Source organism: Bufo bufo, chromosome 2 (assembly GCF_905171765.1).
Source record: "Bufo bufo chromosome 2, aBufBuf1.1, whole genome shotgun sequence".
Taxonomy (NCBI): domain Eukaryota; kingdom Metazoa; phylum Chordata; class Amphibia; order Anura; family Bufonidae; genus Bufo; species Bufo bufo.
This window is the reverse complement of record NC_053390.1, coordinates 772,545,833-772,690,011: the sequence shown is the minus strand read 5'-3', so window position 1 is coordinate 772,690,011 and position 144,179 is coordinate 772,545,833.

Here is a 144,179-nt window from a genome sequence, read left to right as displayed (position 1 = left end):
AATATAATGGTAAAATGAAAATAAAAATAGGATTGAATGAGGAAGTGCCCTGGAGTACAATAATATATGGTTAAGGGGAGGTAGTTAATGTCTAATCTGCACAAGGGATGGACAGGTCCTGTGGGATCCATGCCTGGTTCATTTTTATGAACGTCAGCTTGTCCACATTGGCTGTAGACAGGCGGCTGCGTTTGTCTGTAATGACGCCCCCTGCCGTGCTGAATACACGTTCAGACAAAACGCTGGCCGCCGGGCAGGCCAGCACCTCCAAGGCATAAAAGGAGACCCAGAAGTTGAATGGGGCCGAACCATCAGTCAGTACGTGGAGGGGTGTGCACACGTACTGTTCCACCATGTTAGTGAAATGTTGCCTCCTGCTAACATGTTCTGTATCAGGTCGTGGTGCAGTTAGCTGTGGCGTGGTGACAAAACTTTTCCACATCTCTGCCATGCTAACCCTGCCCTCAGAGGAGCTGGGCGTGACACAGCTGCGTTGGCGACCTCTTGCTCCTCCTCTGCCTTCGCCTTGGGCTTCCACTTGTTCCCCTGTGACATTTGGGACTGCTCTCAGTAGCGCGTCTACCAACGTGCGCTTGTACTCTCGCATCTTCCTATCACGCTCTAGTGCAGGAAGTAAGGTGGGCACATTGTCTTTGTACCGGGGATCCAGCAGGGTGGCAACCCAGTAGTCCGCACACGTTAAAATGTGGGCAACTCTGCTGTCGTTGCGCAGGCACTGCAGCATGTAGTCGCTCATGTGTGCCAGGCTGCCCAGAGCTAAGAACAAGCTGTCCTCTGTGGGAGGCGTATCGTCATCGTCCTGCGTTTCCCCCCAGCCACGCACCAGTGATGGGCCCGAGCTGCGTTGGGTGCCACCCCGCTGTGAACATGCTTCATACTCATCCTCCTCCACCTTCTCCTCATCCTCATCCTCCTCGTCCTCCAGTAGTGGGCCCTGTCTGGCCACATTTGTACCTGGCCTCTGCTGTTGCAAAAAACCTCCCTCTGAGTCACTTATAAGAGACTGGCCTGAAAGTGCTAAAAATGACCCCTCTTCCTCCTCCTCCTGGGCCACCTCGTCTGACATCATCGCCCTAAGTGTTTTCTCAAGGAGACATAGAAGTGGTATTGTAACGCTGATAACGGCGTCATCGCCACTGGCCATGTTGGTGGAGTACTCGAAACAGCGCAACAGGGCACACAGGTCTCGCATGGAGGCCCAGTCATTGGTGGTGAAGTGGTGCTGTTCCGCAGTGCGACTGACCCGTGCGTGCTGCAGCTGAAACTCCACTATGGCCTGCTGCTGCTCGCACAGTCTGTCCAGCATGTGCAAGGTGGAGTTCCACCTGGTGGGCACGTCGCATATGAGGCGGTGAGCGGGAAGGCCGAAGTTACGCTGTAGCGCAGACAGGCGAGCAGCGGCAGGGATGTGAACGCCAGAAGCGCGAACAGACGGCCCGCACTTTATGCAGCAGCTCTGACATGTCGGGGTAGTTGTGAATGAACTTCTGCACCACCAAATTCAGCACATGCGCCAGGCAAGGGATGTGCGTCAAACCGGCTAGTCCCAGAGCTGCAACGAGATTTCGCCCATTATCGCACACCACCAGGCCGGGCTTGAGGCTCACCGTCAGCAACCCCTCGTCGGTCTGTTGTTCTATACCCCGCCACAACTCCTGTGCGGTGTGGGGCCTGTCCCCCAAACATATGAGTTTTAGAATGGCCTGCTGACGTTTACCCCGGGCTGTGCTGAAGTTGGTGGTGAAGGTGTGTGGCTGACTGGATGAGCAGGTGGAAGAAGAGGAGGAGGAAGCCGAGTAGGAGGAGGAGGCAACAGGAGGCAAAGAAGGTTGCCCTGCGATCCTTGGCGGCGGAAGGACGTGCGCCAAACAGCTCTTCGCCTGGGGCCCAGCCGCCACTACATTTACCCAGTGTGCAGTTAGGGAGATATAGCGTCCCTGGCCGTGCTTACTGGTCCACGTATCTGTGGTTAGGTGGACCTTGCCACAGATGGCGTTGCGCAGTGCACACTTGATTTTATCAGATACTTGGTTGTGCAGGGAAGGCACGGCTCTCTTGGAGAAGTAGTGGCGGCTGGAAACAACATACTGTGGAAAAGCAAGCGACATGAGCTGTTTGAAGCTGTCTGTGTCCACCAGCCTGAATGACAGCATTTCATAGGCCAGTAGTTTAGAAATGCTGGCATTCAGGGCCAGGGATCAAGGGTGGCTAGGTGGGAATTTACGCTTTCTCTCAAATGTTTGTGAGATGGAGAGCAGAACGCTGCCGTGTGACATGGTTGAGATGCTTGGTGACGGAGGTGGTGGTGTTGGTGGTACATCCTCTTTTTGCTGGGCGGCAGGTGCCAACGTTCCTCCAGAGGCAGAGGAAGAGGCCGAGGTGGCGGCAGCAGCAGAAGAGGTAGCAGGGGGAGCCTGAGTGAGTTCCTTGTTTTTAAGGTGTTTACTACACTGCAGTTCATGCTTTGCATGCAGGTGCCTGGTCATGCAGGTTGTGCTAAGGTTCAGAACGTTAATGCCTCGCTTCAGGCTCTGATGGCACAGCGTGCAAACCACTCGGGTCTTGTCGTCAGCACATTGTTTGAAGAACTGCCACACCAGGCTGAAGCTGCCTTTGGGGTGCTCGGTCCCAGATGGCGGTGGCCAGTAGCAGATGGACTCTCTTGTCGGCGGGTGTTCTGCTTTTGCCCACTGCTCCCTCTTTTGCTACGCTGTTGGCTCGGTCTCACCACTGCCTCTTCCTCCGAATTCTGAAAGTCAGTGGCACGACCTTCATTCCATGTGGGGTCTAGGACCTCATCGTCCCCTGCATCGTCTTCCACCCAGTCTTCCTCCCTGACCTCCTGTTCAGTCTGCACACTGCAGAAAGATGCAGCAGTTGGCACCTGTGTTTCGTCATCATCAGAGACGTGCTTAGGTGGTATTCCCATGTCCTCATCAGGAAACATAAGTGGTTGTGCGTTAGTGCATTCTATCTCTTCCACCCCTGGGGAAGGGCTAGGTGGATGCCCTTGGGAAACCCTGCCAGCAGAGTCTTCAAAACAGCATAAGAGACTGCTGCATAACTTGAGGCTCAGACAGTTTCCCTGATATGCATGGGGGTGATGTGACAGACTGATGGGCTTGGTTTTCAGGCGCCATCTGTGCGCTTTCTGCAGAAGACTGGGTGGGAGATAATTGAACGTGCTGGATCCACTGTCGGCCACCCAATTGACTAATGCCTGTACCTGCTCAGGCCTTACCATCCTTAGACCGGCATTGGGCCCCACCAAATATCGCTGTAAATTCTGGCGGCTACTGGGACCTGAGGTAGTTGGTTCACTACGACATGTGGCTGTGGCAGAACGGCCACGTCCTCTCCCAGCACCAGAGGGTCCACTAACACCACCACGACCATGTCCGCGTCCGCGTCCCTTACTAGATGTTTTCCTCATTTTTACTGTTCACCACAATAAGAAAAAAATTATTTGGCCCAATGTATTGAATTCAAATTCAGGCCTTTTTTTACAGACACCTAACACTATCTGGCTATCGATTTAGGTACCGTATTACACTAATACAGGCACAGCAGTAATGACAGATTTAGCTGAATATAAATTGTAGGCCTAGTATTTAGGCCCTGGATGACAGGTATACGTTTACGGACAGAATTAGACTTGGAAATGCACGATAGCGTGTGAAGTTATTGAGAATGACCCTATCCGCACCTTCAATCTAATATACCCTTTTATGGATAGATGTAAAGTTGGCCTGATACAGCAGAAACCACTGATTTAGGGAATTGCTAAGTTGGGAATTGCATTTCAACCCAGAACAAAAACTGTGCTTTGGCGGACACTAAATGAATTGACCAGCCTCAGCAATAAACACAGATTTAGCTGAATATAAATTTTAGGCCTATTACTTAGGCGCTGGATGACAGGTATACATTTACGGACAGAATTAAACTTGGAAATGCACGGTAGCGTGTGAAGTTATTGAGAATGACCCTATCCGCACCTTAAATCTAATATACCCTTTTATGGATAGATTTAAACTTGGCCTGATACAGCAGAAACCACTGATTTAGGGAATTGCTAACTTGGGAATTGTATTCAACCCAGAACAAAAACTGTGCTTCGGCAGACAGCAGACAGTATTACAATTGGCTAGCCACAGCTGAAACACCAGATTTAGGGTACTGCTATTTTGGCAATTGTATTTTTACCCCTCAATAAAATAGCAAGCACAGCCAAGCCCCTGATGTAGGATATAGCAAAAAAATAACCACACTATTGATGGTTAAATGGACTTGGTGGCAGCTTGTGCTGGCGCACCACAAGACACAAAATGGCCGCCGATCACCCAAGAAAAAAGTGACATAAAAATGCTCTGGGCAGCCTAAAAACAGTGAGCAATTAAATAGCAGCAGTTCAATGATCCACAGCTGTAGATCGATCACTGAATTAAGTGTTTTTGCTGAGTTAATCACTGCCTAATCTCGCCCTAACAGCAGCTGCAACCTCTCCCTACACTGATCAGAGCAGAGTGACGTGCGGCGCTATGTGACTCCAGCTTAAATAGAGGCTGGGTCACATGCTGTACTGGCCAATCACAGCCATGCCAATAGTAGGCATGGCTGTGATGGCCTCTTGGGGCAAGTAGTATGACGCTTGTTGATTGGCTGCTTTGCAGCCTTTCAAAAAGCGCCAAGAAAGCGACGAACACCGAACCCAAACCCGGACTTTTACGAAAATGTTCGGGTTCGGGTCCGTGTCACGGACACCCCAAAATTCGGTACGAACCCGAACTATACAGTTCGGGTTCGCTCATCCCTATTCAGCAGCTGTAAAAGAGAAATTATCCACCTTTTGTTTCTTTGTTTCTACATGATCCCAAATACTCTTGATATCCTCCTCACTCTGTGCAGACATAGTGGGTGAAAAGACAATCAATATAAATTCGGAATTATGCCGCACTCGGGTGATGGTGAATCGCTTAGAGGTGCTCCCACTGGCAGACAACACCCAGTCTGACAAATCAAAAATAAGTAAATAAATAAAGTAGGTGATACCGGTGCGTTTTTTATAAGATATGATCCAAAAACCGAGATAGAATATTTGTATGAAAGGTTTTCGGTCTGGGAAGTTGCTAACAACTTGATTTTACTTTACATTTGAAAAATATGTTATGCATCGTACAGTCAGTCGGATATCTTTTCCTTAGTGTAATTAACTGTTTATTGAGTTTCGATGATGTAGGATTGTGGATATATATATATATATATATATATATATATAATATGTGTGAGGATTTTTAGGAAAATTCGAGATCCATGGATATTCGAAGGACATATTCCAAGCCAGGTTTTCTTGCGAACTTTGACCCCTATAAAGGAGGGGCATTAACAGGGGGATGTTAGCCACTGATGAAGGGGTCATCTTTCTAAACCCCGAAACGCGTTTGGTATTACCCCTATCTCCAAGAAACGCACATCGACCGATTGAGGAGGCGTGGATGCTATTACTGGAAATATCGAACCACTCAAGACAACTTTCGCTGCATTGATGAAACCCTGATTTATCGCGGGGTCACGTGTATTCGAATGATTGGAGCGGAATTCAAACACAAGCAACAGCCCTTGAGACCGGAACCCCGATATCCACAGAAGGTATACCGTGTCGAGGGCAACGAAGTCCACTGAAGACCTCCCGGTAAGATCGTGCTAGTTTGTCTCTAAAAAAAGCGATCGCACTTTGTGGAGTATACAGCGGGACGCCGCTCTATATGTTACCAGCTTTTACCTGTGCTTGAGATCGATAAGTATCTGGTATACTGCTTTGGCGCTTGGAAGAATTTTTGGTCATTATCGTATTGCAAACTTTTTATATTATCGAAACATTTTATATCATCGAACATTTCATATCATCGAACATTTTATAACATTAGAGTTCTGGTCGATTGTTGCATTGCGAATATTTCAAATTATCAGAGGTCTGGTTGACTGCTGGTTCCAGAGATTGAAACTGACCAATTGGATGTATATTTTATCGTAAACATGCATGTATGTGTTATATTTATATATATATATATATATATATATCTCCACTTTCTATGATTGCTGCTATTTTAAGAACAATATTTGTTTTTTTGACCTATCTATATAATTGTACTATTCATTATCTGAATTTTATCTTACATTTAATAAAATCCCAATACTATAGGGAGTGCCCCAATACTATTTTATTTATGGCATTATTGTACTTTATCTGGTTTGCAGAGTGCTGTTGCATTGTCTTTTTTCTCTCTCCAGACAGGGTCATGTTGAAGCCCGGACAGGTAAGTGACAACAGTCCCCTAGAAGAAAACTTTTCAATACAACCTTCAATGGTTTTCTTAAAGAGGTTTCACCAAATATACACTGACAAGCAAAAGGGTAATAATGTTTTGAACTTTTGACTTTCAGCCTCCATATCTCACCATCCACAACAGCTAGGATACTGTCCTACATTTAGAAGTTGGCGAAGCATCCGCCAAAGTTATGTAGAGGCCAACGCCTCTTCATAACTCTGGCGGATCCACAGCCAGGAATAGGGGTTATTAAGACCGGCATCTAAAACGCTGATCTTAATAAATGTGCCCCTATGATTACACTCAGAGATGCCCATGAAATGCATGGAATGAAAAAAATGGTCTGCATCATGTATGAGGTGGATGGTGTGGTGAAGGCCCATAGCAACTGATAATATAATGTAGACCTTTCCATAGGTAATTGTTGAAAAATGTTTCTTAATTAAATAAATTATAGCAAAACAGGTATTCATGTTAAAATAAAATAAGAACTGACAGGGCTTATTGTTTCCATGTAATCTCCATATAATTTCCAGTTCTTGTGTAATTTTTAGATGCAGTAGAACTTCTGTGAAAGGAACTCTACGGTGCCACCATCTCTCTTAGGGGTAAATTATTTTATCAGTTGTTGGCACTTGATAAGTCTCTGCTTCTAGTGAATGACATTGTCAACAGACCAATATATAAACACCAGAATGCTGTCCATCTGTGAGTTATTTTACAGTCCACGTGAGATAATGAAGCACATTACAAAACATAACAACCAAGGACAAGGAAGAGTGTAAACCTTCTGCCATGCTATCACACGTGTAACCCTGTTATCTTGTATTATTTTAACAAATTTTTGCCTTGGGTGCAAGCACACAGCACTAGCCCTTGAGTAGTGACTAATCCTTAACCTGTTTACCTCTGTCTGCCATATAAAGATGGCAAAGGTAACAGGGCCAGGGTCTTAAAAGCACTAATAAATCAAGCACAATGTCTTGTAGGGTTAGCTCAGTTAAATGTAATGATACCTTTTACTTAGCGATCCACTGCTTCATTCTGGAGAAAAAGAACCCTAAATCAATATGCCAATAAGCAGTTAGGTGTCCAGAGGGTGGGCCTGACTCTGTACATCCTTGCTCCTCCTCCTTCCTCTGCCAGCACCTCCTTCGCTTTCCTGATTGATAGAGCCAGACAAATTGACTATGTGGGAACCTGGTCCTGTCAATCAAGAAGGAGAGTGAGGGGCTTTTACTATTCTCCATCACTAGGCTGAACATGGGACCCATTTGGGACCTGTCTGCTTTTTTCATCTCTCCGAGCAGTGAGGTTAAATAAAAATGGCCTATGTATAGTATAGTCTATGCAGAGGCCGCTGCTTTTCCATACAAGCCAGAAAATACCAAAATAAAAAAAGTTCACAGTTTAATTGCCATTTAATGGAAAGAGGCCACTTGTTGTACTTTAATGGGACACTACCATAAAAAACGTTTTTTTTTTTGTCACATATTGGTGGTAGACTCGTATCTGGAGGAGCTAAGGGAGCTAAGAAAGATTGGTGAGCAGTGTGTAGAAGGAAATTGGCTTTCCTGAGGCATGTGGTGTGGCATGAGATGTCGCAAACTGAATGGGAATGTGAGAGGAGGGGTCTGCTGGAAGTGGACTCTATGAGTTAGGGCCAGAGCAATAGTTTTCTTCCCCCTATGTATTCATAGAAAGTATTGCTATAAAGCTAAACTAGAGTACGTGAATAACTTGTGCAAATTTCGCTGAGCAGTGTGAAGTAAAGCCTTTTTAGAGGTCTACAAGAAATTAGCATTGACCTGATGTCCATATGAAGTTGGCCAGAGAGATTTTTAACTAGAGTATTTTAAACTGTTGAAGTTATGTTCTGGAACAGTCAAACAACAGCATCTCTTAGGGCTCTTTCACAAGAGCGGATGCCGTGCGTGGAATCCGCTGCGTGAAAGACAGCCAAGCCCCGCTCTGGACAGCAGAGACACTGAGCATTAACATGATTGATAATGCTCCGTGCCTCTCTGTGATCTTTTTACTACAAAATCACAGTGAGATAAAGTTGCCACTGTGATTTTGTAGTAAAAAGGTCACAGAGAGGCACGGAGCATTATCAATCATGTTAATGCTCCATGTCTCTGCTGTCCAGAGCACGGCTTGGCTGTCTTTCACGCAGCGGATTCCACGCACGGCATCCACTCATATGAAAGAGCCCTTAGAGTGAACTGTGACCGTTAAGCTTTCATAGCTTATAAGAGAGTTGTAACTATCAAGAACTGTTGTGCTGGGGGGCGTGGCTTGAAGCGCTGTCTGCCGGACGCACCTAGAGAGAGCTCTGCCTGAGGCGCTTGTATTAGAGGGGAGAAACACTACAAATATGGGCAAAAGAAGGCCCCAAAGAGCCCACCAACCACCCAGGCCAATACATACATATTGGAGCCAATACATTCTAATACTGTACGGAGCGCTCGCTCCGTACAGTATTGAAACAAAGTTTTATGCAAATCGACTTCAGATGTTTCATCCAAAGTCGACTCGCTCATCCCTTTAATAGTGTTTCAACCACTCAGAATTTCCCCCATCCTTCCTACATGAACACATGGTAGTAATTCCCAAGGAGGGAAAGGATCCTCAACTATGCTTGTTATAGACCAATATGCCTTATCAATGCAGATGCTAAGATATACGCCAAAGTCCTGGCATGCCATTTGGGGTGTCTCCCGGGTTCCTTGGTCCACCCGGATCAGGTGGGTTTCGTTCTGGGCCGGGAGGCTTGGGACAATACATTGAAAACGTTCTCAGTTATCCACCCTGCCAAAAAACGGCGCATACCTCCTATGTTACTGTCTCTAGATGCCGAGAAGGCTTTTGACCGGGTGGACTGGGGATTCCTTTGGGCCACCCTGAAACAACTTGGGATAGGGCACCCGAGCACAATGGAAGTCAATGGGAGAACCCAAGCATTAAACCAGGCACCCCCTGCTCTGAAGAGGGGAGGGTGTCTGGTTCATAGGAAAAGGTCAGAAATTGATGGAAACAATACTGAAATGGTTCGGGAACAGCATGGGGAGGATGTCTGGATGCATCTTGGACTCCCAGGTCGCTGCTGGGAACGATGTTGTCCGAGTAGTACGCCACTTTTACAGACTGACAATAATACGCACAAAACCAAAGATAAAATTGATTTTAGAGAAAATATTGTTAGGAAACATTTTTTCCTGTATATTTAGTTGTATATAAAGTGCAAGTGCTGCCAAAAATTACAAGGAAGAGGCACTCCGATACAACCTGTATATCACATAAAGGAGGGCCTCATTCACACTGTGGTACAATTGTTCAGGTAGTGGGACTCATAAAGCCTATGCCCTAAGGGAACGGGCTCCCAAAAATTACATGGAACAGCAATACACCCTTTATTACAGATAAAGGAGGGCATCATACACATCCTTGAAAAATTATGATTGATGGCCTGCTGGTGACCCTCAAAAATATTAGGAGCAAGGGCCTGCTCGTGACCCTCTAAAACATTAGGGGCAAAGGGCCTGCTGCTGATCGTACCATCTAAAAAAATTTGTGGGTGAGGGTCTGCTGCCGAGCTGACCATCTAAAAAATTTTGTGGGCGAGGGCCTGCTGCCGAGCTGACCATCTAAAATTTAGGGGTGAGGGTCTGCTGCTGAACTGACCTTCTAAAACATTATGGTTGAGGGCCTGCTGGTGACCCTCAAAAACATTATGGGTGAGAGCCCGTTGCTGAGCTGACCCTCTAAAACATTAGGAGCAAGGGCAGCTTAATAAGCATGTTGGTATGATGGAGGAGGAGGACGAGGAAAGGGAGATTGAACCATATACCCTTTTTAGTGGTGGAAGGGGTGCATGGGAATGTATTCAGTACACCATAAAAGCCACATTTAGAGTGCCTTTATGTTCAGCCGCTTTCCTATGGTGGAGTAGAGAAGTCAGGGGCAATCTAGGCCTTGTTCATTTTTATAAGAATCAACCGGTCAGCATTTTCAGTTGACAGGCGAATGTGCTTATCAGTTATTATGCCCCCAGCAGCACTAAATACACGCTCTGACAAAATGGTGGTGGGGCAGGCCAGCACCTCCAAGGCATAGAGCTCCAGTTTGTGCCACGTGTCCAGCCTGGACACCCAATAGTTGTAAGGCACACAGGGATCACTGAGGATCACACGGTCTGCTATGTACTCCTTCACCATCTTCCAAAAATGTTCCCTCCTTGTGACACTAGGCCACGCATCAGGTTGAGGGTGCTCGCGGGGTGTCATAAAACTGTCCCAGGCCTTGGAGAGTGTTGCCCTGCCTCTGTTGGAACTGCTATGTGTTCCCCTTGTCTCCTCTCCTTGGTTGGCCAAGGAACTACGTACTCTGCAGCCAGCGTTGTCAGCTGTAAATTTTTGGAGCAATTTTTCCACATAGACCTTATGGTATTGCACCATTTTGCTCATCCTCTCCACCACAGGAATGAGAGATGAGAAGTTCTCTTTGTGGCGGGGGTCTACAAGGGTGAACAACCAGTAATCGGTTTTGGCAAAAATGCGTACTATGCGAGGATCACGGGAAAGTCAGCCTAACATAAAGTCAGCCATGTGTGCCAGAGTCCCAACAGGCAAGACTTCGCTGTCCTCATCAGGAGGATGACTCTCAAACTTCTCATCCTCTTCCTCCTCTTCTACCCATCCACGCTGAACAGATGGAATAAAACTTCCATGTTTACTACCCTCTGTAGCAGAGGCAACCGTCTCCTGCTTCTCCTCCTCGTCATCATCCAATTCGCGCTGAGAAGACGAAATAAGGGTGGTTTGGCTATCACCCTGTGTACTTTCTTCCCCCATTTCCACCTCTTCCACATGCAAAACGTCTGCCTTAATTTTGAGCAGCGAGCATTTGAGTAGACACAGAAGTGGGACGGTTTCGCTCAGGGGTCAAGTCCTGGGGAAAAAAAGTGTGGGAACTCACCCAAGATCCACTGCAAACCCCCCCCCCCCCCCCCCCAAAAAAAATATATGCCCCCATTGTCTGAGATGGAAAACCCCTTTAAAATACAATACATGTGAATGGGCTTTTGAAAGCTACGTGTAGCGGGGGGAAAAAAAGCACAGAAAATCTAGCATGCTGTAATTTGTGTCGCTGCGGACTGAGCCAAATGTACACATTGTGATTAAAACAAAACAAAAACTCCCCTTATATATAATTTACTTACAGTTCTGAAGACTCAGGGGTGCTGACAGGCTTGGCCGGGCAGAAGAAGTGTGGGACTGTGAGGCCTTTTTTCTCCAAGCTGCTCCGGATCAGTGCTCTAGGCAGCTGGGCTCAGGGCTGGAAGTGGGCACCGCACAATAAGAAAAAAATATTTTTCATTACACCTCAGGTCAGACCACCAATCAGACCCCCAATGTTAATAAGACCCCAATAATACCCCAATAAGACCTCAGATCAGAACCCAATATGAATGACCCCCAATCAGACTTCAGATAAGACCCCCATGCCTCATAGCAGCCCCCAGTGCCTCTCCATCAGCCCCCCGTCAGTGCCTCTCCATCAGCCCCCCCGTCAGTGCCTCTCCATCAGCCCCCCGTCAGTGCCTCTTCATCAGCCCCCCGTCAGTGCCTCTTCATCAGCCCCCCCATCAGTGCCTCTTTATCAGCCCCCCGTCAGTGCCTCTCATCAGCCCCCCCCCCCCGTCAGTGCCTCTCATCAGCCAGCCTATAGTATAAATAAAATATGGAAAAAAAAAACACTTACACTTACCTCTCCTGCTCCTGGACGCAGACGCTCCTCTTCTACTGCTGTAGGCTGCGACTCACTCGGCTCCGTCAGTGCCTCTCCATCAGCCCCCCGTCAGTGCCTCTCCATCAGCCCCCCCTGTCAGTGCCTCTCCATCAGCCCCCCCGTCAGTGCCTCTTCATCAGCCCCCCGTCAGTGCCTCTTCATCAGCCCCCCCGTCAGTGCCTCTTCATCAGCCCCCCCGTCAGTGCCTCTTCATCAGCCTCCCCGTCAGTGCCTCTTCATCAGCCCCCCCGTCAGTGCCTCTTCATCAGCCCCCCGTCAGTGCCTCTCCATCAGCCCCCCCGTCAGTGCCTCTCATCAGCCCCCCCCAGTCAGTGCCTCTCATCAGCCCCCCCCCAGTCAGTGCCTCTCATCAGCCCCCCCCCAGTCAGTGCCTCTCATCAGCCCCCCCCCCCCCCCCCCCGTCAGTGCCTCTCATCAGCCAGCCTATAGTATAAATAAAATATGGAGAAAAAAAAACACTTACACTTACCTCTCCTGCTCCTGGACGCAGACGCTCCTCTTCTACTGCTGTAGGCTGCGACTGACTCGGCTCCTGTGCGCAGCCCTCACAGCCGACAGCCGAGGACCAGGAAGGCGGCGGTGAGTACAAAGCCTTCACCGCTTCCTCCTGGTCCTTTTGCCCTGAAAGGGAACGGCGTTCCTGCCATGAAAAAAGTGCAGGAACGCCGTTCCCACGTGTTCCCCCTCGACTCGACCCCTGGTTACGCTGATAGTAGCGTTATCGCCGCTCACCCTCTGTGTTGATTCCTCAAAGTTGGTCAGACAGAGGTCAGACATCAATGCCCACTCGTCGCTTGTGAAGAGCGGAAGCTGACTGGAAAAGCAACGACCATGTTGAAGCTGGTATTCCAATACTGCCCTCTGCTGCTCACAAAGCCTGGCCAACTTGTGGAACGTAGAGTTCCAGCGCGTCCTCATGTGGCACAACAGTCGGTGAGCTGACAATTACAAACGCTGCTGCAGCATTGCCAGACCGGCGGAAGCTGTTGTTGACTTGCGGAAATGGCCACACACGCGGCACACCTTCACCAGTAGCTCAGGCAAATTGGGGTAGGTTTTGAGAAACCGCTAAACCACTAGGTTGAACACGTGGGCTAGGCATGGTATGTGTGTGAGCTTGCCGAGCTCCAAAGCCGTCACCAAGTTACGGCCATTATCAGACACAACCATGCCTGGTTGTAGGTTGAGTGGCGAGAGCCACAGCTCAGTCTGGTCCCTTATACCCTGCCACAGCTCTGCGGCGGTGTGCTGTTTGTCACCTAAGCAGATTAGTTTAAGCACGGCCTGTTGCCGCTTCCCCACTGCAGTGCTACACTGCTTCCAGCTACTGACTGATGGCTGACTGGTGCTACAAGATGATCATTCAGAGGTGGAAGTGGAGGGGGAGGTGAAGGAGGAGAAGGGGAGGTTGCAGCCACTAACATAGGTGGCGGCGGAAACCCTGATGGAAGTAGGGCCCGCATTCCTTGGCGTCAGTAGCACCTGTGCCATCCAAGGGGTACAACTCGCTCCCGGCCTCCACAACGTTCACCCAGTGTGCCGTCAGGAAAACGTAGCATCCCTGGCCAAAAGCACTTTTCCATGTGTCAGTCGTTAAGTGGACCTTTCCAATAAATGCGTTGGTCAGGGCACGGGTGATGTTACGGGACACATGCTGGTGTAAGGCTGCAGTGTCCACAAGCCTAAATGGCAACATTTCCAGGGCCAGCAATTTGGAAAGGTGTGCATTTAGTGCTTTGGTCTGTGGGTGGGTGGCTGGGTATTTGCGCTTTCGTTAAAAGGCCTGGGTTATAGACATCTGTACACACAGAAGTGGATATGCTAGCAGATGGTGCTTACGAAGGTTCAGGTCCATGGCGGGAGGCATCCGGGCCTGTGTCTTGGACAGGGTATTGGCCAGCACGTAACACAGGGGAAGAGGAAGCAGTGGTGTGACCCGCAGACACTGGTTGTGGACCTAGGTGTTCGGCCCACCTATTAGGGTGCTTTGAAGCCATGCGGAGGATCATGCTGGTGGTGGTGAGGTTGCTAGTGTTCACGCCCCTGCTCATTTTGGTACGGCCTAGGTTGCAAATGACAATTTTTTCTCACTTTCTTAAATAAAAACAGACTACGGAACACCTACCCCTTGGCAAGGGAGATTGCCTCAAGGGGGTGCTCCGGGGAACAGTTGTGGGCCTGTTTGGTGTGGCCCGCCTTCTCCCTTTTGCCACCCCACTGCCTATTCCAGCCTGTTGCAGTGCTGCGGATCCCTCCCCCCCTCTGTACTGCTGTCCTCATTCGGCTTGCCACCTTCCCAGGTTGGGTCAGTGACTTCATCGTCCAGCACCTCCTCTTCCACTTCCTCACTCTGGTCATCCTCCTGACTTGTTGACCTGACAACAACCTCAATTATTGACAACTGTGTCTCATCCTCATCATGAACCTCTTGAGACACTAATTGCGGTTGACTTATTGGCAACTGTGTCTCATCATCATCATCCACCTCATGAAACACTAATTGCCGTTCCCCACCGTCATCTTCTTCTGACTGTGGATGCTCCAGAGTTTGGAAATCAGGGCACAAGATCTCCTCATGTCCCTCTACATGCGGGCTTGGTGAGAGGCCCAAATTAAGGAATGGCGATAAAAACAGCTCCTTGGAATATCCAAGTGTGGGATCACTTGTTTGCCAAGACTCTCCATGTTGGGTGGAAGGAGTATCAGGGTGAGGATTCTGTTGACTAGACTCTTGGCTACTGAGACTGGACTTTGTGGAAGACAGGGTGGTGCTTAACCAAGTGGAAGCATTATCTGCTGCAATCCAACCAACCACCTGGTGTGACTTCGAGAGTGGTGTCCTGCGCCGCCCTGCAAACTTGGACATGAAGCTAGGTATCGTGGATGAGTGTGTTTCTTGTGCTCTGGCAGAAGGCACAGTGCCTCTGGGTGCACCATCAGCAGCATGGCCACTTCCCTGTCCCTTACTGCTCGCTTTGCACATATTAAATGGTATATATGCTTGCAAGTATGTCACACATACAGTAGTGCAGGTTTTGTAAGTATATGCATAAATAAAGTACACAAGAATGTCACTGATATTTAGAATGCGCACACGTTGAACAGGAGGTATAGTGCAAGTAATGTCGCTGTCACCACCGCCTAATAAAAAATTATACTGAATTTGTGTCACTGATATTTAGGTTTCCCAAACGTTATACAAGAGGTATAGCGCAAGTAATGTCGCTGTCACCACCAGCTAATAAAAAATTACACTGAATGAATGTCAGTGATATTTAGGATGCACAAATGTTATACCTTGCTGTCACCAGCGGCTAATAAAAAATTACACTGAATTAATGTCACTGATATTTAGGATGGGCTAACATTACACAGGAGATGTAGCGCAGGTAGTGTCGCTGCCACCAGCAGCAAAAGAATTTGACTGAATGTCACTAATATTTTGTATGCGCAAATGTTATACAGAAGATGTAGCGCAGGTAATGTAACTGTCCTCAGCGGACACCGTCTACGGAAAAAGTACACTGGATGTCACAGATATTTTTAGGCTGCGCACACGTTACACAGGAGATGTAGCGCAGGTAATGTAACTGTCTGCAGCGGCCAAACAATTGCAAGCTATTTAACGTAGGTTGCGCTAAAAATATACAGTCAGGTCCGTAAATATTGGGACATTGAAACAATTCTAACATTTTTGACTCTATACACCACCACAATGAATTGTAATTCCTACACCGTTCACCTGATTTGGATGTAAATACCCTCAAATTAAAGAGGACAGTCTGCAGTTTAAAGCACATCTTGTTAGTTTTATTTCAAATCCATTGTGGTGGTGTATAGAGCCAAAAATGTTAGAATTGTGTCGATGTCCCAATATTTATGGACCTGACTGTATATAGCTGCCAGATACAACTATAGTTTTTAAAAGGACTTTTGGGTCTCTAATAAGTTTTAGCAATTTAGTGCAGGTTGCACTAAAAATATATATTGCTGCCACACATAATAGTTCTTAAAAGGACTTTTTGGTATATAACAAGTATAAAAATATTCCTATTTCACTCCCTACACTATCTCTCCCTTCTGCTCTCCAGCTCTCCCTGACTAATACTGAGCCGAACACGTGTTATTGGGTGCTTCATAGCACCCGATGATGCGTTCCGGCCAACCAATCACTGTAATGCCAGCAGCCAACATGGCTACGGCATTACAGTGAATGGCAGTACTTACGTGCACGTTTATTGGCTGCGTAGCAGCCAACAAACGTGCGGGGAGGAGACTCGAGCATCGTGCTTAAGCACACGCGGTATTCGGCCAAACACCGCGATGTGCCGAGCATTGCGATGCCGAGCTTGCTCGCCCAACCCTAGTACTTACCTTGAGAGGTTCACCTCTCTAGACTCATCCTCTCTTTGTCTTACTTCTAGACTCAGCATTGGAGAGACTAGTAGCTAATGATTGTTATTTTTTCATAGTTTATTGTTTTGTTTCTTTTCTTTCATTGTGAATACACCTGCTATACTGGTCTTATTAAACATTTGAATGAGAAAGAACTGTTGTGCTACTACTGTGTGAAGAAAGAAAAAGTTAAGTCTTCTCAGCCCGTAACCAACACGGTCTGCAACTATTTCATTAAAGTGTACTACTTGTATACTATATTACAATACTCCACAATCACTCCCATCCATTGTAGTATAAGTCTGTCTCAGGACCAACATTTCATATGTTACAACTTTAATTAAATCAAAGTGATCCTTTAATGTACCCTTCCAGAGTGGTAAAAAATGTCTTCTGTAGTACCCCTCTAATGGTATTGGAGACAGCCATTATGCTATTTTTTACTCTGGCTGTATGTCATCTTCTGCTGATGGTGACCTGGAGGTTTACCCCTAATTGGCTGGGCTCCTAAAGGCAGCCTTTCCCTAAAGAGATTTTGCAGGATTATGGCCTTTTATAGCTAGCTCCCTTACAGGATTATGGTCTTTTATAGCATAAAATTACAGCCACCTGCTCCCTGCTGTTCTTTTTCAAAACTCTGGTTCCATTCTTCGATTTTCTGATCCCTGGACTGTTTACTTCTAGCTGGGGTACAGACTGTGTCATGTGCGCTGCTGCAGCCAATGACTGGCCTCAGTGGTAACCTGTCCCAAAGCAGCACATCACTGCTAGGTCACATGCCACTTGGGGACACATCACTACTGAGGCCAGTCATTGGCTGCAGTGGTGCATTTTGGGCATAAAGAAACAGGCCGGAGAGTGGAAGATCACTGAATGGGGCCAGAGCGCTGGAATGGAGCTGCAGGGGTCACATGGGGCTTTTTCATTTGGTACCACATACACCAGGAACTAGTTAAAAAGGGCCATAATCCTTCTCTGGTGTAGGGTTTGCTTAATTTAGCACAATTGCAATTCAAGAGTGCAACACATGGTCAAAATGGCACATTGTAAATTATATATTGTGTATTATAGTCATTTTTGTAATGATATAACATTGTTTATTAACTTACTTATAGCATGCTAACACCAGTTTGTAAATATCATTAGTTTGTAAATATAAATAGTACAAAACCCATAAAATATTATTATTATTATTATTATTATTATTATTATTATTATTATAATATTATTGTCAGCTAAGTAACAATAGCATACCGGGAACATGAAAATGGTGTTGTTGTGCACAACGTTGCTACATTTTGTAATTTCTCCTGGCTCTATTTACAGGAAACGCTGATGCCGCTGTCCTTTCTTGTGTTGCTGTTACCTCCCTGAGTTGTTACAAAAGTATTTGTTTTCGCAGCGTATCATTACATCTTATTATGAAAGCTCATTTAATACTTTTGCAGCCTTACCATGGAAAGTAATTGATATTCTGGATTTCTTTCTTCTTAAAGTGCACCCATCATGCTCCTTTTATACTTGTATTATTTATGAAGCCGAATCCAAATAACATTAATTTACACAATTATAAATGTCAAAATAATCAGCTGTAAGGCAGGATCTGCTTCTCTCTCTGTAATTTCATTTAATTTATTTTCTAACATAATTTTAATTAATAAAGCTGTGTAACAATGCTGTGTAACAATGCGCTGTTGACACAATTTGTATGACAATTAGAAAGTAATTAGATGGTGCTTCCAGACACAATTGATATCAATATTAATGCTATGAAAACATTGCTAAGTTAAATCAACAAGGCAGTCAAAAAATAAGCTTTGCTAAATATTATATTTTATTCGTACTGCACTAGTCTAGTTTATTAGAGACTTCTGCATTAATGGGGGGTGGGGGGGGGGGGGGGGGGTTCTCATTTAGAATCAATAATTCCAAACAAAGAACAGCTATAAAGGGCATCTCTCACTTTGGAGAACCCATTACTACATTAATAGCTCATTGACTTTAATGGAAATTGTGTAATACTTAATTTCCCCCAATTGTGTCACTGAAGGGAACTGAACAATTGCTGTTTGCCTCTACAACAGAACTAATTGCTGAGTTTTCCAGCACCAAAAGTGTCTAATCCTAGAAACCACTTAGCGTAGCTGGTTGTAAGTGTATGTATGAGGTACATGAGAAATGTGTAGACCGGGATCAGGAGCTGAGCTCGTTCTATACAAGACGGTTGTAAACTGACACCTGCCTGCAATGACCAGGATCAGGGATAAATCTGATCCTGTCATTTAACTTCTCAGATGCTATGGTCAGTAATCACTGTAGGAGAGGTTAGTTGGAAGGGGTTCCCTCGGACCTCCCATCAACAGGTGGGTGTTCATCCGTTGCTATGGAAGACTGTGGTCTTCTGAAAGCTCCCAGGCCTGCCATTCTAAACCGTATGTTAAGCTCTTTATGTAGCCTATAGACTTTTTTTTTTACATTTTCAAGTCCCCTAGGGGGACTAAAAGTATAAAGTGTATAAAAAGGAAAAAAAAAAAAAGTTTTTAAAAAGCAAAACAATTAAAATCATCTAAAAATAAACAACCAATAAGAAAATAAACATCATTGGTAGGACACATCTGTACTCTTTGTAGTCATCCATTTTTCTAAATCATCCATTTTTCTAAGTCAGAATTTCCTAATTGGGGAACAACTCCTTTAAGAACATCTGTCAGAAATTGACTGTTAAAAGTATTTGTGCTTTAGGCATCTGTAACTTTAAAATCAGTGTGAATGGCTTTCCTTCATGAAATCTTAAGTGCTATGTCCATGAGTTCAGATAACTAAACTGAAAACAAATCATCAATACATAATGAATCATGACTGTTTGTCTTTAAGTACTATCCTTAAGTATACAAAGGTTTAAGACTGCAGAGATTTGCCTCCCCAAGTTTTCATAATGCCTTAGAAACTAATCTTGGTTTTATGTTTTGCACTCGGGTTGTCACGCTTCATCTGGACTGTACATAGATTAATTTTCAGCTAAACTCGCCTCCAAGATTAGTTGACTTTATATCTCTTTTATTTCTTCATTAATGTTTAAGACATCATGAAAGGTCACCAAAATTATTTTGAAATTGAAAAATAAAATGCCTCGCTTGCTTCAATGGTTTCATCAATCTTGTATGCACAAATTTACCAGAAAATAACAAAGGTGTTACCTGCTTGCAAGGGTTGGCTTTGGATCATATATACTCAGTTTACAGAGCCTTAAACAAGCTGAAGACGACTATTACACCAGCAAACAATATCTAAAATACATGTAACCTAGAAAATTCTGCTCTCGTTTCAACACAATATCTTATAGCTTCAAAGTCACAGTAGGCATTAGGGGTATTCCAGTAGATGACATTAACTATGTATCCAATGGATAAACGGCTTTACCTCTGGGCCACCTACTCGTCGAGCTTGCTGTATGGAGCACCAGTGCACATTCTTAAAGGGGTTTTCCGTGATTTTTTAACTGATGACTTAACCACTGGATAGGTCATCAGTATCTGATCCATTAGGGTCAGACACCCAGGACCCCCAGCCGATCAGCTGTTTGAGAAGGCAATGCACTCTCAGTAGCGCTGCAGCCTTCTCTCTGCTCACCAAGCACAGTGCTGTCCATAGAATAGTAGCTGTGTTTGGTATTGCAGCTCAGTCACTTCAATAGGGCTGAGCTGCGCCTAGGCCATAAGGCAAAGCCAATAAAATAATCCGCGGAGCTACTGCAAGTGCCGGTGACTTGTCAAACAGCTAATTGGCAGGGGTCCCAAATGTTGGTGTCACGGTGGGGAGTGGGGGAAAACAATGTCACCATGTACTAAGCCATAGGCAGGGAAAAGGGAGCTGGTCACCTCCTAATGCTTCCCTGAAATAGCCCTAGTCTCCTGGCTGTATGAGCCGCCTTCAATGGTAAGGGGGCTCATACCCACGAACCTAAAAGTCTAGGCATCCGTGCATCTCCCTCAACATTGTGACAGGGCAGAGACCTCCTGTTCATCCATCACCACGGATGAAAGGCATCTCCAGCGGCCTAGTAGCTGACAGGGAGAAAGACAATGCAAACTGCAGACAAACCAAACTGATCACAGTCTCCAAGCCAAAGTATATAAAGAGACCTGAGACCACACCCAACTCACCACTTTGCTCCAGCCAGTGTATTAACCCCACACACACCACACAGCAGTAGAGATGTCCCGAACTATTCGCCGCCGAATAGTTCCCGGCGAACATCGCTTGTTCGCGTTCGCCGCGGCGGGCGAACATATGCGATGTTCGGTCCGCCCCCTATACATCATCATTGTGTAAACTTTGACCCTGTACTTCACAGTAAGCAGACACATTCCAGCCAATCAGCAGCAGACCCTCCCTCCCAGACCCTCCCACCTCCTGGACAGCATCCATTTTAGATTAATTTGGAAGCTGCAGTGTCACAAATGTGACTAAGTTGTAATCGCAATGCAATTAATACAGGTTATATTAATCGCATTGCGAATTCAACTTAGAGCTGGGTTCCTAATGGTTGGCTGGTGTCACCCGGTGCGGTAGAAAATGGTGTCACCCCTGCCCCCCCCCCCCAAGCCATAATAAAGAGATAAAGAGAAAAAAAGAAGTCACTAAGTCAGCTCCAATCAGATATCTGCATAGGCCCAGAGTCTTGGTCTATGTGCAGATATCTGATTGGAGCTGACTTCTTATTTTCTCTTTTGCACATAAACGTTTAAACTATATTCCTTAGTAAAAATGACCAGTCCACACCATGTGGGTCTATATTTATGAGGGCCCCCCTGAGCAAAGATTAGTAAATGTGGCCGGGTGGCCCCAGCCCACAGTTCAACCCAACCCCTTATGTCTCCTGGCCTGGGGCCGTCTCTATAATAATCCACCAGTAATTTTGGGGTTAGGTTATTAACTTATTATTATTGGGGTATTATTAAAATAATTTGGTCTATAAAGTCAGAGCCGCTCTACCTACCTCCTCCTCCCGGCACCAGAGACTCCTGCAGGGCAGCTGCCGCGGCGCCCCACCACTCACCAGGCTGCAGTGAGTCACACCCCCGTCCCCCTTTACCACGTGACGGCGCGACGTGCTTGCTTGCGAAGTTTAGAAGTTGGACTTGTGAGTGAGAACTCCTGCGCCGGCGGGCCACGGGTGACACCCCATCAGACTGGTGTCACCCGGTGCGGCCCGTACCCACCGCACCCCCCTCACAACGCCACTGGATCTAAGTTGTAATCGCAATGCGATTAATACAGGTTATATTAATCGCATTGCGAATTCAACTTAGAGCTGGGTTCCTAATGGTTGGCTGGTGTCACCCGGTGCGGTAGAAAATGGTGTCACCCCTGCCCCCCCCCCCAAGCCATAATAAAGAGATAAAGAGAAAAAAAGAAGTCACTAAGTCAGCTCCAATCAGATATCTGCATAGGCCCAGAGTCTTGGTCTATGTGCAGATATCTGATTGGAGCTGACTTCTTATTTTCTCTTTTGCACATAAACGTTTAAACTATATTCCTTAGTAAAAATGACCAGTCCACACCATGTGGGTCTATATTTATGAGGGCCCCCCTGAGCAAAGATTAGTAAATGTGGCCGGGTGGCCCCAGCCCACAGTTCAACCCAACCCCTTATGTCTCCTGGCCTGGGGCCGTCTCTATAATAATCCACCAGTAATTTTGGGGTTAGGTTATTAACTTATTATTATTGGGGTATTATTAAAATAATTTGGTCTATAAAGTCAGAGCCGCTCTACCTACCTCCTCCTCCCGGCACCAGAGACTCCTGCAGGGCAGCTGCCGCGGCGCCCCACCACTCACCAGGCTGCAGTGAGTCACACCCCCGTCCCCCTTTACCACGTGACGGCGCAACGTGCTTGCTTGCGAAGTTTAGAAGTTGGACTTGTGAGTGAGAACTCCTGCGCCGGCGGGCCACGGGTGACACCCCATCAGACTGGTGTCACCCGGTGCGGCCCGTACCCACCGCACCCCCCTCACAACGCCACTGGATCTAAGTTGTAATCGCAATGCGATTAATACAGGTAATATTAATCGCATTGCGATTACAACTTAGATCTGAGTTCCTAATGGTTGTTGTATTGCTAGAATACAACGAAGATTGAGAATATAGTGCTATATTCGTCAATTCTAGCAATACAACCATTAGGAACTCAGATCTAAGTTGTAATCGCAATGCGATTAACGCAGGTTATATTAATCGCATTGCGAATTTAACTTACCACACTCTGCGCCAACTACGTAATTTTCCATGGGAGTTTTGCCATGGATCCCCCTCCGGCATGCCACAGTCCAGGTGTTAGTCCCCTTGAAACAACTTTTCCATCACTATTGTGGCCAGAAAGAGTCCCTGTGGGTTTTAAAATTCGCCTGTCTATTGAAGTCTATGGCGGTTCACCCGGTTCGCCCCTTCGCGAACATTTGCGGAAATTCGCGTTCGTCGTTCGCGAACGGAAAATTTTATGTTCACGACATACACAGCAGGGAATTGCACACACAAGCAAAGGCAACAGGTTTCCGCAGACAACAGCATGCTTGGCCAGCAAGTCACGGCGCACACAGCAAAACCCATACATAGCGCAACAGTATCTCGGCGTACACCATAGGCCGTGACAGTCGGACCCCCACCAATCAGATACGATTGACCTGTCCAGAAGATCAGTTAAAAAAAATCTCGGAAAACCCCTTTAACCAATGCTCCATAAACTCCTCCTCACTGTAGACTTACTTTTGAGAGGAATGAGGGACTGAGCTTTCCCATTGTAAAGATTGGTGGGGATTCCAATGATCATTCCCCCACCAAGCTTACATTTTTCACCCATCAACCAACCTAATATTCATGGCTTATCCTAAATGTTATAGTCCTGGAGCACCCTTAAATGAGTAGTCTGGGAATACCTATGTTTTAACTGAGGCCTGCAACCTACCTCTGGTATGGAAAGAATCATAGTTACCTGCTCCCCACCACTACGATCCTGTATGATGGCTCCCACTGCAGCCAACCACTGACTTCAATAGTGACATGTCTCTTGTGAACACAACACTGATGAAGCCACTCATTGGCTGCAGCAAAACAGGTGACCATGCTAGGCAGGAATTAAACAATGGACATGCAAGAGCCAATTCGCGGGGAACCCCTTTAATACGCTTCCTATTTGACATTTCACTTAGGCTACATGCACACAACCGTGCCGTTTTTTGCGATCCGCAAAAAATGGAAGCCGCCCGTGTGCCTTCTGCAATTTGCGGAACGGAACGGGCGGGCCATTGTAGAAACGCTTATTCTTGTCCGCAAAACGGACAAGAATAGGACATGTTCTATTTTTTTTGCGGGGCCACGGAACGGAGCAATGGATGCGGACAGCACACGGAGTGCTGTCCGCATCTTTTGCGGCCCCGTTGAAGTGAATGGGTCCGCATCCGAGCCGCAAAAACGGTGGCTCAGATGCGGATCCAAACAATGGTCATGTGCATGAAGCCTTACAGAAATATTCTGTGTGTCAAGGAAGTATGTAGACGAGAATAATATACTTTAGCATGATAGTTTTTGATTATTTTGCAAATTCCCTGGTGCTATGGTCACATAATTTGTGTAACTGTACCATTTTTAGTTGATATTCAAAGCAGACTAGTTTCCTTATGAATGTATTTCTGTGGATATACTTTTCATATGTGGTATTTTGGTCTCTGCAAACAGCTAATTATCAACTCAGCAACCCACCAGACCTACCATGAATATTTGATGTTCTTTTTCACATCTCAAAATGTTTGAATAATTTAAAAAAATTTTTACATTTTTTACTTCATATTTCAGTCAAATCTACTAATGTAAAAAGTCATGGAGTGAGCTCTGCTACAGCTAATTCCAAGGCCAGGCTTCTTCTAATCAAACGTTTTACAGGAATGTGTTTTCTTGTACATTTATCAGGCTTAGTTTTAAGGGTTAAATTATATTCAGAAGTCACTGCTCAATTTTCTGCGAGAAACAATTATCAAGATCTAGACACTAAAACATTCAGCACAATAAAAAAAAAAGAACATTTTCTATAGAGTTGCTTTTTCTTTTTAGAAATTATATTCAATGTGGCAGATTCTGTAATATGTATTCATCTCTTTCAGCTTTTCTGACATTGTGTTATATTTTCTTTTAACTACTCTGTATGTAGTTGGTTCAGGCGGTGGGGGGGATCAGGCGGTGGGGGGATCAGGCGGTGGGAGGATCAGGCGGTGGGGGGATCTATGTGAGTGACTCTCAAGGCAGACAACAGTACATGAATCGCACAACATCGCATTCAATGCCGTCATGACATGGTTTATATTCCAGGCACTATGGGGGAGAGTTTGATACCCTATGTGTGAGTGAGATGCAACTCATTTATAAGATGCCCCTTAATAAATTAGACTCATCTCTGGCCCTCCGTGGGACAGTAACTCAAGCCTACGTCAGCCAAATATTTTACATTTTGACTTATCAGTCCAGAGCACCTGCTGCCATTTTTCTGCACCCCAGTTTCTATGTTTTTATGTATACGAGAGATATTTATCCATTGCGCAGAACTATCGGAGAGGTATCTGACTGGCTCCAAATGTATTCCGCAGCAGGACAATTATCCCAAACATAAAGCCAATGTCACCAAGAATTATCTTCCTTGGAGGAAGAAAAGGGAGTCCTGGAAGTGTTAATATGGCCCCCACAGAGCCTTGATCTCACATATCACTGAGTCTATCTAGACTTACATGAATAGACAGAAGGATCTGAGGATGCCTACATCCATAGAGGATCTGTGGTTATTCCGCCTAGATATCTGCTGAGTTTCTTCTAAAACTGCAAAAGTTTTCTTAGAAGAATTGATGCTGTTTTGAAGGCAAAGGTCCCACAGAATATTGGTTTTAAATAGATTTCTCCTTTGTTCATTTCACTTTGCTTTTTAATTGATAAAAATAAACTATTAAACCTTCTATTTTTAAAATCTTACTTTGCAGCATTATTTTCACACCAGCCTAAACATTAATTGCTTAACGCATTTAGTTGCATTTAGTTTAGATAACATGTCTCATAAAGTATGTGTGTTAACCCTGCTACATCTGTATATATATATATATATATATATGTTTCTGGTTTGCAGGTTGCTGTTGCATTGTTTTTTTTTTCTCTGTTTTCAGCCATGGCAGTGTGCACCTGTGCATTGGGATGTGCTGACTAACCCCCTCTTTTCTTTGCAGATTTACAGCGCTGGAGATGTGGCACTCCGGCGAGCCGTGCACTCCTGATTAGCCTGTCTGCCCCATAGGCTGCATTCAATTAGTTTCAGTATAAAGCTGTGGCCTGCTCTCACTACATTCATTGGAATATGGAGTGGGCTCGGCATGCATGTTGGTACCTGCATCCCTTGGAAGTAATGGAGGCCATTTTGGCACCAAAAATGGTAAAAGGCAGAGTGGACTCAGCATGCATGTGGAAACAACACTTCCTGAACTTTATGGCGGCCATTACGGCGTATAACAGGTAGTATTTAGTGTTAGGTTCCCGTCTTGACGTTCTCCAGACTCAGATGGTTTTGTACAAAATGCATTTGACAAGCATCTCACTTTATAAATAAGCGTAGCATTAGCACTATAATATTTTTTGTGAGTATGGCATTATTGTTCTTTTTTCTCTGTTTGCAGGGTGCTGTTGCATTGTTTCTCTCTCTCTCAATATATATATATATATATATATATATATATATACATACAATCACATGGCAGTTGCTTCAATGCATTTAGGGGTGTGGTCCTGGTCAAGACAATCTCCTGAACTCCAAACTGAATGTCAGAATGGGAAAGAAAGGTGATTTAAGCAATTTTGAGCGTGGCATGGTTGTTGGAGCCAGACGGGCCGGTCTGAGTATTTCACAATCTGCTCAGTTACTGGGATTTTCACGCACAACTATTTCTAGGGTTTACAAAGAATGGTGTGAAAAGGGAAAAACATCCAGTATGCGGCAGTCCTGTGGGCAAAAATGCCTTGTGGATGCTAGAGGTCAGAGGAGAATGGGCCGACTGATTCAAGCTGATAGAAGAGCAACGTTGACTGAAATAACCACTCGTTACAACTGAGTTATGCAGCAAAGCATTTGTGAAGCCACAACACGCACAACCTTGAGGCGGATGGGCTACAACAGCAGAAGACCCCACCTGGTACCACTCATCTCCGCTACAAATAGGAAAAAGAGGCTACAATTTGCACGAGCTCACCAAAATTGGACTGTTGAAGACTGGAAAAATGTTGCCTGGTCTGATGAGTCTCGATTTCTGTTGAGACATTCAAATGGTAGAGTCCGAATTTGGCGTAAACAGAATGAGAACATGTATCCATCCTCTAATGGCTACTTCCAGCAGGATAATGCACCATGTCACAAAGCTTGAATCATTTAAAATTGGTTTCTTGAACATGACAATGAGTTCACTGTACTAAAATGGCCCCCACAGTCACCAGATCTCAACCCAATAGAGCATCTTTGGGATGTGGTGGAACTGGAGCTTCGTGCCCTGGATGTGCATGCCTCAAATCTCCATCAACTGCAAGATGCTATCCTATCAATATGGGCCAACATTTCTAAAGAATGCTATAGGCACCTTGTTGAATCAATGCCACGTAGAATTAAGGCAGTTCTGAAGGCAAAAGGGGGTCCAACACCGTATTAGTATGGTGTTCCTAATAATTCTTTAGTCGAGTGTATATATATATATAGCATTAAGAAAGTCTTCAGACCTTTTAAAGAAATGTTTGCAAATTTATAAAAAATCAAATTACAATTTTGCATGGGAATTAGTATTTAGATCCTTTACTATGACACTTGAGTTCACCTGTGGTAAATTCAGTTGATTGGACATGGTTTGGAAAGACACAGCCCTGTTTATATGAGGTCTTACAGATGACAATGCATATCAAAGCAAAAACCAAGCCATGAGGAGGAAAGAACTGCCTATAAAGCTTAGAGACATGATTTTGTGGAGGAACAAATCTGGAGAGCAGTGCAAAAAAATTATTCTGCACTGAAAGTTCCCAAGAGCATAGTGGCCTCCATGATTCTCAAATAGAAGTTTGGATCAACCAGGGCTCCTAGAGCTAGTCACCCCCATAGGCGTGCGCAGCCTATTGCATTAGGGTGTGCACCGTAAAGCACAAACACACACGCCGCGCGCGTGTGTATGTATATATATATATATATATATATTATATCCACAGATCCTCCATAATACTGTGTCAATTTTTATTGTACTAACCTAATACACTGCTCAAAAAAATAAAGGGAACACTTAAACAACACAATGTAACTCCAAGTCAATCACACTTCTGTGAAATCAAACTGTCCACTTAGGAAGCAACACTGAGTGACAATCAATTTCACATGCTGTTGTGCAAATGGGATAGACAACAGGTGGAAATTATAGGCAATTAGCAAGACACCCCCAATAAAGGAGTGGTTCTGCAGGTGGTGACCACAGACAACTTCTCAGTTCCTATGCTTCCTGGCTGATGTTTTGGTCACTTTTGAATGCTGGCGGTGCTTTCACTCTAGTGGTAGCATGAGACGGAGTCTACAACCCACACAAGTGGCTCAGGTAGTGCAGCTTATCCAGGATGGCACATCAATGCGAGCTGTGGCAAGAAGGTTTGCTGTGTCTGTCAGCGTAGTGTCCAGAGCATGGAGGCGCTACCAAGAGACAGGCCAGTACATCAGGAGACGTAGAGGAGGCCGTAGGAGGGAAACAACCCAGCAGCAGGACTGCTACCTCTGCCTTTGTGCAAGGAGGAACAGGAGGAGCACTGCCAGAGCCCTGCAAAATGACCTCCAGCAGACCACAAATGTCCATGTGTCTGCTCAATTGGTCAGAAACAGACTCCATGAGGGTGATATGAGGGCCCGACGTCCACAGGTGGGGGTTGTGCTTACAGCCCAACACCGTGCAGGACGTTTGGCATTATTTGCCAGAGAACACCAAGATTGGCAAATTCGCCACTGGCGCCCTGTGCTCTTCACAGATGAAAGCAGGTTCACACTGAGCACATGTGACAGACGTGACAGAGTCTGGAGACGCCGTGGAGAACGTTCTGCTGCCTGCAACATCCTCCAGCATGACTGGTTTGGCATTGGGTCAGTAATGGTGTGGGGTGGAATTTCTTTGGAGGCCGCACAGCCCTCCATGTGCTCGCCAGAGGTAGCCTGACTGCCATTAGGTACCGAGATGAGATCCTCAGACCCCTTGTCAGACCATATGCTGGTGCGGTTGGCCCTGGGTTCCTCCTAATGCAAGACAATGCTAGACCTCATGTGGCTGAAGTGTGTCAGCAGTTCCTGCAAGACGAAGGCATTGATGCTATGGACTGGCCCGCCCGTTCCCCAGACCTGAATCCAATTGAGCACATCTGGGACATCATGTCTCGCTCTATCCACCAACGTCACGTTGCACCACAGACTGTCCAGGAGTTGGCAGATGCTTGAGTTCAGGTCTGGGAGGAGATCCCTCAGGAGACCGTCCGCCACCTCATCAGGAGCATGCACAGGCATTGTAGGGAGGTCATACAGGCACGTGGAGGCCACACACACTACTGAGCCTCATTTTGACTTGTTTTAAGGACATTACATCAAAGTTGGATCAGCCTGTAGTGTGTTTTTCCACTTTAATTTTGAGTGTGACTCCAAATCCAGACCTCCATGGGTTGAAAAATTTGATTTCCATTTTTTTTTTTTTTGTGTGATTTTGTTGTCAGCACATTCAACTATGTAAAGAACAAAGTATTTCAGAAGAATATTTAATTAATTCAGATCTAGGATGTGTTATTTTTGTGTTCCCTTTATTTTTTTGAGCAGTGTACTTAAAAGACAAGCTTTCAAGAGTTTTCCTTTCTTCCTCAGTACGCTTGAGTATTCAGAAACAATCTATTCCTAAGGGTGGGTTTACATCTGCGTTATGCCATTCCGTTATAGGTTCCATTTCAAACGGAATGTAACGGAATGGCCAGATGGAATGCAAAACGGAAACCTTTAAGAGGCATTCCGTTTTGCTCTGTCCTAAAAGAAGTTTGAGAAAGCATAACGGATCCGTCTGGGTCCCCTTATGCAAGACGGAAAACAAAGTCCTGTCGACAGGACTTTGTTTTCCGTCTTGCATAACGGGAACCAGATGGATCCGTTTTGATTCCCATAGACTTTTATGAGGACGGAGAGCAAACGGAAAGCCTCTTGCAGAGTCTGCACTGTACGAGAGAGAGATAGCAGTGGCTGTGAAGGGAAAAGTTCCAGAGCACACAATGACAGCCCCAGAGCCTTTCTGCTGCCTGACCAACCGTATGCTGCCACAGCGCCAGCCCAGCCTGCAGGACATCAGAGAGGCCTGGGGTCCACATTATAGCACCACTACATTTACTTATTATCAAAAAGCATCATACATAACATAACTAAAAAAAATAAATAAAAAAAAGCCAGAATATAATAAAAGACAAAAACTTTAAACTACATTGGGGGACCTGTGGACCTGTTATGGGGGACCTGTGGAGGACACACTGTTATGGGGGACCTGTGGATGACACACTTTTATGGGCATCAGTGGATGACACACGGTTATGGAGGCATCTGTGGATGACACTGTTATGGGGGCATCTGTGGATGACGCACTGTTATGGGCATCTGTGGATGACACTATTATGGGGGCATCTGTGGATGATGCACTGTTATGGGCATCTGTGGATGACACTGTTATGGGCATCAGTGGATGACACTGATATGAGGCATCTGTGGATGACGCACTGTTATGGGCATCTGTGGATGACACTGTTATGGGCATCAGTGGATGACACTGTTATGAGGCATCTGTGGATAAAACTGTTATGGGGGCATCTGTGGATGACGCACTGTTATGAGCATCTGTGGATGACACTGTTATTGGCATCAGTGCATGACACACTGTTATGACATATGTGGATGACACACTGTTATGGGCATCTGTGGATGACACTGTTATGGGCATCAGTGGATAACACACTGTTATGAGGCATCTGTGGATGGGGGCATCTGTGGATGACGCACTGTGGATGAGTATCATCCACAGATCCCCCCCATAACAGTGTCATCCACAGATCCCCCATAAAAGGTGACATATTCCACACAGATGCCCCATAACAGTATCATCCACAGATCCCCCCATAACAGTGTCATCCACAGATCCCCCATAACTGAGGCATCTGTGGATGGGGGCATCTGTGGATGACGCACTGTTATTAACAGTGCGTCATCCACAGATCCCCCCATAACAGTATCATCCACAGATCCCCCCATAACAGTGTCATCCACAGATCCCCCATAAAAGGTGACATATTCCACACAGATCCCCCCATAACAGTGTCATCCACAGATCCCCATAACAGTGTCATCCACAGATCCCCCATAACAGTGTCATATTCCACAGATGCCCCTATAACAGTGTCATCCACATATATCCCCTTAACAGTCTATTAAGGGGATATCTGTGGATTGGCACTGTTATAGGCGCATCTGTGTGGAATCTGACACAGATGCGGGGGGGATCTGTGGATGACACTGTTATGGGGGTCGGGGGGGGATCTGTGGATGACACATATATAGCAGCATCTTGTGCTATATATGTGTCATCATCCACAGATCTTACCCCCATAACAGTTTCTCTGACAATGACCCCCAACAGGGGGTGGAGGCCAGCAACTATTGAAAGACCCCGCCGAGTTCCTTATGTAAAGTGTTGTAATTAAACTTGTGCCAAGTTGTACGTACTACTATCTAATCTATTACTAACTTACTGGGACAGGACTTCAGCTAGGATTCACAGTTTGGGCTGCCTGGGCATGGGCACTGGGCGGGCAAGCAGGCTCTTCAAGCATTCAAACTAGCCGGCCGGCGGCAGCGTAACGTGACGTCACTCACTCCGTCACGCCGCACGCACCTGCTCCTCCCACTTTATTAATGAAGCAGGCGGAGCAGGTGCGTGACGTCGGAGTGAGTGACCAGGAGACGGAGCACAGGAGCAGTGAGCAGTCCTATATAGTATTGAGTCATCAGTCGAGCAGTCTGAGCAGATGTATGTCATTGAAGCTGTGCGGGGCTGGCAGCCGGGGCTCAAGCGGCAGGCGGCAGTGCAGGAGGTGGAGCACAGGGGTGTGATTAGGGTGTGCCCAGGCACATCCGGCACACCGCGTGCGCACGCCTATGGTCACCCCATCAAGACCAAGAACCTAACGGTCACTCTGGCTGATCTCCAAAGATCCTGTGGGCAGATGGGAGAAACTTCCAGAAGTTCAACCATCACTGCAGCACTCCACCAATCTGGTCTTTATGGCAGAGTAGCCAGAAAAAAGCCTCTCCTCAGTAAAAGACACATAAAAGATTAAACTTTTTGGATGAAACTATGCACTGCCCAATACCACCCCTACAGTGACAGATTGTAGTGGCATCACCATGCTGTGGAGATGTTTGTCATGGACAGGGAGACTGGACAGAGTTGAGGGAAAACTGAATAGAGCAAAATACAGAGATATTCTTAATGAAAACCTGACCCACAATGCTCTGGGCCTCAGACTGGGCTGAAGGTTCACCTTCCAACAAGACAATGAACATAAGCACACAGCCAAGACAACACAGGAGTGGCTTAAGGACAACTCTCTGAATATTCTTGAGTGACCCAGTCAGAACATTGACTTGAACCCAATCACATATTTCTGCACAGTCTTGAAAATGGTTGACCACCACAGTCCCCATTCAACCTGACAGAGCTTGAGAGGATCTGCAGAGAAAAATGGCTAAAAATCATCAAATACAGGTGTACAAACCTTCTGGCATCATACCCAAGAAGACTGGAGGCTGTAATCACTGCCAAAGGTGCATCAACTAAGTTCCGAGTAAAAGGTCTGAATTAGAGATGAGCGAATTTTCAGTTAGCCAAATTTTTTGAAAAAAATTGGTTCGATTCGAATTTATTTGCGGCGAATCGAGAAAAAAAACAAACGGCTATTTCCTGGCTGCAGAGAACCTTTTTAGTGGTGTAGAACACTGTGCATTGCAGTAACACGCATAGGGAATCTGCTGTGGTAGTGAAACAATACTGTGAGTCAGCATGACACGCACATGACAGGTGTCGCTCTTAGAATCACTGCATATTTCACTTATTTGGGCAGTCACTTGGTCAAAACTGAACAAATAACTGAAGTATGAACTCAGCCTTACAGGTCAATGTTAGCGCCAAGAAGAAGCGCAGTCCTTTTACACCCTTATCAGCTGATTCCACATAGATGTCTACAGAACCTGTTCTAGTAAACGCTTATACAAGTAGAGCCCCCCGACAGAGTGGAGAGGGTGTCAGCAGTAAGTTTGTGTTGATGTCACTGATTATTGGATGCAAAACAGATGACGAGTCAACCATTCAAGAACAGCTGGGCTGCTGGTCAAGACACGACCGCAAAATGACACCGGGAGCTCAGGCTTCTTGCTGCGACTCCTGCTGCCACGCCCCCTTACTCTGCTGCGACCTGTGCCTGCACCAGAAACATTTAGGAATCTGCCACTCCCCTGTGCAGGGCCTGGCACTTCTCTGTCTGACATACTGTTAGATCAGATAAATAAATAAAAAGAAAATTAAAACACCCCAAAAAAGTAAGTGTAATTTTCTCACTTCACCATACAACGGCTAATAAGCCATTTTTCTTTCCACTAATACGCGCCAAAAAGGGCTGTAATTTTCTCACTACACCACACAACGGCAAATACTTTTTTTATGCCATTAATACACGACAAAAAGGGCTTTAGAACATACAACTGCACCGCTGAGTGGCAAATAGGCCCTTATTTTTTTCCACCTATACACGCCACAGAAGGCTTTAGAACATATAAATGCACCGCTGAACGGCAAATATATTTTAATTTGGCCACTAATACACGGCAAAAAGAGGTTTAGAACATATAACTGCACCGCTGAATGGCAAATATATTTTTATTTTGCCACTATTACACAACAAAAAGGGCTTAAGAACATATAACTGCACCGCTGAACAGCAAATAGGCCCTTATTTTTTTTCCACTTATACACGCCATAAAAGGCTTTAGAACATATAACTGTACCGTTGAACGAAAAATATATTTTTCTTTTGCCACTAATACACGCCACAAAAGGCTTTAGAACATATAACTGCACAGCTGAACGACAAATATATTTTACTTTTGCCACTAATACACGACAAAAAGCACTTTAGCACACAACGGCAAATACTTTTTTTGTGCCATTAATACACAACAAAAAGGGCTTTAGAACATATACAGTCAGGTCCATAAATATTAACACTCGTTTGAGGGTATTTGCATCCAAATCAGGTGAACGGTGTAGGAAATACAACAGTTTGCATATGTGCCTCCCACTTGTTAAGGGACTAAAAGTAATGGGACAATTGGCTTCAGCTGTTCCATGGCCAGGTGTTTGTTATTCCCTCATTATCCCAATTACAATGAGCAAATAAAAGGTCCAGAGTTAATTTCAAGTGTGCTATTTGCATTTGGAATCTGTTGCTGTCAACTCTCAAGATGAGATCCAAAGAGGTGTCACTATCAGTGAAGCAAGCCATCATTAGGCTGAAAAAAACAAAACAAACCCATCAGAGAGATAGCAAAAACATTAGGCGTGGCCAAAACAACTGTTTGGAACATTCAAAAAGGAGGAACACCAAAAGACCCAAAGACCACGGAAAACAACTGTGGTGGATGACCGAAGAATTCTTTCCCTGGTGAAGAAAACACCCTTCACAACAGTTGGCCAGATCAAGAACAATCTCCAGGAGGTAGGTGTATGTGTGTCATAGTCAACAATCAAGAGAAGACTTCACAAGAGTGAATACAGAGGGTTCACCACAAGATGTAAACCATTGGTGAGCCTCAAAAACAGGAAGGCCAGATTAGAGTTTGCCAAACGACATCTAAAAAAGCCTTCACAGTTCTGGAACAACATCCTATGCACAGATGAGACCAAGATCAACTTGTACCAGAGTGATGGGAAGAGAAGAGTATGGAGAAGGAAAGGAACTGCTCATGATCCTAAGCATACCACCTCATCAGTGAAGCATGGTGGTGGTAGTGTAATGGCATTGGCATGTATGGCTGCCAATGAAACTGGTTCTCTTGTATTTATTGATGATGTGACTGCTGACAAAAGCAGCAGGATGAATTCTGAAGTGTTTCAGGCAATATTATCTGCTCATATTCAGCCAAATGCTTCAGAACTCATTGCGCTTCACAGTGCAGATGGACAATGATCCAAAGCATACTGCAAAAGCAACCAAAGAGTTTTTTAAGGGAAAGAAGTGGAATGTTATCCAATGGCCAAGTCAATCACCTGACCTGAATCCGATTGAGCATGCATTTCACTTGCTGAAGACAAAACTGAAGGTAAAATGCCCTAAGAACAAGCAGGAACTGAAGACAGTTGCAGTAGAGGCCTGGCAGAGCATCACCAGGGATGAAACCCAGCATCTGGTGATGTCTATGTGTTCGAGACTTCAGGCTGTAATTGACTGCAAAGGATTTGCAACCAAGTATTAAAAAGTGAAAGTTTGATTTATGATTATTATTCTGTCCCATTACTTTTGGTTCCTTAACAAGTGGCAGGCACATATGCAAACTGTTGTAATTCCTACACCGTTCACCTGATTTGGATGTAAATACCCTCAAATTTAAGCTGACAGTCTGCAGTTAAAGCACATCTTGTTCGTTTCATTTCAAATCCATTGTGGTGGTGTATAGAGCCAAAAATGTTAGAATTGTGTCGATTAGGGATGAGCGAACCCGAACTGTATAGTTCGGGTTCGTACCGAATTTTGGGGTGTCCGTGACACGGACCCAAACCCGAACATTTTCGTAAAAGTCCGGGTTCGGGTTCGGTGTTCGGCGCTTTCTTGGCGCTTTTTCAAAAGCTGCAAAGCAGCCAATCAACAAGCGTCATACTACTTGGCCCAAGAGGCCATCACAGCCATGCCTACTATTGGCATGGCTGTGATTGGCCAGTGCACCATGTGACCCAGCCTCTATTTAAGCTGGAGTCACGTAGCGCCGCACGTCACTCTGCTATGATCAGTATAGGGAGAGGTTGCAGCTGCGACGTTAGGGCGAGATTAGGCAGATTAACTCCTCCAAAAGACTTCATTCTGTGATCGATCTGCAGCTGTGGATGATTGAAGTGCTATTATTGACTTGCTCACTTTTTTGAGGCTGCCCAGAGCGTTTTTAAATCACTTTTTTTCTGGGGTGATCGGCGGCCATTTTGTGACTTGTGGTGCGCCAGCACGAGCTATCACCAAGTGTATTTAACCATCGATAGTGTGGTTATTTTGTGCTATATCCTACATCAGCTGCAGGCTGAGCCTGTGTCACTGAAGTGCATTTAACCATCAACAGTCTGGTTATTTTTTGGCCATATACTACATCAGCTGCAGGCTGAGCCTGTGTCACCCAAGTGCATTTAACCATCAACAGTCTGATTATTTTTTGGCCATATACTACATCAGCTGCAGGCTGAGCCTGTGTCACCCAAGTGCATTTAACCATCAACAGTGTGGTTATTTTTTGGCCATATATTACATCAGGGGCAAGTTGAGCCTGTCACCCAGCACCTAAAAAATAGACCTGACATTTCTATTCAACCAAATCTGCACAGTTTTAGCTGGTCAAGTTATTTGTAGTGACCGTAAAAGCAGACTTTTTGTTCTGGGTTGAAAAAGCATTCCCAAATTTGCCATTCTCAAAATAACTAGTTTGTGGTATTTGAGGCCTACTTGAAATCTATCCCAAAAAGAAAATCTTACATTGAAGGTATTGATAGTGTCATTCAGAAAAACCTAAGACACACGCTAGCGTGCTGATAGAAGTGTCATTCTGTGATTAAACCTATAACTGTCACACAGCGCAAAAAAAAAACAGGTCTCACATCTCTATTCAACCAAATCTGCACAGTTTTAGCTGGTCAAGTTATTTGTAGTGACCGTAAAAGCAGACTTTTTGTTCTGGGTTGAAAAAGCATTCCCAAATTTGCCATTCTGAAAATAACTAGTTTGTGGTATTTGAGGCCTACTTGAAATCTATCCCAAAAAGAAAATCTTACATTGAAGGTATTGATAGTGTCATTCAGAAAACCTAAGACACACGCTAGCGTGCTGATAGAAGTGTCATTCTGTGATTAAACCTATAACTGTCACACAGCGCAAAAAAAAAACAGGTCTCACATCTCTATTCAACCAAATCTGCACAGTTTTAGCTGGTCAAGTTATTTGTAGTGACCGTAAAAGCAGACTTTTGTTCTGGGTTGAAAAAGCATTCCCAAATTTGCCATTCTCAAAATAACTAGTTTGTGGTATTTGAGGCCTACTTGAAATCTATCCCAAAAAGAAAATCTTACATTGAAGGTATTGATAGTGTTATTCAGAAAAACCTAAGACACACGCTAGCGTGCTGATAGAAGTGTCATTCTGTGATTAAACCTATAACTGTCACACAGCGCAAAAAAAAAACAGGTCTCACATCTCTATTCAACCAAATCTGCACAGTTTTAGCTGGTCAAGTTATTTGTAGTGACCGTAAAAGCAGACTTTTTGTTCTGGCTTGAAAAAGCATTCTCAAATTTGCCATTCTCAAAATTGTGGTGAACGGGAACAATGAGGAAAACATCTAATAAGGGACGCGGACGCGGACAAGGACATGGTCGTGGTGGTGTTAGTGGACCCTCTGGTGCTGGGAGAGGACGTGGCCGTTCTGCCACAGCCACACGTCCTAGTGAACCAAATACCTCAGGTCCCAGTAGCCAGCAGAATTTACAGCGATATTTTGTGGGGCCCAATGCCGTTCTAAGGATGGTAAGGCCTGAGCTGGTACAGGCATTAGTCAATTGGGTGGCTGACAGTGGATCCAGCACGTTCACATTATCTCCCACCCAGTCTTCTGCAGAAAGCGCACAGATGGCGCATGAAAACCAAGCCCATCGGTCTGTCACATCACCCCCATGCATATCAGGGAAACTGTCTGAGCCTCAAGTTATGCAGCAGTCTCTTATGCTGTTTGAAGACTCTGCTGCCAGGGTTTCCCAAGGGCATCCACCTAGCCCTTCCCCAGAGGTGGAAGAGATAGAATGCACTAACGCACAACCACTTATTTTTCCTGATGATGAGGACATGGGAATACCACCTCAGCACGTCTCTGATGATGACGAAACACAGGTGCCAACTGCTGCATCTTTCTGCAGTGTGCAGACTGAACAGGAGGTCAGGGATCAAGACTGGGTGGAAGACGATGCAGGGGACGATGAGGTCCTAGACCCCACATGGAATGAAGGTCGTGCCACTGACTTTCACAGTTCGGAGGAAGAGGCAGTGGTGAGACCGAGCCAACAGCGTAGCAAAAGAGGGAGCAGTGGGCAAAATCAAAACACCCGCCGCCAAGAGACTCCGCCTGCTACTGACCGCCGCCATCTGGGACCGAGCACCCCAAAGGCAGCTTCAAGGAGTTCCCTGGCATGGCACTTCTTCAAACAATGTGCTGATGACAAGACCCGAGTGGTTTGCACGCTGTGCCATCAGAGCCTGAAGCGAGGCATTAACGTTCTGAACCTTAGCACAACCTGCATGACCAGGCACCTGCATGCAAAGCATGAACTGCAGTGGAGTAAACACCTTAAAAACAAGGAAGTCACTCAGGCTCCCCCTGCTGCCTCTTCTGCTGCTGCCGCCTCGGCCTCTTCTGCTGCTGCTGCCGCCGCCTCGGCCTCTTCCTCCGCCTCTGGAAGAACATTGGCACCTGCCGCCCAGCAAACATGGGATGTACCACCAACACCACCACCTGCGTCACCAAGCATCTCAACCATGTCACACGGCAGCATTCAGCTCTCCATCTCACAAACATTTGAGAGAAAGCGTAAATTCTCACCTAGCCACCCTCGATCCCTGGCCCTGAATACCAGCATTTCTAAACTACTGGCCTATGAAATGCTGTCATTTAGGCTGGTGGACACACACAGCTTCAAACAGCTCATGTCACTTGCTGTCCCACAGTATGTTGTTCCCAGCCGCCACTACTTCTCCAAGAGAGCCGTGCCTTCCCTGCACAAACAAGTGTCCGATAAAATCAAGTGTGCACTGCGCAACGCCATCTGTGGCAAGGTCCACCTAACCACAGATACGGGGACCAGTAAGCACGGCCAGGGACGCTATATCTCCCTAACTGCACACTGGGTAAATGTAGTGGCGGCTGGGCCCCAGGCGGAGAGCTATTTGGCGCACGTCCTTCCGCCGCCAAGGATCGCAGGGCAACATTTTTTGCCTCCTGTCTCCTCCTCCTCCTACTCAGCTTCCTCCTCCTCTTCCACCTGCTCATCCAGTCAGCCACACACCTTCACCACCAACTTCAGCACAGCACAGGGTAAACGTCAGCAGGCCATTCTGAAACTCATATGTTTGGGGGACAGGCCCCACACCGCACAGGAGTTGTGGCGGGGTATAGAACAACAGACCGACGAGTGGTTGCTGCCGGTGAGCCTCAAGCCCGGCCTGGTGGTGTGCGATAATGGGCGAAATCTCGTTGAAGCTCTGGGACTAGCCGGTTTGACGCACATCCCTTGCCTGGCGCATGTCCTGAATTTGGTGGTGCAGAAGTTCATTCGCAACTACCCCGACATGTCAGAGCTGCTGCATAAAGTGCGGGCCGTCTGTTCGCGCTTCCGGCGTTCACACCCTGCCGCTGCTCGCCTGTCTGCGCTACAGCGTAACTTCGGCCTTCCCGCTCACCGCCTCATATGCGACGTGCCCACCAGGTGGAACTCCACCTTGCATATGCTGGACAGACTGTGCGAGCAGCAGCAGGCCATAGTGGAGTTTCAGCTGCAGCACGCACGGGTCAGTCGCACTGCGGATCAGACCCACTTCACCACCAATGACTGGGCCTCCATGCGAGACCTGTGTGCCCTGTTGCGCTGTTTCGAGTACTCCACCAACATGGCCAGTGGCGATGACGCCGTTATCAGCGTTACAATACCACTTCTATGTCTCCTTGAGAAAACACTTAGGGCGATGATGGAAGAGGAGGTGGCCCAGGAGGAAGAGGAGGAAGAGGGGTCATTTTTAGCACTTTCAGGCCAGTCTCTTCGAAGTGACTCAGAGGGAGGTTTTTTGCAACACCAGAGTCCAGGTACAAATGTGGCCAGACAGGGCCCACTACTGGAGGACGAGGAGGACGAGGATGAGGAGGAGGTGGAGGAGGATGAGGATGAAGCATGTTCACAGCGGGGTGGCACCCAAAGCAGCTCGGGCCCATCACTGGTGCGTGGCTGGGGGGAAACACAGGACGATGACGATACGCCTCCCACAGAGGACAGCTTGTCCTTACCTCTGGGTAGCCTGGCACACATGAGCGACTACATGCTACAGTGCCTGCGCAACGACAGCAGAGTTGACCACATTTTAACGTGTGCGGACTACTGGGTTGCCACCCTGCTGGATCCCCGGTACAAAGACAATGTGCCCACCTTACTTCCTACACTGGAGCGTGATAGGAAGATGCGCGAGTACAAGCGCACGTTGGTAGACGCGCTACTAAGAGCATTCCCAAATGTCACAGGGGAACCAGTGGAAGCCCAAGGCGAAGGCAGAGGAGGAGCAAGAGGTCGCCAACGCAGCTGTGTCACACCCAGCTCCTCTGAGGGCAGGGTTAGCATGGCAGAGATGTGGAAAAGTTTTGTCAACACGCCACAGCTAAGTGCACCACCACCTGATACGGAACGTGTTAGCAGGAGGCAACATTTCACTAACATGGTGGAACAGTACCTGTGCACACCCCTCCACGTACTGACTGATGGTTCGGCCCCATTCAACTTCTGGGTCTCCAAATTGTCCACGTGGCCAGAGCTAGCCTTTTATGCCTTGGAGGTGCTGGCCTGCCCGGCGGCCAGCGTTTTGTCTGAACGTGTATTCAGCACGGCAGGGGGCGTCATTACAGACAAACGCAGCCGCCTGTCTACAGCCAATGTGGACAAGCTGACGTTCATAAAAATGAACCAGGCATGGATCCCACAGGACCTGTCCATCCCTTGTGCAGATTAGATATTAACTACCTCCCCTTAACAATATATTATTCTACTCCAGGGCACTTCCTCATTCAATACTATTTTTAATTTCATTTTACCATTATATTGCGGGGCAACCCAAAGTTGAATGAACCTCTCCTCTGTCTGGGTGCCGGGGCCTAAATGTGTGACAGTGGCATGTTCCAGTGGTGGGTGACGTGAAGCCTGATTCTCTGCTATGACATGAATACAGATTTTGCGCTGACATAAGGCCAGATTCTCTGTTACGGGACCGCTCTCCTCTGTCTGGGTGCCGGGGCCTAAATGTGTGACAGTGGCCTGTTCCAGTGGTGGGTGACGTGAAGCCTGATTCTCTGCTATGACATGAATACAGATTCTGCGCTGACATAAGGCCAGATTCTCTGTTACGGGACCTCTCTCCTCTGCCTGGGTGCCTGGGCCTAAATGTGTGACAGTGGCCTGTTCCAGTGGTGGGTGACGTGAAGCCTGATTCTCTGCTATGACATGAATACAGATTCTGCGCTGACATAAGGCCAGATTCTCTGTTACGGGACCTCTCTCCTCTGCCTGGGTGCCTGGGCCTAATGTGTGACAGTGGCCTGTTCCAGTGGTGGGTGACGTGAAGCCTGATTCTCTGCTATGACATGAATACAGATTCTGCGCTGACATAAGGCCAGATTCTCTGTTACGGGACCGCTCTCCTCTGTCTGGGTGCCGGGGCCTAAATGTGTGACAGTGGCCTGTTCCAGTGGTGGGTGACGTGAAGCCTGATTCTCTGCTATGACATGAAGACAGATTCTGCGCTGACATAAGGCCAGATTCTCTGTTACGGGACCTCTCTCCTCTGCCTGGGTGCCTGGGCCTAAATGTGTGACAGTGGCCTGTTCCAGTGGTGGCTGACGTGAAGCCTGATTCTCTGCTATGAAATGAAGACAGATTCTGCGCTGACATAAGGCCAGATTCTCTGTTACGGGACCTCTCTTCTCTGCCTGGGTGCCTGGGCCTAAATGTGTGACAGTGGCCTGTTCCAGTGGTGGGTGACGTGAAGCCTGATTCTCTGCTATGACATGAAGACAGATTCTGCGCTGACATAACGCCAGATTCTCTGTTACGGGACCTCTCTCCTCTGCCTGGGTGCCTGGGCCTAAATGTGTGACAGTGGCCTGTTCCAGTGGTGGGTGACGTGAAGCCTGATTCTCTGCTATGACATGAAGACAGATTCTGCGCTGACATAAGGCCAGATTCTCTGTTACGGGACCGCTCTCCTCTGTCTGGGTGCCGGGGCCTAAATGTGTGACAGTGGCCTGTTCCAGTGGTGGGTGACGTGAAGCCTGATTCTCTGCTATGACATGAAGACAGATTCTGCGCTGACATAAGGCCAGATTCTCTGTTACGGGACCTCTCTCCTCTGTTTGGGTGCCGGGGCCTAAATGTGTGACAGTGGCCTGTTCCAGTGGTGGGTGACGTGAAGCCTGATTCTCTGCTATGACATGAAGACTGATTCTGCGCTGACATGAAGCCAGATTCTCTGCTATGGCATGAAGAGACTGATTCTCTGCTGACATGAAGCCAGATTCTTTGTTATGGCATGAAGAGACTGATTCTTTGCTGACGTGAAGCCAGATTCTCTGCTATGGGACCTCTGTCCAATTGATATTGGTTCATTTTTATTTTTTTAATTTTAATTTTAATTCATTTCCCTATCCACATTTGTTTGCAGGGGATTTACCTACATGTTGCTGCCTTTTGCAGCCCTCTAGCTCTTTCCTGGGGTTCGGGTTCGGGACGAAGTTCGGTTCGGGTTCGGATCCCGAACCCGAACATTTACGGGAAGTTCGGCCGAACTTCTCGAACCCGAACATCCAGGTGTTCGCTCAACTCTAGTGTCGATGTCTCAATATTTATGGACCTGGCTGTAACTGCACCGCTGAACAGCAAATACTGTATATTTTTATTTTGCCACTATTACACGACAAAAAGGGCTTTAGAATATATAACTGCACCGCTGAAGGCAAATATATTTTTATCTTTCCACTTATACACACCACAAAAGGCTTTAGAACATATAACTGCCCCGCTGAACATCAAATATATTTTTCTTTTGCCACTAATACACGACAAATAGGGCTGTAATTTTCGCACTTTACCAAATAATGGCTAATAAGCTCTTTTTTCCCACTAATACAAGCCAAAAAATGCTTTAGAACATATAACTGCACAGCACAAGGGCAAATAAGACATAGAAATATGACCTTGTAAAAAACCCTGTTAATGCCTGTATCAAACAGCACTTGTACCCTAATAAAAGTAGTTTGCTGGAATTACAGAGCTGTATAATGGCAATTTGGATCCCCAGTCAGTTCAGCAAGGTGTAATCGGATTGTTCCTATTACCCAGGCTGTAACCTCCCCTACTGAACCCTGTTCAGCATAAATGCTGTGGAATGATTCCTCCCTATCCTTTTCCTGCACCTTGAATAATCTTTCCCTGCACTTGTAAATAGTTTTTTTTGCACAATGAAGTTTTTCCTAGCACTGTCCCTAGCGCCTGCTGACATCTCTCCCTGCACTAAGTATACTGGAAAATGGCAGAATCCAAGATGGCTGAGCCTATTTATAGGGCTGTGACATCACAGGGCTGGCTGGCTGCTGATTGGCTGCATGCATGGCATTACGGGTGATCCCGCCTTCACAGAGCTCCTTGCTCCATGTCCTTTTTAGGAAAAAATTTGATTTATTACCACAAATCAAATTTTTCCTGAAATTCGGATCGAATTCCACTTCGTCAACTTCAATTCACTCATCTCTAGTCTGAATACGTATGACAATGCAAGATATTAGTTTTTCCTTTTCAATAAATTAGCAAAGATTTCAAACATTCTGTTCTCACTTTATCATTATGTGGTAGTGAGTACAGAATGATGGGAAACATGTGAAAGGATTTGAAGACTTTCTGAATTATATATATAGATATATATATACAAACCGGATTCCAAAAAAGTTGGGACACTAAACAAATTGTGAATAAAAACTGAATGCAATGATGTGGAGATGGCAAATGTCAATATTTTATTTGTAATAGAACGTAGATGACAGATCAAACGTTTAATCCGAGTAAATGTATCATTTAAAAAAAAAAATACGTTGATTCCAATTTTCACGGTGTCAACAAATCCCAAAAAAGTTGGGACAAGTAGCAATAAGAGGCTGGAAAAAGTAAATTTGAGCATAACGAAGAGCTGGAAGACCAATTAACACTAATTAGGTCAATTGGCAACATGATTGGGTATAAAAAGAGCTTCTCAGAGTGGCAGTGTCTCTCAGAAGCAAAGATGGGTAGAGGATCACCAATTCCCACAATGTTGCGCAGAAAGCTGTTACCCAGTGAAAAATTGCAAAGACTTTGCATCTATCATCATCAACTGTGCATAACATCATCCGAAGATTCAGAGAATCTGGAACAATCTCTGTGCGTAAGGGTCAAGGCTGTAAAACCATACTGGATGCCCGTGATCTCCGGGCCCTTAAACGACACTGCACCACAAACAGGAATGCTACTGTAAAGGAAATCACAGAATGGGCTCAGGAATACTTCCAGAAACCATTGTCAGTGAACACAATCCACCGTGCCATCCGCCGTTGCCAGTTGAAACTCTACAGTGCAAAGAAGAAGCCATTTCTAAGCAAGATCCACAAGCTCAGGCGTTTTCACTGAGCCAGGGATCATTTAAAATGGAGTGTGGCAAAATGGAAGACTGTTCTGTGGTCAGACGAGTCACGATTTGAAGTTCTTTTTGGAAATCTGGGACGCCATGTCATCCGGACCAAAGAGGACAAGGACAACCCAAGTTGTTATCAACGCTCAGTTCAGAAGCCTGCATCTCTGATGGTATGGGGTTGCATGAGTGCGTGTGGCATGGGCAGCTTGCATGTCTGGAAAGGCACCATCAATGCAGAAAAATATATTCAGGTTCTAGAACAACATATGCTCCCATCCAGACGTCATCTCTTTCAGACCCTGCATTTTTCAACAAGATAATGCCAGACCACATTCTGCATCAATCACAACATCATGGCTGCGTAGGAAAAGGATCCGGGTACTGAAATGGCCAGTCTGCAGTCCAGATCTTTCACCTATAGAGAACATTTGGCGCATTATAAAGAGGAAGGTGCAACAAAGAAGGCCCAAGACGATTGAACAGTTAGAGACCTGTATTAGACAAGAATGGGAGAGCATTCCTATTTCTAAACTTGAGAAACTGGTCTCCTCGGTCCCCAGACGTCTGTTGAGTGTTGTAAGAAGAAGGGGAGATGCCACACAGTGGTGAAAATGGCCTTGTCCCAACTTTTTTGGGATTTGTTGACACCATGAAATTCTGATTCAACATATTTTTCCCTTAAAATGGTACATTTTCTCAGTTTAAACTTTTGTTCCGTTATTTATGTTCTATTCTGAATAAAATATTAGAAGTTGGCACCTCCACATCATTGCATTCAGTTTTTATTCACGATTTGTATAGTGTCCCAACTTTTTTGGAATCCGGTTTGTGTATATATATATATATATATATATATATATATATATATATATATCATAGAAGCATACAGGTTCCCTATGGTATTGTGCATATTTGCCCACAGGCAGGGCTTCCAACTAGCATTTTTAAGCAGGATAATGGCACACAGCAATGGTTTCCCAGGAATGTCTCCATCCAACTAGCCAGATTTATTGCCAACCAAGCATTTTTAGGAACAGCTATGAGGCCAGCTTTGGGACCTACATATATACCTTCTATAGATGATGAGCAAATTTTTTGAATGTCCTATTCACAGAATCTTTAAAAAAGTGTGAAAATCCTGATGGATCCCTGCCTCATTCTTTTTGACAAATGTGATGTTTTGTACACTTGCAGAGGATAACTTTGTCCTTTTGGGTGTGACACCACTACCTTTTGCGCTGAAAACCCTCTCTGAGATGATATTGGAGGCTGGACAAGACAGTGCAGTGAGAGCAAGCTGGGCCTTTTTCAGCCACTGTTCCAGTCTGTCTGCCCAGAAGTCCATGGTTTCAGGGAACAGAGTGTGTAACGGGAAAAGTCCAAGTCCACAGTCATTTAGAAAACATGACAATTTTAAGGATTTTTTTATTTTTTATAAAAGACAGCTGGCTAGAAATACAAATACAATAAAGCAGAATTACATTTTGTTGATTTCTATAATGATGACACAATTTTTATGGACACCTGGCAAAAAGTTGGGCTGATGGCAAAGAGAAAAATTACTTTTTGTTGAAGGCGCGAGACTGCGCAACATTTCCATGATGACGGGACACGATTATGGACAGCTAGACAGAGCTAGTAATGCTGAATTCAATTTAGTGAAACCTATGCCGTAATTACCACAACTGAGTGATACATCAGCAACTGCACTGCCAGCATTATGCTAATTGCTGCTTGTGAATAGTTTTCTTATGGTAACACATTCTGTTCTGGAGTGTTTGGCAAAGAGGTGGAGGAGCCTGAGCAGGAGAAGAATCAACTGATGATGATGGCAAGGACACTGTAATGCTTGGGTTGTGGCCTGGCTGACACAAGGAAGACCAGCAGAAGGGCAGACTTGTTCTGATTCAGAGTGCTGGCCAGTCTTATTTTCCCACTGGATCCATTGATGCAGCCTCATTTGCTGCAATAGAGCCCTGGTACCTTTGTATGTGTTTAAATGCATACGGCAGTGGTCTTGTGTGCTGACTTTGGAGAGAAAAATAGACATAACAAGGATACTGGCATAAAGCTAGTGGCAGCTGAGCTTGGCCTAAATCTGGCACAATTTGAGCCTGTGCCGACAGTTTCAGCAACATTACCAATTCCCGAACTGACCATAATAGAAGCAGATCTGGCCCTGGCATTTTTGGGAGGTTCTTCTGGCCACATGTTACCTCTGCTCTTTATTGCCACTGTGCCTACCACCCTCCCTTGATGTCACCTCCCCCTCAGCACCTTGATCCCGCTCTCAGGTTTTATCCAACACACAATCATCATCACCACCCACTATCAGACTATGATACTTTATCATGGGCTCCTTGGCCCCCTTCCCAATTCACTGCTCTGTATTTGCTCCGAGTGCCACGGTCACTACCCCTACCCCTACCGCCAACTCCGTGGGTACTAGGATCACTACTACTCAAACTACCACCAACACAGCTATGCATCGCCTGAACCTCCTCCTAATGGTAGTCCAAACACTGAAGCGGACGTTTCTCATGCAAGTCATCAACAGAAAGAATATTTTGAGTACGTTCCAGAGCACACAGGGTTTTATTGCCTGTTCTTAGGGGAAAAAAGCACCCCACCAGAAGGGGGCAGTAAAGACAAAGATGATGCATCAAAGACGATACAAGCTTTTCTAGCACTGCAAGGAGGAGCAGGAGGAATGTTGTGACCCCTGGATCTAGGGCAAGACTCTGAGGTGACCATGACATCATCTTACAGAAAAAATGAGGTTGTTTTAGGAATTTGTTTACAGTGCAACATAAATTTTTTACTTGCCAACAGCTGTATGGAAACAGAATGAAATAAAGAACTGTGACCAGGCCCTACCTATGCTTTCCTTGATAAAACCCTGACTTTTCTATCTATTGATTAGATCTACATAATTAAATATGCCCCTATACTGCCCCATCCACACCTAGATTACTGCCTTGGTCTGTAGTTGCTTTTTGGCAGACATAGCCAAGACACATGCTCTCAGATATCCAGCTGTGTTCAGAATGGTGTCTCTCTAGCCCAGGGGCTGAAGAACCTTCCAAAATCTTGCCCCTGATTGGCCAACAGGCTTTCCACTTCTGAGTTACTCAGGGCAATCCCCCTCCCTCCCAGGGTCTTATAATCCTCCATCTTCATCCTCCCTGTTTTTTTTTCCACCAATTTTCCCTGTAAAATGGCATGTTCCATCCAAAGCAAATCTCTAAAGCTTCAGATTCCTTTGGAAGCAGAATGTTTGTGAAATTTGTAATGAATCTGATTAGTTCAGAATCAATTCGCTCATTTCTGGTATTTTCCTATATATCTTTAAGCATTGCAGAAAGGTCACAGCCGCCTACAGTATATCAGTACAGACAGTATCATATATAGCATGAAAACATATTTATAAAAAAGGAATTCAACAATATTGGAAAGACATTCTTGAAGGCAGCTATACTCCTTTATCTTCAGGTCTGAATATCATCTACAACCAAATAATACCACTATATTATATAGCTAATTTTCTTGTCCTTGGAGACCCTTCCCTACAGATGGAAATAATTTCCAGCTCAAGCGGAAAAGGACTAGGAGGAAAACTATGGTGCTTTATAATGATAAACTGTAAGAAACAGAAGAGAGATGGATATGAGCCAGGGGTGCACCACCAATGAGGCCAGGTGAGGCGATTGCCTCAGGCAGCACCAGGTAGGGGCTAGAGGGGGGGGGGGGGGCAGCAGAAGGGCCATGGGCAATGATCGCTTTCATTGTGGCAAAGGGGTTAGGTTAAGAAATTGGCATGGGGGGGGGGGCGCCGTTTCAGTTTACGCCTCAGGCAGCAGAAAGGCTAGGTGCACCCCTGATATGAGCCTAGCTTTATTTAACTCTTTTTACCCTGGGTCTGTTTTCACCCTCCTGCCCAGGCCATTTTTTTGAAAATCTGACATATGTCACTTGATTTGGTAATAACTCTGGAACACTTTTACTTATCCAGGCCATTCTGAGAATGTTTTGTCGTGACACATTGTACTTTTCGACAGTCATAAATTTGAGTCAATATATTTCACCTTCAATTATGAAAAAACTAAATTTATCAAAAATGTGGAAAAATTTTAATTTTTGAAACAATTCTTAAAATTTGTAAGAAAATTCAGAAAACCCACTTTTTTAAGGACTAGTTCAATTCTTAAGTCACTTTGTGGGGCTTACATAGTAGAAACCACCCATAACTTAACTCATTTTAGAAGCAATGCCCCTTAAGTTAAACTGATTTTTTACAAACTTTGTTAACCCTTTTAGGTATTCCACAAGAATTAAAGGAAAATTGATGACATTTCTAAATGTCACTTTTTTGGCAGATTTTCTATTTTAATAATTTTTTCTGTAACAAATCAAGGGTTAACAGCCAAACTCAATATCTATTACCTGATTCTGCAAATTACAGAAACACCCCACATGTGGTGGTAAACTGCTGTAAGGGCACACGGCAGGGCGCAGAAGGAAATGGTTAAGAAATGACAAGCTGGTTAAGAAATGACAAGCTCAGATTCTTGTCTACAAATGCTCGCAGTTTAGGGAATAAGATCAATGAACTTGAGGCTATAATGGCATCTGAGAATATAGATGTAATGGCTGTTACTGAGACGTGGTTCAAGGGGAGTAATGACTGGGATATATCAATACCAGGGTTCTCACTATACAGGAAAGACAGAGAAGGCAAGAAGGGGGAGGGGTGGCCCTGTATGTGAAAGATAGCATAAAATCTAATTTGATACAAGTTAGCGAGAACAATTAAGAGTCAGTTTGGGTTACCTTGCAGCTTGATAATCATAAGGTAACTCGGGTAGGTGTGATATATAGACCAGCTATATTATATAGCTAATTTTCTTGTCCTTGGAGACCCTTCCCTACAGATGGAAATAATTTCCAGCTCAAGCGGAAAAGGACTAGGAGGAAAACTATGGTGCCTTATAATGATAAACTGTAAGAAACAGAAGAGAGATGGATATGAGCCAGGGGTGCACCACCAATGAGGCCAGGTGAGGCGATTGCCTCAGGCAGCACCAGGTAGGGGCTAGAGGGGGGGGGGGCAGCAGAAGGGCCATGGGCAATGATCGCTTTCATTGTGGCAAAGGGGTTAGGTTAAGAAATTGGCATGGGGGGGGGGGGCGCCGTTTCAGTTTACGCCTCAGGCAGCAGAAAGGCTAGGTGCACCCCTGATATGAGCCTAGCTTTATTTAACTCTTTTTACCCTGGGTCTGTTTTCACCCTCCTGCCCAGGCCATTTTTTTGAAAATCTGACATATGTCACTTGATTTGGTAATAACTCTGGAACACTTTTACTTATCCAGGCCATTCTGAGAATGTTTTGTCGTGACACATTGTACTTTTCGACAGTCATAAATTTGAGTCAATATATTTCACCTTCAATTATGAAAAAACTAAATTTATCAAAAATGTGGAAAAATTTTAATTTTTGAAACAATTCTTAAAATTTGTAAGAAAATTCAGAAAACCCACTTTTTTAAGGACTAGTTCAATTCTTAAGTCACTTTGTGGGGCTTACATAGTAGAAACCACCCATAACTTAACTCATTTTAGAAGCAATGCCCCTTAAGTTAAACTGATTTTTTACAAACTTTGTTAACCCTTTTAGGTATTCCACAAGAATTAAAGGAAAATTGATGACATTTCTAAATGTCACTTTTTTGGCAGATTTTCTATTTTAATAATTTTTTCTGTAACAAATCAAGGGTTAACAGCCAAACTCAATATCTATTACCTGATTCTGCAAATTACAGAAACACCCCACATGTGGTGGTAAACTGCTGTAAGGGCACACGGCAGGGCGCAGAAGGAAATGGTTAAGAAATGACAAGCTGGTTAAGAAATGACAAGCTCAGATTCTTGTCTACAAATGCTCGCAGTTTAGGGAATAAGATCAATGAACTTGAGGCTATAATGGCATCTGAGAATATAGATGTAGTGGCTGTTACTGAGACGTGGTTCAAGGGGAGTAATGACTGGGATATATCAATACCAGGGTTCTCACTATACAGGAAAGACAGAGAAGGCAAGAAGGGGGAGGGGTGGCCCTGTATGTGAAAGATAGCATAAAATCTAATTTGATACAAGTTAGCGAGAACAATTAAGAGTCAGTTTGGGTTACCTTGCAGCTTGATAATCATAAGGTAACTCGGGTAGGTGTGATATATAGACCAGCTATATTATATAGCTAATTTTCTTGTCCTTGGAGACCCTTCCCTACAGATGGAAATAATTTCCAGCTCAAGCGGAAAAGGACTAGGAGGAAAACTATGGTGCCTTATAATGATAAACTGTAAGAAACAGAAGAGAGATGGATATGAGCCAGGGGTGCACCACCAATGAGGCCAGGTGAGGCGATTGCCTCAGGCAGCACCAGGTAGGGGCTAGAGGGGGGGGGGGCAGCAGAAGGGCCATGGGCAATGATCGCTTTCATTGTGGCAAAGGGGTTAGGTTAAGAAATTGGCATGGGGGGGGGGGGCGCCGTTTCAGTTTACGCCTCAGGCAGCAGAAAGGCTAGGTGCACCCCTGATATGAGCCTAGCTTTATTTAACTCTTTTTACCCTGGGTCTGTTTTCACCCTCCTGCCCAGGCCATTTTTTTGAAAATCTGACATATGTCACTTGATTTGGTAATAACTCTGGAACACTTTTACTTATCCAGGCCATTCTGAGAATGTTTTGTCGTGACACATTGTACTTTTCGACAGTCATAAATTTGAGTCAATATATTTCACCTTCAATTATGAAAAAACTAAATTTATCAAAAATGTGGAAAAATTTTAATTTTTGAAACAATTCTTAAAATTTGTAAGAAAATTCAGAAAACCCACTTTTTTAAGGACTAGTTCAATTCTTAAGTCACTTTGTGGGGCTTACATAGTAGAAACCACCCATAACTTAACTCATTTTAGAAGCAATGCCCCTTAAGTTAAACTGATTTTTTACAAACTTTGTTAACCCTTTTAGGTATTCCACAAGAATTAAAGGAAAATTGATGACATTTCTAAATGTCACTTTTTTGGCAGATTTTCTATTTTAATAATTTTTTCTGTAACAAATCAAGGGTTAACAGCCAAACTCAATATCTATTACCTGATTCTGCAAATTACAGAAACACCCCACATGTGGTGGTAAACTGCTGTAAGGGCACACGGCAGGGCGCAGAAGGAAATGGTTAAGAAATGACAAGCTGGTTAAGAAATGACAAGCTCAGATTCTTGTCTACAAATGCTCGCAGTTTAGGGAATAAGATCAATGAACTTGAGGCTATAATGGCATCTGAGAATATAGATGTAGTGGCAGTTACTGAGACGTGGTTCAAGGGGAGTAATGACTGGGATATATCAATACCAGGGTTCTCACTATACAGGAAAGACAGAGAAGGCAAGAAGGGGGAGGGGTGGCCCTGTATGTGAAAGATAGCATAAAATCTAATTTGATACAAGTTAGCGAGAACAATTAAGAGTCAGTTTGGGTTACCTTGCAGCTTGATAATCATAAGGTAACTCGGGTAGGTGTGATATATAGACCAGCTAGCCAAGTCAAAGAATTAGATGATCTACTAGTTGAGGAAATAGCTAAAATGACATTGAAGGGGGAAGTTATCATTATGGGAGACTTAAATATTCCAGATGTAAACTGGAAAACCAAAATAGCTAGTTCTGCCAGGAGTACAGATATTCTAAATTCCCTACTGGGATTATCTCTACAGCAAGTAGTTGAGGAGCCAACCCGGAAGGAGGCCATTTTAGATTTAGTATTCACAAATAGGAATTTGGTATATGATATTACTGTAGGGGAAAGCTTGGGATCTAGTGATCACCAGGCAGTGTGGTTTACTATAAGTACAGTGACTGAGTCACACCACACATGCGGCGCATGACGTACAGTGAGTGAGCGCCGCCACCCGCAGAGCCTGCCTGTGGGGGGACATTATTTTTAATAAGGATCACTATGGACATTATTTAGAATGGAGGCTGCTGTGGGTGTCATTATAACTGTATAATGTTTGATAGGCCTAGTCCTGAGTTATATTACCCTGCCCTGTATAATAATGTACCCTGATACCCCTTAGTTATATTACCCCAGCGGGGTAATATAACTAAGGGGTATCAGGGATGGGTACATTATTATACAGGGCATGGGCAGGGTAATATAACTCAGCTCAGGACTAGGCCTATCAGACATTATAGTTATAATGAGTAATGACACCCACAGAAGCCTCCATTCTAAATAATGTCCATAGTGATCCTTATTAAACTTAATGTCCCCCACAGTGACAGTGGCCCCCACCCCCCCCAGACCATCACTCCCCTCACAGCAGGCTTCTTTTCAGCATCAGCACTGCTCAGGGGCTCAGGGCGGGCGGTAACAAACAGGCAGTGCGGCGCTCACTCACTCACTGTACGTCACGCGCCGCCTAGTGGGAGGAGCAGGCACGTGACGTCAGTAAGTGCCGCCCGCACGTACCGGAGCTGAGTGACTGGACTCGGTAGTACGTACGGGCACTGTCTGAAGAGTGAGAGGACTCGGCACTCGGGCGCAGGTCGCAGGGCAGGCGAGATCTCAGAGGGAGGGAGCCAGGGCGCACGGCAGAGAAACGACAAGAGGGCGCCCCTGCCGGCGCCCCCCTTCTGACAGCGCCGCGGATGGCCGCCCGCCCCTAGAAACGGCCCTGATTGTGCGCAGTACTGGAGACCATATCTCCAGAAGGATATTGATACTTTGGAGAGAGTTCAGAGAAGAGCTACTAAACTGGTACATGGATTGCAGGATAAAACTTACCAGGAAAGATTAAAGGACCTTAACATGTATAGCTTGGAAGAAAGACGAGACAGAGGGGATATGAGAGAAACTTCTAAATACATAAGGGGAATCAACACGGTAAAAGAGGAGAGAATATTTAAAAGAAGAAAAACTGCTACAAGAGGACATAGTTTTAAATTAGAGGGGCAAAGGTTTAAAAGTAATATCAGGAAGTATTACTTTACTGAGAGAGTAGTGGATGCATGGAATAGCCTTCCTGCAGAAGTGGTAGCTGCAAATACAGTGAAGGAGTTTAAGCATGCATGGGATAGGCATAAGGCCATCCTTCATATAAGATAGGGCCAGGGGCTATCCAAAGTATTCAGTATATTGGGCAGACTAGATGGGCCAAATGGTTCTTATCTGCCGACACATTCTATGTTTCTATGTTTCTATGAATCAGTCCAAAAAGCCACTTGGTTTTTGGACTGATTTTTAGACACCATGTTCCTTTTGAAGCTCCCCGATGCACCCCTACAGTTGAAATTCCCCAAAAGTGACCCCATTTTGGAAACTACAAGATAAGGTGACAGTTTTATTGATACTATTTTGGGGTACATATGATTTTTGATCGCTCTATATTACGCTTTTTGTGAGGCAAGGTGATAAAAAAATGGCTGTTCTGGGACACTTTATTTTTCAGTTTTTTACAATGTTCATGTGACAGGCTAGATCATGTACTATTTTTATAGAGCAGGTTGTTATGAACGTGACAATATCAAATATGTCAACTTTTTTGTTTGTTTGTTTAAGTTTTACATAATAAAAATTATTGAAAAAAATTATGTTCTTGTGTCTCCATTTCTGAACGCCATATGTTTTTTTTAATTTTTCTGCTGATCATCTTGTGCATTGTACATATTTGGGTACATATGATTTTTTGATCATTCAATACTACACTTTGTGGGAAAAGGTGACCAAGGTAATTCGTTTTTATTTTATTTTTTGTGTGTGATATTTGTCATGTGATATTTTTATAGAACAGGTCATTACGGACGTGTCAATACCTAGTATGTATACTTTTTTAAATTTAATTTAAGTTTTACACAATAAAAGCATTTTTGAAACAAAAAAAAAATGTTTTAGTGTCTCCATATTCTAAGAGCCATATTTTTTTTTTTTTTTGGGGCGATTGTCTCAGGTAGGGTCTTATTTTTTGCGTGATGAGGTGACAGTTTGATTGGTACTATTTTGGGGTGCATATGACTTTTTGATTGTTTGGTATTACACTGTTTGTGATGTAAGGTGACAAAAAATTAGTTTTTTGGCACAGTTTTTTTTTTTTTTTTTACGTTGTTCATCTGAGGGGTTAGGTCATGTGATATTTTTATAGAGCAGGTATTTACAGACGTGGCAATTCTTAATTTGTATTGTAGTTTTTTTATTTATTTCAGTTTTACACAATAAAAGCATTTATAAAACAAAAAAAGATGTTTTAGTGTCTTCATATTCTGAAAGCCATATTATTATTATTATTATGTTTAGCTATTGTCTTAGTTAGGGTCTCAACCCCTCAGGTCCTAACCCCCTCAGGACCTAACCCCTCAGGTCTTACGTTGTTCATCTGAGGGGTTAGGTCATGTGATATTTTTATAGAGCAGGTATTTACAGACGTGGCAATTCTTAATTTGTATTGTAGTTTTTTTTATTTATTTCAGTTTTACACAATAAAAGCATTTATAAAACAAAAAAAGATGTTTTAGTGTCTTCATATTCTGAAAGCCATATTATTATTATTATTTTTAGCTATTGTCTTAGTTAGGGTCTCAATGTTTGCGGGATGAGGCGCTGGTTTGATTGGTACTATTTTGAGGTGTATATGACTTTTTTATTGCTTGGTATTACACTTTTGTGATGTAAGGTGACAAAAAATGGCACAGTTTTTATTTTTTTACGTTGTTTATCTGACGGGCTAGATTATGTGATATATTTATAGAGCCAATCATTACGGATACCAAAATTCCTAATATGTGTGTGTTTTCTTTCTATTTTTTATTATAAAATCAGGGGAAAGGGGCAGTTTTTATTTATTTTTTACTTGAAACTTTTTTTTTATTATTAACCCCTTAATGCAAAACGCCGTGCATGTACGGCAAGGGAAACTGTGCCAAAACGCATTCTGCCGTACATGCACGGTGTTCATTTAAATGCTCCCCGGCCGAGATCGTCCGCCTGAAACGCAACTTACCCCACTGTGTTGGGGACCGAACAACTCCCCCTTGACGGCCAGGGACCAATCAGCTGTGGTCCCGCCCGCAGATCACTGACACATGTCTGTTCCTCCCTGCGAGCGATTGTGCGCGTGTGCACATGCCCGTACACATATCCTACTCTTGTGGCGCCCAGCTCTCACTGAAATGAGATGATCGCAGATGAGAAATAGCTTTCTGCACATAATTCATTGGGATTGGTCCGTTCCTGACAGTGGACCAATCACAATAAGTTATGTACAGAACGCTATCTCTCAGCTTCGATCTTCTCATTTCAGTGAGAGAAGTGATCGGAGCCAGAGCCAGTGAAACAGACCTGTAAAAAAAAAAAAAAATAAAATAAAAGTGCTCCATCATCACCCCTCATTTGTCCCAACTACCTGTCACTGTGTTCTGTCTGCCAATAGTGACAGTACATCAGTACACACAATTACACTTCAATAAACTCCCCAGTCCCTGTCATCCATACTGTCAGTAACCTGTCAGAAAGCTTTTTGGGAATTCATTAGCGTTAGTTAGTTTTAGGGTAAGTTAGACTAACGTTTATTGTAAAAAAAAAAAAAAAAATTAATTAAAAAATATAAATATTTTTAAAATAATAAAAATATATATACAGTATATATATATATATATATATTTGGGACCTCAGTACTTGTCTCTGATTATAAATACTCTGCATTTCAGACCCCCCCCATAACTCTGAACTTCTATCTTTTATCTGTGACCAGTCCTTATCACTGATTTTGCCAGCAGTGACAAATTTCTGTAACCAGTGACTGATATAAAGCTCCAATGCTTTTGGAGCACTTTCTTTTTCTATTTTTTTCGGAATAAAAAATAAATAAATTACTTTCTAAGTTAGTATTAGGGTTACAAAATGTCTCAACGGGTGTACAGCGCCGAAGACGCTTATACTATAATAGCCTAAGTGCCTGACTCTTACAGTGGAGAAGAAGAATCTTTTCTTATGTACAGTATACTAGTGTTGAGCACGAATATTCGAATTACGAACATTTATCTTGAATATCGCAAATTCGAGAATTCGAGAATATTTCGAATATAGTGCTGTATATTCGCTATATCGAATATTCGTCATTTTTTAACATCTAAAAACATGATTCCTCCCTGCTTCCTGCTTGTGGGCCAATGAATCATTAGCCCACAAGCAACTTAAGCAGGGAGGAATCATGACTTCAGATGGGAAAAATCACGAATATTCTAAAAAACAAATCTATAGCACTATATCGAATATATTTGTTTTCTAGAATATTTGTCTTTTTTTTTTTTTTAATCTGTACAGTTTTCCACTTCGGCATACTCCTCCCTGACTAGCGTCCCCGTCGCCATGGGAACACCTGGGGTTTAGAATATACCATCGGATCTGAGTTTTCACGATCTCAGTGAGACCGTAGTATGTGATGAAGTGGAGAACCGCACTCTATTCGACAGGCTCTGGTGCCAATCAAGGGCTGAGAGCAGCCAATGTACATATGGTGAGATTGAGGCACACAGATTTTAAGTGTTGCAATTCAAAGTATTTATTTAGTATTAGTTTCACAGTACTTTCATCCAATTGCCCAATATTTGTTTCCAAGGTACAAACAGAATCTCTAGACCGGACGTTTCGGTCACATTAGACCTTCATCAGCGGTCACATTTTATCTGCAATAATATACAAAAATGGAAATGAACTGGAATAGCAACACTGAAGAAATTGTGGTATATACGTTCAGTAATATAGAAATATGACAATCCAAAATGTTGCTAGATATACAAGAGATACGACACAATGGCAAATCTACAGACACCATGGACGGGAACTACATTAAGACTTAATCCGGATTTTATTTAATTCATCAAGTACTCATACAGATTCGGATTTGCTAAGTGAAAGTTATGAAGGTAAGTATATAGAGGATAATGCCGGATATATGCAATCAGCAAACAACACACAATGGATCTATTTGTTATAAATTTTGGGCACCTACATAAGTGTGCATGTGATCCATACTGATTATATGTTAATAGCAGACAGTATATTCAGGAGAAATGCTCAATATATTCTATTAATACATGCTAGGTACATCAAGGAGAAATGCTCTATGCACAAGATCACAAGTTGTCTGGGAGTTGCTGAATACATACATTCTATTAATACATGCTGAGTACATCAAGAAGAAATGCTCTATGTGCAGGATTGCAAATTTGTCTGGGAGCTACTGAATACATATGTTCTATCAATACATGCTAGGTACATCACGAGGAAATGTTTAATGCACAGGATCACAAAATATCTGAAAGGTGCTGGATACATATACTCTATCTATTCATGCTGAGTAAAATAAAATGTTATATTATTGCCCCCAAGTAAAGACACCTTAGTGTAGCGCGTAACATGTGGAGGACGCTGGACCCGCTCAACACCTGTAAAAAGCAAAGGATTAGTCGATCTTTACCTGTTCTGGTAGGAATAGTGGGTCCCAGGGCTTGGATATGCGGCGTCAGAATCGCGCCTGTCAGGGTTTAAATGTACGGGCTCCTGGTAGTTCCAGTCATGTGACCTGAAGTCACGTGGTGCCTGGGACGTAAGTGTGGGAGAAAACAGTATGGGAGAAAATTAAAGGGAAAGTTAAAGGGAAAATTGGGGAAAAAGGTCATCTCACCCTCACCCGATGCAGACAAAATTTATTTTCAGCGGGTCTGTGGAAACAAATAGAACAATGTTTAGACCATATGCATATCATCTATGTTTATACATTAATAAAAAATAGTCACATTCGCGATTCAAACCGTTAGGTGAAAGTGCCCCTAATTTATGAATCCAGAATGCCTCCCGTTGTTTTAGGAGGAGTGTCCGATTGCTTCCTCTCCTGGGTGGATCAATTTGTTCCAAAATTTGTAAACAGAATTGGGAGATTTGGTGTTTCTTGTCCGAAAAATTGTATGGTATTGGTAAGAACGTGTGGCCAAGTCTAATAGTCGACTTGTGCTTACTTATTAGATTCCGAATATGTTGCGTAGTTTTGCCCACATATGCGAGTCCGCACGGGCATTTAAATAAATAAATTACGAAACTAGAGTCGCAGGTATAGAATCCTCGGATTGGAATGATCTGTCCAGTACGTGGGTGCGTGGCATATTCCCCTTTTATTACACTCGAGCACTAGGCGCAGTGCAGACAAGGATATGTGCCTTGTCGTCTGCTCCGTAAAAAAGTCTGTTTCGGTGGTTTGGTAAAACTGCCTATGTCTGCCTTGACCAATTTGTCCCTGATGTTGGGAGATCTTTTATAGCACGTCAGGGGGGGTTGATTAAATTATTTTATATTGGGATAAGCAAGTGGCCAGTGTTGTTTAAGAGCCTGTTGGATTTTTGGCATTAAAGGATGGTATGTGGTTACACACGCTATTCTATTTTGGTTATTGGATTTGGGTCGTGACTGGTGGGTCACTTCTAGGTCTTGTAGAGCATTGTTTAAGACGGTCTCGGGGTAGTCCCTATTCAAAGAAATTTTGGTCATAGCGTCGAGTCGTGTAGTTTTTATTGTGTCGCTACTGACAATTCAGTCAACACGTGTGTACTATGACCAGGGTAAAGATGTTTTTGTAGCCCTAGGATGGCAGCTTTTGTAGTGGAGGAGACTATTACGATCGGTAGGTTTATTGTACAAATCTATAGATAGTGTTCCCGTTTGGTCAATTTTGACAAATGTATCAAGGAAGCTGATCTTTTCTTTACTGGTAAGGGAGGTGAAATCTAGTTCCTTGTATATCTGGTTTAAGTCTTCTACAAACTGGTGTACAGTGGATATAGGCCTCCTCCAGATGCAGAAAATGTTGTCTATAAAACAGTACCAAATATCAGCGTATTGCTGAAATAAATAATTTGTATAGACGTGATCCTCCTCGAACGCGATCATGAAAGCATTTGCATAAGGAGCGGCCATGTTAGACCCCATCGCGGTACCCCTTCTCTAGCCATAGTACATGTCACCAAACAGAAAAAAGTTTTTTGTAAGCATGATCTCAAAAATTTTGAAGCAAAATTACTGTTGTGTATTATCCAGATTAGAGTGGTTGTGTAGCAGCCTTGCTGTGGCTTGTATCTCTTTGTCGTGTGCTATAGATGTATATAAGTAGTGATGGACGAACATCTGCCGGGACGGTTTGCAAACGCGATCGCATGAAAATGTTCGCGAACCGCAAGTCCGCGGCGGGTCCCATTCATTTTAATGGCAGGCGAACCTGAAAAACCTTCAGCTCATATTTGCAGCCAAGAAATAATTACTAGAACTGCACAAATAGTCCCACAACATGGACAGGTTTATTTATAAGGTAGGGGTTATGTCCATGTGCTGAAGAATCTCAATTGGCTGTCCTATACTACCTGATGGATGTGTCATGTCAAAGTTCTTCACAATGTAAAAGAATATGGTTGGCGCGAATATCTCCATATGTTCGCATGTTCGGCGAATCGCGAACTCGCAAAGTTCGCCGCAAAACGACCGCCAGGCGAACCGCAGGCCATCTCTATATATGAGCTATTGACGTATAAGCTTAGTAGAATGCTTTCTGGTGTTATAACAATTTCTTTTAGTTTCCTAAAGAAATATGTGGTATCCAGTATAAAAGATCTCAATGTTTTAATCAATGGTGTGAGTATTTTCTCCATATAGATGGCTAGGGGGAAAAGAATTGAGTTAGTCGAGGCGACTATAGGATGTCCTGGAGGGTTAATAAGACTTTTATGGATCTTGGGTAGTATGCAAAAAACAGGAGTAATGGGATTTTGTTTGGTGAGGAGAGTAGCCGTTTTGGAATTAATGACTCCTAAATGTAAGTATATGTTATGTTATCCATACGTCTCTGTATCTGAGAGTTGTCTCCTAATCTCAGTCAAGTAATCCGCCTTGTCCTTAACGACAAGGGTTCCTCCTTTGTCCCCAGGTTTGATAATGATTTCCTTATTATATTGTAATGTTTTAAGTGCTGAACTCTCCTCAGGGGACAAATTATTAGTATGTTTATAGTGACCTTGTGTGTTTGCCATTAGTATATCCTTTACTAAATTTTGGGAAAGGGAAATATATGTCTCCACTGGATGTTTATTTTTGGGCGGCATGAAGGAGCTCCTGTTCCTCAATCTTAAATTATCAATAGATAGTGGCCCCGGTGGGGTAGATGTGCCCGGTTCTTGTATTGTGAGTTCTTGAAATTGGGTCTGAAGTCTTAATTTCCGGTAGAATCTTTGTAATTCGTGTTCTAATGTAAAGGTATTTCATTTTGGTGTAGGGCAAAATGATAGACCCTTCTGTAATAGAGTGATGGATGAAATGTTAATGACTAAATTGTCCTCCTTACCTGGGAGCGTGTCTGTACGCGTTCTTCTTGGCTTTCTGCCACCCCTCCTGGTCTTCCACGTCTTGATCTGCCTCTCGGTTGGAAGTTGCCTAAAAAACAGGGTTGATATCCGTAGCTCCCGGATCTGTCGCTGTCTGAGTTTGAAGAGCCGGAGTAGTAAGGGTGACGATATTCACATATCCAAGCCCTGAGACCCACTATTCCTACCACAACATGTACAGATCGACTAATCCTTTGCTTTTTACAGGTGTCGAGTGGGTCCAGCGTCTTCCACATGTTACATGCTACACTAAGCGGTCTCCACTTGGGGGCAATAATATAACATTTTATTTTACTCAGCATAACCAAAATCGAATAGCGTGTGTAACCACATACCATCCTTTAATGCCAAAAATCCAACATCCTGACGTGCTATAAAAGATCTCCAAACATCAGGGACAAATTGGTCAAGGCAGACATAGGCAGTTTTACCAAACCACCGAAACGGAGCAGACGACAAGGCACATATCCTTGTCTGCATTGCGCCCAGTGCTCGAGTGTAATAAAAGGTGAATATGCCACGCACCCACACACTGGACAGATGATTCAAATCCGAGGATTCTGTACCTGTGACTCCAGTTTTGTAATTTATTTAATAAAATGCCCGTGCGGACTCGCATATGTGGGCGAGACGACGCAACATATTGTATTCAGTAGCTCCCAAATTTGGGATCCTGCACATAGAGCATTTCTCCTTGATGCACCTAGCATGTATTAATAGAATATATTGAGCATTTCTCCTGAATATACTGTCTGCCATTAACATATAATCAGTATGGACCGCATGCACACTTTATGTAGATGCCCAAAATTTATAACAAATAGATTCATTGTGTGATGTTTGCTGATTGCATATATCCGGCATTATCCTCTATATACTTACCTTCATAACTTTCACTTAGCAAGTCCGAATCTGTATGAGTACTTGATGAATTACATAAAATCCGGATTAAGTCTTAATGTAGTTCCCGTTCATGGTGTCTGTGGATTTGCCATTGTGTCGTATCTCTTGTATATCTAGCAACATTTTGGATTGTCATATTTCTATATTACTAAACATATATACCACAATTTCTTCAGTGTTTCTATTCTATTCCATTATTGTATATTATTGCAGATAAAATGTGACTGCTGATGAAGGTCTAATGTGACCGAAACGTCCGGTCTAGAGATTCTGTTTGTACCTTGGAAACAAATATTGGGCAATTGGATGAAACTACTGTGAAACTAAATAAATACTGTAATTTTTTTCTCATCTGAAGTTCAGATTAGAAAAAAATGACAACTATTAAAAAAAAAGATTATAGCACTATATTAGCTAAATTGCTCTACATTCGTTTTTTTTTCGAATATTCGCTATATTGCTATATATTCTTGTTGTAGAATATTACGAATATTCAGAAAAACAAATATAGCACTATATTAGCTATATTGCTCATTTTTTAGAATATTTGTCATTTTTCCCATCTGAAATCATGATTCCTCCCTGCTTAAGTAACTTAAGCAGGGAGGAATCATGACTTCAGATGGAAAAAAAATGACGAATATTCGAAAAAACTAATATATAGCACTAAATTCTATAGTGCTATATATTCGTTTTTGACCCACGCCTGTATTGATCGCGTAATATTCACATATTAAGCGATCATTACCTTGGCAATTTCTCGAGTAAAAATTTTTTAGAATATAACGAATATTCGAATTTGCGAATATTCAACAAATAATCTACGAAATATTTGCGAAATATCACAAATTCGAATATGACCCCTGCCGCTCATCACTAATGTGTACCTCTTCTTCTTAATCATCAGTTGACGAACCCTCTCAAAGACGCAGTAGAGTTAGAAGCGCATCAGCTTCTACAAATGACCCCAGCTGGACTTCTGCTAATAACTTTGTACCTCAGGTGCCGGACTTTACGGCCACTACAGGCATTCATGTGAACACTAGTGATGAGCGGCAGGGGCAACATTCGAATTCGTAATATTTTGCGAATATGTGGTAGAATATTCGTCATATATTCGCGAATATTCGTATTCGAGATTAAATCTGTAAAAATCGCATAAGATTATTTACGTGATTCCAAAAAATCTACAATGTAAATATCGCGCAATGCGAAGTGGGTCAAAAACTAATATATAGCACTATAGAATATAGTGCTATATATTCTTTTTTTAGAATATTCGTCATTTTTTTTCCATCTGAAGTGAACAGTCATTGGCCCACAAGCAACTTAAGCAGGGAGGAATCATGACTTCAGAAGGAAAAAAATTACGAATATTCTAAAAAACAAATATATAGCCCTATGTTCAATATAGGGCTATGTATTTGTTTTTTAGAATATTTGTAATTTTTTTCGATCTGAAGTCTTGATTTCTCCCTGCTTAAGTTGCTTGTGGGCCAATGGTTCATTGGCCCACAAGCAAGAAGCAGGGAGGAATCATGTTTTCAGATGGAAAAAAATGATGAATATTCGATTTAACGAATATATAGCACTATATTCAAAATATTCACTAATTCTCGAAGTGGCGATATTCGCGATAAAAATTTGTAATTTGAATATTCGTGCTCAACACTAGTGAACACTGCATGGTTCACGGAAGCTGATTTTTTTCCACCTTTTTTTTTCTGATGAATTGATTGACATGATGGTGGAGCAAACTAATCTTTATGCCAATCAATTTTTAGCCACCCACCCCAACTCATACTATGCAAGACCACTTCAGTGGACTCCCACAACCCCTTTGGAAATGAAAATGTTTTGGGGTCTAATACTTAATATGGGGATAATTAAAAAAAAACATCACTATGGTCATATTGGAGTAATGACCTTTTATATCACACGCCAATATACCGCACCATTATGTCCAGGACCCGATTCGAAGTTCTCCTGAAATTTCTACATTATAACAATAATTCAGATTCTCCACCCCCTAATGATCCTGGATATGATCGTTTATACAAAATTCGGCCCATTATAGATTATTATAATCTAAAGTTTGGCCAGGTATACACCCCCCAAAAGCATCTGTCCATTGATGAACTTAAAGGGCAGACTGCATATTCGCCAATACCTGCCCAACAAATGGGCCAGATATGGCATCGAAATCTGCAAACTATGTGAAAGCCAAAGTGGCTATACACATAAATTTAGAGTTTACGAGGGAAAAGATTAAAAAATCAAACCCCCAGAGTACACCCCTGTCCTTGGAATAGCAGGCAAAATAGTATGGGACTTGATTCACCCCCTGCTAGGTCAAGGGTACAACTTGTACCTTGACAACTTCTACACAAGTGTCCCACTACAGAAATACCTGTTTTCCAGAGACACTGTTGCATGCGGAACTATACATTTTATAGACCAAAGAATAAAAGTGAGGGAAAGCAGAGCAGTTTGCAGTGATAACATGATGCGGGATGTCTTTGTACTTACTACCATACATGCTGACAGATGCAGCCCTGTTCCAGTTTGTGGATCTACAGAATCAGTCCCCAAACCTGTGTGCATCCAGGACCATAATAAGTTTATGGGAGGGGTGGATCTGTCAGACCAGGTACTGCAACCATACACTGCCCTCCGCAAAACTCAGGCATGGTATAAAAAATTGGCAATTCACCTGACGCAAATTGTCCTCTATAATGCTTTTGTAATATACAGAAGTGCAGGAAACAGAGGAAAATTCCTGCACTTTTAAGAAAAAGTAATAAAGACCTTTTTATTTGGGGAACAGGAAGGGGAAGGAAGCAGGGCCAAAGGAAGTGAGAACAGAATAATACGAGGACAGCATTTCCCTGGGGTAGTTCCCTCAACAGAGACATGGAGAAGGCCACAAAAAAGGTGTCGGGTATGCTCCAGAAATGGAAACAGGAAAGACACAATTCATCATTGTGAGATGTGCCACTCAAAGCCGGGTCTTTGCATAAAAGATTGTTTTAGAATCTACTACACCTCTGTTGACTAAACCCACTTTGATCATTTTATAAAACACCCCCTTGAAACTGTATGCTGGTAAAAATTCTAATTCCCCTTTTCTCCCCATTTCAATTGGCATTCTAATAAAACCCATAACAAAGCTAAAAATTCTCATTACACCCCTAGATGAAAACCTTGACGGGTGTTGTTTTATAACAGGGGACTAGAATGTTGTATGTTCTGGTAGCTCAGAGCCTCTGCAATGTGATGACATAAAATATACAACATATTTCTTTGATATAATTTGAGACCCTTGTTTCTTTTAGCTGCTATATTTAGCGACTATGTCCTACCATATAAAGCTTTTACATATATATAAAGAGACATTTTCTTGTAAAAAATTAAATTTTTCATTTTCTCAGCCAAATATTTCTAAATTCTATGAATCGCTTGTTGGGTCAAAGTGCTCGCTACATGTTTAGAAAAATTCCTTGGGGGGGTATAGTTTCCAAAATGGGGTCACTTTTTGGGGTTTTCCACTGTAGGGATACCTCAGCGTGTCTTCAAATGTGACATGGCACCTGAAAATTGCAGCGAAATCTGCCCTCCAAAAGCCATATGGTGGTCCTTGCCTTTTGAACCCTGCAGTGTGCCCATACAGCAGTTTATTGCCACATATGGGGTGTTTCTGTAAACTACAGAATCAGGGCAATAAATATTGAGCTTTGTTTGGCTGTTAACCCTTGCTTTGTTACTGGAAAAAATGGATAAAAATGGAAAATCTGCCAAAAATGTGAAATTCTGAAATTTCATCTCCATTTTCCATTAATTCTTGTGGAACACCTAAAGGGTTATCAACCTTTGTAAAATCAGTTTTGAATACCTTGAGGGGTTTTGTTTCTAAAATGGGGTCATTGTGGGTGGTTTCACTTTTTTGGAGTTTCTACGCTAGGGGTGCATCAGGAGGGCTTCAAATGGGACATGGCATCAAAAAAACAGTCCATCAAAATCTGCCTTCCAAAAACCATATGGCGTTCCTTTCCTTCTGCGTCTTGCCGTGTGGCCGTACAGCAGTTTACTACCACATATGGGGTGTTTCTGTAAACTACAGAATCAGGGCAATAAATATTGAGTTTTGTTTGGCTGTTAATCCTTGCTTTGTTAGCAGAAAAAATGATTAAAATGGAAAATCTGACAAAAAAAGAGAAATTCTGAAATTTAATTTCCATTAGTTCTTGTGGAACACCTAAAGGGTTAACAAAGTTAGTAAAATCAGTTTTGAATACCTTGAGGGGTGTTTTTTCTAAAATGGGGTCATTGTGGGTGGTTTCTATTATGTAAGCCTCACAAAGTGACTTCAGACCTGAACTGGTCCTTATAAACTGGGTTTTGGAAATTTTCTGAAAAATATCAAGATTTGCTTCTAAACTTCTAAGCCTTCTAAGGTCCCCAAAAAAATAAAATAGCATTCACAAAACTATCTAAACATGAAGTAGACATATGGGAAATGTAAAGTAATAACTATTATATGAGGTATCACTATCTGTTTTAAAAGAAGAGAAATACAAATTTTGAAAGTTGTGAATTTTTCCATATTTTTGGTAAATTTGGTATTTTTTTATAAATTATTATGAAATATTTTGATTCAAATTTACCACTGTTATGAAGTACAATATGTGACGAGAAAACATTCTCAGAATGGCTTGGATAAGTAAAAGCGTATCACCACATGTCAGATTTGTCTGGTCCTTAAGGTAAAAAATGGCCCAGTCCTTAAGGGGTTAAACACTTATTTTTATTTATTTTTTTTAAACTTTATTTCTGTCCCACTCTGGGACTTCAACTTTTGGGGGTCTGGTCCCCTCTGCACTGCATTACATTTGTATTGTAATGCATTGCCTGTTAGTGTATTACACTGTGTAATATATTAACAGTTGCCTAGGAGACCCAGACAGGGGCTGCATCTCCTCGGCTTCCGTAGAAGACAGATTCCGATGCCTCTGCAAGGCATCGGGCTGCCTTCTCACCCATCGTGTCCCCGTCACCTTAGCGCGAGGACCCAATGGGATCCCTCACTCGCAGCAAACACCTTCTATGCTGCGGTAAGCGCTGAAGGGTTAAGGGGCATTGGCTTTTACATTGATACCTGTGGATACAGCAGGGGCCTGGCTATCAGTGACTGCTGGGCCCCTGCAGTGATCGAGCGGGCACCGGAGCGGTGCCCGCTCGATCAGCATGACATAATTATACGTCAAATTGCGGGAAGTCATCTCCCGCTATGACGTACTATTACGTTGTTGGTCAGGAAGGGGTTAATGTATCTTTAAACTTGCTTATATTGTATATTACACAAAGAGTATTTCTGTGTGTTATCAGGAACAGTTGAAGCAGCAGTCCCAAAGATTGGAGTAAGTCCCTTCTCCAGAAAAACAACCAAAGTACATATATAGGGGTCCGCGCTAGGTTTCCACAGGCAGGCGTTTCACTTACAGGAAGATTACATGGAGATTCCACGATGTCACCAGTACATCTCCAATATCAATCCCGATACCGACCAGCAAAGTTTTTTCTCCTTCAGTGCAATATCCAGGGTGTTTAATATTCAGTAATATTTATTGTACTTACAAACATCGATTGGTAAAAAGTGTGTATAGATGCCCGACCCGGGTTTCGCCTTTGCTTCGTCTGGGGCGTTAAAAAAACTAATCAGCCAAAGCTGTGATCTTATACCTCTTATGTCATATCCTGTTTCCCGAATCGGGATTCATATACAATCGTATACATTCATGTCGATAAAACATTTGATTATTTAAAATCATACTGTAAAATCGCCGACTTTTAAAACACACTCTAAAAACGTATGCAAAATTTTCACACATAAAATCGCCAACCCATTGCTACATTAGTGAAATAGTGCCTGACTTCCACGGACACATTAGAGCCGGTGCCAGTGTGCGTGCTCTGAGTTAAACATGAGCCACACATATGGTCTAGGCATCGTACTTCATTATCTTTTATACACATTTCATACAGTAAAAGGGATTTTGATGACCCCAATACCTACATATATATAAACACACCTATGGCATGGAAACTATTATTATGCTGAGAACTACCTAATAAATACCCATTACGCTAAATCCTCTATTAACCCACTCTGTACCTGAACCACCTATTTTCCTACGCATACCAAGAGATATCTAAACTAGTGATTACGTTCAATACATGCTGACTGCCTTCATGTCCCATTCTATGTTGAGACCATTAGGTTGTAGGGTGTTCAGTTCATATATCCATTTTGCCTCGATTTTATTAATCTGTTGTGCCGCATCCCCACCTCTCCAATTTTTTTGCACATGTTCGACTCCAACAAATCTTAATCCTGCAGGATTCTTTTGGTGGACTCTTTTAAAGTGTGCAGATACACTGTGTGACTCAAGACCTCTTTTTATATTGCCTATATGTTCGCTAATCCTAGTTTTTTTATTTTCTTAAGGTTCTGCCCACATATTGTAGCCTGCAGGGGCACTCTAAAACATAGATTACCCCTGCAGACTCACAGGATAGTTGTCCTCTCATGCGTAATTCGTTTTGATTGGAGCAGGAGGATATGGTGTTTTGAGTACTACCATTTTTTATCCATCATGGATCTATTTTTACAGCCCGAACAGAAGACACACCACACAAAGTTATTTTTGGTGGACTTTTTAATTTTTTCTTTTAGACATCCTCGTACTATTTTGTTCCGTACAGTGGGTGCCCTTTTAAAAATAAAAGGTGGTTTATTTGGGATAAGAGGACCAATGACTTCGTCATTCTTCAATATTCTCCAGTTCTTCCTAATTGCCTGCTTGATCTCAGGACATGAGGCTGAATACATGGTTTTAAATGCCCACTTGAATCAATCAGTGTTTTTCTCTCTGGCGGTTTTTATTCCGACATGGCTTTCACCAATTACCCTTCTTTGATCTTGTAGTACCTCCTCATTGTAACCCTTTTCTTTAAACCTATTTAAAATGATACCACTCTGTTTCTCATAGTCTACCTGATAGGAGCAATTTCTTTTTATGCGTTGGAACTGATTCTTGGGGAACCCCTGTAACCATGGGCTATAATGACAGCTGGTGGCATCAATATAGCCATTCCTATCTGTAGGTTTGAAGAAGGTTTTGGTTGTAAGACGTTGGTTGATGATAGATATTTCCAAATCAAGGAAATTAACCCTAACTTTACTACTCTCCTCCGTAAATTTTTATGTTCCATTGATTGTTATTGATGTACAAAATGAACGCCGTTAGAGAGGACTCATCACCCTTCCAGATACACAGGCAATCATCAATGTATCTTCTCCAAAGAATCAACATCCCTCCTGCTCCTATTTTCTGTATAATTGGGGTAATAAAAATGTTTTCCCAATAGGACATGAAAAGATTGGCGAAACTGGGTGCGAATTTCGCACCCATCGCCACTCCAGACGTCTGAAAATAAAATGAGTCATTGTACCAGAAGTAATTATGGGTTAAACAATATTCGATACAGTTTAAAATAAATTCTTTTTGTGCAATTGTCATGCATTGATCATTGTCCATGAAATATCGTACTGCCTCTAAACCCTTATCGTTGGGAATTATAATGTAGAGTGATGAAACATCTGCTGTCATCAGATGTACATCCTCTGTCACCGTATCAACCTCATTTAAGATCTGCAGAACATGACCTGTGTCTTTGAGGTAAGATGGTGCAGTGGGCACATACTTCTGAAGAAATATGTCCACATATTCTGAGATCCTGCTGGTGATAGATCCGATCCCAGAGACAATAGGTCTCCCTGGTGGATTAACTGGATCCTTGTGGACTTTAGGCAAATAATAAATGAAGGGTGTGATTGGATGAGTATTATGGAGATGAATTCTCTTTTTTTCAAGACTCTTTTTTTTAGACCTCTATCAAGTAATATTTTTAATTATTTTTTATATTCATTGATTGGGTCCTTTTTTAACAGTTTATAAGTTAGGCTACTTTCACACTTGCGTTAGGAGCGGATCCGTCTGGTGTCTGCACAGACGGATCTGCTCCTATAATGCAAACGCTTGCATCCGTTCAGAACGGATCCGTTTGCATAACCATGAACAAAAAAAAAAATTTTTTTTTTTTTTTTGTTCATGATAATGCAAACGGATCCGTTTTGACTTTACATTGAAAGTCAATGGGGGACGGATCCGTTTGAAAATTGAGCCATACTGTGTCATCTTCAAACGGATCCGTTCCCATTGACTTACATTGTAAGTCTGGACGGATCCGTTTGCCTCCGCACGGCCAGGCGGACACCCGAACGCTGCAAGCAGCGTTCGGGTGTCCGCCTGCTGAGCGGAGCGGAGGCTGAACGCTGCCAGACTGATGCATTCTGAGCGGATCCGCATTCACTCAGAATGCATTGGGGCAGTACGGATCCGTTCGGGGCCGCTTGTGAGAGCCTTCAAACGGAACTCACAAGCGGAGCCCCGAACGCTAGTGTGAAAGTAGCCTTACCTTGTCACCTTCTAACAGTCTATTCAGTAGGACTATCAGCTGTGTATCCACCTGACTTCTCCTCAACGCAACTGTTGGTCCCAACCCCATTTATAAGGCAAGAAATCCTACTTATTCAACCTGACAGGGCACACCTGTGAAGTGAAAACCATTTCAGGGGACTACCTCTTGAAGCTCATCAAGAGAATGCCGAGAGTGTGCAAAGCAGTAATCAAAGCAAAAGGTGGCTACTTTGAAGAACCTAGAATATGACATATTTTCAGTTGTTTCACACTTGTTTGTTATGTATATAATTCCACATGTGTTAATTCATAGTTTTGATGCCTTCATAGTCATGAAAATAAAGAAAACTCTTTGAATGAGAAGGTGTGTCCAAACTTTTGGTCTGTACTGTATGTTTGGAAAATTTTCCCCATCAATTAATCAAAGGTCTATTAATAGACAACACACAAAAGGAGGAGAGTTGGAAAAACACTCCAGGGAAGAAAAAAAGACCTATAGAGGAAAAAGAGGAGGAAAAAGAAAATGCAAGTCCACAGGCCAAGAAAGGGAGAGAGAGAGCAAATAGGGATATACAATCTGAGCTCCTATGAGTTAAAAGAAGAAGAGAAAAGAGTTCTCAATAGAGGTCTTAAATTTGCCCCCACATATAAGGGTAATAAATTTGAAGTTTATTTGGACATACACCGATATATAATGAAACTTAATATCTTTAAATATATGATGTCCAAACCAATAATAGAAGCTGTGGTGACGGAACAACAACCACATACCTCCCTAAAAAAAAAATCTAAATTCTACCCGAATAATAAGGACAATGAATGTATTGAGGCCTTCAAGAAAGGAGTAATAAAAGGAGTAGAAGGGATCAAAGACAATAAAAATATAAAAAACAACCTCAGTCGGAAAGAGAAAGAAGCTTTAAGGGATTTAGAGAATAACACCAACATAATAATAAAACCAGCAGATAAGGGGGGGGGGGATAGTGGTTCTTAACAAGGAGTGTTACGAAAAAGAAATTGAACGAATTCTAGGTGACAAGGTAACTTATAAACTGTTAAAAAAGGACCCAATCAACGAATATAAATTTTTTTTTTTAAATATTACTTGATAGAGGTCTAAAAAAAGGAGTCTTGAATAAAAAAGAATTCGACTATCTCCATAATACTCATCCAATCACACCTTTCATTTATTATTTGCCTAAAGTCCACAAGGATCCAGTTAATCCACCAGGGAGACCCATTATCTCTGGGATCGGATCTATTACCAGCAGGATCTCAGAATATGTGGACATACAGTACAGACCAAAAGTTTGGACACACGTTCTCATTCAAAGAGTTTTCTTTATTTTCATGACTATTGTATACATAACAAACAAGTGTGAAACAACTGAAAATATGTCATATTCTAGGTTCTTCAAAGTAGCCACCTTTTGCTTTGATTACTGCTTTGCACACTCTTGGCATTCTCTTGATGAGCTTCAAGAGGTAGTCCCCTGAAATGGTTTTCACTTCACAGGTGTGCCCTGTCAGGTTTAATAAGTGGGATTTCTTGCCTTATAAATGGGGTTAGGACGATCAGTTGCGTTGAGGAGAAGTCAGGTGGATACACAGCTGATAGTCCTACTGAATAGACTGTTAGAATTTGTATTATGGCAAGAAAAAAGCAGCTAAGTAAAGAAAAACGAGTGGCCATCATTACTTTAAGAAATTAAGGTCAGTCAGTCAGCCGAAAAATTGGGAAAACTTTGAAAGTAAGGGCTATTTGACCATGAAGGAGAGTGATGGGGTGCTGCACCAGATGACCTGGCCTCCATAGTCACCCAATCGAGATGGTTTGGGGTGAGCTGGACTGCAGAGTGAAGGCAAAAGGGCCAACAAGTGCTAAGCATCTCTGGGAACTCCTTCAAGACTGTTGGAAGACCATTTCAAGGGACTACCTCTTGAAGCTCATCAAGAGAATGCCAAGAGTGTGCAAAGCAGTAATCAAAGCAAAAGGTGGCTACTTTGAAGAACCTAGAATATTACATATTTTCTGTTGTTTCACACTTGTTTGTTATGTATATAATTCCACATGTGTTAATTCATAGTTTTGATGCCTTCATAGTCATGAAAATAAAGAAAACTCTTTGAATGAGAAGGTGTGTCCAAACTTTTGGTCTGTACTGTATTTCTTCAGAAGTATGTGCCCACTGCACCATCTTACCTCAAAGACACATGTCATGTTCTGCAGATCTTAAATGAGGTTGATACGGTGACAGAGGATGTACATCTGATGACAGCAGATGTTTCATCACTCTACATTATAATTCCCAACGATAAGGGTTTGGAGGCAGTACGATATTTCATGGACAATGATCAATGCATGACAATTGCACAAAAAGAATTTATTTTAAACTGTATCGAATATTGTTTAACCCATAATTACTTCTGGTACAATGACTCATTTTATTTACAGACGTCTGGAGTGGCGATGGGTGCGAAATTCGCACCCAGTTTCGCCAATCTTTTCATGTCCTATTGGGAAAACATTTTTATTACCCCAATTATACAGAAAATAGGAGCAGGAGGGATGTTGATTCTTTGGAGAAAATACATTGATCATTGCCTGTGTATCTGGAAGGGTGATGAGTCCTCTCTAACGGCGTTCATTCAGTACATCAATAACAATCAATGGAACATAAAAATTTACGGAGGAGAGAAGTAAATTTAGGGTTAATTTCCTTGATTTGGAAATATCTATCATCAACCAACGTCTTACAACCAAAACCTTCTTCAAACCTACATATAGGAATGGCTATATTGATGCCACCAGCTGTCATTATAGCCCATGGTTACAGGGGGTCCCCAAGAGTCAGTTCCAACGCATAAAAAGAAATTGCTCCTATCAGGTAGACTATGAGAAACAGAGTGGTATCATTTTAAATAGGTTTAAAGAAAAGGGTTACAATGAGGAGGTACTACAAGATCAAAGAAGGGTAATTGGTGAAAGCCATGTCGGAATAAAAACCGCAAGAGAGAAAAACACTGATTGATTCAAGTGGGCATTTAAAACCATGTATTCAGCCTCATGTCCTGAGATCAAGCAGGCAATTTGGAAGAACTGGAGAATATTGAAGAATGACGAAGTCATTGGTCCTCTTATCCCAAATAAACCACCTTTTATTTTTAAAAGGGCACCCACTGTACGGAACAAAATAGTACGAGGATGTCTAAAAGAAAAAATTAAAAAGTCCACCAAAAATAACTTTGTGTGGTGTGTCTTCTGTTCGGGCTGTAAAAATAGATCCATGATGGATAAAAAATGGTAGTACTCAAAACACCATATCCTCCTGCTCCAATCAAAACGAATTACGCATGAGAGGACAACTATCCTGTGAGTCTGCAGGGGTAATCTATGTTTTAGAGTGCCCCTGCAGGCTACAATATGTGGGCAGAACCTTAAGAAAATAAAAAAAACTAGGATTAGCGAACATATAGGCAATATAAAAAGAGGTCTTGAGTCACACAGTGTATCTGCACACTTTAAAAGAGTCCACCAAAAGAATCCTGCAGGATTAAGATTTGTTGGAGTCGAACATGTGCAAAAAAATTGGAGAGGTGGGGATGCGGCACAACAGATTAATAAAATCGAGGCAAAATGGACATATGAACTGAACACCCTACAACCTAATGGTCTCAACATAGAATGGGACATGAAGGCAGTCAGCATGTATTGAACGTAATCACTAGTTTAGATATCTCTTGGTATGCGTAGGAAAATAGGTGGTTCAGGTACAGAGTGGGTTAATAGAGGATTTAGCGTAATGGGTATTTATTAGGTAGTTCTCAGCATAATAATAGTTTCCATGCCATAGGTGTGTTTATATATATGTAGGTATTGGGGTCATCAAAATGACTTTTACTGTATGAAATGTGTATAAAAGATAATGAAGTACGATGCCTAGACCATATGTGTGGCTCATGTTTAACTCAGAGCACGCACACTGGCACCGGCTCTAATGTGTCCGTGGAAGTCAGGCACTATTTCACTAATGTAGCAATGGGTTGGCGATTTTATGTGTGAAAATTTTGCATACGTTTTTAGAGTGTGTTTTAAAAGTCGGCGATTTTACAGTATGATTTTAAATAATCAAATGTTTTATCGACATGAATGTATACGATTGTATATGAATCCCGATTCGGGAAACCGGATATAACATAAGAGTTGGGAGGTATAAGATCACAGCTTTGGCTGATTAAGTACAATAAATCTTACTGAATATTAAACACCCTGGAGGAGAAAAAACTTTGCTGGTCGGTATCGGGATTGATATTGGAGATGTACTGGTGACATCGTGGAATCTCCATGGAATCTTCCTGTGAGTGAAACGCCTGCCTGTGGAAACCTAGCGCGGACCCATATATATGTACTTATATTGTATATTATTGCATTCCCCATAACGTATTCCTAGTTTGTACAGTCCTGATCAAAAGTTTAAGACCACTTGAAAAATGGCAAAAAATAATATTTAGCATGTCTGGATCTTAACAAGGTTCCAAGTAGAGCTTCAACATGCAACAAGAAGAAATGGGAGTGTGACTACCTGACAGAAAATGACAATGAATCCACATCTTTGCACAGATTTGGCCTTTTAGAGGCATGTGGTCCTAAAATTTTGATAAGCTGAAAAACAGCCTGTTTCAGTTTATTCGTTGTTTTCATTAAATTGAGTGCTCAAAATATGTTTTGTCTCACTCCCATTTCTTCTTCTTGCATGTTGAAGCTCTACTTGGAACCTTGTTAAGATCCAGCCATGCTAAATATGATTTTTTGCCATTTTTCAAGTGGACTTAAATAGGGATGAGCGAACCCGAACTGTATAATTCGGGTTCGTACTGAATTTTGGGGTGTCCGTGACACGGACCCGAACCCGAACATTTTCGTAAAAGTCCGGGTTCGGGTTCGGTGTTCGGCGCTTTCTTGGCGCTTTTTGAAAGGCTGCAAAGCAGCCAATCAACAAGCGTCATACTACTTGCCCCAAGAGGCCATCACAGCCTTGCCTACTATTGGCATGGCTGTGATTGGCCAGTGCAGCATGTGACCCAGCCTCTATTTAAGCTGGAGTCACGTAGCGCTGCACGTCACTCTGCTATGATCAGTATAGGGAGAGGTTGCTGCTGCGATGTTAGGGCGAGATTAGGCAGATTAACTCCTCCAAAACTCCTTCTGTGATCGATCTGCAGCTGTGGATCATTGAAGTGCTAATATCGACTTGCTCACTTTTTTGAGGCTGCCCAGAGCGTTTTTAGATCACTTTTTTCTGTGGTGATCGGAGGCCATTTTGTGGCTTGTGGTGAGCCAGCACAAGCTATCACCAAGTGTATTTAACCATCAACAGTGTGGTTATTTTTTGCTATATCCTACATCAGCTGCAGGCTGAGCCTGTGTCACCGAAGTGCATTTAACCATCAACAGTCTGGTTATTTTTTGGCCATATACTACATCTGGTGCAGGCTGAGCCTGTGTCACCCAAGTGCATTTAACCATCAATAGTGTGGTTATTTTTTGGCCATATACTACATCAGGGGCAAGTTGAGCCTGTCACCCAGCGCCTAAAAAACTAGACCTGACATTTCTATTCAACCAAATTTGTACTGTTTTAGCTGGTCAAGTTATTTGTAGTGACCGTAAAAGCACACTTTTTGTTCTGGGGTGAAAAACTATTCCCAAATTTGCCATTCTCAAAATAACTAGTTTCTGCTATATGAGGCATACTTGAAATCTATCCCAAAAAGGATATCTTACATTAAAGGTGCTGATAGTGTCATTCAGAAAAACCTAACACACACGCTACCGTGCAGATACAAGTCTAATTCTGTGATTAAACCTATACCTGTCACACAGCGCAAAAAAAAACAGGCCTCACATTTCTATTCAACCAAATCTGTACTGTTTTAGCTGGTCAAGTTATTTGTAGTGACCGTAAAAGAACATTTTTTGTTCTGGGGTGAAAAACTATTCCCAAATTTGCCATTCTCAAAATAACTAGTTTGTGCTATATGAGGCCTACTTGAAATCTATCCCAAAAAGGATATCTTACATTGAAGGTGCTGATAGTGTCATTCAGAAAAATTTAACACACGCTACCGTGCAGATACAAGTCTAATTCTGTGATTAAACCTATACCTGTCACACAGCGCAAAAAAAAAACAGGCCTCACATTTCTATTCAACCAAATCTGTACTGTTTTAGCTGGTCAAGATATTTGTAGTGACCGTAAAAGCACATTTTTTGTTCTGGGGTGAAAAACTATTCCCAAATTTGCCATTCTCAAAATAACTAGTTTCTGCTATATGAGGCCTACTTGAAATCTATCCCAAAAAGGATATCTTACATTGAAGGTGCTGATAGTGTCATTCAGAAAAACCTAACACACACGCTACCGTGCAGATACAAGTCTAATTTTGTGATTAAACCTATACCTGTCACACAGCGCAAAAAAAAACAGGCCTCACATTTCTATTCAACCAAATCTGTACTGTTTTAGCTGGTCAAGTTATTTGTAGTGACCGTAAAAGCACATTTTTTGTTCTGGGTTGAAAAACTATTCCCAAATTTGCCATTCTCAAAATAACTAGTTTCTGCTATATGAGGCCTACTTGAAATCTATCCCAAAAAGGATATCTGACATTGAAGGTGCTGATAGTGTCATTCAGAAAAACCTAACACACACGCTACCGTGCAGATACAAGTCTAATTCTGTGATTAAACCTATACCTGTCACACAGCGCAAAAAAAAACAGGCCTCACATTTCTATTCAACCAAATCTGTACTGTTTTAGCTGGTCAAGTTATTTGTAGTGACCGTAAAAGAACATTTTTTGTTCTGGGGTGAAAAACTATTCCCAAATTTGCCATTCTCAAAATAACTAGTTTCTGCTATATGAGGCCTACTTGAAATCTATCCCAAAAAGGATATCTTACAATGAAGGTGCTGATAGTGTCCTTCAGAAAAAATTAACACACACGCTACCGTGCAGATACAAGTCTAATTCTGTGATTAAACCTATACCTGTCACACAGCGCAAAAAAAAACAGGCCTCACATTTCTATTCAACCAAATCTGTACTGTTTTAGCTGGTCAAGTTATTTGTAGTGACCGTAAAAGAACATTTTTTGTTCTGGGGTGAAAAACTATTCCCAAATTTGCCATTCTCAAAATAACTAGTTTCTGCTATATGAGGCCTACTTGAAATCTATCCCAAAAAGGATATCTTACATTGAAGGTGCTGATAGTGTCATTCAGAAAAACCTAACACACACGCTACCGTGCAGATACAAGTCTAATTCTGTGATTAAACCTATACCTGTCACACAGCGCAAAAAAAAAACAGGCCTCACATTTCTATTCAACCAAATCTGTACTGTTTTAGCTGGTCAAGTTATTTGTAGTGACCGTAAAAGCACACTTTTTGTTCTGGGGTGAAAAACTATTCCCAAATTTGCCATTCTCAAAATTGTGGTGAACGGGAACAATGAGGAAAACATCTAGTAAGGGACGCGGACATGGTCGTGGTGGTGTTAGTGGACCCTCTGGTGCTGGGAGAGGACGTGGCCTTTCTGCCACAGCCACACATCCTAGTGAACCAACTACCTCAGGTCCCAGTAGCCAGCAGAATTTACAGCGATATTTGGTGGGGCCCAATGCCGTTCTAAGGATGGTAAGGCCTGAGCAGGTACAGGCATTAGTCAATTGGGTGGCCGACAGTGGATCCAGCACGTTCACATTATCTCCCACCCAGTCTTCTGCAGAAAGCGCACAGATGGCGCATGAAAACCAAGCCCATCGGTCTGTCACATCACCCCCATGCATATCAGGGAAACTGTCTGAGCCTCAAGTTATGCAGCAGTCTCTTATGCTGTTTGATGACTCTGCTGCCAGGGTTTCCCAAGGGCATCCACCTAGCCCTTCCCCAGGGGTGGAAGAGATAGAATGCACTAACGCACAACCACTTATTTTTCCTGATGATGAGGACATGGGAATACCACCTCAGCACGTCTCTGATGATGACGAAACACAGGTGCCAACTGCTGCGTCTTTCTGCAGTGTGCAGACTGAACAGGAGGTCAGGGATCAAGACTGGGTGGAAGACGATGCAGGGGACGATGAGGTCCTAGACCCCACATGAAATGAAGGTCGTGCCACTGACTTTCAGAGTTCGGAGGACGAGGCAGTGGTGAGACCGAGCCAACAGCGTAGCAAAAGAGGGAGCAGTGGGCAAAATCAGAACACCCGCCGCCAAGAGACTCCGCCTGCTACTGACCGCTGCCATCTGGGATCGAGCACCCCAAAGGCAGCTTCAAGGAGTTCCCTGGCATGGCACTTCTTCAAACAATGTGCTGACGACAAGACCCGAGTGGTTTGCACGCTGTGCCATCAGAGCCTGAAGCGAGGCATTAACGTTCTGAACCTTAGCACAACCTGCATGACCAGGAACCTGCATGCAAAGCATGAACTGCAGTGGAGTAAACACCTTAAAAACAAGGAACTCACTCAGGCTCCCCCTGCTACCTCTTATGCTGCTGCCGCCGCCTCGGCCTCTTCTGCTGCTGCCGCCGCCTTGGCCTCTTCCTCCGCCTCTGGAGGAACGTTGGCACCTGCCGCCCAGCAAACATGGGATGTACCACCAACACCACCACCTGCGTCACCAAGCATCTCAACCATGTGACACGGCAGCGTTCAGCTCTCCATCTCACAAACATTTGAGAGAAAGCGTAAATTCCCACCTAGCCACCCTCGATCCCTGGCCCTGAATGCCAGCATTTCTAAACTACTGGCCTATGAAATGCTGTCATTTAGGCTGGTGGACACACACAGCTTCAAACAGCTCATGTCGCTTGCTGTCCCACAGTATGTTGTTCCCAGCCGGCACTACTTCTCCAAGAGAGCCGTGCCTTCCCTGCACAACCAAGTGTCCGATAAAATCAAGTGTGCACTGGGCAACGCCATCTGTGGCAAGGTCCACCTAACCACAGATACGTGGACCAGTAAGCACGGCCAGGGACGCTATATCTCCCTAACTGCACACTGGGTAAATGTAATGGTGGCTGGGCCCCAGGCGGAGAGCTGTTTGGCGCACGTCCTTCCGCCGCCAAGGATCGCAGGGCAACATTCTTTGCCTCCTGTCTCCTCCTGTCTCCTCCTACTCAGCTTCCTCCTCCTCTTCTTCCACCTGCTCATCCAGTCAGCCACACACATTCACCACCAACTTCAGCACAGCCCGGGGTAAACGTCAGCAGGCCGTTCTGAAACTCATATGTTTGGGGGACAGGCCCCACACCGCACAGGAGTTGTGGCGGGCTATAGAACAACAGACCGACGAGTGGTTGCTGCCGGTGAGCCTCAAGCCCGGCCTGGTGGTGTGCGATAATAGGCGAAATCTCGTTGCAGCTCTGGGACTAGCCGGTTTGACGCACATCCCTTGCCTGGCGCATGTGCTGAATTTGGTGGTGAAGAAGTTCATTCGCAACTACCCCGACATGTCAGAGCTACTGCATAAAGTGCGGGCCGTCTGTTCGCGCTTCCGGCGTTCACACCCTGCCGCTGCTCGCCTGTCTGCGCTACAGCGTAACTTCGGTCTTCCCGCTCACCGCCTCATATGCGACGTGCCCACCAGGTGGAACTCCACCTTGCATATGCTGGACAGTGCGAGCAGCAGCAGGCCATAGTGGAGTTTCAGCTGCAGCACGCACGGGTCAGTCGCACTGCGGATCAGACCCACTTCACCACCAATGACTGGGCCTCCATGCGAGACCTGTGTGCCCTGTTGCGCTGTTTCGAGTACTCCACCAACATGGCCAGTGGCGATGACGCCGTTATCAGGGTTACAATACCACTTCTATGTCTCCTTGAGAAAACACTTAGGGCGATGGTGGAAGAGGAGGTGGCCCAGAAGGAAGAGGAGGAAGAGGGGTCATTTTTAGCACTTTCAGGCCAGTCTCTTCGAAGTGACTCAGAGGGAGGTTTTTTGCAACACCAGAGGCCAGGTACAAATGTGGCCAGACAGGGCCCACTACTGGAGGACGAGGATGAGGAGGAGGTGGAGGAGGATGAGGATGAAGCATGTTCACAGCGGGGTGGCACCCAAAGCAGCTCGGGCCCATCACTGGTGCGTGGCTGGGGGGAAACACAGGATGATGACGATACGCCTCCCACAGAGGACAGCTTGTCCTTACCTCTGGGCAGCCTGGCACACATGAGCGACTACATGCTGCAGTGCCTTTGCAACGACAGCAGAGTTGCCCACATTTTAATGTGTGCGGACTACTGGGTTGCCACCCTGCTGGATCCCCGGTACAAAGACAATGTGCCCACCTTACTTCCTACACTGGAGCGTGATAGGAAGATGAGCGAGTACAAGTGCACGTTGGTAGACGCGCTACTGAGAGCATTCCCAAATGTCACAGGGGAACCAGTGGAAGCCCAAGGCGAAGGCAGAGGAGGAGCAAGAGGTCGCCAATGCAGCTGTGTCACGGTCAGGTCCTCTGAGGGCAAGGTTAGCATGGCAGAGATGTGGAAAAGTTTTGTCACCACGCCACAGCTAACTGCACCACCACCTGATACGGAACGTGTTAGCAGGAGGCAACATTTCATTAACATGGTGGAACAGTACCTGTGCACACCCCTCCACGTACTGACTGATGGTTCGGCCCCATTCAACTTCTGGGTCTCCAAATTGTCCACGTGGCCAGAGCTAGCCTTTTATGCCTTGGAGGTGCTGGCCTGCCTGGCGGCCAGCGTTTTGTCTGAACGTGTATTCAGCACGGCAGGGGGCGTCATTACAGACAAACGCAGCCGCCTGTCTACAGCCAATGTGGACAAGCTGACGTTCATAAAAATGAACCAGGCATGGATCCCATAGGACCTGTCCATTCCTTGTGCAGATTAGATATTAACTACCTCCCCTTAACAATATATTATTCTACTCCAGGGCACTTCCACATTCAATCCTATTTTTATTTTCATTTTACCATTATATTGCGGGGCAACCCAAAGTTGAATGAACCTCTCCTCTGTCTGGGTGCCGGGGCCTAAATGTGTGACAGTGGCCTGTTCCAGTGGTGGGTGACGTGAAGCCTGATTCTCTGCTATGACATGAAGACTGATTCTGCGCTGACATAAGGCCAGATTCTCTGTTACGGGACCTCTCTCCTCTGTCTGGGTGCCGGGGCCTAAATATGTGACAGTGGCCTGTTCCAGTGGTGGGTGACGTGAAGCCTGATTCTCTGCTATGACATGAAGACAGATTCTGTGCTGACATAAGGCTAGATTCTCTGTTACGGGACCTCTCTCCTCTGCCTGGGTGCCTGGGCCTAAATATGTGACAGTGGCCAGTTCCAGTGGTGGGTGACGTGAAGCCTGATTCTCTGCTATGACATGAAGACTGATTCTGCGCTGACATAAGGCCAGATTCTCTGTTACGGGACCTCTCTCCTCTGTCTGGGTGCTGGGGCCTAAATGTGTGACAGTGGCCTGTTCCAGTGGTGGGTGACGTGAAGCCTGATTCTCTGCTATGACATGAAGACTGATTCTGTGCTGACATAAGGCCAGATTCTCTGTTACGGGACCTCTCTCCTCTGTCTGGGTGCTGGGGCCTAAATGTGTGACAGTGGCCTGTTCCAGTGGTGGGTGACGTGAAGCCTGATTCTCTGCTATGACATGAACACTGATTCTGTGCTGACATAAGGCCAGATTCTCTGTTACGGGACCTCTCTCCTCTGTCTGGGTGCTGGGGCCTAAATGTGTGACAGTGGCCTGTTCCAGTGGTGGGTGACGTGAAGCCTGATTCTCTGCTATGACATGAAGACTGATTCTGCGCTGACATAAGGCCAGATTCTCTGTTACGGGACCTCTTTCCTCTGTCTGGGTGCCGGGGCCTAAATATGTGACAGTGGCCTGTTCCAGTGGTGGGTGACGTGAAGCCTGATTCTCTGCTATGACATGAAGACTGATTCTGCGCTGACATGAAGCCAGATTCTCTGCTATGGCATGAAGAGACTGATTCTCTGCTGACGTGAAGCCAGATTCTCTGCTATGGGACCTCTGTCCAATTGATATTGGTTAATTTTTATTTTAATTCATTTCCCTATCCACATTTGTTTGCAGGGGATTTACCTACATGTTGCTGCCTTTTTCAGCCCTCTAGCTCTTTCCTGGGCTGTTTTACAGCCTTTTTAGTGCCGAAAAGTTTGGGTCCCCATTGAATTCAATGGGGTTCGGGTTCGGGACGAAGTTCGAGTCGGGTTCGGATCCCAAACCCGAACATTTCCGGGAAGTTCGGCCGAACTTCTCGAACCCGAACATCCAGGTGTTCGCTCAACTCTAGTCTTAAACTTTTGATCAGGACTGTACAGGGTGGGCCATTTATATGGATACACCTTAATAAAATGGGAATGGTTGGTGATATTAACTTCCTGTTTGTGGCACATTAGTATATGTGAGGGGGGAAAGTTTTCAAGATGGGTGGTGACCATGGCGGCCATTTTGAAGTCGGCCATTTTGAATCCAACTTTTGTTTTTTCAATAGGAAGAGGATCATGTGACACATCAAACTTATTGGGAATTTCACAAGAAAAACAATGGTGTACTTGGTTTTAACGTAACTTTATTCTTTCATGAGTTATTTACAAGTTTCTGACCACTTATAAAATGTGTTCAATGTGCTGCCCATTGTGTTGGATTGTCAATGCAACCCTTTTCTCCCACTCTTCACACACTGATAGCAACACTGCAGGAGAAATGCTAGCACAGGCTTCCAGTATCCGTAGTTTCAGGTGCTGCACATCTCGTATCATCTGAAGGCAATCGTATATGCTGTGAAGATACGAGATGTGCAGCACCTGAAACTACGGATACTGGAAGCCTATGCTAGTATTTCTCCTGCGGTGTTGCTATCAGTGTGTGAAGAGTGGGAGAAGAGGGTTGCATTGACAATCCAACACAATGGGCAGCACATTGAACACATTTTATAAGTGGTCAGAAACTTGTAAATAACTCATGAAAGAATAAAGTTACGTTAAAACCAAGCACACTATTGTTTTTTTTGTGAAATTCCCAATAAGTTTGATGTGTCACATGACCCTCTTCCTATTGAAAAAACAAAAGTTGGATTCAAAATGGCCGACTTCAAAATAGCCGCCATGGTCACCACCCATCTTGAAAAGTTTACCCCCTCACATATACTAATGTGCCACAAACAGGAAGTTAATATCACCAACCATTCCCATTTTATTAAGGTGTATCCATATAAATGGCCCACCCTGTATAATAGATTACTTCCCACACCTGATAAACTACCATGAAATGTGAAGATCCCAAATAGTAACCAAATTTTAGAAAAGGGGTAATTGGGCAAAAAAATTATTTTAGATTCCTACGGTAATTTAATGTATCTCTGTTGACAGTGGAAAGCCACCAGAAATCTCCACAATTTGTATCTTCTTCAATGCAACCAATCTGAATTATTGTATATTCCTCATAACTCATTTGCCTAGTTTGTATTAGAGAACCCTTTCTAATCCTGTCAAATTACCAGAAGACCATATCTGCAGAACACCACCAACACCTAAATTATTATAGAGGGGAGAGCAGATACATTTCTTACTTAAACTCCTCCATCTGTGACTTCACAAAACAAATGTTGCTGCCTTTTTGATTCCAGAGGGGAAGCAAACCAGGCTGGTGCAGTGAGCTGCATTTATAGTTATATAAGGAGATATATAACGCGAGTTTGACCGCGATGCGTGGTTGATTAAGTGTGGTTGCGTAAGTGTGTGACTTAAGATTAAGTGAGGGAGTATCTGAGAGCTAAATTATTTGTGGACATTGATGAGCGGCTGTGTTTGACTGTATTTTGTGCTGTGATAACACTTTTTTTTTTTCCTTTTCCAGGGGTTGCACAGGTGAGCAATTAGGGTGTGGCTGTTTAATTAGGGTGTGGCTGTCTAATTAGGAGACTATAAAAACTCAGCCGTGAGAGCAGCACAGCCTTTTTGATTCCAGAGGGGAAGCAAACCAGGCTGGTGCAGTGAGCTGCATTTATAGTTATATAAGGAGATATATAACGCGAGTTTGACCATGACGCGTGGTTGATTAAGTGTGGTTGCGTAAGTGTGTGACTTTAGATTAAGTGACTTCAGTGGGGGACTGCAATTAGCCTGTATCTTATTACTACATTGTATTGTATTTCTTGCTTTTGTGGTGTAATCCCCATTTAGTATGTGTTGCACAATTGACAACGCAGTCCAGTGCACATCTTGCATGATGTATGCAGTCCTGGAACAGCTGTTCGAGGGTGTATATCTTTGTTCAAGATGTGAGCAAATTACCCGTTTGGAATCGCTAATCGAGTCTCTAAATGGGCAAGTTGCAACACTGAGAGGCATTGACAATTTGCAAAAAAGTTTGCTTCTCACCGAGCAAGCACTCTTTGGGGTAGATGAGGGGGAGGGTGACAGAGAGGAGGCTGAGGAAAGTGAGGTAGCTAGCTGGGTAACAGTTAGAAAGCGGGGTAGAGGGAAGAGTGCCAGGGAGGCTAGCCCTGATCTGACACACCCCAACAAGTTTGCACGTTTGGCAGATGAGGGGGATATCAGTCCAGGGACGGCACTGCCGCAGCCGGACACTTCCTCTGCCAGTCAGGGGAATGTCAGCTCCGGTAAGCAGGGGACCAGGAGAGCAGGGCAGGCCAGACAGGTGCTGGTAGTGGCAAACTCAATTAGTAGGGGAACAGATAGGGAAATCTGTCACAAAGACCGTGATCGCCGAACAGTGTGCTGTCTTCCTGGTGCTAGAGTTCAACATATCGCGGATCGGGTTGACAGATTACTGGGAGGGGCTGGAGAAGATCCAGCGGTCATGGTCCATATCAGAACCAATGACAAAGTTAGAGGTAGGTGGAGAGTCCTTAAAAATGATTTCAGGGATTTAGGTCAAAAGCTTAGGGTAAGGACCTCAAAGGTAGTATTTTCCGAAATACTACCTGTACAACGGGCCACACAAGAAAGGCAGCGGGAGATTAGGGAAATTAACAAGTGGCTCAAGAACTGGTGGTGGATGGAGGGGTTTGGGTTCCTGGAGAACTGGACCGACTTCTCTGTCGGCTACAGGCTCTATCGTAGGGACGGGCTGCACCTCAATGGGGAAGGGGCAGCTGTGTTGGGGAAGAAGGCTAGAAGGTTGGAGGAGTGTTTAAACTAGGGACTGGGGGGAGGGTAATTACACTATAGAAGGGGAAGATAGGGCAGATAGAGACCGGGGGCAAGGTAGTGGGACTGGGGGAGGAATGGAAGGAGGGACTAGATCAGTTCAGAAGGAAAGGTGTAGGGTAAATAATATACATAAACCTCTCAAATGTATGTATACTAATGCCAGAAGCCTGACTAATAAAACTGGTGAACTGGAATTAGTGATGTGTGAGGAGGACTATGACATAGTGGGAATAACTGAGACATGGCTGGATGATAGCTATGACTGGGCAGTTAATGTACAAGGTTACAGTCTGTTTAGAAAGGATCGTCAAAACCAGAGAGGTGGAGGGGTCTGCCTTTATGTAAAGTCTTGTCTAAAGCCCACACTCCGTGAAGATATAAGTGAGGGACATGAACATGTGGAGTCACTGTGGGTAGAGATACATGGAGCTAAAAACAACAATAAATTACTAATAGGAGTCTACTATAAACCACCTAATATACCAGAGTCCACAGATAATCTACTACTAAACGAGATAGACAAGGCGGCAAATCATAATGAGGTGGTTATTATGGGGGACTTCAACTACCCAGATATAGACTGGGAAACTGAAACTTGTATATCTCATAAAGGAAACAGATTCTTAGCAATAACCAAAGACAATTATCTCTCCCAACTGGTTCAGGACCCGACTAGAGGGACGGCCATACTGGACTTAATATTAACCAATAGACCTGACAGAACAACAGACGTGCAGGTTGGGGCACACCTGGGAAATAGTGACCATAAAGTAATAACCTTCCAATTATCATTCAAAAGAGCGTTTCTACAGGGAGGAACAAAAATACCAAACTTCAAAAAAGCTAAATTTAGCCAACTAAGAGAGGCCATAGGCCTAACTAACTGGGACAAAGTCCTCAAAAATAAAAATACAGCCAAAAAATGGGATATCTTTAAAAACATCCTAAAATCTCATTGTGAGAGGTACATACCGTATGGGAATAAAAGGTTAAGGAACAAAAAGAAACCAATGTGGATAAACAGAACTGTAAAGAAAGCAATAAATGACAAAAAGAAAGCATATAAAACACTAAAACAGGAGGGTAGCATGGAAGCACTGAAAAACTATAAGGAAAAAAACAGAAAATGTAAAAAAACAAATAAAAGTGGCCAAACTAGAGACCGAGAGATTAATTGCCAAAGAGAGTAAAACTAACCCTAAAATGTTCTTCAATTATATAAATGTTAAAAAGTATAAATCTGAAGGTGTCGGCCCTTTAAAGAGTAATGAGGGGGGAGTCGCAGAGAGCGACGAGGAGAAAGCAAAGCTGTTAAATATTTTTTTCGCCAATGTATTCACTGAGGAAAATAAACTGTCAGATGAAATGCTGAATGTTGAAATAAATTCGCCATTAAAAGTGTCCTGTCTGACCCAGGAAGAAGTACAACAGCGACTTAAAAAGATCAAAATAGACAAATCGCCAGGACCGGATGGCATACACCCCCATATCCTAAGGGAATTAAGTAATGTCATAGCCAGACCCTTATTTCTGATATTTGCGGACTCTTTACTGACAGGGAATGTCCCACAGGATTGGCGCATGGCAAATGTGGTGCCAATATTCAAAAAGGGTCCAAAAACAGAGCCTGGAAACTATAGGCCGGTAAGTTTAACATCTGTTGTGGGTAAACTGTTTGAAGGTTTTCTGAGAGATGCTATGTTAGAGCATCTTAACAGAAATAAGCAAATAACGCCATATCAGCATGGCTTCGTGAGGGATCGGTCATGTCAAACTAATTTAATCAGTTTTTATGAGGAGGTAAGTTCTAGACTTGACAGCGGCGAATCAATGGATGTCGTGTATCTGGACTTCTCCAAAGCATTTGACACTGTGCCGCATAAAAGGTTAGTATATAAAATGAGAATGCTCGGACTCGGAGAAAACGTCTGTATGTGGGTAAGTAACTGGCTCAATGATAGAAAACAGAGGGTGGTTATTAACGGTACATACTCAGATTGGGTCACTGTCACTAGTGGAGTACCTCAGGGGTCAGTATTGGGCCCTATTCTCTTCAATATATTTATTAATGATCTTGTAGAAGGCTTGCTTAGTAAAATATCAATTTTCGCAGATGACACTAAACTGTGTAAAGTAATTAACACTGAAGAGGACAGTATACTACTACAGAGGGATCTGGATAGATTGGAGGCTTGGGCAGATAAGTGGCAGATGAGGTTTAACACTGACAAATGTAAAGTTATGCACATGGGAAGGAATAATGCAAGTCACCCATACATACTAAATGGTAAAACACTCGGTAACACTGACATGGAAAAGGATCTAGGAATTTTAATAAACAGCAAACTAAGCTGCAAAAAACAGTGTCAGGCAGCTGCTGCCAAGGCCAATAAGATAATGGGTCTCATCAAATGGGGCATACTGTAGATGCCCGTGATGAGAACATATTCCTACTACTTTACAAATCACTGGTCAGACCACACATGGAGTACTGTGTACAGTTCTGGGCTCCTGTGAACAAGGCAGACATAGCAGAGCTGGAGAGAGTCCAGAGGAGGGCAACTAAAGTAATAACTGGAATGGGGCAACTACAGTACCCTGAAAGATTATCAAAATTAGGGTTATTCACGTTAGAAAAAAGACGACTGAGGGGAGATCTAATTACTATGTATAAATATATCAGGGGGCAGTACAGAGATCTATCCCATCATCTATTTATCCCCAGGACTGTGACTGTGACGAGGGGACATCCTCTGCGTTTGGAGGAAAGAAGGTTTGTACACAAACATAGAAGAGGATTCTTTACGGTAAGAGCAGTGAGACTATGGAACTCTCTGCCTGAGGAGGTGGTGATGGTGAGTACAATAAAGGAATTCAAGAGGGGCCTGGATGTATTTCTGGAGTGTAATAATATTACAGGCTATAGCTACTAGAGAGGGGTCGTTGATCCAGGGAGTTATTCTGATGCCTGATTGGAGTCGGGAAGGAATTTTTTATTCCCATAAAGTGAGGAAAATTGGCTTCTACCTCACAGGTTTTTTTTGCCTTCCTCTGGATCAACTTGCAGGATAACAGGCCGAACTGGATGGACAAATGTCTTTTTTCGGCCTTATGTACTATGTTACTATGTTACTATGTAAATCTCTCTGGAACTTCACAAAACTCCTTCCATCTATGACTTCATATACGGTAACTCCTCTCTGCATGATTTCACAAAACTCCCCCATTTTTACATTAATCCGGGGATGCTGGGAGTTGTAGTTTAAATTGATTATCAAAAATGAATGCAGACCTCCCAAAGTGGCTGACCCACAGTAGAGATCATACTTACCTGGTCTCCTCTGCTGGCTTTGGTGTCTGTCACTCCCAGGCCGGTTCTTCCCTGCATCGCTGAACATCTGTGAACAGTGGGACATGTGATTGCTGCAGCAAATCACAGGCTGCAGTGGTCACCTGCTCCCCTTGCATCATGACAGCTGGTTACAGATGCAAAGAGAGCAGGTCACAGCTGCGATCTGCGATTGGCTGCAGCGGTCATGTGTCTCCTCGTTGACTGATGTTGATTTCAGCACTACAGGGAAAGGAAGGGCTTATCTGGGAGCAACAGACACTGAAGCCAGCAGCGGTCGGCCTCTCTGGGAGATCTTTATTAGTCTTGTATAGTCCCTTTAACAACAGCTGTAATGCTGGAGGTTCCTGATCCATGCTTTAAAATGCCAGCTTACTTTCCTACATTTTTTTTGGGGCTCCTTACCCACGATTCCATTGCTGTTCTATTCTGTGTCTAAGGTTCTAAAGTTCTGCACTTTGGAGAATTTAAGAGGACGTTAAACTTTAAGTTGTTTTCGTGTATTTAAAAAACAATAATTGTTATTAAGAATTACCATACTTGGGAAGCATCTCGTGTGAATTTTATATTTATCACAATTTATTCAAAAAAGTATATCTCATTTAATTGTTTTTGACAAAAAGCTATGGGTTGTAATTGTGTGCAGATGTTGGCACACAGAGGACGGTTCTTATAATAATGGAAGCAATTTAAACTATTGCTTTGTGATTTATAATGAAAAGTGGATGTATATACCAAGTAATATAATTGTAAACAATTACTCTGCGATGCTGTATTCCTATACATTATGTATCAGTGTTGTCTGAGGGATATTATCAAATATTATTAAAATTACCATTCACATTAATATCAACATCCTCACCATTGTGCATAGTTTTAACTGGAAAAATGTTTTGGTGACCCATTCCTTTTAATCAGTAGTGATGAGAGGCAGGGGCTATATTCGAATTTGCAATATTTCACGAATATTTGGGCGAATATTCATCATATATTTGCAAATTAGAGATTATTTTCTTGATTGCGAAAAATTGGCAATGTAATATTCACATAAGGCGCGCGAAATACAGGCGTGGGTCCCTTTTGCAAAATTTTCCAAGCTGCTAGATGTTTCCTGAGACTGGAGAAAATAGTTGGCCCAGCAGAACATTATAAATGGCTTTATATGCAGACAGAGTGCTCCAATATATTCGCGATTGCGCTAATCGGCACTAATGATGCAAATATTTTGGCACAATACGTGAAACTTTACATTTTAGCAGGTCTGCATGTATATATGGACAGCAGAACCTATCACACTACCTAACACACTGCACTGCAACATCTACACTATATCAGGATATAACCTACACTGACTATCTCCCACTAACTGTATTATATATATATAAGCTAACTAACTATCTATCTAATGTAGTGTGGAAGCACAGAGCACAGCAATGACACTGCTGCCTCTCTCAGAACTTAAAAAAACTGTAGAAAATGGCTGCTGGGGAGGTTCTTATATAGTAAGGGGTAGGCAACTTTCCTATTGGTTGCTAGGGGTATTACTAAGCTCAAACACATTGCAGCCTTCTAATTGGCCCACAAGCAAGAATGGAGGTTACTAAAGAAAAAAAATCTAGATTACTCGAATTTACGAATATACTGTATATCACTATATTCTAAATATTCGCAAATTCTCGAAGTGCCGATATTCGCGATTCAAATATTCGCGCCCAACACTATTAATCAGTCAAGAGTCCTGACCTTTTATCAGTAAACAGTGTTTGGCAGCTTTCTGGATTTTATCTAAAAACATAGACACTCAATTCACTTTTTTGGGTGGTTTACTGCACACCAATAATTATCCAGTAATACAGTAAGACATTTATTATGCATAGCCCAGGTTAACCAGGGGCCTGTTTTCAACCAGTAGCCTAAACTCCATTAAAGCAACATTATGTTACTATCATAGCTGATATAATGTCCTGTTTTCTAAAGCTGAGTTTTCAGCGTTGCTGTATATACTGGGGCAGATTCAGAAGAGTCATTTCTTGATCAACAGTGCGTAGAGTATGACAGCTCTGTAGAACTGTTGGTGGCTTATATAAGGCATGAAGGTGATGCTATACACTATATACCTCTGTATGAAAATACCTCATCACACCATGGTTTCAGGCATCACAATCTGGAGGCTGATAATCTATGATATTTCTCTTTCATTTGACACTCATTAATTGCAGCTATAATAAAGCACATCCTACTGCACGGTGTACACAGCTTATATAGCAAGAAAGTGTGTGTCTCCAAAATGGTGGCCCCCAGGGAAGATTTTAAAACTTATTGTTTTTAAAAAGGAAGTAGCTACAATATATACAGTACAGACCAAAAGTTTGGACACACCTTCTCATTCAAAGAGTTTTCTTTATTTTCATGACTATGAAAATTGTAGATTCACACTGAAGGCATCAAAATGAATTAACACATGTGGAATTATATACATAACAAACAAGTGTGAAACAACTGAAAATATGTCATATTCTAGGTTCTTCAAAGTAGCCACCTTTTGCTTTGATTACTGCTTTGCACACTCTTGGCATTCTCTTGATGAGCTTCAAGAGGTAGTCCCCTTAAATGGTTTTCACTTCACAGGTGTGCCCTGTCAGGTTTAATAAGTCGGATTTCTTGCCTTATAAATGGAGTTGGGACCATCAGTTGCGTTGAGGAGAAGTCAGGTGGATACACAGCTGATAGTCCTACTGAATAGACTGTTAGAATTTGTATTATGGCAAGAAAAAAGCAGCTAAGTAAAGAAAAACGAGTGGCCATCATTACTTTAAGAAATGAAGGTCAGTCAGTCAGCCGAAAAATTGGGAAAACTTTGAAAGTAAGGGCTATTTGGCCATGAAGGAGAGTGATGGGGTGTTGCGCCAGATGACCTGGCCTCCACAGTCACCGGACCTGAACCCAATCGGGATGGTTTGGGGTGAGCTGGACCGCAGAGTGAAGGCAAAAGGGCCAACAAGTGCTAAGCATCTCTGGGAACTCCTTCAAGACTGTTGGAAGACCATTTCAGGGTACTACCTCTTGAAGCTCATCAAGAGAATGCCAAGAGTGTGCAAAGCAGTAATCAAAGCAAAAGGTGGCTACTTTGAAGAACCTAGAATATGACATATTTTCAGTTGTTTCACACTTGTTTGTTATGTATATAATTCCACATGTGTTAATTCATAGTTTTGATGCCTTCATAGTCATGAAAATAAAGAAAACTCTTTGAATCAGAAGGTGTTCTCTGAAACTTTTGGTCTGTACTGTATATATATATTTTAAAGAAGACAAATTTATGGTGACAAGAAGACAAACTAGAGATGACCGAATTTCTAAAAAAATTGGCCGGTTCGCCAAATTTTCCAAAAAGATTAGATCTGAATTTATTCGCAGCAAATCGCTTTAAGAAAACTGCTATTTCCTGGCTGCAGAGACCCTGTATAGTGGTGTTGAACACTGTCGCTTGCAGTAACACGCATAGGGAGTCTGTTGTGGTAGTGAAACAATACTGTGAGTTAGTATGACACGCACATGACAGGTGTCACTGCACACTTCACTTATTTGGGCAGTTACGGGGCCAAAACTGACCAAATAGCTCAAGTGTGACCTCAGCCTTACAGGTCGATATAAAAGCCAGTTATAAAGAACTGTGCAGAGGCCCAAGATCCTACTGTACTCGTTCGTCAGCTGATTCTACATAGATGTCTACAGAACCTGTTCTATTAAACGCTTATACAAGTAGAGCCCCGACAGAGTGGAGAGGGTGTCAGCAGTAAGTTTGTGTTGATGTCACTGATTATTTTGCCCTTCCTCTGATCCGTCAGAACAATAACCCCCAAAAAAACAGATCCTGTCTGTTGAGCATCCGCCTTCACTCGATCAGCATTTGGTCAGTAATCCATCAGTATTGCTAAAGCCCAAAAAAAACAGGAGTGGATCCAAAACAGAGATGACACGTGAATGGAATATTTGCATGTCTTCTGTGTTTTGTACCCTCTCAAATGATAAGCCAATTCTGACGGGACCATACAGGCCTTAAAGCTGCTACACAGACAGGATCTGTTGTGCGTCTCATTTTCCCTTCATTCTGACAGATCAGGAGAAGGGTCAAATAAATGATGATGTCAACCAGGCCAAAAAGGAAAAATAGTGGCCCAGTCAAGGAGTGGGGAGGGTGGGAGAACAGCTTGAGAAGTCCACAGAGTGGCCCAATGACATAGTGTTAAGGTACCAGCAGCATCAGGAGACCACAGAGTGGCACAGTGACATAGTGGAGAAATGGCAGCAGCAGCAGCATGAGGAGACCACAGAGCGGCCCGTTTACATAGTGTTGAGGTAGCAGCAGCAAAAGGAAGCCACAGAGTGGCCTAGTGATATAGTCTTGAGTTAGCAGCAGCATGAGGAGACCACAGATTGGGAAGGTGACATAGTGTGGAAGTGTTAGCAGCAGCATGAGGAGGCCACAGAGTGGCCCAGTGAAATAGTGTTGAGTTAGCAGCAGCATGAGGAGGCCACAGACTGGCAAGGTAACATAGTGTGGAGGTGGCAGCAGCAGCAGCATGAGGCGACCACAGACTGGCAAGATAACATAGTGTGGAGGTGGCAGCAGCAGCATGAGGAGGCCACAGAGTGGCACAATGGCAAGGTGTAGAGGTAGCAGCAGCATGAGAGACCACAGAGTGGCCCAGAGACAGAGTCGTGAGTTGGCAGCAGCATGAGGAGACCACAGAGTGGCAAGGTGAGAAAGTGTGGAGGTGGCAGCAGAATGAGGAGACCACAGAGTGGCACAATGACAGAGTGTGGAGGTGGCAGCAACAGCATGAGGAGGCCACAGACTGGAAAGGTGACATAGTGTGGAGGTGGCAGAAGCAGCAGCAGCATGAGGAGGCCACAGTGTGGCACATTGACAGAGTGTGGAGGTGGCAGCATCAGCAGCATGAGAAGGCCACAGAGTGGCAAGGTGACATAGTGTGGAGGTGGCAGCAGCAGACGCGTGAGGAGGTTACAGAGGGGCACAATGACAGAGTGTGTAGGTGGCAGCAGCAGCATGAGGATACTTCAGTGGTGAGGTGGCAGCAGCATCAGGAGATCATAGGGGGACCCGGTGACAGAGTGGGGAGGTGTGTGGCAATACCAGTACTTGCGGATGATGGTGGTTGTAAGAAGGAGCACTTGGCATCAGATGTGGGGCATCAGGCGGATGACAGCATCAGAATAGTAGCTGAGGCAGGTAGCCAGAAGAAACCGGTCTCTTTTGTCAAGGTTTGGGTGAGGCAGCATGAATGATCTAATCTAATGCATCAGGCCTTGGTAGATGGAAATCCTGGCTAATCCACATCTGATTCATCTTGACAAAGGTCAGTCTCTCCACATTTTGGGTGGACAGGCGAGTTCTCCTTGGGGTAACCATGGGGTAACCATGGGCCCCGTCGCACTAAACACTCGCTCTGATGCCACACTACTGACCAGGCAAGACAGCTTTTCCAGGGCAAACTCGGCCAGTTGCGGCCACAAATCCAATTTGGCTGCCCAGTAGTCCAGCGGATGTTCAATGTGGGGTGGCTGTCCAAGTATGCCACCACCTGCTGATTCAGGTTCTGCTCCAGGTCTTTAGAACATATAACTGCACCGCTGAATGGCAAATAAGCCCTTATTTTTTTCCACTTATACACGCCAAAAAAGGCTTTAGAACATATAACTGCAATGCTGAACGGCAAATAAGCCCTCATTTTTTCCCACTAATACACTCCACAAAAGGGTGTAATTGTCTCACTTCACCACACAATGGCTAATAAGCCCTTTTTTTCCCACTAATAGATGCCAAAAAAGGCTTTAGAGCATATAACTGCACTGCTGAACAGCAAATAATACTTTTTTTCCCCACTAATACACACCAAAAAAGGCTTTAGTACATGTACCTGCACCGCTGAACGGCAAATAAGCCCTTATTTTTTTCCACATATACACGCCAAAAAAGGCTTTAGAACATATAACTGCACCGCTAAACAGCAAATAATACTTTTTGTTATTCAGTAATACATGCCAAAAAAGGCTGTAATTTTGTCACTTCATCACGAAACGGCTAATAACCTTTTCTTTTTCGAGTAATACACCCCAAAAAAAGATTTAAAACATATAACTGCACGGCTGAACAGCTAATAAGCCAATTTTTTTGCACTAATACAACCCAAAAAAAGGCTTTAGAACATATAACTCCACCACTAAACAGCAAATAAGCCCTTATTTTTTTCCACTTATACCCAACAGAAAAGGCTTTAGAACATATAACTGCACCACTGAACAGCAAATAAGCCCTTTTTTTCCCACTTATACACGCCAAAAAAGGCTTTAGAACATATAATTGCACTGCTGAACGTCAAATAATTTTTTTTCCCCACTAATACACAACAAAAAAGGCTGTAATTTTCTTACTTCACCACACAACAGCTAATAAGGCCTTTTTTTACACTAATACACCCTAAAAAAGGCTTTAGAACATATAACTGCACCGCTGAATGGCAAATAATACTATTTTTTTTCTCTAATACACCCCAAAAAGGGCTGTAATTTTCTCACTTCACCACAGCAGCCATTTTAGGAAAAAATGCGATTCGTTACCACGAAGTGTAAGGAAATTCAGATTCGGTGCAAATTTAATTTATCCTGAAATTCGGATTGAATTCCACTTCATAAACTTTTATTCGCTCATCTCTATTTTACACCCCAACAGTGGCATAAAAAAAAAGGGAATTATGGTATGGGTTGATAAAGAGGTGACAAAGGGGGCAAGTCTTAGCAGAAGGGGTGGAGCTTAGCATGGTCCAATGATTTACTATAGTTTACTGTATGAGGTGGAGAGGTGGAGCTTACCGAGGCCCAATAGATATACTATAGTTTACTGTATGGGTGGAGGGGTGGAGCTTAGCATGGCCCAATAGATTTACTATAGTTTACTGTATGATAGAAAATGGCGTAAGTTATAGCTCAAGTCTACGCCTGCTACTATCTGGCACTGACATGGGTTTCGAGTGCATGGCAGGGCAGAGATGCACCTAATTTATTAAGAGGAGTCTGCTTCTTAATGGGGTTATCCCATGACTAATGTAAAAAATAAAAATCTGTCATGATAGACTAGATGACACTCTCTTTCTAACAAAGCTAGAACCAGCCCTGTACCTAACATGGATTCAGAGATCTCCTCATTCATTGCTCTGCTTGATTTATATCAAGCTGACAGCTCAAGGGGATTGTCTTTTCTGCTGTAGCTGGGGGGGGGGGGCTCGTTCTTTCTGCACACCTCTCCCTATCACAGCTGAGGAGGCAGTTGAAGAATGAAACTGAGCATGTGCGACCATCTCAGTCAGCTGGACAAAGAAATAAGAAAAGAAAAATAACAAACAGCAGGTGGCGCTATACAGATAAATTTTATTGAATAACTCAATGGCTATGCTAAATTTTTTATTATATAAATTTGCAAAAGAATTTATATCCAGGTGCTGGTTTGAAAGCTGTAGAATATTTTTCGTGAGACAACCACCTTTAATAAATTAGATGCATCTTACCTAAACACAAAGAGATCAAGACTGGCATATGGGAACACCTGTCTTGATAAATCTCCCCCATTATTTGATTTCGATAATTGATGGAACCAAAATCAAACACATGAGATGTTCCCTTTAAATTCTCCACAGATCATTAGGTAGATTTGCATTTTGCTATCTTTAAAGCTCTCCCTGCTTTGTGCTTCAATATTAATTCTAGCCGCTCTAGACTATTACAATACACTGATAGGATATTACATGTTGTACGCACTTTTCTACAAGAAGACAGATTGCAATTTTTAAAACATCATTTTTCTGCCTTGCATTCCACTACAACTTCCAACTGTGTCACGCAGCAACTTGGCATCTGCGTAGCCCACAGAGGTGCTTAAAATCGGACTGTAACCGAAGCAATAATTTGTAACTCAATCAACCATAAAAACTGTGAAATAGATTTATGACTTTGTTGTCAGAGAGATATGAAGGTCAGTTTTCAGTACGGAGAGAGCAGTTGCTTGTAGAGATATGGGATGATGTTATTTATAATTCACTGTCATATTGGGGAAAGGCTACACATATTAAAGCAGAATTGAATGACTCATAATTTACTTCACTTTTATGGTTTTACACATGGAAGTAATACATTATATCAGTAGGACAGTCTGGTTTTACAGGCCAAAATAAAATATCTGGCTGAGCGTAGATAGTACTGACTGCACTGTCACATCTTATGCAACAGTATCTAATGGGCATGGTCATTCCCAAGCGTCTGTGCTGTTTAGTATAGCAGCTGCTTTATCACTCAGTGTATTGTGTTAACCTGGCTTTAACTATTTGCTTATAGTCACCTGTGTAGAATATATTAGGATATATAAGCATGTAAAAACAGCTGACAGCACTAGGTAGGGACTGGGGAGGGCAGTAAAAATTTACTTTTTGTTGAGCTTTTCTCAGGAGTAGAGTGAATATCAAGTTTTATTCTGCCAGGTTCTGCCCTGGAGGTGGAGCTTGACTGTGAAGAGCTCTCTGCGTTGAGCTGCTTCACGATGCCTCCCTTCTGCTCTGAGTGACAGATGTGGTCTTCTGGTTGGATGCTACAGCTGTTACTCACAGTGGAGTGGTGGGCCTGTGAAGCAGACTTGCTGTGTTCCAGTTGAGAATCTCTGTGGGAGGCTCCAGCTTCAGTTGTGGTCCTGAGAGAATAACCTTGGAGAAGATGAGCATGCCCCACAGCTTATCAAATTTTACTTGAGGTATCCTAAGAGAGGGATATTGTTGCTCACTTTCAGTGGTTTTATTGAAGGTAGTATCAAAAGAAGTATTTTCTGAAGTACTACCTGTACCATGAGCCACACCAAAAAGGCAGTGGGAGATTAGGGAGGTAAACAAGTAGCTCAAAAGCTGGTGTAGGAAGGAGGGGTTTGGGTTCCTGGAGAACTGGGCCGACTTCTCTGTTAGCTACAGGCTCTATTGTAGGGATGGGCTGCACCTCAAAGGGAAAGGTGCTGATTTTTTGAGGGAGAAGATGGCTAGAAGTTTGGAGGAATGTTTAAACTAGGGACAGGGGTGGGGAGGGTAATTACATTATATGAGGGGAATAAGAAGTGAGAAAACTGAGACATGGCTGGATGATAGCTATGACTGGGCGGTTAACGTACAGGGCTACAGTCTGTTTAGAAAGGATCATGAAAACCAGAGAGGGGGAGGGGTTTGTCTTTATGTAAAGTCCTGTCTAAAGCCCACAGTCCGAGAAGATATAAGTGAGGGACATGAACATGTGGAGTCACTGACGGTAGAAATACATGGAAGCAAAAACAATAATAAAATACTAATAGGTGTTTATTATAAGCCGCCTGATATACCAGAGTCCACAGAAAATGTGCTACTAAATGAGATAGATAAGGTGGTAAATCATAATGAGGTAGTTATTATGGGGAACTACCCAGATATAGACTGGGAAATCGAAACCTGTACAGTCGTGGCCAAAAGTTTTGAGAATGACACAAATATTCGTTTTCACAAAGTTTGCTGCTAAACTGCTTTTAGATCTTTGTTTCAGTTGTTACTGTGATGTAGTGAAATATAATTACACGCACTTCATATGTTTCAAAGGCTTTTATCGACAATTACATGACATTTATGAAAAGAGTCAGTATTTGCAGTGTTGGCCCTTCTTTTTCAGGACCTCTGCAATTCGACTAGGCATGCTCTCAATCAACTTTTGGGCCAATTCCTGACTGATAGCAACCCATTCTTTCATAATCACTTCTTGGAGATGGTCAGAATTAGTGGGTTTTTGTTTGTCCACCCGCCTCTTGAGGATTGACCACAAGTTCTCAATGGTCCCCGAGCAACTTAGTTATCACTTTTGCCTTATGGCACGGTGCTCCATCGTGCTGGAAAATGCATTGTTCTTCACCAAACTGTTGTTGGATTGTTGGAAGAAGTTGCTGTTGGAGGGTGTTTTGGTACCATTCTTTATTCATGGCTGTGCTTTTGGGCAAAATTGTGAGTGAGCCCACTCCCTTGGATGAGAAGCAACCCCACACATGAATGGTCTCAGGATGCTTTACTGTTGGCATGACACAGGACTGATGGTAGCGCTCACCTTTTCTTCTCCGGACAAGCCTTTTTCCAGATGCCCCAAACAATCAGAAAAAGGCTTCATCGGAGAATATGACTTTGCCCCAGTCCTCACCAGTCCATTCACCATACTTTCTGCAGAAGATCAATCTGTCCCTGATGTTTTTTTTTGGAGAGAGGTGGCTTCTTTGCTGCCCTTCTTGACACCAGGCCATCTTCCAAAAGTCTTCGCCTCACTGTGCGTGCAGATGCGCTCACACCTGCCTGCTGCCATTCCTGAGCAAGCTCTGCACTGGTGGCACTCCGATCCCGCAGCTGAATCCTCTTTAGGAGACGATCCTGGCACTTGCTGGACTTTCTTGGACACCCTGAAGCCTTCTTAACAAGAATTGAACCTCTTTCCTTGAAGTTCTTGATGATCCTATAAATTGTTGATTGAGGTGCAATCTTAGTAGCCACAATATCCTTGCCTGTGAAGCCATTTTTATGCAACACAATGATGGCTGCATGCGTTTCTTTGCAGGTCACCATGGTTAACAATGGAAGAACAATGATTTCAAGCATCACCCTCCTTTTAACATGTCAAGTCTGCCATTTTAGCCCAATCAGCCTGACATAATGATCTCCAGCCTTGTGCTCGTCAACATTCTCATCTGAGTTAACAAGACGATTACTGAAATGATCTCAGCAGGTCCTTTAATGACAGCAATGAAATGCAGTGGAAAGTTTTTTTGGGATGAAGTTAATTTTCATGGCAAAGAAGGACTATGCAATTCATCTGATCACTCTTCATAACATTCTGGAGTATATGCAAATTTCTATTATAAAAACTTAAGCAGCAACTTTTCCAATTTCCAATATTTATGTAATTCTCAAAACTTTTGGCCACGACTGTACAACTCATAAAGGAAACAGGTTCTTAGCAATATCCAAAGACAATTATATTTCCCAACTGGTTCAGGACCCACACTGGACTTAGTATTAACCTATAGAACTGACAGTTCCATTGTCATCCAACATCCAAAAGAGTGTTTCTTCAGGGAGCAGGCTCGGACTGGCCCACAGGAGTACAGGTTAATCCTCCAGTGGGTGCCTGAGCAAGGTGAGCCCCTTGTCATCCACCCTGCACAAGTGGCACATAACACAGTAGACTTACTACACTACATATAGATAGGCTGTGCAGTGGCGTAGGGATCGCCATAGCAGCCATAGCAATGGCTATGGGGCCCTACGCCACTGGGGGCCCGCCGCTGACTGAGGATTAAAAAAATAAATAAAAAAATGTGGCGAGTGGGCCGGGCGTGGCGCTGTGATAGGGGGCAGTCGGACTCGGAGCGGAGATAGAGAGGCCGTCTGGGCGGAAGTGGAGGAGGCGGGGTCGCAGACTAGGAGCGGCACGTACTAGGAAGCTGCGAGTTGAGCTGCTGGAGTGTCGGTGCCTGGCTGGCTCGGCGGTACGGGGTACAGTTCGGTTGGTTCAACTTCAAGTGGCTGAGGTGAGGGCTGGCTGGGGAGTGGGACTGAGTCTCCGATCGAAGCAGCAGGCGGCAGCGTCAGTCAGTGGAGAGATGTCGAGACTGGAGTACTGTAACTGGAGTCACTCTGGAGTGAACAAGTGGAGGAGACTGGAGTTATTTCATCTCTGTGTGTGAGCTACCGCCGGATCTCAGCATCTTCCCTATTCACACATATACCTGCTCAAGTCTGGCAGGCGCAACTGCGCCTGCATTATTTAATAGTGTGGTGTGGTAATGGTTAATGGCATTTTGGCGAAGACACAGCCACCTAATCCTAGCTGAGGGGTCTGTGACCCCTCAGAAGATGCTGAGATCCGGCGGTAGCAGTAATACAGACCCCTCAGATAGGATTAGGTGACTGTGTCTTCGCCAAAATGCCATTAACCATTACCACACCACACTATTAAATAATGCAGCTGCGCCTGCCAGGCTTGAGCAGGTATATGTGTGAATAGGGAAGATGCTGAGATCCGGCTGTACCTCACAGTGAGGTACAGCCAGATCTCAGCATCTTCCCTAATCCATATTCACACATATACCTGCTCAAGTCTGGGAGAAGCAGCTGCATTATTTAAAGGGATTGTGTCAGATTTAACCCCTCTAACCTAAGCATATGCTCATGTCCAGACTAATAAAAAGAATCCTAAGCTGGCATTATTAAACCTCACTGTGGCTCTATTTGCCCAAAATACAGGTTTTTATAACCTGTCAATCACTTACTTAAGGTGCCCAAGGGGAGTTCCGTTAATACAGGGTGCCCGGCTACACCGCTTGCCGTCTGGTGCCCAGCGCCGCCTTCCCTGTCTTCAGCGCCGCCTTCTACAGCTCAGCGCCGCCTCCGCAATCCTCCCCGTCCCTCTGCCAGATCCCGCGCCTGCAAACTAGGCTCAGCCTGATGCGCCCGTGCGGACTCCTGGCAGCGGCAGGCTCGGGATCTAGCAGAGGGACGGGGAGGATTGCGGAGGCGGCGCTGAGCTGTAGAAGGCGGCGCTGAAGACAGGGAAGGCGGCGCTGGGCAACGGACAGCAAGGGGTGCGGCCGGGCACCCTGTATTAACGGACCTCACCTTGGGCATTTCTAGCTACGCCCCTGAGGCTGTGTACAGCACGTCAACTAGCTTAAGTTCATATACACAACTGGGTAAAATATTTAAGAAATTACCCAGTTATAGACACATTCAAGTCCTGTGCTGACTTATAGGTACAGAGGCAGGACAGCCAGTGTCCTCCCTTCCCAGGGACCTGCCTTCTCACAGTTGCTGCAGGGACCCGATAATCAATCACCTTCTAGCATCTTGCTGCTGTCTGCTTCTGTGTGAGCAGGTAATATTTGGATATATCCGCCCCCAAATTTTATTTTACTGGTGGGCCCTAGACAGCCCAGTCCAACACTGTCAGGGATGCACAAAAAATACTGAACTTACTAAAAGCACAATCAAACCAGCTAAGAGAGGCATTGGCCCAACTAACTGGATCAATGTCCTTAAAAAATACGATGCAGCCACAACTCTAATTGTGAGAGGTAAATACCTTATGGGAATAAAAGGGTGAAAAACATGAAAAAACTATGTGGATAAATAGAAATAAATGATAAAAAAAGCATTGAAATCACTAAAACAGGAAGGTAGTGAGGAAGCATTGAAAAACTATAATAAAAAAATAGAATATGTAAAAGACAAATAAAAGCATCCAAACTGGAGACAGAGAGACTTATTGCCAAAGAGAGTAAAATTAACCCTAAAATGTTCTTCAATTATAAAATTGGTAAAAATGTTAAACCTGAAGGTTTTGGCCCTTTACAGAGTGATGAGGAAGAAGCTGAAAAGAAGTTAAGGAGAAAGCAAAGCTATTAACCGTCTCCGGACCGCCTAACGCAGGATCGCGTTCCGGAGGCGGCAGCTCTAGGCAGAGTCACGCATATACGCGTCATCTCGCGAGACGTGAGATTTCGCTCAAAGCCGGCCCACGCATGCGCATCGCGGGCCGGCAAAAGTTACAAAACAAGTTCGTCATCAACCTGCCAGCCAATGATCGTCGCTGGCAGGTTGATGATTTTCAAAAAATCGAATCACAAGCCATCTAACACCTTATATTTATAAATATAAGGTGTTAAATGGCTTCTCTGCTCCTCTGCTGGTCCTTTTGGTCGGTTGGTTCCAGCAGAGGAGCAGACATCACAGTGAGTAGCCACCAAACACTAAACTTAGCCCCAGATCACCCCCCATCACCTCAATTAACCCCTTGATCACCCCTGTCAATCACTAGTGAAAGGGAAAAAAGTGATCAGTGTAAACTGTCACTTTTTTTTCCCACTGGTATTGACTGTTAGGTTTAGGATAGTTTAGGCCCTTGGTTAGGTAGTTAGCGATCGTTTAGCGCCCAGCCCACCGCACCGCAGTCACTGATTCGCTGATTAGTGTATCGCTAATCAGCAGTTGTACTTTTATAGTATCTGTAAGTGATCAAAACTGATCACAGTCAGATCTATAATAGTATTAGTGTCACCTTAGTTCGCCCTCCACCCAAAACGCAGTGTTTGCCCGATCAGGCCTGACCGGTCGCCCACACGTGCGTTCACCCACGCCCGCCCCGCCGCAGTGACAAAATTTAGTAGTCCAAAATTTAGTAGTCCAAATGTCAAACAGGGGGTATTCTTCTGAAGAGGCCTACAGGATTCTGACCCAGTCGGATGAGGAATGGGAACCCTCATCTGACGAATCTAGCGGGTCAGAATATGAACCTGTAGAAAGCAGGTGCAGTCTGACCCAAAGTTCGGACGAGGAGGTTGAGGTCCCTGATAGCACCAGGCGTACCCGGCCCCTTGTTGCTAGACCACAGGTTGCGCAGGATCCGCTTCAAGGGCAGCAGAGTGGGGCTGGCGCTGTCTGATTACGTGGTGAGGCATACACCAGCAGCGCAGCCCTCCCTGGACCTAGTACCAGCACTGCCGTACAACATGGTGAAGTGGCGAGCACCAGAAGGGCAGTTGAAGCTGGTACGGTGGCACGTGCAATAGTTACCCCGTCGCAGACAGGCCCGTAGAGTCCCTGAGGTGCTGGCAAACCCTGATTGGCAGTCCCCAACTTCAGCCGCACCATTAGTTCCCCCTTTCACCGCCCAGTCTGGAGTTCAGGTTGAGACAGCTCAGATCGGTTCGGCACTGGGGTTTTTTGAGCTGTTCTTGACTGCGGAGCTCTTGGACTTAGTCGTGGCAGAAACAAATCGGTATGCCACTCAATTTATAGCCGCTAACTCGGGAAGCTATTATGCCCAGCCTTTCGGGTGGAAACCCGTCCAAGTTTCAGAATTAAAAAAATTTCTGGGCCTTCTCCTCAACATGGGTCTAACCAAAAAGCATGAATTGCGGTCATATTGGTCCACGAACCCAATTCATCACATGCCCATGTTCTCTGCTGCTATGTCCAGGGCACGATTTGAGGCCATCCTGCGTTTCCTGCACTTTAGCGACAACACCACCTCCCGTCCCAGAGGCCACCTAGCTTTTGACCGGCTCCACAAAATTCGGCCCCTCATAGACCACTTCAACAACAAATTTGCAGATTTGTATACCCCTGAGCAAAACATCTGCGTAGACGAGTCCCTTATACATTTTACCGGGCGCCTTGGCTTCAAACAATACATCCCAAGCAAGTGCGCCCGGTATGGGGATCTATGAGGGTAAAGATCAGACCCTGGAGCCGGTCGGTTGCCCTGCCCACCTGGGGAGCAGTGGGAAGACAGTCTGGGACTTGGTGTCACCCTTATTTGGCAAGGGGTACCATCTTTATGTGGACAATGTTTACACAAGTGTACCCCTCTTCAGGCATTTGTTCCTAGAACAGATTGGCTGCTGTGGCACTGTGCGACCTAGTCGCCGGGGCTTCCCCCAACGGCTCGTTACCACCCGTCTTGCAAGGGGGGAGAGGGCTGCCTTGTGTAACGAAGAACTGCTTGCGGTGAAATGGAGAGACAAGCGTGACGTTTACATGCTCTCCTCCATTCACGCAGACACGACAATACAAATAGAACGGGCAACCAGTGTCATTGAAAAGCCCCTCTCAGTCCACGACTATAATTCACTCATGGGAGGGGTGGACTTCAATGACCAGATGTTGGCTCCTTATTTAGTTTCCCGACGCACCAGATGCTGGTATAAGAAGGTGTCTGTATATTTGATTCAATTGGCTGCCTATAATAGTTTTGTTCTCTACAGTAAGGCTGGGAGAACAGGATCCTTCCTCAAATTTCAGGAAGAGATCATCGAGAACCTCCTGTATCCAGGAGGATTCCGTGGCCCCAACCACCAGTGTAGTGAGCTGTCTACACGAGCGACATTTCCCCAATGTCGTTGCTGGTACCTCAACCCAACCGTCACCCCGAAAGAGATGTCGTGTCTGTAGCAGGAGTGGAATAAGGCATGACACCCGCTATTTCTGTCCTGACTGCCCTGACCACCCTGCCCTATGCTTAGGGGAGTGTTTCTGGAAGTACCACACACAGGTACACTTAGCATAGGGATTGCATCTCACAGGACAGGCACACAGGGCTATTAGAGCCCTTTCACTCACAGCTGCTGCAAACCTCTCCTTTCACCTGGGACAAAGTGCATAATGTACTTCGCCACATCTTTGGGCGATTTGCGCTTTGCACATTGTCCCATGGGGAAGGAGAGGTTTGTCCTATAAAGGTAAAAAAAAAAAAAAAAAACACCGGTAAGGCCTCTTTCACACTTGCGTTGTCCGGATCCGTCGTGCACTCCATTTGCCGGAGGTGCACGCCGGATCCGTAACACCGCAAGTGAATTGAAAGCATTTGAACACGGATCCGTCTTCAAAATGCGTTCAGTGTTACTATGGCACCCAGGACGCTATTAAAGTCCTGGCTGCCATAGTAGTAGTGGGGAGCGGGGGAGCAGTATACTTACAGTCCGTGCGGCTCCCGGGGCGCTCCAGAATGACGTCAGAGCGCCCCATGCGCATGGATGACGTGATCCATGCGATCACGTCATCCATGCGCGTGGGGCGCCCTGACGTCACTCTGGAGCGCCCCGGGAGCCGCACGGACGGTAAGTATACTGCTCCCCACTACACTTTACCATGGCAAACAGGACTTTAGCGTCCTTGCAGCCATGGTAACCATTCAGAAAAAGCTAAACGTCGGATCCGGTAATGCGCCGAAACGACGTTTAGCTTAAGGCCGGATCCGGATTAATGCCTTTCAACGGGCATTAATTCCAGATCCGGCCTTGCGGCAAGTGTTCAGGATTTTTGACCGGAGCAAAAAGCGCAGCATGCTGCGGTATTTTCTCCGGCCAAAAAACGTTGAAGACATCCTGATGCATCCTGATGCATCCTGAACGGATTTCTCTCCATTCAGAATGCATGGGGATAATCCTGATCAGGATTCTTCCGGCATAGAGCCCCGACGACGGAACTCTATGCCGGAACACAACAACGCAAGTGTGAAAGAGCCCTAAGCAAAAAAGTTAACGTTCTATTCAAAAAGTTAAATAAAGTTTATATGTTCCGTTCAAATGTTATTATAAAGTTAATAAATTTATTGCGTTGCGGCCTGTTTTTTTTTTTTTTTTTAACCTTCCAGGTGGACCAACCGATCGACTAGCTGCAGCACTGATGTGCATTCTGACATTGCAGCATTGCGCTGCTGTCAGATTACACAGAAGTCGGTGTATGAGGTGCTGCAAGACAAGATTTCTCCTCTGCAGTAAAAGATACGTTTGCCGAGGCATATGAGCTGAGGGGGCGGCGGTGTTCATATGCTTTGGCAAACACTTTGTATATAAAAAAAATCAAAAAAATCCCAGCAATGATTTATTCATCCACATCGATTGATGTGAATCGAGAAATCGGGTTTGCCAGAGCATACGGGCTAAGTGGGTATGAACTCGCCATGCCCCTCATTGAATACCTTGGGGTGTCTTCTTTCCAAAATGGGGTCACCTGTGGGGTATTTATACTGCCCTGGCATTTTAGGGGCCCTAAAGCGTGAGAAGAAGTCTGGGATCCAAATGTCTAAAAATGCCCTCCTAAAAGGAATTTGGGCCCCTTTGCGCATCTAGGCTGCAAAAAAGTGTCACACATGTGGTATCGCCGTACTCAGGAGAAGTTGGGGAATGTGTTTTAGGGTGTCATTTTACATATACCCATGCTGGGTGAGATAAATTTCTTGGTCAAATGCCAACTTTGTATAAAAAAATGGGAAAAGTTGTCTTTGCCGAGATATTTCTCTCACCCAGCATGGGTATATGTAAAAAGACACCCCAACTTCTTCTGAGTACGGCGATACCAGATGTGTGACACTTTTTTGAAGCCTAGAGGGCAAAGGGGCCCAAATTCCAAAAAGCACCTTTCGGATTTCACAGGGCATTTTTTAAACATTTTGATTTCAAACAACTTCTCACACATTAGGGCCCCTAAAATTCCAGGGCAGTATAACTACCCCACAAGTGACCCCATTTTGGAAAGAAGACACCCCAAGGTATTCCGTGAGGGGCATGGCGAGTTCCTATAATTTTTAATTTTTGTCACAAGTTAGCGGAAAATGATGATTTTTTATTATTTTTTTTTTCTTACAAAGTCTCATATTCCACTAACTTGTGACAAAAAATAAAAACTTCCATGAACTCACTATGCCCATCACGAAATACCTTGGGGTAATACTAAGATCGGCCCGTCTGGCACCAACAACCATGCCACGCTCAAAATTGCTTAAATAACTTTTCTTTCCCATTCTGACATTCAGTTTGGAGTTCAGGAGATTGTCTTGACCAGGACCGCACCCCTAAATGCATTGAAGCAACTGTGATTGGTTGACTAGATAATTGCATTAATGAGAAATAGAACAGGTGTTCCTAATAATTATTTAGGTGAGTGTATATATAGTGACACAGTGAGAGGTTTTGTCTGGGAAAATAGGTATTTTCCTCCCAGCAGGTGCTGCTGGTCTGATTTACAGCCAGGTGAGGTCAAATACCGGACCGGATTTTAAGTGCCGATCTGGGTTTTGGCAGCACCTGGCTGTCCTTAAATAGGCAGCTGGGCTCAGAAGCCAGGTCTCTGTGTTGGGATCTGGGAGCCTTGTGTCTGGATGAAGGCTTGCTACCTGTTTGGCGTGAAAACAGGTTGGTGCTGTTATGGTCAAGGACTCTTTGAGGCAGAATTGCAGCATGGTGTGAATTACCACCAACACCGCAAGGTGACTTTTTGTTTGATTATGACTGCTTGTTTTGTCACTTAACTAAAGTGTGAATAAAACACTGAACTGTTTGATCCAAAGAACTTGTTGTTGCCTCTATACTGCTTCCGCTAATCCTGTCTACCAGAGGAAACCCCACAATTGATGGAAGATGCGGACATGAGCAGTGAGGCTGGCGTGAACGCAGATTTTTGTGGTTTCTGCATTTTTCAGGCACGGTTGTATGTCGTACATTAAACCAGCTGTATTGCAACCAGTGCCCCACGAAAAAATGGAGGCTGTTGTGAAGGCCCTCATGGAGGCTAATCTGTAGCAGTGAGAGACACACCTGCAGCAACGCGAGGCTAATAAACAGCAGCATAAGACTAACCAGTTGCTGCTACAACATGTGATGGCTTTACAGACAGCAGGAGCATGGTGGACCTAGTGGAACGCTATTAAGCTACCAGGAATCTAAAGGAGGTTTCTGTCGGGAGGGGGGTCGGCAAACCCCGGAAATCTCCACCCCCGGGCCCGAAGATTTGAGCCGATAAAACCTGCCTGGAATGTACCCACTGCAGACCTGGCTCCGATAGTCTTCTGGCGATGTCAGGAGCCTGGCCATGTAAGGGCTGACTGTCCTCATAGGGTTGAGCCCATTTGCAGTGACCAGGAACGGGTACACTGACGTCACTTATGCAGTGGGTCAGGATATGGGTGGTTAATAGTCTATAGTTTGTTCATGACGCCAATTGCAGCGTGTGCAGGGTACTATCACAGGGCCCCCCCAAGGTGTTATAACGCACGTCCCAGGGTAGGAATGCCAGAGTGGTGTAATTACCTATAATGTCTCTGTATGGTGGTGATAACGGTGATTCCTATCTGGGTACGGCTGGACTCCTGGCTCACTTTCAATAAATTTTAGTGTAGTGATAGTAGGAGTAATAGAGAAATTTTGCAGCAGAAATGATGTCCAGACCTTTAGATGAAGTTAAAACTTTTCTTTACTGAAGAAAACTTGTATCCAAGCAGTATACAGCTTTGGTCTTTGGTCCCAGCAGGTTTTAGCAATGGTTGGCAGGAATAAATCTTCTGCACTATAAATCTGGAGCTTGCAGGATAATTCGCCTGCTTGGTAGCTCTGTAATTGTGGCAGCAACTAATCTTCTGCGCTTTTCTATATCTTCTGCTTTGTGGGGACAGACTAGCTGAAGCGGAATGGCTTCTCCTAGGTCTCTGGACTTACTCTCAGATGGTTTCTCAGGGAATGCTTTCATCCTGGAACTCTGGAGGTTGTCTGCTTTCTTTTCATCCAGTTGAGCTGCAGGGCTCAGACTGGGAATATGATCAATGTCTCAGCCAAGACAAGATCCTGGCTTTCTTCCCTATGCAGGGGATCTCCTACACACACACCCTACCCCTAGCAGGGGGTGGGCTACACTAGCTCTAACTTCCTTCTCCACCCAAGGTGCACACCTCCACAGAGGGGGAGCTAAGCTGGAATAATCCATTCCAGCCTAGATGTACTAAACTAGGACTTGTACCTGGCCAATGCATTGCTGCCACCTGCTGGTAAACCTGGAAAATTACAGAAACAATTGTATTTAACATGCTTTTACATGCACAGTTGTGAAGACATGAGCAAAATCATATCAGATGACAATATACAGGCTCTTAGAAGACAGTAGCGGGGTAGAGGCGTTTAGTAACACAACTCTGGAGTGTTACACATGGACACTAACTATGGCTACCGTCAGTGGCTATATGCCAGGAGGCTGTGTGCAACAGGTACCCCAGTCTCTAGATCATTTGTGCCAGGTGGAAGTGGGAGACACTCCGGCGGAGGCTCTGCTGGGCTCAGGGAGTCTGGTAACCCTAGTAAGGGCTACCCTGGTGCTGTCCCCTGAGTATACTGGATGGAAAGTCGGGGTGATGTGCATCCACAGAGACTTAAAAGACTACCCCACCGCACTGGTGTCTTTAACTACATTGGCTGGTAGATGGACCCACAAGGTGGCTGTCGCCACGAATCTACATTATGAGCTCATAATAGGGAGAGACTTCCCGACTGATACCCATGAGACAGGGATAACCCTAGCAGAGTGGCCCGGCTCAGAGGGGAGACCAGAACTCTGGGAACCTGAGACCGAAGGGCCAGCGTTAGGGGTGACCGCCAATTCGGTGGAAGAGGGGGAGACAACCTCGCTAAGTGTGATGGTGGGAGATGTGGAGGACTTGCTGCCTGGTCCTGAATTGGCAGATATCAATGTCTCCAGGGATAATTTTGATACCGTCCAACGTCGGGACCCAAAACTGTCTCGCGCCTGGGAAAATGTGTTAATAGTGGATGGTGAACCACAACAACCTGGGGCAGAGTCAGTGTATCCCTGTTTTGTGGTTCATCAGGATATGTTGTATTGGGTAAACCAACTATGGGGTAAGCCTATTGAACAGTTGGTGGTCCCCAAGGCTTATCACAAGCTTGCGTTAGATCTAGCCCACCAACATGTTCTCGGGGGTCACCCGGGGCTGCAGAAAACTCAGGATCATATTCTACAGAGGTTTTACTGGCCCAGCATATTCAAAGAAGTGGAAGAGTTTTGTAAGTCTTGCCCAACCTGCCAGATAACTAACCCCCAGCCACATTTCCGTAGTCCCCTAGACTACGCCACTCGGTACCCGGAGGCGGTGTCACTGTGACATACCTCGGCAAACTCAAAGATAAGGAATTAATGGAGATGTTTTCCCGAGTAGGACTACCTAAAGAGGTTCTGACCGACCAAGGGACCCCTTTTATGTCCAAGGTGATGAGGGAACTCTGTAAGTTGCTGCACATAAAACAGCTACGGATGTCCGTTTACCATCCGCAAACGGACAGTCTGGTAGAAAGGTTTAACCAAACATTAAAAAATATGTTGAAAAGGGTGGTGGCTAAAGATGGGAAGGACTGGGACCTCCTTCTGCCCTATCTCATGTTGGCAGTGCGAGAGGTACCCCAGGCGTCTACTGGGTTCTCGCCCTTCGAACTGCTATATGGCAGTCACCCTTGCGGTCTCTTGGACGTGGCAAAAGAGGCGAGGGAACAACAACCCACTCCACATAAAAGTGTCATTGAGTACGTTACCAAGATGCAATATCGGATAGAGACAGTGTTGCCTCTTGTTTGGAAGCATATGTAGGCAGCTCAGCGAGCCCAGAGTCGGGTATATAATCGGCAGGCTCGGGTCCGGATCTTTAACCTGGGTGATCGGGGTTTGGTAAGTTCCTGGCTAGGTGGCAGGGGCCCTTCGAGGTACTCGAGAAAATTGGAGATGTAAACTACAAGGTACACCAGCCAGGGCGGCGAAAGTGGGAGCAGGTTTACCACGTGAATTTACTCAAACTGTGTAAAGATAGGGAAACATGTACAGAAGACAGCCCGCGGCCGGGTTTTCTAGGAGAAGAGGTACTGGCCCATCTGTCTGATGCAAGGGAGGCAGCTGCAACAGTATAAATTGCTGACAGCCTCTCCTCTAAACAGACTCAGGAGGCCAGGGAGTTCGTTAGTTGGAACACGGATGCGTTCTCGGACCTCCCTGGACGCACTTCCATAATCCAGCATGACATTGTCACTGAGCCTCAGGCAAAAGTCAGATTAAAACCATACAGGTACCCGAGGCTCGGCGACAAACCATATCGGAGGAGGTGCAGCTAATGTTGCAGCTAGACGTCATTGAGGAGTCAAAAAGTTAGTGGGCCAGTTCTATAGTATTGATACCCAAGCCGGATGGGACGTTGCGGTTTTGTAACGATCCCATGCCCTGGTGGATGAGCTCATCGAGAGGTTAGGACAAGCCCCGTATTTTTCTGTTTTGGAACTCATGAAAGGGTACATGCAGGCTGCCAAAAAGAAAACTGTCTTCATCACGCCTGAGGGGCTGTATCAATTTAAGGTCTTACCCTTTGGTCTGCATGGTGCCCCCGCCACTTTTCAGCAACTAATGGACATCATGCTTCGTCCACATCATCGGTACACTTCGGCTTACCTGGACGATATTGTCATCCACAGTACCGACTGGAAAAGTCACCTACCCAAAGTGCAGGCTGTAGTGGACTCCCTTCAGAAAGCTGGCCTAACCGCTAACCCAAAAAATGTGCGATAGGGTTAGAGGAGATTAAGTACCTGGGGTATGTCATTGGGCGCGGAGTCATCAAACCCCAAGTAAACAAAATAGAGGTGATACGGAATTGGCCCCGACCTGTCACCACTAGGCAAATAAAGTAATTCCTGGGAATGGTGGGCTATTACATTTGTTTTTTTCCCCCACTTTGCTACTCTAGCCGCACCCTTGACAGGAGTCTTGAAGGGACACAAGTCAATGATGGTTCGTTGGGATGATCGGGTGGAAGAGGCTTTCTCCGCTTTGAAGTCGGCCCTGTGCGGGTCCCCGGTTTTGGTGATGCCCAACTTCAAAAGGGAGTTTATAGTACAGACCGATGCCTCCGAAGTAGGCCTCCATGCTGTACTGTCTCAGGCAGTCAACGGGGAGGAGCATCCAGTTGTCTTTCTCAGCCGTAAGCTCACCCCAGCCGAGACCCGATATAGTATAGTGGAGAGAGAGTGCGTGGCTATCAAGTGGGCACTAGAATCTCTCCGCTATTATTTATTGGGGAGAAAATTCCGCCTGGTGACTGACCACTCCCCTCTCAAGTGGATGAGCCAGGCCAAGGACAGAAATGCCCGGATCACCCAATGGTTTCTCTCTCTACAAAACTTTAAGTTTTCAGTGGAACACAGGGCAGGCCGGTTACAGGGAAAAGCGAATGCCCTGTCCCCTCAGGGTTGAACAAAGGGGGAATTATGTGACACAGTGAGAGGTTTTGTCTGGGAAAACAGGTATTTTCCTCCCAGCAGGTGCTGCTGGTCTGATTTACAGCCAGATGAGGTCAAATACCGGACCGGAGTTTAAGTGCCAGTCTGAGTTTTGGCAGCACTTGGCTGTCCTTTAAATAGGCAGCTGGGCTCAGAAGTCAGATCTCTGTGTTGGGATCTGGGAGCCTTGTGTCTGGATGAAGGCTTGCTACTTGTCTGGTGTGAAAACAGGTTGGTGCTGCTATGGTCAAGGACTCTTTGAGGCAGAATTGCAGCATGGTGTGAATTACCACCAACACCGCAAGGTGACTTTTTGCTTGATTATGACTGCTTGTTTTGTCACTTGCCTAAAGTGTGAATAAAACGCTGAACTGTTTGATCCAAAGAACTTGTTGTTGCCTCTATACTGCGTCCGCAAATCCTGTCTACCAGAGCAAAACCCCACAATATATATATATATATATATATATATATATATAGAAATAACAAAAAGGGCAGCACTCCAGAAAGCAAAAGAAGAAAAAATCTTTAATTACCCATGCGGGAAAAGCGACGTTTCGGCTCAATGTGTGAGCCTTTCTCAAGCTAAGTGTACAGACAAAATACTGGGTATATATACCAGTGAGAGTGAATACAATCAATATGCAATCCAGGTGTGTTCAATCATAACAATTGAGATAATCAAAATACAAAATACAGTACATATGACATAATCACAATGGGTCACATGATAAAAATCAGTGCATAATCATATGGTGAATAATCGATTAAAAAATTCATATAACATATAATAAAAATGTGCAAATACATAAGAATACTGCATGATTATCAATCATACAGTAAGTGGTGTCAGCTGTATATGCTGATAAAGTGCTAAGTGCTTACTGCGTGGGTCAGGCAGACGGAGGGTGAAGGAGGATGCAGGACACAGACGGCTGTCATAGAACATGCGGTTTCGGCGTGCCTGTAGTGTGACTGCGCATGTCACAATGACGTATGTAACATACTTCCGGGTTACGATGTGCTTGTGGTACCGCAAATGCGCATTGGCCTTCTGATGTCTCTTGCGCCATCTTGAATCAGGGCATATTGCCTGCAATGCCAGGGACCTCTGTTGGTGACAGCCGATGTATAACAAATAAGGTGAGGGCAGATCCATTGCGCACCCACACGTTAGTGTGAGGTCACACTGTATCTGCGAACAATGCCCACTCATTACCACCCCATAGGGGAGGGATCTCCTCATATACACCTCTAATGTAAACAACAGACTGTGGTCACAGAGGCACCAAAAAGCATCTACAAGCATAAGAATGCACTGACAAAGAAAGACTATCCTTGTATAGGCTTGCCGTCCACATTTACAGCCTCATATCTCCTCACTCCATGCTCCGTGGCCCACCTACCGCAGACTAGGAAAAAAAGAAAACGAGAGAAAAAGGAGAATAAGTATATTGTGTATACAAATAAATAATAAAAAGGAACATGTTTTTTTGTCTTGTACAAAAATCTCACAATATACACAGTGAGGTCAACACCATAATGTACAGCATGGAGGCAAACCACAAACCCTAACCCACCCCAATCCTGTAGTCCACATTTAGACCACAGGGCTTGAGGGAATTAAAGGTGTGAATCCACCTCAACTCCCGTCTATTTAGAAGATTAGCCCTGTTGCCACCTCTTCTGGGCATAGGTATAAAATCAATAATACAACACCTGAGATCTCTTTCAGTGTGTTTGAGGTCCGTAAAGTGTTTAGACACGGGCAAGTCAAGCCGTTTTTTTCTTATGCTTAGACGGTGATTATTAAGGCGTGTCTTAAAATCAGTAGTGGTCTCACGTACATAAATTAAATTACATGGACACATCAGTGCATAAATGATGTAACTAGAATCACAAGTTAAATAATATCGTATCGGTATACCACCCCAGTTTGAGGGTGTACAAAATTTTTGCCTTTTACGATATATTTGCAATTTACACATGATAAGCATGGGAAACAACCTGTGCTGTTTGTTGTCAATGTTGTCTGTCTCAATTTTTTGGTGGTACCTACGTCAGCCTTGACTAACTGGTCCTTAATACTTTTAGATCTGCGGTAGGACATTAGGGGTGGGGCATGGAATTCTTTTACAGCATTGTGGCATCCACCCAGTATACCCCAATGGCGTCGGATGATGTTCCCTATCGCTATACTCTGTTCCGAGTACATGGAAACAAAAGGAATTCTAGTTGGTTTTGTTTGACGTACTTTATTAGAAAGAGTATCATTCCTGTCTAGTTTCCTGACCAGTTCTTTTTTGTCATGCAACAGTTTGGAAGGATATCCTCGTTTCTTGAACTTATTAGTTAGTACGTGAAGTGTGTTGTCTAGCTGATCTTGATCTGAGACTATACGCCTTGCTCTTAAGAACTGGGAATATTGCAAGGATCTAATCATTTTTTTAGGATGATTACTGCTGTACGTCAATAGTGTGTTCCTGTCGGTCGGCTTTGTGAAAAGTGCCGTATGCAGCTTCCCGTCCGCCAGGAACACACGTGTGTCCAGAAACTGCATTTCGATATGGGAATGCACTAAGGTGAATTGTAGTGCTTTATCAATCCCATTGAGGAATTCATGGAATTCACACAGTTGATCGATGGTGCCAGTCCAGATGAGGAAGATGTCGTCTATGTACCGCCACCACGCCATAGCATGCTTGAAGTGGTGGCTTCCATAGACGACACCTTCCTCAAATCGACGCATAAAAATGTTGGCATAAGTTGGGGCCACGTTGGACCCCATTGCCACGCCCTGTTCTTGCATATAGTAAGTATCTTGGAAAAGAAAATAATTGGATCTCAGGACAATTTCAAGGAGGGACACTATGAAATGTTGAGCTTGACTAGTCAAAGAGGATCTATCTAGCATGTAGGAAACTGCAGCTAGCCCCTTGCAATGATCAATTGAGGTGTAGAGAGAGGTGACATCAAAGGATGCTAACGTCACCCCCTGTACACCTGTCAAATCGATCATCTGCAACTTCAGTAAAAAATCGGTGGTGTCTTGAATGTAAGAACTACCACCACATGCAAAACTGCGAAGTATCCTATCCAGAAAAATGGCAACATGGCTAAGAATTGATTTCGACCCTGATACAATAGGTCGACCGGGGGGATCGATGAGGGACTTGTGGATCTTAGGCAACACATACAGTACCGGAGTGACTGGATGCGTTACTGTAAGATAATCCACAAGTCCCCCATCTATGATCCCTGCGTCTAAGGCAATAGTCAACACATTTTTGATCGATTCAGCGATTTTGAACTTAGGGTCAGTATCAATGGGCCTGTAGATGGTAACGTCGCTTAGCTGTCTCAAGACCTCTGCAACGTATTTGCAGGTGTCTAATACAACCACCGCACCGCCTTTGTCCGCGGCCTTAATAGTAAGTGCGGGGTCACGTTTTAGTTCATTGAGAGCGACAATCTCATCAGCAGTTACATTGGGGCGACCAAAAGGTTGTGGAGAGTGTGTCTCTCTTAATGTCTGAATGTCAGACTTAACCGCAGCCATGTATGCCTCAATAGAAACATAGAAACATAGAAACATAGAATGTGTCGGCAGATAAGAACCATTTGGCCCATCTAGTCTGCCCAATATACTGAATACTATGGATAGCCCCCGGCCCTATCTTATATGAAGGATGGCCTTATGCCTATCCCATGCATGCTTAAACCCCTTCACTGTATTTGCAGCTACCACTTCTGCAGGAAGGCTATTCCATGCATCCACTACTCTCTCAGTAAAGTAATACTTCCTTATATTACTTTTAAACCTTTGCCCCTCTAATTTAAAACTGTGTCCTCTTGTGGTAGTTTTTCTTCTTTTAAATATGCTCTCTTCCTTTACCGAGTTGATTCCCTTTATGTATTTAAAAGTTTCTATCATATCCCCTCTGTCTCTTCTTTCTTCCAAGCTATACATATTAAGGTCCTTTAACCTTTCCTGGTAAGTTTTATCCTGCAATCCATGTACTAGTTTAGTAGCTCTTCTCTGAACTCTCTCTAGAGTATCTATATCCTTCTGGAGATATGGCCTCCAGTACTGCGTACAATACTCCAAGTGAGGTCTCACCAGTGTTCTGTACAGCGGCAAAAGCACTTCACTCTTTCTACTGCTTATACCTCTCCCTATACATCCAAGCATTCTGCTGGCATTTCGTGCTGCTCTATTACATTGTCTTCCCACCTTTAAGTCTTCTGAAATAATTACTCCTAAATCCCTTTCCTCAGATACTGAGGTCAGGACTGTGTCAAATATTCTATATTCTGCCCTTGGGTTTTTACGCCCCAGGTGCATTATCTTGCACTTATCCACATTAAATTTCAGTTTCCAGAGTTCTGACCATTCTTCTAGTTTTCCTAAATCCTTTTCCATTTGGCGTTTCCCTCCAGGAACATCAACCCTGTTACATATCTTTGTGTCATCAGCAAAAAGACAAACCTTACCAGCGAGGCCTTTTGCAATATCATTTATGAAGATATTAAACAAAATCGGTCCCAGTACAGATCCCTGTGGAACCCCACTGGTAACATTACCTTGTTTTGAATGTTCTCCATTGACTACAACCCTCTGTTGTCTGTCACTCAGCCACTGCCTAATCCACTCAACAATATGGGAGTCCATGCTCAATGACTGCAGTTTATTGATAAGTCTTCTATGTGGGACAGTGTCAAAAGCCTTACTAAAATCTAGATATGCGATGTCTACTGCACCTCCACCGTCTATTATTTTATTCACCCAGTCAAAAAAATCTATAAGATTTGTTTGACATGATCTCCCTGAAGTAAACCCATGTTGTTTTTCATCTTGCAATCCATGGGATTTTAAATGTTCCACAATCCTATCCTTTAATAGGGTTTCCATTAATATGCCTACTATTGATGTCAGACTCACTGGTCTATAGTTGCTCGATTCCTCCCTACTACCTTTCTTGTGAATGGGCACGACATTTGCCAATTTCCAATCTTCCGGGACGACTCCTGTTACTAATGATTGGTTAAATAAATCTGTTAACAGTTTTGCCAGCTCACCACTAAGCTCTTTTAATAATTTTGGGTGTATCTCATCAGGCTCCTGTGACTTATCTGTCTTCACCTTAGACAGCAAACTTAGAACATCTTCCTCTGTAAATATACATGCATCAAACGATTTAATAGTCATTCTTTCTAGTGCAGGTCCTTCTCCTTTTTCTTTTGTAAAAACTGAACAGAAGTATTCATTAAGGCAGTCAGCTAGCCCTTTATTCTCTTCTACATACCTTCTGTCCTTTGTTTTTAATTTAGTTATTCCTTGTTTTAATTTCCTTTTTTCATTTATATATCTGAAGAATGTCTTATCCCCTTTTTTCATAGACTGAGCTAGTTTTTCTTCTGCCTGCGCTTTAGAAGTGCTTATAACTTGCTTGGCCTCTCTCTGCCTAATCTTGTAGATTTCCTTATCTTCATTGCTCTGGGTTTTTTTATAATTACAAAATGCTAGCTTTTTATTTTTAATGATTTGGGCCACTTCTGCTGAGTACCACATTGGTCTCCTCCTTTTTTTGCTTTTACTGACAAGTCTAATGCTATTTTCTGTTGCCTTCAATAATGCACCTTTTAAGTAGTCCCATTTCTCCTGGACTCCATGTAATCCGTTCCAGTCTGATAAGGACTCATTTATGACTAATTTCATTTTTGAAAAGTCTGTTTTTCTAAAATCTAAAACTTTTGTTTTTGTGTGGTGGGACTCTTTCACAGTTCTTATATTAAACCACACTGACTGGTGATCACTAGATCCCAAGGTTTCGCCTACAATGACATCATATACCGAATCCCCGTTTGTGAATACCAAATCCAAAATGGCCTCCCTCCGGGTTGGCTCCTCAACCACTTGTTGTAGAGATAACCCCAGTAGGGAATTTAGAATATCTGTACTCCTGGTAGAACTTGCTATTTTGGTTTTCCAGTTTATACCTGGAAGATTGAAATCTCCCATAATGATAACTTCTCCTTTCATTGTCATTTTAGCTATTTCTTCAACTAGTAGATCATCTAGTTCTTTAACTTGACCAGGTGGTCTATATATCACACCTACACGAGTTACTGCATGGTTAGCAAACTGCAACGTAACCCAAACTGACTCTATGTTGGCCTCACAAACTTGTATTAGGTTAGATTTAATGCTATCTTTCACATACAGGGCCACTCCTCCTCCTTTCTTGCCTTCTCTGTCTCTTCTGTATAAAGAGTATCCTGGTATGGTTATGTCCCAGTCATTTCTTTCATTAAACCTTGTCTCCGTAACAGCCACTAAATCTACATTCTCAGATGCCATTATTGACCCAAGTTCATTGATTTTTTTACCTAAACTGCGAGCATTTGTAGACAGGACTCTGAGCTTATCATTTCTTAACCTCTGTGCTTCTGACCTGTTCTGGCATTGTTTTGGGGGGCAATTGGACTCTTTTATTTTCACTCTTTTGCCCCCCCTTCCTAGTTTAAATACTCTTTCGCAAATTCTTGGAGTTGTTCACTAAGTACATTTGTTCCTTTGAGAGAAAGATGCAAACCATCTTTTTTGTACAGTTCCTTTCTATTCCAAGTAGAGCTATCATGAGAAACAAAGCCAAATCCTTGCTCTTGACACCATTTACCAAGCCATATGTTGAACTCCTTTATGCGCCTCTGCCTATCATTCTGAACATTATGCACAGGCAGAACTTCAGAAAATGAAATGGTGGATGCAAAATCCTGTACGTCATTACCAAGTGTGATAAAAGATTTTTTCACCTCTGACACTTCATTGCAAGCCAGGTCATTTGTCCCTAGATGGACAAGAACATCCACGTCCCCTTCCTGCTTTGCTTGCTTAACAATATTAATAATACGTCTTCTATCTCTTCTAGCAGTAGCCCCAGGGAGACATCTCACAAAACCATTTTCTTTAAGCTCCACACTTCTTATGATTGAATCACCCAGCAACAGCTGCATCCTTTGAGACTTCACTTTATCTTTTTTGTTGCATACATTAGACATAGGAGTCGATGGTTTCTCACCCTCTGTGCTTGAGTCCATATCCATGTTGTCCTTACATTCTGAGAGTGCTGCAAATGAATTATGGAGAACCACCGACTGTGGGACATGTCTTCTATCCACCACTCTAAGACTTCCAGAACCTACATTAACCCATCTGCCATTTCTGGGGGTCCTCTGTGGCAGTGGCATTGCAGCAGTCCTAGCTGGAGTTTGTTTAACAGATAATTTAAATATTTCAGCTTTCAAAAATGCAATTTCCTGCTGCAGTAAGGAGAACTGTCTACAGATCTGACAGCATCCGAATCTCCAAAGAGTGGAACATGAAATAAATGCACAACAATTCCTGCACTGAACCAAGTCTGCCATTTTAAAGAGGAGAAAAAAATAAAAAAATAAATTTGTAACTTTAAATCAAACAAATCAAACAAATCTTACCTTTTTTTTTTGTATTGTTTCCACCTTCCAGCCTACCTCCTGACTATCTCCTGCAATATCTCTTTACTAGTACTTAATGTAGTACTTGAAGCTAGTACTTGCAGCTAATGAATTAGGCCAGCTAATAGCAGGATCACAAATGGCAAGATTAAAGTTGCTACCAAGTGAGAGATCGAACATGCCAAGAGATAACTCACTCATCTTGGCATGCTCGATCCGCTCCTTGTTCTGGAACCAGACCTTAAGTTTAATGGCCCTGAAAAAAGCATTAAGATCAAAGTCAAGCTCAAACCAATTTGCAACAGTTCTTAGGCACTGGGTGGATGCCACAATGCTGTAAAAGAATTCCATGCCCCACCCCTAATGTCCTACCGCAGATCTAAAAGTATTAAGGACCAGTTAGTCAAGGCTGACGTAGGTACCACCAAAAAATTGAGACAGACAACATTGACAACAAACAGCACAGGTTGTTTCCCATGCTTATCATGTGTAAATTGCAAATATATCGTAAAAGGCAAAAATTTTGTACACCCTCAAACTGGGGTGGTATACCCGATACGATATTATTTAACTTGTGATTCTAGTTACATCATTTATGCACTGATGTGTCCATGTAATTTAATTTATGTACGTGAGACCACTACTGATTTTCAAACACGGCTTAATAATCACCGTCTAAGCATAAGAAAAAAACGGCTTGACTTGCCCGTGTCTAAACACTTTACGGACCTCAAACACACTGAAAGAGATCTCAGGTGTTGTATTATTGATTATATACCTATGCCCAGAAGAGGTGGCAACAGGGCTAATCTTCTAAATAGACGGGAGTTGAGGTGGATTCACACCTTTAATTCCCTCAAGCCCTGTGGTCTAAATGTGGACTACAGGATTGGGGTGGGTTAGGGTTTGTGGTTTGCCTCCATGCTGTACATTATGGTGTTGACCTTACTGTGTATATTGTGAGATTTTTGTACAAGACAAAAAAACATGTTCCTTTTTATTATTTATTTGTATACACAATATACTTATTCTCCTTTTTCTCTCGTTTTCTTTTTTTCCTAGTCTGTGGTAGGTGGGCCACGGAGCATGGAGTGAGGAGATATAAGGCTGTAAATGTGGACGGCAAGCCTATACAAGGATAGTCTTTCTTTGTCAGTGCATTCTTATGCTTGTAGATGCTTTTTGGTGCCTCTGTGACCACAGTCTGTTGTTTACATTAGAGGTGTATATGAGGAGATCCCTCCCCTATGGGGTGGTAATGAGTGGGCATTGTTCGCAGATACAGTGTGACCTCACACTAACGTGTGGGTGCGCAATGGATCTGGGATCACGGATGTGGGCTGCAGCTTTGATTTTGTTGCGTCCCGTTTCTGCACTCACTCAGCCACCAGTATAGGCTATAGGAGCACTATGATGTGCCCTCACCTTATTTGTTATACATCGGCTGTCACCAACAGAGGTCCCTGGCATTGCAGGCAATATGCCCTGATTCAAGATGGCGCAAGAGACATCAGAAGGCCAATGCGCATTTGCGGTACCACAAGCACATCGTAACCCGGAAGTATGTTACATACGTCATTGTGACATGCGCAGTCACACTACAGGCACGCCGAAACCGCATGTTCTATGACAGCCGTCTGTGTCCTGCATCCTCCTTCACCCTCCGTCTGCCTGACCCACGCAGTAAGCACTTAGCACTTTATCAGCATATACAGCTGACACCACTTACTGTATGATTGATAATCATGCAGTATTCTTATGTATTTGCACATTTTTATTATATGTTATATGAATTTTTTAATCGATTATTCACCATATGATTATGCACTGATTTTTATCATGTGACCCATTGTGATTATGTCATATGTACTGTATTTTGTATTTTGATTATCTCAATTGTTATGATTGAACACACCTGGATTGCATATTGATTGTATTCACTCTCACTGGTATATATACCCAGTATTTTGTCTGTACACTTAGCTTGAGAAAGGCTCACACATTGAGCCGAAACGTCGCTTGTCCCGCATGGGTAATTAAAGATTTTTTCTTCTTTTACTTTCTGGAGTGCTGCCCTTTTTGTCTATTTGGATTGGCTTTCATCCACGCTGGGCCAGCTGCACCCGCATTTTTTCTTTTTCTTTGACGGTGCTGCCACTGAACTTTTTTGCTCTCTATATATATATATATATACACTAGGGTTGAGCAAACCCGAACTGTAAAGTTCGGGTTCGTACCGAACTTTAGCATTTTTGAACCCCGGACCCGAACCCGAACATTTCCGTAAAAGTTCGGGTTCGGGTTCGGTGTTCGGCGGTTTCTTGGTGCTTTTTGAAAGGCTGCACAGCAGCTAATCAACAAGCGTCATACTACTTGCCCCAAGAGGCCATCACAGCCATGCCTACTAATGGCATGGCTGTGATTGGCCAGAGCAGCATGTGACCCAGGCTCTATATAAGCTTGAGTCACGTAGCGCTGCACGTCACTTTGCTGTTACAAGTGTAGGGAGAGGATGCTGCTGGACTTGTGATTTCAGGGAGAGAATAGGAGAGAATCTAACTCAGCGATCTACAGACAAATAGTTGTGTTGGTGGAGGGCACTATCGTTTTACCCTGCCCTGAGCTCATTGACTAAAAAATACTAACTTTTAGAATTCTGTTAGTTAGGTGGGTGGCGGCGGCGGCCATTTTATGCATGCTCAGTGCACCAGCACTGCATCTGAGCTTTTGGGACATTGCAAATCACAATTTTTTTGGGCAATCTACAACATCTGGATTAGTCAGTGTGCAATTTAAGGTAGAAATACACCCATCATTTTCTAGGGTTTTAAAAACACACTTTTTTTCCCCCAAAAACAGTATTTTCCAGATCGGCAAGTGTTAAATTCAAGTTTAATATATACAGCTTTTATATTCCGTTAGCAAAAAAAGACTTTTTTTGGCAATCTACAACATCTGGATTAGTCACTGTGCAATTTAAGGTAGAAATACACCCATCATTTTCTGGGGTTTTAAAAACACACAATTTTTTTTAAAAAAAACTGTATTTTCCAGAGCTGCAAGTGTTAAATTCGAGTTTAATATATACAGTTTTCATATTATGTTAGCAAAAGACTTTTTTGGCAATCTACAACATATGGATTAGGCTTCATGCACACGACCGTTTTTTTTTAAGGTCCGCAAAAACGGGGTCCGTAGGTCCGTGATCCGTGACCGTTTTTTCATCCGTGGGTCTTCCTTGATTTTTGGAGGATCCACGGGCATGAAAAAAAAGTCGTTTTGGTGTCCGCCTGGCTGTGCGGAGCCAAACGGATCCATCCTGAATTACAATGCAAGTCAATGGGGACGGATCCGTTTGACGTTGACACAATATGGTGCAATTTCAAACGGATCCGTCCCCCATTGACTTTCAATGTAAAGTCAGGAGTCCCTATTATACCATCGGATCGGAGTTTTCTCCAATCCGATGGTATATTTTAACTTGAAGCGTCCCCATCACCATGGGAACGCCTCTATGTTAGAATATACTGTCGGATATCAGTTAGATCGTGAAACTCAGATCCGACAGTATATTCTAACACAGAGGCTTTCCCATGGTAAGAACTTTGTACATGACTGCCTCCTGCTGCCTGGCAGCACCCGATCTCTTACAGGGGGCTGTGATCCGCACAATTAACCCCTCAGGTGCTGCACCTGAGGGGGGTTAATTGTGCGTATCATAGTCCCCTGTAAGAGAACAGGGGCTGCCAGGCAGCAGGGGGCAGACCCCCCTCCCTCCCTCTATTGTATTAATTTCATTGGTGGCCAGTGTGCAGCCCCCCCTCCCTCCCTCTATTGTATTATTTTCATTGGTGGCACAGTGTGCGCCCCCCCCTCCCCCTATTGTATTATTTTCATTTGTGGCACAGTGTTCGGCCCCCCCTCCCTCCCTCTATTGTATTATTTTCATTGGTGGCACAGTGTGCGGCCCCCCCCGGCCCCCCCTCCCTCCCTCTATTGTATTATTTTCATTGGTGGCACAGTGTGCGGCCCCTCCGGCCCCCCCCCCCCTATTGTATTATTTTCATTGGTGGCACAGTGTGCGGCCCCCTCGGCCCCCCTCCCTCCCTCTATTGTATTATTTTCATTGGTGGCACAGTGGGCGGCCTCCCCTCTCCCCCCCCCCCCGATCATTGGTGGCAGCGGAGAGTTCCGATCGGAGTTCCAGTTTAATCGCTGGGGCTCCGATCGGTAACCATGGCAACCAGGACGCTACTGCAGTCCTGGTTGCCATGGTTACTTAGCAATATTAGAAGCATCATACTTACCTGCTGCGCTGTCTGTGACCGGCCGGAAGCTCCTCCTACTGGTAAGTGACAGGTCTGTGTGGCGCATTGCTTAATGATCTGTCACTTACCAGTAGGAGGAGCTCCCGGCCGGTCACAGACAGCGCAGCAGGAAAGTATGATGCTTCTAATATTGCTAGGTAAGGGGAGGCCGCACACTGTGCCACCAATGAAAATAATACAATACAGGGAGGGAGGGGGGGCCGGGGGGGGCCGCACACTGTGCCACCAATGAAAATAATACAATAGAGGAAGGGAGGGGGGGCCGGGGGGGCCGCACTGGCCACCAATGAAATTAAAACTGGGGAGGGAGGGGGGTCTGCCCCCTGCTGTCTGGCAGCCCCTGATCTCTTATAGGGGGCTATGATATGCATAATTAACCCCTCAGGTGCAGCACTAAGAGATCGGGTGCTGCCAGGCAGCAGGGGGCAGTCATGTACACAGTTCGTAGTATGTTCTAACTTGAAGCGTCCCCATCACTATGGGAACGCCTCTGTGTTAGAATATACTGTCGGATATGAGTTTTCAGGAAGTTAAAACTCATCTCTGAAAAAGCTTTTATGCAGACGGATCTTCGGATCCGTCTGTATGAAAGTAACCTACGGCCACGGATCACGGACGCGGATGCCAATCTTGTGTGCATCCGTGTTCTTTCACGGACCCATTGACTTGAATGGGTCCGTGAACCGTTGTCCGTCAAAAAAATAAAACAGGTCATATTTTTTTGACGGACAGGAAACACGGATCACGGATGCGGCTGCAAAACGGTGCATTTTCCGATTTTTCCACGGACCCATTGAAAGTCAATGGGTCCGCGAAAAAAAACGGAAAACGGCACAACGACCATGGATGCACACAACGGTCGTGTGCATGAGGCCTAAGTCAGTGTGCAATTTAAGCTAGAAATACACCCATCATTTTCTGGTGTTTGAAAAACACACTTTTTTTTTCTTCAAAAAACAGTATTTTCCAGATCTGCAAGTGTTAAATTCAAGGTTAATATATACAGCTTTCATATTCTGTTAGCAAAAAAAGACTTTTTTGGCAATCTACAACATCTGTATTAGTCAGTGTGCAATTTAAGGTAGAAATACAGGCATAATTTTCTGGGGTTAGAAAAACACACTCTTGACAAAAACCACTATTTTCAGTCCTTGCAGCATCAACACGTGTGAAATTACAGGCTTATATACTGCTGTCAAATTCAGTTTTTAAACAAACACTCATTTGGGCACCAAAAATTTTGTTGGCAGCCTTTGATGCAGATGTCATTGTGAGATACACCCTTAATACATTTGGGTTACATTAAGGCCTCTTTCACACGGGCGTTGCGGGAAAATGTGCAGGTGCGTTACGGGAACACCCGCGATTTTTCCACGCGAGTGCAAAATATTGTAATGACTTTTGCACTCGCGTGAGAAAAATCGTGCATGTTAGGTACCCAAACCCGAACTTCTTCACAGAAGTTCGGGCTTGGGATCGGTGTTCTGTAGATTGTATTATTTTCCCTTATAACATAGTTATAAGGGAAAATAATAGCATTCTGAATACAGAATGCATAGTAAACTAGCGCTGGAGGGGTTAAAAAATAAATAAATAATTGAACTCACCTTAATCCACTTGATCGCGGCCCGGCATCTCCTTCTGTGTCCTTTGTTGAATAGGACCTGTGGTGAGCATTAATTACAGGAACAGGACCTTTGATGACGTCACTCCGGTCATCACATGATCCATCACCATGGTAAAAGATCATGTGATGGATCATGTGATGACCGGAGTGACGTCATCAAAGGTCCTTGACCTATAATAAATGCTCACCACAGGTCCTGTTCAGTAAAGGAGACAGAAGGAGATGCCGGCTACGCGATCAAGTGGACTAAGGTGAGTTAAATTATTATTATTATTTTTTTAACCCCTCCAGCGCTGTTTTACTATGCATTCTGTATTCAGAATGCTATTATTTTCCCTTATAACCATGTTATAAGGGGAAATAATAATGATCGGGTCTCCATCCCGATCGTCTCCTAGCAACTGTGCGTGAAAATCGCACCGCATCCGCACTTGTTTGCGGATGCTTGCGATTTTCACGCAACCCCATTCACTTCTATGGGGCCTGCGTTGCGTGAAAAATGCAGAATATAGAGCATGCTGCGATTTTCACGCAACGCACAAGTGATGCGTGAAAATCACCGCTCATGTGAACAGCCCCATAGAAATGAATGGGTCAGTATTCAGTGCGGGTGCAATGCGTTCAACTCACGCATCGCATCCACGCGGAATACTCGCCCGTGTGAAAGGGGCCTAAAAGATTTTAAATACCGCCATTTGGTGCACCAATATTGAATTCAGGCCAACACTGGTTCAGGCCCTGTGAGATACACCCTCTACATACAGGGGTTTGAATTTGGCATTTGAAATACAGCCTTTTTGTGCAAAGATATATTTACTTCAGGCCTACAGAAGTTCAGGCCCTGTGAGATACCACCTCTACATACAGGGGTTTGAATTATGCATTTGAAATACAGCCATTTGAAATACAGAATTTTTGTGCAAAGATAGATTTACTTCAGGCCTACAGAGGTTCAGGCCCTGTGAGATACCACCTCTACATAACATAGTAACATAGTACATAAGGCCGAAAAAAGACATTTGTCCATCCAGTTCGGCCTGTTATCCTGCAAGTTGATCCAGAGGAAGGCAAAAAAAAAACCCTGTGAGGTAGGGGCCAATTTTTCCCACTTTAGGGGATTAAAAAATTCCTTCCCGACTCCAATCAGGCAATCAGAATAACTCCCTGGATCAACGACCCCCCTCTAGTAGCTATAGTCTGTAATATTATTACGCTCCAGAAATACGTCCAGGCCCCTCTTGAATTCCTTTATTGTACTCACCATCACCACCTCCTCAGGCAGAGAGTTCCATAGTCTCACTGCTCTTACCGTAAAGAATCCTCTTCTATGTTTGTGTACAAACCTTCTTTCCTCCAGACGCAGAGGATGTCCCCTCGTCACAGTCACAGTCCTGGGGATAAATAGATGATGGGATAGATCTCTGTACTAACCCCTAATATATTTATACATATTAATTAGATCTCCCCTCAGTCGTCTTTTTTCTAAAGTGAATAACCCTAATTTTGATAATCTTTCAGGGTACTGTAGTTGCCCCATTCCAGTTATTACTTTAGTTGCCCTCCTCTGGACCTTCTCCAGCTCTGCTATGTCTGCCTTGTTTACAGGAGCCCAGAACTGTACACAGTACTCCATGTGTGGTCTGACTAGCGATTTGTAAAGTGGTAGGACTATGTTCTTATCACGGGCATCTATGCCCCTTCTGATGCAACCCATTATCTTATGGGCCTTGGCAGCAGCTGCCTGACACTGGTTTTTGTAGCTTAGTTTGCTGTTTATTAAAATTCCTAGATCCTTTTCCATGTCAGTGTTACCGAGTGTTTTATCATTTAGTATGTACGGGTGACTTGCATTATTCCTTCCCATGTGCATAACCTTACATTTGTCAGTGTTAAACCTCATCTGCCCAAGCCTCCAGTCTGTCCAGATCCCTCTGTAGTAGTATACTGTCCTCTTCAGTGTAAATTACTTGACACAGTTTAGTGTCATCTGCGACAATTGATACTTTACTATGCAAGCCTTCTACAAGACCATTAATAAATATATTGAAGAGAATAGGGCCCAATACTGACCCCTGAGGTACCCCACTAGTGACAGTGACCCAATCTGAGTATGTACCAGTTACTTACCCACATACAGACGTTTTCTCCCAGTCCAAGCATTCTCATTTTATATACTAACCTTTTATGTGGTACAGTGTCAAATGCTTTGGAGAAGTCCAGATATAATCCATTGATTCGCCGCTGTCAAGTCTAGAACTTACCTCCTCATAGAAACTGATTAAATTAGTTTGGCATGACCGATCCCTCACGAAGCCATGCTGATATGGCGTAATTTGCTTATTTCCGTTGAGATGCTCTAAGATAGCATCTCTCAGAAAAACTTCAAACAGTTTACCCACAACAGATGTTAAACTTACCGGCCTATAGTTTCCAGGCTCTGTTTTTGGACCCTTTTTGAATATTGGCACCACATTTGCCATGCGCCAATCCTGTGGGACATTCCCTGTCAGTATAGAGTCCGCAAATATCAGAAATAAGGGTCTGGCTATGACATTACTTAATTCCCTTAGGATACGGGGGTGTATGCCATCCGGTCCTGGCGATTTGTCTATTTTAATCTTTTTAAGTCGCTGATGTACTTCTTCCTGGGTCAGACAGGACACTTTTAATGGGGAATTTATTTTACATTCTGCATGTCATCTGACAGTTTATTTTCCTCAGTGAAAACATTGGAGAAAAAAATATTTAACAGCTTTGCTTTCTCCTCGTCGCTCTCTGCGACTCCCCCCTCATTACTCTTTAAAGGACCGACACCTTCAGATTTATACTTTTTAACATTTATATAAGTGAAGAACATTTTAGGGTTAGTTTTACTCTCTTTGGCAATTAATCTCTCGGTCTCTAGTTTGGCCGCTTTTATTTGTTTTTTACATGTTCTATTTTTTTCCTTATAGTTTTTCAGTGCTTCCGTGCTACCCTCCTTTTTTAGTGATTTATATGCTTTCTTTTTGTCATTAATTGCTTTCTTTACAGTTCTATTTATTCACATTGGTTTCTTTCTGTTCCTTAACCTTTTATTCCCATACGGTATGTACCTCTCACAATGAGATTTTAAGATGTTTTTAAAGATATCCCATTTTGTGTCTGTATTTTTATTTTTGAGGACTTTGTCCCAGTTAGTTAGGCCTATGGACTCTCTTAGTTGGCTAAATTTAGCTTTTTTGAAGTTTGGTATTTTTGTTCCTCCCTGTTGAAACGCTCTTTTGAATGATAATTGGAAGGTTATTACTTTATGGTCACTATTTCCCAGGTGTCCACCAACCTGCACGTCTGTTGTTCTGTCAGGCCTATTGGTTAATACTAAGTCCAGTATGGCCGTCCCTCTAGTCGGGTCCTGAATCAGTTGGGAGAGGTAATTGTCTTTGGTTATTGCCAAGAACCTGTTTCCCTTATGAGATATACAAGTTTCCATTTCCCAATCTATATCTGGGTAGTTGAAGTCCCCCATAATAACCACCTCATTATGATTTGCCGCCTCGTCTATCTCGTTTAGTAGTAGATTTTCTGTGGACTCTGGTATATTAGGTGGTTTATAGTAAACTCCTATTAGTAATTTATTGTTGTTTTTAGCTCCATGTATCTCTACCCACAGTGACTCCTCATGTCCCTCACTTACATCTTCACGGACTGTGGGCTTTAGACAGGACTTTACATAAAGGCAGACCCCTCCCCCTCTCCGGTTTTGACGATCCTTTCTAAACAGACTGTAACCTTGTACATTAACTGCCCAGTCATAGCTATCATCCAGCCATGTCTCAGTTATTCCCACTATGTCATAGTCCTCCTCACACATCACTAATTCCAGTTCACCAGTTTTATTAGTCAGGCTTCTGGCATTAGTATACATACATTTGAGAGGTTTATGTATATTTTTTACCCTACACCTTTCCTTCTGAACTGTTCTAGTCCCTCCTTCCATTCCTCCCACAGTCCCACTACCTTGCCCCCGGTCTCTATCTGCACTATCTTCCCCTCCTATAGTGTAATTACCCTCCCCCCAGTCCCTAGTTTAAACACTCCTCCAACCTTCTAGCCATCTTTCTCCCCAGCACAGCTGCCCCTTCCCCATTGAGGTGCAGCCCGTCCCTACGATAGAGCATGTAGCCGATAGAGAGAAGTCGGCCCAGTTCTCCAGGAACCCAAACCCCTTCTTCCTACACCAGTTCTTGAGCCACTTGTTATTCTCCCTAATCTCCCACTGCCTTTCTTGTGTGGCTTGTGGTACAGGCAGTTGTCACAACCAGACAGCTGAGAAGCTCTGACAGGAGCCGTCCAGATCTTCCTCCTTGAGTTTCTTTGTTTTGGTTTCTGTTCCTCACCTCGTTAGTCTATCTCAGCTGTCATGCAGTCGGACTGATTACTTCCCTTTAAATTCCTACCCATAAGGCAGTAGTGTGCGGCTGATACAACTTCCTGGAGTGTGTGTGCATGCTGTCCCAGTTCCCAGTTCCCTGTCCACAGTCGTCTGCAAGATAAGTTCTGTTTATGTATTTATGATTTTCTGTTTTCTGGATCCAGGTGATCCTGACTCCCTCCGTGTCTGTGTAGGGAGCCGGTGGTCGTGTCCCCTCACTATTGTAGGGCCTTCAGGTCTAAGATAGCCGAGGTTCGTGGATATGCGCCCATCCACCTTTGGGGTGGTCGCATAGGCTGAGCAATAAGGGAGAGCGGCAGGTCGATTGCAGGGGTCTCCCTTTTGTTCCTTAGTTGTGGGTCCAGTGAGTCATTGTTTGTATTGTATTATCTTGTTTCCTGTACACCATCCGTGACATTATCAGCCGCCAAAACTGTCTCAAGCATGGATCCGGTTACACTTTTGGCTGAACGCTTTCAGGGTCTTGCTTTGGAGGTAGCTGATCTCCGTAAGACTTTTTCTCAGTTTCAAGTGACCGGTTCAGCTTGCGTTCATGGAGTTTGTGCTAAGACTAAGATTTCGCTCCCGGATACGTTTTCCGGGGGTAGTGAGAATTTTGTATGTTTTAGAGAGGCTTGCAAACTCCATTTTCGCCTTCTTCCCCATTCTTCTGGTGATAAAGAACGAAGAGTGGGTATCATTATATCGCTGCTCAGGGGTAACGCTCAGTCCTGGGCCTTTTCGCTGCCGGAGGGGGCACGGCCCCTCCGTTCAGTGGATGAATTCTTTTTAGCCCTGGGTCAGATATATGATGATCCGGATCGTATTGCTCTGGCTGAGTCTAAACTACGTCTGTTATGCCAGGGTAAACAATCCGCAGAGATTTACTGCTCAGAATTTCGGAGATGGGCAGCAGATACGGGTTGGAATGATGCTGCACTCCGAAGTCAATTTTGCTATGGTCTTTCAGAGGGATTGAGAGATGCATTTGCCTTTCATGAAAGACCTACCTCCTTGAATTCTGCTATGTCTCAGGCTGTTCGTATTGACAGGCGTCTTAGAGTGAGAGGAGAGATCTCTCCTTCCTGTCATACTCAGTCCCGGGACAGTGCAGCGGTCTCAATCTGTGCACAGGGGTCTCAGTCGCTGTCAGCCCCTTCTGAGCAGGAGCCCATGCAGCTGGGGTTGATTGCCTCTGACAATAGAAGATTCAGCCCGCAGGGGAGGGTTTGCTTTTGTTGTGGAGGTATAAATCATCTGGCAAATGTTTGTCCCTCTAGGAGATTCAGGCAGTTTTCTGGGAGTAATAAAGAGACAAAAAGGAAGAAATCTTTTAAGAATGTTCCGTCTGTTACTATTGGCAGGGTTGAGGCGGAAATTGAAGGTTTTCCTTTTGCTTGTAGTTCCCGTTTTGTCCTGCCTGCTAGGGTGGCGCTAGAGAGCAAGAGCATTTTTTGTGAGATTTTTGTGGATAGTGGAGCAGCTGTCAACCTCATTGATAATCAATTTGCAATAACTCATGGTTTCCAGGTATGCACTTTGGGAAGAGATATTCCTGTTTTTGCTATTGATTCAGCTCCACTTTCTCAGAAATCATTAAAGGGCATAGTTCACAATATCCGTTTAATTGTGAATGATGCTCATGTTGAGGATGTGTCATGTTTCGTCCTTAGCGGTTTGCCTACTCCTCTAGTGTTGGGGCTACCCTGGCTCACTAAACATAACCCCACCATTGATTGGCAAGCGAGGCAAATAAATGGTTAGAGTAACTTTTGCAGAGAGAATTGCCTCATAACATCTATTTCTGAGGTTTCTACTAAAACTGTACCACCTTTCCTCTCTGAATTTTTGGATGTCTTCTCTGAGAGTGGAGTTCTGGGTTTACCTCCGCACAGGGAGTATGATTGCCCTATTGATCTCATCCCAGGCGCCAAGCTGCCTAAATCTCGTTTATACAATCTTTCCCAACCTGAGAGGGTCGCTATGCGTGCTTATATCTCTGAGAGTCTGAGAAAAGGACACATACGACCCTCGAAGTCACCTGTTGCCGCTGGTTTTTTCTTTGTTAAGAAAAAAGATGGTTCTTTAAGACCTTGTCTGGATTTCAGGGAGCTGAACAGTATCACTATTCGTGATCCTTATCCGCTTCCTCTGATCCCGGACTTGTTTAACCAGGTTGTTGGGGCGAAAGTCTTTTCCAAATTAGACCTAAGAGGGGCATACAACCTGGTTAGGGTCAGAGAAGGAGACGAATGGAAGACGGCTTTCAATACCCCTGAGGGCCATTTTGAGAATTTAGTTATGCCTTTTGGTTTGATGAATGCCCCAGCCGTTTTTCAGCATTTCGTCAACAGCATTTTTTATCATTTAATGGGAAAATTTGTATTAGTGTATTTGGATGACATTTTGATTTTTTCTCCTGATTTCAAGACTCATAAGGAACACTTATGTCAGGTCTTACTCATCCTGCGGGAGAATAAATTATACGCGAAACTGGAAAAATGTGTGTTTGCGGTTCCAGAGATCCAATTTCTAGGGTTTCTTGTCTCCGCTTCTGGTTTTCGCATGGACCCCGAGAAGGTTCGCGCTGTGCTTGAGTGGGAGCTTCCTGAGAATCAGAAGGCGCTGATGCGTTTTTTGGGCTTTGCTAAATATTACAGGAAATGTATTTTGAATTATTCCTCTGTTGTTAAACCACTCACTGATATGACCAGAAAGGGGGTAGATTTTTCTTCCTGGTCGGTAGAGGCGCGTAAGGCCTTTTCTAATATCAAGGAGAGTTTTGCTTCCGCTCCCATCCTAGTACAACCTGATGTTTCGTTACCCTTCATAGTTGAGGTTGATGCTTCTGAGGTAGGGGTGGGTGCGGTCTTGTCTCAGGGTTCCTCTCCTACCAAATGGCAACCGTGTGCCTTTTTCTCAAAGAAGCTCTCCTCCGCAGAGAGAAATTATGATGTGGGAGATAGGGAATTGTTGGCCATCAAGTTAGCTTTTGAGGAATGGCGCCATTGGCTAGAGGGAGCCAGACACCCTATTACCGTGTTTACTGACCATAAAAATCTGGCCTACTTGGAGTCAGCCAAGCGTCTGAACCCGAGACAGGCCAGATGGTCTTTGTTCTTTTCAAGGTTTAATTTTGTTGTTACGTTCCGCCCTGGGGTTAAGAATGTGAAGGCAGATGCCCTATCACGTTGTTTCCCGGGAGGTGGGAATTTTGAAGACCTGGGTCCCATTTTGGCTGAAGGTGTGGTGGTCTCTGCTCTTTTTCCTGAATTGGAGGCAGAGGTGCAGGCAGCTCAGTCAGAAGCTCCTGATCTTTGTCCTCCTGGGAGGTTGTTTGTGCCTCTCGCTTTGAGACACAAGATTTTTAAAGAACACCACGATAAGGTCCTTGCTGGGCACCCGGGGACAAGAGCCACACTGGATCTCATTGCCCGGAGATTCTGGTGGCCTGCGCTTCGTAAGTCGGTTGAGGGTTTTGTGGCAGCTTGCGAGACTTGCGCTCGTGCCAAGGTCCCTCATTCACGGCCATCAGGTCCTCTCCTTCCTTTGCCCATTCCTTCCCGTCCTTGGACACATCTGTCCATGGACTTCATAACGGATTTGCCTCGTTCCTCGGGGAAGTCTGTGATTCTGGTGGTGGTGGACCGTTTTAGCAAAATGGTGCATTTTATCCCTTTTCCCGGTTTGCCCAATGCTAAGACGCTGGCGCAGGCATTTGTTGACCACATTGTCAAATTGCATGGGATTCCTTCAGACATAGTCTCTGATAGGGGCACGCAGTTTGTTTCCAGATTCTGGAAGGCCTTCTGTTCTCGCTTGGGGGTTCGCTTGTCATTCTCTTCTGCTTTCCATCCGCAGTCGAATGGCCAGACAGAGCGTGTCAATCAGAATCTGGAGACATATCTGCGCTGTTTTGTGGTGGAGAATCAGGAGGATTGGTGTTCTTTTTTGTCCCTTGCTGAGTTTGCTTTAAATAACCGTCATCAGGAGTCCTCTGATAAGTCACCATTTTTTGGTGCATATGGGTTTCATCCGCAGTTTGGGACTTTCTCTGGAGAGGGCTCTTCTGGTTTGCCTGATGAGGACAGATTCTCCTCGTCTTTGTCATCTATTTGGCAAAAGATTCAGGATAATCTAAAGAACATGAGTGAGAGATATAAGCGTGTGGCGGATAGGAGACGTGTGCCTGGTCCGGACCTGAATGTTGGTGATTTGGTGTGGCTGTCTACCAAGAATATCAAATTGAAGGTTCCCTCCTGGAAGTTGGGTCCTAGGTTTATTGGGCCTTACAAGATCCTGTCTGTCATCAATCCTGTTGCCTACCGTCTTGATCTTCCTCAGACTTGGAAGATCCATAATGTTTTCCATAAGTCCTTATTGAAACCTTATGTTCAACCTATTGTACCCTCGCCTTTGCCTCCTCCTCCGATTATTGTTGATGGAAATCTTGAATTTCAGGTCTCTAGGATTGTGGATTCTCGTCTTGTCCGCGGTTCCCTCCAGTACCTCGTTCATTGGGAGGGTTATGGTCCTGAGGAGAGGATGTGGGTCCCAGTGACGGACATTAAGGCCTCTCGTCTCATCAGGGCTTTCCATAGGTCCCATCCTGAGAAGGTGGGCCCTGAGTGTCCGGAGTCCACTCCTAGAGGGAGGGGTACTGTCACAACCAGACAGCTGAGAAGCTCTGACAGGAGCCGTCCAGATCCTCCTCCTTGAGTTTCTTTGTTTTGGTTTCTGTTCCTCACCTCGTTAGTCTATCTCAGCTGTCATGCAGTCGGACTGATTACTTCCCTTTAAATTCCTACCCATAAGGCAGTAGTGTGCGGCTGATACAACTTCCTGGAGTGTGTGTGCATGCTGTCCCAGTTCCCAGTTCCCTGTCCACAGTCGTCTGCAAGATAAGTTCTGTTTATGTATTTATGATTTTCTGTTTTCTGGATCCAGGTGATCCTGACTCCCTCCGTGTCTGTGTAGGGAGCCGGTGGTCGTGTCCCCTCACTATTGTAGGGCCTTCAGGTCTAAGATAGCCGAGGTTCGTGGATATGCGCCCATCCACCTTTGGGGTGGTCGCATAGGCTGAGCAATAAGGGAGAGCGGCAGGTCGATTGCAGGGGTCTCCCTTTTGTTCCTTAGTTGTGGGTCCAGTGAGTCATTGTTTGTATTGTATTATCTTGTTTCCTGTACACCATCCGTGACAGCAGTATTTCGGAAAATACTACCTTTGAGGTCCTTGCCCTAAGCTTTTGACCTAAATCCCTGAAATCATTTTTAAGGACTCTCCACCTACCTCTAACTTTGTCATTGGTTCCGATATGGACCATAACCGCTGGATCTTCTCCAGCCCCTCTCAGTAATTTGTCAACCCGATCCGCGATGTGTCGAACTCTAGCGCCAGGAAGACAGCACACTGTTCGGCGATCACGGTCTTTGTGACAGATTTCCCTATCTGTTCCCCTAATAATGGAGTCTCATACAGGGATTTGAATTAGGTATTTGAAATACAGCCATTTAAAATGCAGCCATTTTGTGCAAAGATATATTTACTTCAGGCCTACAGAGGTTCAGGCCCTCTGAGATACTACCTCTGCATACAGGGGTTTGAATTAGGCATTTAAAATAAAAAACATTGAAACATAGAATGTGTCGGCAGATAAGAACCATTTGGCCCATCTAGTCTGCCCAATATACTGAATAATATGGATAGCCCCTGGCCCTATCTTATATGAAGGATGGCCTTTTGCCTATCCCATGCATGCTTAAACTCGTTCACTGTATTTGCAGCTACCACTTCTGCAGGAAGGCTATTCCATGCATCCACTACTCTCTCAGTAAAGTAATACTTCCTGATATTACTTTTAAACCTTTGCCCCTGAAATACAGCCATTTTGGGCAAAAAAATATTTTATTGAGGCCTAGTCTGGTTCAGGCCGTGTGAGATTCACCCTTTACATACTGTCGTTCTATTCTACTATTAATTAAACACCCATTTAGGGCAAGATCCTAAATTTAAAAAATATGAGGACAGTGTCAAATAAGGGAGCTCCTGGTGCTGCTGGTGGAGCTCCTGTTGCAGGGAGAGGATGTGGTCGATCTGTGCCAGCTACACGCACAAGTGAAACCCCTTCCTCAGGTGCTAGTAGGCGACAAAACCTGCAGCAGTATTTGGTCGGGCCTAATGCTGCTCTACGAATGGTGAGGCCTGAACAAGTACAGGCGATAATAAATTGGGTTGCTGACAGTGGATCCAGTTCCTTCACATTCTCTGCCACCCAGTCTGCTGCTGAAAGACCACAGTTGGCACCTGCAGCCTATGTCCATCAGTCTTTCACCTCACCCACTTGCAAATCAGCCAAGCAGTCTTAGCCCCAAGTCATGCAGCAGTCTCTGCTGCTTTTTGATGACTCTGTTAGCAGGGTTTCCCAGGGCCAGCCACCTAACCCTGCCCCAGAAGTGGAACAGATTAAGTGCACCGATGCCCAACCACTTATTTTTCAAGATGAGTACATGGGAGGACCATCGCAGCACGTCTCGGATGATGACAAAACACAGGTGCCAACTGCTGGGGCTCTCGATAGTGTGCAGACCGACAAGGAAGTCAGAGGTGAAGACTGGGTGGAAGATGATGTGGAGGACGATGAGGTCCTCCACCCCACATGGAATCAAGGTCATGCGAGTGTAGTTCGGAGGAAGAGGCGGTGGTCGCACGGAGCCACCAGCACAGCAGAAGAGGGAACAGGGTGCAAAAGCGGAGCGGCCGTCCTCTAGATAGTTCGCCTCCTACTGCCCACCGCAGCAAGGGACCGAGCACACCAAAGCCAGCTCCAAGAAGTTCCCTGGCGTGGCAGTTCTTCTGACTGTGCTACCGACAAGACACGAGTGGTTTGCACGCTGTGCAATCAGAGCCTGAAGCGAGGCATAAACATTCTCAACCTGAGCACAACCTGCATGACCAGGCATTTAAGTGCAAAGCAAAGCAAAGTACCCTCCTACCCACCTGCGATCCCTAGCCCTGAATGCCAGCATTTCTACATTACTTGCCTTTGAAATGCTGTCATTCCGTCTGGTGGAGACGGATAGTTTTTAAGGCCTTATGGCGGTGGCTGTCCCACAGTACTTTGTGCCCAGCCGCCACTACTTTTCAAGGCGAGCCATCCCTTCCCTTCACAACCAAGTAGGGGACGAAATCAGGTGTGCACTGCGCAACGCCATCTGTGGCAAGGTGCACCTGACTACGGATACGTGGACCAGTAAGCACGCTCAGGGCCGTTATATCTCCATAACAGCACACTGGGTAAATGCAGTGGCGGCTGGGCCTGAGGCGGATAGCAGTTTGGCGCATGTCCTTCCACCACCGAGGATTGCAGGGCGCTTCTGTTTGCCTACTGTTGCTTCCTCCTCCTACTCTGCTTCCTTATCCTCTACCAGCTCCTCATCCGGTCAGCGTAACACCTTCACCACCAACTTCAGCACAGCCAGGGGTAAACAACAGCAGGCAGTTTTAAAGCTTATCTGTTTGGGGGACAAACCCCACACCGTGCAGGAGCTGTGGACGGGCCTTGAACAACAGACCGATGAGTGGTTTGTGCCATTCAGCCTCAAGCCCGGCCTGGTGGTGTGCGATAATGGGCGAAATCTCGTAGCAGCTATGGGACTAGCCGGTTAGACACACATCCCTTGCCTGGCGCATGTGCTGAATTTGGTGGTGCAGAGATTCCTTAAAAATTACCCCGACATGTCAGAGCTGCTGCATAAAGTGCGGGCCGTCTGTACGCGCTTTCGGCGTTCTCACCCTGCTGCTGCTCGCCTGTCAGCGCTGCAGAGTAACTTCGGCCTTCCCACTCACCACCTCATAACTCCACCTTGCACATGCTGGCCAGACTGTGCGAGCAGCAGCAGGCGATAGTGGAGTTTCAGTTGCAGCATGCACGAGTGAGTCGCTCAGCGGAACAGCACCACTTCACCACCAATGACTGGGCCTCCATGCGAGACCTGTGTTCCTTGTTGCGCTGTTTCGAGTACTCCACCAACAAGGCCAGTGCCGATAACGCCGTTCTCAGCGTTACTATCCCACTTCTATGCCTCCTTGAAAAAACACTTTTGGCGATGATGGAAGTGGATGTGGCACAGGAGTTGGAGGAGGAAGAGGGATCATTTCGTATGGTTTCCGGCCAGTCATTCACAAGTGACTCCGAGGGTGGGTTCCTGCACCCACAAACCCAAGGTACACAATTGTCCAGCCAGGGCACAGTTCTGGAGGATGAGGAGGAGGAGATGGAGGAGGAGGAACCATGTTCATAGCAGGGTGGCACCCAGACCAGCTCATAGCCATCACTGGTGCGTGGATGGGGGGATACAGAGGACACAGATGATACACCTCCCACAGAGGACAGCTTTTCGTTGCCTCTGGGCAGCCTGGCACACATGAGCGATTACATGCTGCAGTGTCTCCGCAACGACCACCGAGTTGCCCACATTCTAACTTGTGCTGATTACTGGGTGGCCACGCTGCTGGATCCCCGTTACAAGGATAACGTACCGTCCTTAATTCCGTCACTGGAGTGTGATCGTAAGATGCGCGAGTACAAGCGCACGCTGGTAGACGCGCTGCTGGTGGCATGCCCACCTGACAGCGGGGGCACAGTGGAAGCACAAGGCAAAGGCAGAGGACGAGGAAGAGGTCGCTAATGCAGCTGGGGCTCCGCCAGCACCTCAGAAGGCAGGGTTAGCATGGCCGAAATGTGGAAAAGCTTTGTCAGCACGCCACACCAACCAGCACCACCAGCTGATATGGAACATCTTAGCAGGAGGCAGCATTTAACCAACATGGTGGATCAGTATCTGTGCACACGCCTACACGTACTGAATGACGGGTCTGCCCCCTTCAACTTCTGGGTCTCCAAATTGGGCACATGGCCTGAGCTTTCCCTTTACGCCTTGGAGGTGCTGGCCTGTCCTGCAGCCAGTGTATTATCTGAACGTGTGTTTAGCACGGCAGGGGGCGTCATCACAGACAAGCGCAGTCCCCTGTCCACAGCCAATGTGGACAAGCTCACGTTCATTAAAATGAACCAGGCATGGATCCCTCAGGACTTGTCCGTACCTTGTGCAGAATAGACATGTATACCGGCACTAAGCAGCCATTGTTATACTGCAGCGCAATTGCTCATGTTTGTATTTTGGATATTTCACACTCTTTTGAAGTGTACCTTAATTTTACAAAATTAAATTAAAACTAAAAACCTGTGTTGGCTATCTCGTCCTCCTCCACCGCCGCTTCCACCTACTCCGCTGCGTCCACTGCCTCCTCAAACTCCTACTCCATATGGAACTCCACCTCATAAATCCATTTTTTTTTTTTGTATGGTTTTTTTTAATTTCATTTCACTACTTTGTCATTTACATTTTCGGGTGAAATTAACCAATTTTTGGGTGTATAGTACCACTGCTATACCTAGTAGGCCGGTTAAAAAAAAAATTGTCATTTACATTCTAGGGTGAAATTCACCACTTTTGGTGTGTATAGTACCACTGCTATACCTAGTAGACAGGTTAAACAAAAAAAAATAATTGTCATTTACTTTTTTGGGTGAAATTAACCAATTTTTGTGTGTATAGTACCACTGCTATACCTAGTAGACAGGTTAAAAAAAAAAAAGTTGTCAGTTATATATTCTGGTAAATTCACAAATTTTTGGGTGTAATATACCCTCCTCTACCTAGTTGACAGCTTAATAAATTTCAATTATTTTTCTGTTACATTCTTGGGTTGACATTATACAATTTTAGACGTGAATAAACACCTGCTATACATAGGTGACAGGGAATACAATTTAAAAAATTATTCAGTAATTAATGCGCACCACATCCTTACATTCAATGCTTAAACTTTGAAAAGTTGTCACACTTTTATGCTTTAATAATTTCTCTCATATTTCAACTCTAATTTAAATTTGAAAAAATAGATCCTCTCTTAAATTTGGTCTCTTTTTCTCACACTCCCTCTCCGGCCTGGAACCCTGATTCCCCGCCACCCGTAATCACCATGGTAGGCGCATAAAAGAACATCAAAAGTTGATAGAGCAGATATCAAATTGGATCGTGAACATCACGGGGACGTGCGACATGGTGGGGCAGTAAGTGTGCACACGCCTACACGAACTGACTGACTGACAGGGGTCAGCCTCTGCAACTTCTGGGTCTCCAAATTGGGCACATGGCCTGAGCTTGCCCTTTACTCCTTGGAGGTGCTGGCCTGCCCTGCAGCCAGTGTATTGTCTGAACGTGTGTTTAGCATGACTGGAGGGGGTTATCACAGGTTATATTTCCCAATGTTTTGGGGTGTAGCCTAATTTTAAAACCAAAAACCAGTGTAGGCTACCTCCTCCTCCACCGCCACACCCACCGCCTCCTCAACCTCCTACTCCATATGGACCTGGTCCTCCTAGATCAAGATTATAATTTTTTATTTTTATGTATTTTTTATGTTATTTAAAGTCATTTCCCTATCCACATTTGTCTGAAGAGCACTTGCCATGATCTTAACCACATTTTGATACCATTTACAGCCCTCTAGCCCTTTCCATTACATTTTTACAGCCATTTTAGTGTTCAAAAGTTCGGGTCTCCATTGACTTCAATGGGGTTCGTGGTCAAGTTCGGGTCCCGAACTCGAACTTTTTTTCGAAGTTCGGCCGAACCCGTCGAACCCGAACATGCAGGTGTCCGCTCAACTCTAATATACATTGTATATATACTACTGAGGACAGTATACTGTATACAGAAGACAGTATACTGCGTATATATACACTCACCTAAATAATTATTAGGAACACCATACTAATACAGTGTTGGACCCCCTTTTGCCTTCAGAACTGCCTTAATTCTACGTGGCATTGTATCAACAAGGTGCTGATAGCATTCTTTAGAAATGTTGGCCCATATTGATAGGATAGCATCTTGCAGTTGATGGAGATTTGAGGGATGCACATCCAGGGCACGAAGCTCCCGTTCCACCACATCCCAAAGATGCTCTATTGGATTGAGATCTGGTGACTGTGGGGGCCATTTTAGTACAGTGAACTCATTGTCATGTTCAAGAAACCAATGTGAAATGATTCGAGCTTTGTGACATGGTGCATTATCCTGCTGGAAGTAGCCATCAGAGGATGGATACATGTTCTCATTCTGTTTACGCCAAATTCGGACTCTACCATTTGAATGTCTCAACAGAAATCGAGACTCATCAGACCAGGCAACATTTTTCGAGTCTTCAACAGTCCAATTTTGGTGAGCTCGTGCAAATTGTAGCCTCTTTTTCCTATTTGTAGTGGAGATGAGTGGTACCTGGTGGGGTCTTCTGCTGTTGTAGCCCATCCGCCTCAAGGTTGTGCATTTTTGCCCACAGGACTGCCGCATACTGGATGTTTTTCCCTTTTCACACCATTCTTTGTAAACCCTAGAAATGGTTGTGCGTGAAAATCCCAGTAACTGAGCAGATTGTGGAATACTCAGACCGGCCCGTCTGGCACCAACAACCATGCCACGCTCAAAATTGCTTAAATCATCTTTCTTTCCCATTCTGACATTCAGTTTGGAGTTCAGGAGATTGTCTTGACCAGGACCACCCCCCTAAAAGCATTGAAGCAACTGCCATGTGATTGGTTGACTAGATAATTGCATTAATCAGAAATAGAACAGGTGTTCCTAATAATTCTTTAGGTGAGTATATATATATATATTGTGAGGGGTAGCTCTCTTTCAGGGATCACGCTCACAGATATCTTCACAAACAATGGATTTTTCATGTCAAAACTGTGCTTTATTGCGGCACATATAAAAATTACATACGACCCACTAGCACGTATTGAGACTCTGCATACGAAAATATTTAATTTGGTCAGTGAGACCACAATTCGTCTCTGGTTAATACGTGCTGCTAATGTATTATTTATTTATATATAAAATTTAACGTTTAATGTATACTCTTAAAATTAGATACCTTGAACTCACACATTAAAACTATCAGTGGTGGGGCGGAGCTTGGAACCCATGGAGAGAAGAAGCAGCTAGTCACAGCTCCCGGTGTATACATGCTAAAGCTACCAAAAAAAGCAACTTACAATTGTCAGACAAGCGGGGACAACATAGGAAAACGTCCTGGATACTGGTACCGCAACCTAGGTGAAGTGTATCCCGGGCAAAGTCGGGTAGGAGAACATATCTCAACATCTAAAGGAAAGCCGCGGCACCAGGAGGAAGAGAGGTGCGAAAGAACGCATCATAAAAGGGGCGGAGCCATCAAGGGAAGAGAAGGGAGCGACATCTTGGACGAACCGCAGAGCAAAGAGATCGTGAACACAGCAATAAAAGAGGTGAAGTAACTCACCAAGCAGAGCGGGAGGAGCGCTAAAAAACGAAGCGGCAGACAATAATATAGGAGCGGACACGATCGCTTCAACTGGCCGAGGGGGGAAATAAAAATAAAGGAGGAAGGGGCACAAAACACCTAAGCGCCAGAAGAGAGATCCAAACCTCCGGATCCCAGCATAGCAGCAGTGTGACGGACAACAGGAAAAGAATAAGCAGAGATCCTTTGCTTGCAAGAGAATAAAAATAAAAGCAAAGTTCTGAAGACAGCGGCAATAGAAGTATAATCGCTTACATTAACCCATCGTCTGACTACACAACAACAACTGCAAGTAACCTGGTAGGACTGTAGGATACTTTAAAAGGGGGGTATACTGCTATATAAGCGATATCACCTCTTGCAATACAGGACACTTTAGCAGGCCCTTCTTTAACAGCAAAGAAAATATCAACCTGCTACACATAACTATAAATACTCTTGTTGGAGCTATACATTATAGACCCCCTATTTACTGAGTGAGATGCAACAGAAGCATAACCACCCTTACCGTACCAGAGGGATAAATAATCCTGAAGCTTGGCAAACTTCATCAAAAAAATCGTATCACTCAAAGGAATATCTGGAAGAGGATTTCCCAGATTTATACAGCATGCACAGCTCGCAAAAAAACAAGACAAAAGGTCCCAGAACCAAAAGCCTCAAAATTAACAACAAAATTATGGGAAATGAAGAACAAGAAGAAAACATGGAGAATGAAAATTTCTCAGATAACTCCTCAGACACTACGAGCCCTCAAAAACAGAGAGCACGGAAAAAATCATTCAGTGGATCCCTAAATGAAGAAATCCAGACGCTTCAAACAGAACAAGCCAAAGCTACACCTGAACCTAACCAGGGGATAGACCTCAATTCCATTATCGCTACTGATAAAGCAACTTCTGAATCCTTCATAAAGGAGACAATACTATTGCTACACAAATCCTTTACAAAAGAGATAAGCAATGTCTTCTTATCAACTAACTCAAAGCTGGAAAAAATGGATTCTAGAGTAACGCACATAGAGAACAAAATGGATCAGATTTGCAAATCACACCATTAACTGCAACTCAGATGAAATTGAAAACCTACAACTCAAAATAGCCGATTTAGAAGATAGAAACAGAAGAAATAATCTGAAATTTAGAAGCATCCCAGAAACCGTTTTGCCCTCGGAACTAACACATTATTTACAAAAACTAATGGGTACGGTTCTACCAGACTGCTCCTTACAGGACTTTGAAA